The following is a 144179-nucleotide window of genomic DNA, read 5'->3' as shown; positions in this document are numbered from 1 at the left end:
TGTGTGCTAAATTTCATCTGAGGACTCATTTATTCTGACCGCACAGTGTTTAACCGTGGACTCTTCTGAGGCCATTTTCTGTGCTGTTAGCGGGGTGATATAAGGATAACAGTACAGATGCCTTGCATGCTTGGATGTGTGTGATATGATATGATAGGTTTTGCTCTCGGCGCAGCTTCAGCGAATCATCTTCTTTTCTCCTTTTCATCGCGGTTACAGGAGAAGTGTATGTGTGTGCATGTTATGTTGGGAATGTGAGTTTGAGTGCATGTAAGTGGTGTGTGTGAATGTGTGTGTGTGTGTGTGTGTATTTGTGTGCGTGCCCAGTGTCTTGCAGTGCTGGCGGGTGGAGGCACGCGTATGTCTGCACTCTGAAATTAGCCAGATATCCTATTGTCTGTGTTCTTTTAGCATTCATGCGTTGTGATTCACAACTCCAAGGGCCTCTTACACTAATGATGTTGCATTCAGCGAGGGATTCTTGCCTGAATTAAAACATGCTCCTCTTGTTACGAGGACAATGATGCTTCTGGGTTTGGTAGACCTTACAGAAAAGAAAAGACGCAGAAACGAGATACTTTTATTATCACAAGTGCGTCTGTCGCTCTGTTCTCGTCCGTGTTAACACGCTCACATTAGTGTTTGTCTTTCCGCAGGAGGCTGCATAACGAGGAGAAGGGCCACGGCTGCGAGTACTGTGGCAAACACTTCCAGGACAGCATGCGACTGAGGATGCACATGCTGTCTCACACAGGTACTTAGTAACTCTCACACTCTCATCTCAGAGTATTCAGTGCTTATGAAGCCTCTTGATAGTGCGGCCTTTCAAATGCACCTGTTCATACTACAACCCCCTCCTCCCCCTCCTCCTCCTTTACCGGTTAGTGCTGCTCCGAATACTTGGATCATGCTTTCTTTTCCATGCTTAGGTCTGTGTACCTCTCCCTCCCCTCTCCTCTCCTCTCCGTCTCTCTCTCTCCAGTCTCTCTCTCCGTTTGAATCGTTTCTGTGTTTTTTCGGAGACTCTGGCAGCTCGCCAGCTCTGCCCCTTCTGAGTGATGACATCATCAGCTGCCGGCAGGCCTGGGTGTTCTGCCAGTGTTCCGAAGCGTGTGTGATGGCTCGCTCGCAGATGTGTGTCCAGGAACACACTGTACCCAAATGCAGACTTAATCAGACCTGACTGCTCTCCCAGCTACTTTATCCAAAATAGAGAAAGAGGAGCAGGGGGAGGGGGGGGGAGACAGGGGGAGGAGGAGGGGGGCGGGGGAGACAGATCAGAGACTAAAAATGAAACTAAAACACAAACCTCAGATGGAATTTGTGTAAAGACAAGGCGAGGTCCCGGTCCTCTCCGCCTGCTGTTTGAGGATTGTTCTGGAATGACATACTGCTGACAGATGAGAGAGAATCTGCGTCTTTCAACTTCACCTGAGTCGTCCCTCTTTCCCTCCTCTAAACCTCCTGCATTAACCCTAAACACACGTATTGTCTCAGAGACCGAGACAACACGCTTTGATTTTCAATTGGCGCTGACATCCACAACAGCAGCACCTTTAACCTAATTTGAATTTTTGCATAAACTCTCCACATCCCAATGTGTCAGCCCATAATTCTACAAAAAAAAGAGATGTGGATCTCATTTCTTTGTCACTGTGTATTTCGGTATAGCAGCCTTAGATCCCGCTGGTTGCTAAGGAGCGAGTGCTCCACTGCTCTAATGGGCTGATTTGGTATTCAGCTCGATGCTGGCTCTTATTTTGGTATGCCAGACAAAGTGTTTTGATGGAGGACGATTGCAGCCGCGTCTGGAGACAGTTTGATGGTTTATGGATGAGAGCACACTCCGTGCCTTTGACTGCACAAGACAATGCACTATGTTCTCTTCTTCCCTTATCACACAATCTCACACAAAACAACACACCACACTGGACAGCGTCACACAACATCAGCATCTACAACATAGCTCTGGTGTTACTACTTTATAAGACTACTCGCTACCAAGTTTTATTTTTGCTCCAAAACAGAAACGGTTTGTTTTCAAAAATTGTTGTTTTTAGAAATGAACCGATTGAGGCTTTTTTTTTTTCGTTATTTATGTGCAGCATTGGGAACAGTGGCACAGTGTCTGCGCACAGAGGCATCGTAAGAGTTGAAAGAGGACCACATTTAGGCTGCAGCGCTCAGAGTTCCCAAAGCTTGTGGGTGTTTTAATGAGTCATTTTAACTTCATTTAAAGCCAGCTGAGCAGAAAATAGATCAGTGAATGAGCCCTGGGCCAGTATGGATCTGCAACCGATTTACATCTCTGTGAGAGCCAACCCACATCCAAACAGCTGTGTGTGCGCGCATGTGCGTGCATGTGTTTGTGTGTGCATATCTGTCCTACTCGTCTGTCTGTGCAGGTGTGAGGTGAGTGCAGAACAAGGATTGAACATTTCTGCAAGCAGTCTGCATACTTGTCTCTTTCATGTCCTCATCACAATAGACAAGGGCATTCCAAAGGTGAACTGGGAGCTGTAGTTACAGTGTATGCGATGGGATTTGGGGTGTTGACTCTGAACTGTTTTTTTTTTTTTGATAAAGGGATGTGCCGTAGGCGGGAAGCGTCTGCTGTAGAGAGAACACCCAGTCCTTCTGTGGCCTCTCAGGCAGACAGTCTGCTCACTGTTCAGAGACTGATAACAGGGCACGGTAAATAAAACTCTTCAGCTCGGCTCTTTTTTGTCAAGAAGAAGGGCCGTTGCACCCTGTCTGGTGCTTTTGTTTGTCCTGCGTTGTGTTTTTACGGCGCTTTCCTCTGCTCCATTGTACTCCGCGCATTTGCTTCCTTGTGTTAACACCTGAAAAGCACAAGTGTGTGACAAGCAAGGGTCTTTGGTGACTTTTGAAACCGGCTGCCTTTGTTCCTCTCTTGTTGCTTTCTCCACAGCTCTCCTCCAATGCTAAATTAACTGACTTGCTCTGCAGTTACCAAACACGCGTGTTTACTGTCTGATCAAGAAACCTTCTTATACATTTGATTTTATCCACAGCTCCTGCAGAGGCGCTGGTGTGTGATCAGTGTGGAGCAACATTTTCCTCAGAGGATGCTCTGGAAGCCCACAGGCAAACACACACAGGTACTTTACAAACATGTGCATGCGCTAACACTCTCCTCTCCACACACACGCTATGCTTAACCTGGCCAGCATGCATTGAGCTGTCGAGTAAGCCGTGACTAGAGGACTTGTGATCATGCCTCTAAACTTGCCTGTCATGCTGGCTGGGTTAAACTGTTCCTGTCATGATGCTCCATAATTTATCATCAGGGAGGTGGGAGGCCCTCTCACATATCACCCACTAATATCTCTTGGCATCCAGACCCACTGCATGCCACTTTGCCACAGCCGTTCTTTACAGCGCCAGTGTTACAGTTTCACAGACACACTATCCTCACCCCGTCCTGCCTGTGAGCACCGGTGGGATTATTTACCTCACAATAACAACAACAAGATCAACACCTTTTGTTCCATCATCTAAACTTTTTTTGTGTTTCAGGCTCAAACTTAATAGCTAGATTTGTCATCAGCATGAATCCTTCTTTTCTTTTTAAAGTTGTGGGTTTTTTGCCATGTGATTGCACAAACCTGCCTGTGGAGCTGGAGTTGTTTTTAACTTTTAAATCAATTCTCTGAAACCACATTCCCAGACTTCTTTATTATTAGTAACAAATGTGCAAACACAATTAGTAACAGAGGAATTTATACTTCAAGGGAAAGGAACAGATGACTTTTATAAAGAACAAAAGGATGGAAAAACCTAAATAGAGACTTTTTTTTCAAATGAGTTTTTCTTAATTAAAACATTTATACGTTTTTTTTGCTTTTGGAAATTAATTATCATTAGAGATGAGTTTTAAAGGGTTTATAAGCTGCCAGTAACGACCTCATTGATGGTTAATAAGTCAATAATTTAACTTTCTGTGTCGAATTCAACTTATCGTCTCGGAGGGGAAATGTGTCGTGAAGCCACATAAAACACAAACATAAAAACACATAAAACATAACAATAAATACGTAAAAGAAAGGCTAAACTTCAGCACGCAACCTAACATAAAACTATATACAACAATGTATAAGTAACAATCTATAGAGGTTGATAAATATTTTGCAGCTTTTGTGTTGTGTGATTTTAGCATTTTTGGGACGGGGTATGTTCTCACATCTTCTTTTGACACCTGACATTTAAAATGTCTGAGGAAAAAAAGCTTTAGTGACAACATTATTTACAGCTTAAGGCTGGCTCTTTTAGTAGAGCTGAAAAGATCAGGCGATTAATCACTTAGTCGATTGATAAAACTTAATTTAATGCTAATCATTAATAGTTGCTCCAAGGTTAAAGTAACTCACTGCTTCCAGTCCTGCTAATATATCACTCTTAGATTTGCTGTCATAATTTATACATTTGGGTATTTTGATTATTGCCTCGACACACAAAGCAACATAAAGAGTTGTGCTTTGGCTCTTGGAGATGTTGACCCTTTTTCACTATTTCATGACATTTTATAGAGCGAACAGTTAAACAAGAAAACAATGGCTGCAGCCTCCTTTAAAGTGGACAAAGGTTAAAAGCTAATGGAAGTAAGTGAGACTAAAATGACAAAGAAATATGGGCTGGAGCTGATTAGTTGACATGTAATCTGTTGACCAAAGCTGGTAAAATGTCAGTTGTTTTTGTCGTGGCACTCGATATGTTTCTTTCTTTCTCGTTACTGTAACACTTGTTGGTATCAGTCCACAAGACAAGACAAGACAACTTCCCATAGTTGTAATAGGTTGCATTACAATGTCTGACGCACGGTCAAAAGGCTGTGTTGCTTCCAGATTTTTCTGATACCAAACTGAATTGCGTTACAAATCACATCAATCACACAATGGCACAGTGACGTCACGACAGGATCTGTAATAAGAAGTGAACTAAAGAATATGAGGCATAGAAACGCCTTTAACATTTACACATTACTAAAATATGCATGTAGGACTAAGATAACCATACGCATTGTAATGAAATGATCAGTACCAATTTTAGAAAGTTATCACCACTGTGAAATCAATAAGCCCTTATTGGCTCTAACAGTTTTCATTGACTGAAACAAAAGCAAATGAGTTGCAGTTTTCTTTCCCAGACTTTTAGCAAACTAAACTTGACTAAAAGATGAAATTGACTTAATTTGATAAAAACTTTAATCTAAAAACAGATTTAAATATTGCTGCGAAATTAAGCTATTTAAATATAGTTTATTGCCAACCTATGCAGTGATACAGCGAGGAGGCATGACTCTTTATTATTATCCCATCATCTTGAAATGAGACGCAACTACACGTGTTTCAGTCCAACCTGTCCTGCATTGTCCTCAGAGGTTACATGTGCCTGACAGTGTCTGAATCCACACCTTTTCTGCTACTGTCAGAGAAAGGTGATCACCCTCTCAGGAGCATTGGCATGTAACTGTAACTCCAGGTGGCACACACAGTATGAATACTTAATGGATGTGGACATGGAGGGGTGTCAACGATGCCCAGAAGTTTCTACCCTCATCTCCCCAACTTGTAAACATCCACAGCTCGGTTTCAGCTTGGCAGTGTATCCAGAGCGAGGTACAGAAGGGCATTACTCTCTCATTTTGTCGTGATCTCAGCTTGGCCTGCTGTGACGCATGACCTTATTTACTGACTCATATTGTAGCACTCGCTGTCACGGGCTACAGGTAATTTGTCAGCTGATTTGAGGTTATGTGGGGAATCGCTCCGGCTCGATGCGAAGGTTTACGTTTAACAAATATTTAACTTGGATTTTATTTCTCCTAAAACACGGGATCTTTCCGTGCCTCAGTGCCGACTGGGCAGCCTCAGCTTTAATTTGCCATGTGGTATAACCAGTGAGCCAAATGAGTTTCCTTTTAGCAGATTAACACTTGCCAGACCTCAGCAGCTGCAACGCTGCTGTCCACCTCCTCAGGACGGGAAATAATACCACTTTTGGGAGATCTTACTCTGAAGCAATTTGGCAACACTAACTACAGTTAAAGGCTCTTTAGTCAGTTTGATATGTCAGAGGTGAATGGCCGTGGGTTGCTTAAGTTGGAGATCAAAGGGGGTTGGGTGGGGGCGGGGTGGACTGTGGGAAGAGACGGGGGGAAGGGGGTATGTAAGGACTTCCTGGGGGCAGGAGGATTGCTGCTGGTGTTGGATGCCAGGACTGAGAGGAAAACAACATCATGTGCTGCTGTTTACTCCTCACCACAGCACTGTCATAGTCTCCTCTGACCTACTTGTCAGTGCCCAAAATAAAAGAATGGATCTGTCTCCGAACTGCTCTCACAACAAAGGGGTTTGTTTCATCAGAGCAAGTCGAGGCTCTGGGGCGTCGAGCTTTCAATTTTGGAAAAACCCAAGACTGTAGCTTATCACTGAAATTGACCGTATATGCTTCGAACCACGCTGGCAGAGCCTTTTGCCACCTCGCCTCCGAGGCAAAGGCCGTAAGAGTGCTGCCTTTGTGTACTCACAGCAGCTGCACTGTTTCCACACATTACAGGCTGCTTCATCAAGTGAATAATATTACCTTCTGTCCAAGCCCTAATTAAACAGTCCTGTAGTCCATTCAGATGGAGCCCGGGCTTTATAATGCAGCCCTCTTAATGCGGACCTTTTAGCTCGCCTAATTGTGTGTCCATCATCAGACCGCTCCCTCCTGTTAATACCCAGTTGTAATTCATACAAGCTTTAAACCGAATTGAACTGTGATCTGTTTGAACGTTGAGCCCCCGGTTTTTATTTGCACTGACATGTCATGAAACACAAATCCTGGGATGCCCTGTGACTTCCCCAAACACTGAATTATGGCAGAGAAATATTGTAAACATTCTAGGAACCGAAGCGAATGAAGCAGCGCGTGACCTCAATGAACCGATCCATTGGATGGTGGTTAAACACGAGCAACGTATCTCTTGTTGCATTAATTATTAAGTCGCTTGTTCCTCTCTCGGGTAGATTAGCAGTCGACTGATGAGCGCCCGGGGTTGTTTAAGGTACCGCGGCGTTTGTTCCACATCACAGCCGCGTCTGCATGCTCTACATACAGTAGCATGAATGCACAGGGTCATGTGAGGTCCAGCACATAATGCAGCCCGCATGACTGTGTGTGTTTAACTGGGGGATATCAGTGAGACAGCAGACGGTGAGTGCACTGTACTGAGCACGACCTGAGGACAGGGTTTATAGTGACTTCACATTGCATGCTGTAGCTCGTGGACGTTATCAGCTGTGATGTAAGGTTGCAAATTGTTAAATAAATCTTATTTAGCTTCGTCGCAATTTTCCAAAACAATCACCAAATTCTGCAGGATTTTGATCTAATTACAGTGAAAATAAAGTGTTTTGTTTCCATGTACCGCAACAAATACAGAGACAAATGATTCCCAAATCAATCACTTTAATTGTTGGACTTCGGACACTAAAGTTGAGATTAACACAGAAGAAATTATACAGATTTGCGGTCGTCACTGAATACAATCTCTTGTTCAATTTGCAGTGGGTTTACTCCCAGATTCTCAGGGTGGGAAAACTTTTGTTTGGCGCTTGAAAAGAAACAGGCTGCGCTTATTTGTGAATGAAGGGATTAGCTTGAACACTTCACCCCAACAAGGACCATGATCCTATCTGGTTGCCTAGACACATGGTTTTGTTTCTTAGGCAGCGTGAGAGCGTGGCTGGCTCCCACCTCGGCCGGGGCTGAATAAGTGGCAGATGTATGAAGGCAGACCATGTAAAATCACATGAGCGTACACGGTCCTACTGGAGATATGTCGAGACGGCATAAAAAACCTCAAACCGTCCTGAATCGGCGACCTAATTGTGCATTCGACAGGCAGCTCAGTGATGTAACGCACACAGTAAATGTTTATATTTTCTGCCTCTTGCAGAATTGCTTTAGAGTAACTCATTATTCCCACTGTTCAGGCTCCCTCCCACTAAACACAATGCCCAGTCAACTCGCCAGCCTTTGAGGAATACCATTGATTACATGGTATTTACCCCATTGAGGACCAAGGGTCAGGGGTCATCCTGTGCCTTAAAACCCAAATCCCAGGCCCATTGTCTGGTTAAGGGTGAGAAAGCAGGGGGCAATGACAGCCAACTTTAGGGCTTATTCTCTCATAAAGAAGCTCCTCTGCACTTATTACCAAAGCTTACTGGAAAACTCTACAACTGCAAATCCTTTTTGTTTGAAAAGTTAACAGAGCGCAGCGAGGCGAAATGCCACCACTAACGCACACAAACACTTCCTCGCCTCCAAAGGTTTTTCTGTTTACACTTCAAGATATTATTTGTTATTTTTATTTTCAGCACCGGTTGCGCAGAATAAAACCAAGAAACGACTCCTGAGCTGTTGTCACCGCGTGTCAACCTGAGATCAAGAGTGAGATTCTTGTGACAGAATATTTTGTCACATTTCTTTACTCAAGTTTCCGTATTGTTGGTGACAGAAGGATCAGGATATACATCTGTGAGAGTCTGCCAGTGTGTCAGGGAGTTAGGGTTTAAAGAAAGTGGGATGTTAAACTTTCAGAGCAGACGGAACAAAGTACGCAGGCTGCATTAAAACGAGCATTTACAACATATAATAGTTAATAAAGAGAGAGTGGCGAGACGATGATTAAAGCAGCTTTGAAGTATCTACAAGGTGGATAATATGTTATTCAGTTTGTTGAGGGCTCTCTGCCTGCAGCTAAACCAACCTGGACACATTGGAACAGAAAGCACTCCCCCTGCTGGCCGCAGCAAACATCACCAGACAGAACTAGTTAAAGTGGATCAAGCCTCCACATCAGGCCACGCAGAGCTGAAATGTTTAATGTCTTTAGCCATTTTTTTTAAAATAGATCATTATCCAGGCTCTACTGATGCACGGCGCAGAGTTAAGTATGAGTCAGGCAGAAAGTGAAGCTGGTTAGACAGGGAGAGGATTTCCTGTATGGTCAGCGGATGAGGGGTGAGGGGAGGGTGCAGAGGCGCTGAGAATGGAGGGTCTTTTGTCTTCAACTAAAATATTGTGATCTGTGGGCGAGAAAGGGCTTTGGTCATTAGGTGACAGCATAAAGACAGGGATTGCAGGAGTTGCGTGAGGAGCCTATGACTAATGGGCTCGGTCAATGAGGGCCTGGACCTCATTGTGTGCCCTTTGTGCAAAAGTCCACAGGCTAAAGCCTCTGAACAGGTGCAGTTCATTCCAGCGGATCGCCTCCACGCAGGATTGTTAAGATCGGGGAATGTCTTTCATCCTGTCCTCTTTTCTGTTAATCATTACGAATGATCAGTTCCATTAGCGTCGACGGGATTTCAAAAGTAGGTTCAAAAAGAAGCAGCATCATTTTCAAAGAGGAAGCTTTAATGCTTATATGCCAAATCCGTGAAATGTGAAGTCTAAAAAAAGCGCATTGCTTTGTTTGAGCAAATTGCGATACGTGGATTAGTAAACAATGCACAGTGGATGTCTCTGATTTATCCATGAAAATGTGAATTTGCTTCATTTGTTTCCCTTTCTCTCCACTTTAAACAGGCTTGTCTGTTAACTTGATCGAACCTAAAGCAAGTGTCTGACACTCTTCCCTCTTAGTATGAGTGTGCTGTATCCCTTTCCCTGCGTTAATTCCAATTTAATTGCCAGTTGCCTCAAGGCACTTCAATAACAGTAACAAATGATTTGATTTAGTGGACCTCATCAGACTGCATTTTAAATGCGACACAGCAACCCCACTTGAATTCCAATGAAGTGCTGGCACAGTCCTCTGTTTACTAATGATCCTCCGCTGGAGATGTCTGATTGAATCTGAGTCAGAAGCAATGGGACCTGCTAGCATTGTAAATGATCTGCAACCTGAGCAGACAGAGAAATAAGGAGCTCATAATCTCACATTAAAGCCTCACTCTGCAGGACATGCACATTATGTCCAATACCGCTGATTAACCAGTCCCTCTGTCTCGCCACGAGTATGAATATACATCGTGTGAACGCCAGAGCAGATTTGAGGGCTGGCGTACACAGCCTGTAGATCAAGTGTTGACTGTATGACAGCCAATGGATCTTCTTCACAAACCCATTTTGACTTGAGCTACCCTGCCAGCGACTCCCTATCTGTATTCCTCCCCACACTCTGTGCAACAGGAAAGCAGCCCCAAAGAGATGCCAGGTCACACACAGGATTAAACTGGATTGTGTTTTTTCCTGCAGTCCTGCCTTTAATGGCTTGATATCACTACTTAACATTCTGCACAAGGCGCATAGTGTAGGCATCATTTAGGGTGGAGCTACTATCAGCCGCTCTTTGAGCACACAGACAGAGGACTTCACAGGCTGGAGCTGACTCCTGATGGGGAATGAAGAGAATAATTACACATCTAACACACCAGGAAGGAGCCATTGATTGTGTGATTGGCATGCTGTGCATTGTGTGGGAAATTCTTAAAGAAAACAATGACTTTCATGGTTTAAAATAGAACGTATAAAGACTCACAGTTGAAAGTGCCTCTGGGCTTTTAGGGGAGTTAGTTTAGGTAGAGGCACTTGCTCTTTGAAAGAAGCTTTTCCCTCAGAGGACTCACACAAAGTTGAAGTGACCCAGTTTCCCCACTTAAGGCCCTGTCTGTGTATGGTACTGAAATAACTGTGTCTGTGTCTTGTGCGTTCTCCAGGGACTGACATGGCGGTGTTCTGTCTGCTGTGTGCAAAGCGCTTCCAGACCCAGAAGGCCCTGCAGCAGCACATGGAGGTCCATGCAGGCATGCACAGCTACATCTGTAGCCACTGTGAGCGCCCCTTCCCCAGCCACACCACCCTCAAAAGACACTTGCGCTCGCACACGGGTAAGAGAAGGATCAAATGCATCATCATCTTTGTGTAAATGTTATTTCCTGTATTAAAACGGAGACGTTTGGTGTTCGACGCATGCATATATTAGAGAAAGTGCTCTATTTAGAAATAGCTGTATTTATTTTGGTATATGGGTTAATTTCCTTAGGTTACTGGCTTTAAGGTTTTAGTCAATTTGCATGCATCCTCTCTCACCCTCCTCTCCCCTCCTCTATAAGATGACTCACCTCTCTGATGACAGCACTGTACCGTTATGGCCGGTGCATATTTTGGGCAATTTCATCCTGTTTATATTTTGGGTTCTTAGACAGCCTTTGGGCTTCTGCAATTCACGGCTGTCAGTTCTACTGTGGTTCACCCAAAATGATAGAGGAAACCCAAATAAATATTGAAGGAAAAGCAAATGGAAATGACTTGTCTGTGTGTTCTACCGAGGGTGAGTCTTAGAGCCGCAGGAGACGGAGAGATATTTACTGAAAAGATGTCCCCCTTTCTTCCTTTACCTTAAATAACACTCCCAGCTGTCACGACGGCTTGATGTCTAGACAGGAGAAATACATAATTGATGTGAAGAGACAGAAGTGAAGGGAGTTTGGCCATGGCAGCGTATCTTGTTTGTATGCCATTCTGCTTGGAAGTAACATTTTGTAAATGTCATCTGCTCCACAGTGGGGTGGGGGGATTGGGGAGAATCGGCCTGTAATGAGGAGAGCAATGTATCCTCTGACTTGGCTGTTGCTGTGGACACTGAGATAATGAGGCACATAGGTCATTGGAGATGAGTCAAATCCTCAGCCTAGGAGAGAAATAGATTAACTACTGTATAGAGAACAGAGCAGCACATGCCTGGAGGACTTTTATTAGCTATTAGCAGACAGCCAAGAGGAGTGTCCTCGTGTCATAACATTAGCGACGTCTGAAAGCACATTATTTTCCCGCTTGATGTGCATGTGCGGAAAGGGCTCTGTGACTATTTGACCTATGCGGCTACATATGCACCATACCCTGTCGTGACAAGGATAAAGTTGGATTTTAATGCCATGTCACGGTAATGGGCTGCGTTGGCTTGTTGGCTGCTGTTTTGACACGACTTTGTTTTCAGGCGATCATCCGTTTGAGTGTGAATTCTGCGGGAGCTGTTTCAGAGACGACGGCACGCTGAGGGGCCATAAACGCATCCACACAGGAGAGAAGCCTTACGAGTGCAACGGCTGCGGGAAGAGGTTCAGCCTCAAACACCAGCTAGAAACACACTACCGTGTACATACAGGTGAGGGGGAAGAGATGACAACACACTAAGACAAATGAGAGGTTAATAGGGGCAAATTTTCCGTAGCTTTTATTTCAAAAGGATCAGGACAATAAATCCCACGATAAGACCAAAACGGACAATGAATTGATCCCACTGACAAGTGTCATCTGTGCAGTGAAAGTCTATTAATATATACTGTATTTCTCCAAAGCACATAATTAAGCCACACTGTTGCACTGGCCTACATGTTCCGTCATTATGGTGAACAGAGACACCTTAATGAAGACAGACACTTAATTATGACTCAATCCCACGTACACAGTCCTGCTAGGTATATATTAAAAATATTTGCTTTATTTGCAGCTGAAAATAGTCCCTCTTTATTCTACTAACAATCTCGGATCGGACGATACAGCCTCTGGGGACACTGGTGAACATGCCGGGCGTGTAGCCGGCGGTTAGCGATAAACGACTTCCAGTCAAGACTTCCTTTTCCGTGTGCTGCATTGTTACAGAAAAAGAACCCGTTTTCTTGTGATTGCCTTTACTTAACGAGTCTTATCTTTTCCCGAAATTTCAACATCATGATGCACATTTGTAAAAGTGAATCTTTGTCAGGTCTGTCCTCAAGAGGAGAAGAAAACTACTTTTTAAATGCTCGTTTGTTGAACGGAGGGCGGATCGATCATTTTTGATGCATTTGAGGAAGTCGGGAAATCTGAACGCTGAACGGCTTTCGTGACGCATCAAGGGAATTTATCTCAAGTTGAATTTGAGATCTAGAACGGATTGTTAGCTGTTAGCATGCAGATGTCTGTTTATAGAGATTAATAAGAAGGTAAATTGTCGTCAGATGACTGATGGGAGCCGGGATGTCATTACGGTGGATTACATTCCGCCTGCTTTTGCTCTCCGCACGGACTGTTTTTCCTGCATGCGCCGCAGCCTGCTGACACGTGATTGGTCAATATTACTCGGACTACAAGCGGAAACCAGAGCACGTGTTCCCTAAAAATCCATGTCACTGCCTACAGATTCTACATTTCTATGTAGAATCTGTAAATAGAGATTAGATGACAATAAATCCCACAAAAGACCAAAACTGACAAAGAATTGATCCGACTGACAAGTGTCATCTGTGCAGTGAAAGTCTATTAATAAACCGTATTTCTCCAAAGCACATAATAAAGCCACGCTGTTGCACTGGCCTACATGTTCCATCATTATGATGAACGCAGACACCTTAATAAAGACAGTTAATTATGACTCCCACGTACACGCTCCTGCTAGGTATATATTCAAAAGAAATTATTTGCAGCTGAAAATAGTCCCTCTTTACTCTACTTATAACTGTGTGTGTGTGTGTGTGTGTGTGTGTGTGTGTGTGTTTTTTTACAAATTGACACTACACATTTGTGACTTAATTTTAAAGAAGAAGAACAAATTGGCTTTGAGCTGAGTAGATCATAAATATATTGAGAGTTAGACCAATGCATTTATATTTTTAAGCCATTTTTTAAATTCCGTATTTAAAGCCAAAATGTCCTAAAATAATTTATGATTTTATAAGTAAAGAATTGTATTTTTAATAGAGAGGATTTAAATTTTGTAGGAAATTTAGTTGAAATAAAAATACAACAAATCCTAACCACAAAATTTAGATTTTTATGGAGGAGGAAACTTACAGAGGGTTATTAAATAAATACTTTATACAACAATAGTTCATTTTGAATTAAGTCAGTAAAATGTGCAACATCAGTAAATGTTATATGTTATATTTATCTGACTGTTATCAGATTCCTCTCTGACGTCAGAGAGAATCCTCGCCGCATTTGTGGTGGATGACGCCGACTAGCAAATATCTAATATCAGACTGAAGGCAAACTGATATAGGTCTAATCCTAGAGGACAAACACTCACACCACACACAACAAGTACAGTGGACTGAGATGGAGGTGAATCCCGTTTCACCTGGCAGGCCTTTGGCTTCGGGTCTACAAGGTTAATGCTGAGTTGTTGAATTTTTCAGGTGAGAAGCCATTCGAGTGTAAGCTGTGTCACCAACGGTCCAGAGACTACTCGGCCATGATCAAGCACCTGCGCACTCACAACGGAGCGTCTCCGTACCAGTGCACCATCTGCCAGGACTTCTGCCCGAGCCTGGCCGCCATGCAGAAGCACATGAAGGGCCACAAACCGGAGGACGTGCCGGCGGACTGGAGGATAGAAAAGACTTACCTGTACGTCTGTTACGTCTGAGCAGGACTTGGACCTCCCGAGCACAGTCTGACACACACGCAGTCAATGCTGGGTGAAAACCTCGTAACTCCAGTGTCGCTGATTTTTCATGCTGAAAGATTACAAATGTTCCTCTGCGGGTTTAAAAAAAGAAACTCTTTTTGGATAAACCGAAAAATGCATCGAGGGCTGATGTTGAAGTTGTCATTCTGGGAGATACAAGGTTTTTACCTGACAGCAGAGACAAGCGAGCAAGAATAGAAATGTGTGTTTACACTAGGGCTGCAAATAATGATCAGTTTCATCATCAATTAGTTTACTTTTACTACAAAGTGATGAATCTCGCAGTCTGAAAACAGTCTCATTTCTGTGTCATGGTGTCGTCTTCAAATAACTATTTTTGTCACATCAACAGTCCAGCCTGAAGAGATTCAGCTCACCATTTTACGAAAGAAAAAAAGCAGCAAATTCTCACGTGTTGAGAAGCAGGAAAAAAATGTCGAAAAATCGATTGAGAAGCATCAGCAGATCTTTTATGAGCCCTAGTGCACACACACACACACACACACACACACACACACACACTCTCTCCCTCCCTCACGCACACAGTTTTGATAAGACTGTACCTCTAATGGTTCCACTGTGGTTAGATTTAATGCCACAATGGCTGCGGCTGCTGACCTGTACGTGTAGCAGGAGCTTTTTGATGGGTTGCTTAACAAGGCAACGTGAGTCATCTTCTATGATTGTGCAGTAGATGTTGAAAATAATTCCATGAAGGCTTGATTGGCTGAACACTTTACTCTCCGAAAATCTTGCGTTTTTATTTTTTTCCTGCAGTTGGATTTTTATTTGAAGTTGTTTACTTTGTTGCATGTTTTTACTTGAATGGCTGCCACGTTTTGACCTCATAAGCTTGATCTCTTTAATTGCCTTGTCTTTCCTTGCAGTGGGTGTTATTGGTTCAAGGTAGCTGGCTTACAATTTTGAGTTTCTCCTGCAATGTTTTAGGTTTTGCTATTTATACGTTGTTTATTTGTTACCAAATATGTGCTGGTTTTCATCAGTCGGTGTCTCCCGGGATGATTTGTAGTAGAGCGAGCTCTACCTCCTCACTTTTCACCGTTTGTTTTAACCTACTGCAATTTATTCATCCATCTGTAGTTTCAGTTTTCCAACAAAGAAATCATAATTTAAACGGTCAAACGGTGTGTAAAAAAAAGCTAACAGCCTCAACATGGCTTTTATGTGTAGTTTTGTATCATTGACTATATATAGATGTCTCGACAAATCAGAATTTTCTAGAAGAAAATTGAAGAAAACATGAAAAGAAATTTTGTTTTTTTACAAAACCTGAAAAGAAAATTCTGACATTGAATCACTATGAGCAGGTTATTGTCAGTTATAGTGTAGCTGTAATGTACAAACTGTCATTGTATGTTATTCCCTTATGTGAGCCTAATACAGGCCTTATAGATTAAAACATGTTGTATTTTTGTATTACAGTAATTTGCTATCTGTTTACATTTGGTATGATTTGAGAAACATCTTAATGTGTGTGTTTTATAAGTCTCTGATTTGATCAAGATCCCTCCCTTGTGCCTCTTTTATAAGTAGAGCATCGATGTGCTTGAGTACATGGGTCTGTGCTATTGGTAGTTGTTTCTGGGTGTTTGTTTATTGTTACTTAATAAAGATAGACTGCCATGTAGATCCACTTTGTCTGAACATTGCAACTGGAAGCAACATACTGTGATAGTGGCTGGTACTCTGAGACAAACGTGTACTTTGACATCAAAATAGCTTGGAACTTGCTTCAAACTGTTCCCTTCAAAGTGACAATGGACTGAGATCTTTGGATAAAAAAAAAAGTGTGTATAGCAAATCTTGGCATCTGTGGGCTTTAACAATGCCTTCTTAAGTAGCCAACAACACTCAGTGCCATGAACACACACATTCACTGTATCTATTCTACATGAACATGCACTATAAATGGATTTCCTTGGTGGACCAAAAGAAACAGAGCACTTTTGTTTGAAAAGGGTTTTTTCTTTGATCTTTCTATGTTGTGATAATGCAGATGTCCTTTTATTTGATGTGTCCTAGAACGATGTGATTAGCATTGTTTAGATTATGTCAATGTCTGTCTACCTCAGGGCCAGATCAAAGCTCGACCTGGTATCCAATCAGGGTTGTTCTTCTTGCCATGTGTGCAGTAAAATCCCTCTTCATTACAGCTTTGTAACACAGTGTGTGAAAGTGTTTTCTCAGTGTGGATTCAGGCACAACTCTGTATGCGTCAGTGTTCGGTGGCATGGTTAAAAAAAGAATAAAACAAGTTACTATTTTATGCATCTTGTCTCATTTGCCTCCTGTTTCTGCTGTCTGCAGTCGATAATGAAACTCTGTGTGACAGTGTCTCTCAACCTTTTGTTAGATGTGCTCCCACAGCCCCCTACTGACTAACTCAGGCCTTCATCGACACCACCCAGCAATATTACAAACAGGTTGATTTTCATTTATTTATTACTGCACAATCATATGAAACTAGATGCTGTTAGAATAATTAAAAAATAAATAAACTGAACTGTCAATGTTTTTAATATACCTTCATTTTGGATGCTACTTTTAAAGCTTGGATGGGCAGTAGCTGGAAGCATCACCTGTTCATTATTTACACTTATCACAAACACTTATCCTGCACTTCCCCCTGCGTGTTCAAACAATTTTTACGTTCCTTTTAGCCTAAAATTTCAGCTGTTTTTCCATAATTTTTAGCCAACGGTCTAAACCAGTCATCCTTTAATTTCTTGCTTACCTTTTAAACTGTTTTGACCATTTATGATATACTTTTAGCTCAACGTTGCAACCTTTTATCAATCACATATAGCAACTTTCAGCTAACCATTTCGAATTTGTATCCACAACGATTAGCTAGTTAATGCAAGTGTTTAACCATTACTATTAGCAAATTATTTGATCATGTTATCTATTACTTTAGGCTAACCATTTTCGCTAGTTTAATCAAACATTTAGCTAACTATTTAAACCTGTTTCATTACTTTAAGCTAACTATTTCAACCAGTAAGTTATTAGCTTTAGCTAACAATTTCAAACATTTCCCAGTTAGATTTTTAGAAACCTTTGTGAACTGTTAGTCCATTATGTTAAGCTTAACATTTTCACAATGTGTCCATAACCCTAAATTTAGCTAACTGTTTCAACCATATACAGTTTCTCTAAAATTTAGCTCACCAATTCTTTGCATTACTTTAAGCTAACCATTTTGAATTTATATCCATAACGATTAGCTAGTTTATGCAAGTGTTTAACCATTACTCTTAATGATTTTATCCAACACTTTAGGCGAACTATTTTCACTAGTTTTAGCAAACTATTCAGATCGTGTATGCCTAATTTTTAGTTTATGTCAACCTATGTTTCATTACTGTAAGCTACTATTCAACTATTTCAACCATTAAGTTATTAGCTTTAGCTTAGAATTTGAAACATGTCCCCATTACATGTTAAGTAACATGTTAGTCCATCATGTTAAGCTAAACATTTTCACAATGTATCCATTACCCTACTTTTAGCTGTTTCAACCATGTATCACCAACATTTAGCTCACACATTATTTGTATTACTTTAAGCTAACCACGTCAACCATTTATCTATTACTTCCAGCAAACTATTTCACCCATACATCCATTACTTATAGGTAACCATTTAACACTTCCTTATCTATGTATTTAACTATTCAACTATGTATAATGTTTGCTTACCTTTTCAACCCTTCATTCATTACTTTAGCTAACTGCTCACTCTTTTCTCCTGCTTGTCAACTGGTTTTTAAGGTAGGCGTCACAGCTGAATCAATATATGGGTGATTATAATTTCCTTCATACAAAATAAAGCACCCTGGGGTACATGTATCCCTTGGGAATCAGTCATATATGGTTCGACTTCTCTCTACAGCCTCTGTGGTCCTAATTCAACCTGCACATTCCACTTTTACAGCGCTGCTGTAGCCCTGCCATCATCTGGACAAAGACAATAATGCTGATCCCTCTTAACGGTTTATTGGCTCCTGCCACAAACCTTCACAGTCTTAAGCTGTTTATAGAGTTTATGTGTCGTCTGTGCTACTTGCAAACAGCTGGAGTCTCTCCAGGCTCTGCGGTGACCTCTGATGGCCCTCTGCCAGAGCCACAGCTGGCCTGTGTTTTATCCCTGATGTAGAAGAAGCAAAGATTCAGTATATCAGGTCTGCCACTGCTCCCTGCACAGCACAGGGAAAGTGAAATTCTTAATTACAAGTACTGGCAGCATTTACTGTACATTCCTTTGATGTTGGGTTTTTATGTTCGCCTAATGCCTTTGGGATTGAGCAGGTTATCATGCAAGTGCAATGTGTTCCCTTAGTTTTCTTTCTTATCTTCTTCATTTTACCATAAAGTTTCCCCTGAGTACGCTGTGAATGTTTTATTGTGTAATCTATTTTCTAGCTATGTGACTTAAAGCCCGTCAGCTAAACTCCAGCCTGCAGGGTTTACACTTTCCTCCCTGCAATGATCGAGCTCTCTTGTTTTTTATTGCTCTGTTGTTCAGGCTCACAGTTTTGCCACAGTGATAATTTACACTATATGACTATATTCAATCTCGCTACTGCTGCTGAACAACAGTGTAAACAGTGTTTTATGTGTAAATGCTGTTAGAGGGGACGTTTTTCACTTTGCTGAAGCCCACAAGGACTTTCTGTAAACTGACCAGGTCATTTGGCGGCTCTTGAACACTTATACAACAGCGTAACATTAGCTGCTGATTTCCAACCTGCGGTTTAGGGACCCAGCCAGGGGCCACGAGATCTGAGGCGTCTCAAGCTGAATAACCAATAAAAAAACGATTTCTGCAACATAGAAGAATGCTCTTTGGTGAAATATTTAATTATGTTACCACTTCTAAAGATTATTTCAACTAAGCAACCTGTCAAGGGAAGAATAGCTTTTTGTAGAGCTCACAGCTAACAGACATCAAACTGATGACAAAAGGTTGGCAGTTGATTTGCTTGTTTTTCTAAAAGGTCACAAGTGATAAAGGTTGGGACTGACTGATTTAAGTAATAAGTGGTAAATAGAGGGTGCCAGACTCAAACTCCTGAACTTGTTGGCAGGGCTAAGCAAAAGCAAATATTCAGTTCAGCCATCTTCAAAATAACATTTCACAAGTTCAGCTGCCAATGATGACTCTTCTAAGAATTGACAGCATGTCAACAACATTTTGACGCAACGAGGACTCTGAGTGATGATTTGAGAGACAACAAATAATAGACTACGAATACAAAAAAAATAGGACGAAAGAGTTTAGTTCCTGTTACAAAACGGCTATTATCTTTATGAGATTTTGAATCCTGGTTTCCATCCATCCATCATCTGTACCGCTTATCCTGTTCAGGGTCACGGGGGGGATGGAGCCTATCCCAGCTAATTGGGCGAGAAGCGGGCTACACCCTGGACTGATGACCAGTCAATCACAGGGCTGACACATAGAGACAAACAACCTTTCATACTCACACATACGGGCAATTTCGAGTCACCAATGAACCTAATGAGCATGTCTTTGGACTGTGGGAGGAAGCCGGAGTACCCGGAGGGAACCCACATGCAAACTCCACACAGAAAGGCCCTCTTTGTCCGAACTGGGACTCGAACTAGGAACCTACTAGCTGTGCCTGTGAGGCAACAGCGCGAACCACTGTACCACCGTGCAGCCCACTACTGGTTTGACTTTGGGAAAATATAGAATAGAATAGAAAGCGTTTATTGGACATTGTTTTGCTATCAGCTGTGCATCTCCTAAACCAAATATATCATCCCCCACAAAAAAAAAGATGGAATTCTAATTAAAAATAACATAATGTAAAAAAATTTCTACTGCATTTTTCTTTTTAATTTGTGCATTGTTACAATTATATAGATATATCCATAGATTATATCTAAGCAGATGTATTCTTTATGAGATAATCTCTTTTTATTCTATAATTAAATTCATATTTCTTTATCCTTCATTGTTCAATAAATTATTGGCTGTCTGATCATTTGGAAGATTTCCCCAGTCTGTGATAACCTCAGAGCTCTCCGGCTGATCCAGTATCAGATGTTTCCTGGCCAATGGCGTTAAGAAAGCAGTTGTACAAAGTGTAACAAAGGATTTCTCCAACCATCAGATGTGAAGCATTTCTCTCTAAAAGTCTCCAGCTTTCATTTTCTCACTAAGAAATTAATTAAGCTTTGAAGCAAATTGTAATTCTGACTCTGCCAAAAAATGACAATCACCTCCGTAACCCCTCCACCTCTGATCCCCCTCCCACCCCTCCTCCTCCTCGGGTGCACGGCCACGCTCAGTGGAGGAGCAGATTGAGTGGGAGCCGGTGTTAATGTAATCTCCTCTGTTTAATTAGAGGCAGCGTGGTGGGCAGCTAAAGCAAACCACATTACCCACCATCTGCTGGGGAGCAGCTCTGCTCTTACCCACACTCTCACTATCATTAGCCTCTACAAGACAAGACACAAACACATACATGACAGCTATTTATTCATCCTGCCACTTCCAATACAGACACCACTGCGTACTGTTAAGCTGCTACGACGGGGCCGCGCTCGCGCTTAGACCCGTCATGAATGTAGTGTTGTGTAATTACAATATGCTGCACGAGGAAAAGAAACAAATGGAAATAAAAGCTACAAACTGTGTTGTACAGGAGCTCTGAAACTGTGCAGCAACGAGACAAGAGTAAGTCACTGTCTCACTTTGGGACGGTACAGAGATTAAAAAGTACAGGACGTAAGAGACAGAGAGGAAAAAGTTTGAGAGATTAAGATTTACTTTCGCTACTTTTTTTTCCGAACTCAACTCAACTTTATTTATACAGCAACTTTCATACAAACATGTAACCCAAAGTGCTCCACTTGGGAACAAACAGACGGAAAATGAGAACAGAAATTAAAAATAGGTAGAATTAAAAAAAAATGAGAACAATAAAAATAATGAAATTTAATAGAAATCATAAAAAAAAAAAATCAGTAATAAGTCTAAAAAAAGAGCTTAGAAGAGATTTCAGGGACTATTATACAATGTTTGTTTTTATAGATCCATTGTACAAGTTGTTCTTTAGCCTAAATAAAAGAAAATAAAAAATAAAAACTTTAAAGATAATGAAGAAAATATCTGTCTGAAGTAGTAATCGTTATACATTTTATATTTAAAACTGAATATCAACTCAAATCTGACCTACCTACATGATTATCCTCTGCAGATTTAAAAAGCAGTCTGTAATTCCACCACTAGAGGGCAGCATGCGACCACAGCTGACACCCAGCCCAGCCTTCAGGAGGGCTCAAGCACAGAGGATTTACTGGCAGGCAGCAGAGCAGCACAATTACTGAAGCACAGAGGAGCCTGGCAGTGAGAGTGAGAGAGTGTCAGTGTGTGTGTGTGTGTGTGTGTGTGTGTGCATGCTGAGATAGAGGAGGTATAGATTAGTGGTTTCTGCCCTCCCCCTGCGCTCTCTCCTGACCTGGACAGTTTACATCGAGCTTTACCTCCTGAGCACATGATTGCGTTGTGGCACAGCATGCGCACACACACACACACACACTGACACAGAGCTAACAACCTCAGCCATGCTTTGGTAAAGTGGTAAAGTTAAAGACACACTTTTTGAATACATTGTTGATGATTCATTTCTAAAGTACAGTTTATCCACGCAGCAGACGAGTTGAGCTGCTAGATAAAAGAAGCGTTTTACACAGCCATATGGTTTGGACGTGTGTGTGTCTGGAGGATTATATCTTAACACACAGACATGGTACGCATAATTTCAGATCCATATTTATCGCCATGTTCTTGGTGAATAAATGAGCATTAATCCACTAGGAAATCTTAGGAAAGACGCGATAACTCCAGTTTCAAAGTTTTCCTCGTCTAAGTAATCCAGTGATAATTGTACGTACATCCATCAGTACAATACAAACAGGAACTACTAGTTAATACAGCAAACGTTTAATCGTGCTGATACGCTGAAATGACAAGATCTGTTTTCTGTCCTATTTAACTTAAGTACATTTATTGTCGTAATGACAATTCATGACTAACTTCCGGCAGTGACACGCCAGCCCACCTCCCACTAACCTGAGTCATTTGTAACACCACAAAATCACGCTGCGACTGAGAGCGCTTGAAGAACAGAAAGTGAGCAGAGGAGCTGTAAGAGATGCTCAAAGTAAGGAGCGAGGGCTGAAATGTCCCTGATTAAAAACATACATTTATCAGTGTTCAAGCAATGGCTTTACATTTGGAAAACACAAGAGATAAGTTAAAGTTATGATCTCGAAGTTCTCAGTTTTGTTCTATTTGGCGCCACCTTATGGCGATATAAGGCAATTGGGGCGCAAACGTCCCAGATAACCAGATGTCTACGCTTGGCTCCCTTTGTTCCGGCTGTAACTCTTGATTTTCCTCGCTGACGGTCGCTTTCCTTTTTAGACTGTTTGCCTTCATCTGAGCGTCAAGTTTGTTTCTTTTTCTTTGGATTTTCACTTATTGTTGAAGTTGTATCTGTAGTCATCGATCTTTTCTTTGTTTGTTCAGCCATAGTAGATTTCTGTTTACTCGCAACACTTGCAGAGACCGGAAAAGCAGCCGCTTAGCTCCGCCTACCCACTCTGGCAGACCAACCACTGCTGGGTGATGGAAACGTGTCACTAACTGGGCGCCGCTTGTTCTTTTTTTCGGTGAAAGTCGCACCAGACACCCGGTCTGTAATACTGCAAAGGCTTTCATCAGCGGGCCATAGGCTCAATCACCATTGTGGTACCTCATTTGGTGATAGATAGTGACTTAACAGACATTTATTTAATGAAAAAATGTCTTTATTATATCTTTATTCATTTATCATGCTAAGTAAGATGGAGCTAGCTGTTGAGCTAAACTTAGCTAGACTTAGCGTAAAGGCTAGACACAGGACAGAGCTAGCTTTGCTCTGTCCAAAGGTAGAACAATTTAACTTCCAACAGCTCATGTCAATTTTATTTTGTACAGATAACAACATATAGCATGTTAATGAGTGAGATTTAGAGGTGCTGTTAGGTGGATTGTGTTGCCTTTGGACAGAGCCAGTTCAACTATTTGGCTAAGATAACTAGCTGCTAACTGCTGACACATATGAGAGTGATTTTAACCTTTTTTAACTTTTAGTGAGAAAATGTGTATTTACCAAAATAATGAACTACTCTGTAAAATGATGATCAGCTCACAACTTGATCAACACATTTGGAACCTGATGGGGGGTGTTACTGACAATGATTATTTTTAGTGCTACGTCAGACAAAAACGATTTGGGAACCATTCATTTGAATCGTGCTTCTAACATGCTCCACTCTCTCTGCAGCTGTGGGCAGGCCGAGCTTTTAATGGCCGCCTCTGAGAGGTCACGGCCAACAGCATCAAACGGCACAACTCTCACGATGGCCCACACACGAGTGAATCAGATTTAAATGACTTGGTGGGCTGGACTCTGGCAGAAAGGATAACACGCTCGGAGCCTTAAAAAGAAGCTTCTCTCTCGTGTTCGGTTTGGACCGACTGTTGGGTTTCCGAGCTGGGACTCACAGACGGCATCTGATGCTCAAGGCTTGGCCGCTGAGAGAGGCACACGTACTAACGGCTGAGATAAGAGATGAGCTGATCAAATCTCACAACACAAACTGCGAGAGAGCTTCCCCCTCTGAGCGGAGCGAGATAGAAGCAGCTCCAAAGTGAGCTGCAGCCAGACTCTTCACAGCGGAGCTTTGGACTGTGCTGCATGAATAAATGAATGAAAGTAGTCCTCACTGGGCCGTCTGTTTCTCCCCGTGTGAGGTGACAGACTGTTAGTGTTGTGGCCACGATGACGGGGATTTACTCGTGAAATTTAAATATCGGATCAGACGATCAACAGGAGCAAAAGTCAAGTCAGTTACTTATTAAGATGCAGTGTTTACTTATGTGGAAGTTAAGTGGCCTCGCTAGATTTGTGGCTGTTTCTTATTATAATTAGTGAAATATGTTTGATAACCGACGCTCACTGAAAGAGCTGCAGTCTCATTCAAAAGCCCTGCCATGAAGCCCTCCTTCATGAAGCTCGTACGTTTAGATTTATTGTTTATAAAAGAGGTGTTGATGCTACTTTAGTATCATTTTGGAGGCTGTAGTTGGCTTGTATTATGTTAAGTATCTTTTTAGTTGTGTCCAAGCGATTAATATAGATTAAAGATGATTTTTTATGTCAAAAAATCATGAAACACATCAATCAGAACTTCCCAGAAACCACAGCTGACAGGTCCAAACTGCTCATTTTGTCCAACTGATATTTAAGTGACAGTGATACGAAACAGGCCGGCGTTAAATCCTCTTTCCGAAGACGCTGGAAACAGAAACATTTGGCACGTTCGCTTGATAAATGTCTTCAAATGCCTCCTCACTTATCAAAATGTTGGCAGTTGTTTTCTGTCAATCATTTCAGTGGAACACAAACAGCACCACAAACCACACAGCCTTAGACATGAGTATGAAGTTTAATCAACTCTTATATAAGTTAGTGATTTGATGAAGGCTGGTTGGCAGCAGAACTGTTGTATTTAGGTCCTTTTTGACCAAAAGTAACAGGAACTTTTAGTTCCAGGATCTTCTCTTTAAAGAACTAAATGTCTCCTGTGGCCTGTTGTTGTCTGCGTTTCCACAGCGACCTAAAGTCCCAGGAAGATTATGCAAATCAGGCCAATGATGTACGGAGAAGCAATAAAAGTAACTGTACTACACCACCAGTCCAGTGGGTGGCGGTAAGAAGGAGATGAAGGCCATACAACAAAGATGACGCCATAAAACGGTACGAACGAGCTGGTATCATCATTTGTGCGACACTACAGTTAGCCTGTTAGCATCCATCTCAAAGCATAGTTATAAACGATCAAAGCACGGTGATAACGGTGAGCCTGCAGCTGCAGTCTTTTAAACATGGTGGGTGAAATAAGCGCTGTGAGTACTCGACCAATCAGAAACGACCAGCACTGCAGACCCTGCCCTGAAAGTTCCATTGGACCTTTGGAAAGTACTACCCCCCCTGAGCAGGGACTTTTCAGGAGGTAAATCAATTACCCCGGACAAAAAATTTAGACCCTGGTTCCTACTATCAAAACGCAGAGTTCCTCAAAAGGTTCCTAGTTCCTGGGGAAAGTTCCTGTTGTCGAAAAGCACCGTGTAGTGGTTAGCACTGCCGCCTCACAGCTACAGGGTTCCTGGTTAGAATCCCGGGCCTATCTGTGTGGAGTTTGCACGTTATCCTAGTGCATGCGTAGGTTCTTTCCAGGTTCTCTCCAGGACCGCCAGGATCTCCAGGATAGACTGACACCTGATTGGAAATTACAGTACCTATATGTATCATAGGAGCTGTTAAATGAGGACCAGATAATTTCAGTTTGCCCTTAAAATAATGACGAACAATGTTAAAGAACAAGGCGGGGAAAACACAACATAAAATTCTTGCAAACTGACCGACTATGTTTTTATATGAACAAGGATGCATGCAGGATCAACATCTATTTATTGGAAGAAGTGATCATAAAACTTTAAATTATCAATGTGCTTTGGTGTGTGTGTGTTTCTGTATTTAATGCATTGTCATATTTGTAGTGTATTTTGCTTTTGTGGAACTGAAAGTTGTGTATTTCATTTAAACTGCGTGTGTAAGAGCTCAAACAGGGACGAGAGTTAAAAAGTAGAAATAGAAAAAAACTGCGCAGAACATCAGTTTCACACTCTCAACTGGAAGAATTGAATGAAAAATAAATTCAAATCTGGTTTGTGCATCTTGTTCATCCTCCTAGCATTTTAAATCCAGAGAGGGGCAGTAATGTAAATCAGTGTTTACTCTGCGGTCGGAGGAAACACGTCTCACCAGAAGAGGGAGACATGAAATCAGGACCAAGCAGCAGCGTGGTCCTCCTCGCTCCTCTGTTTGCCTCTGCCGCAGAACAATCCAGCGTAATACTAATATTGTCAAACATTATTAACCTCACAACCCTGCCGATATAAAATTCAGCTGTTGCTCCATCACATGCAATTTCCACCACTGCTGCAATGCTCATTACTCTGTGTTTGATTCCCAAATAACTCCTTATGACACCTGTTAGATGAGCCAAATAGATGTGCGGACGTTTCTTGACAGTCAGACGAGGAGGAATTTTCCTCCTGGCAGTTGTTCCCTTCACCTGCTCCTTGGCTAATCCCACATCACACATACGGGAAACACATAAACAACCTTTGTGTGAAATGTTCTTTTGCCTAAGCCCGTGGAATTAGTCGTTTCTGTTCTGTAAAAATTCAGTGTTTCTCCTGAGAAGTGACGTGAAGACTGGCTTTGATCTCCTTTAAGCACTTTTCTCACCGCGTTCAAAGAGTACTCCTTCTGGGGTTAATTATTCCTGCTATTTTTAGATTAATGATTCCTTTTTGAAGCCACTCAAGTCACCTGAATTTAAATCTAAGAAGATATGAGAAACGCAGAAAAACAGTGCGACTGTGAGGTGGTGAAAGGAGCGAGGAGAAAGTCTCATCTGTCAGCGGCAGACAGAACAGACTTCATTTTCTTCCTGAGTGTTGAGAGATGATAGCTTTGGATTCCAAATGACGGGGATTGACATGATATGAGGCTTTTCAACAATCTGCAATAATGACCTTTTCTCAGAAGCTACAAACTGTCAGGTAATAACACGTCTCGGGCCAAAATGGACAATCTTTTGGCACGGGTAAAAAGTGTTACCCAGCAACCCACGGTGTCCTATCAGCAAGGAGATACTCTGGAGATGCTCGGCCTACCTACAAAGACCTGGTTCAGCCTGCTTTCTACAGGCCCCATGACCCCCCTGCACAAACAACAGCCTCATTCTCTGCACCACTGCTGACCTCATTGTCTCTTTGTGAAGGGAAAGTCCAGAGTTGCATTCTGTTAAATGGCAAATGGTGCATCAACGGCGAGCGGGACGGACCTCTCTACCTCGGGCGCAGGCCTACAGATGAGCACGGACACCGCTGGCTTTTCCTCAGGACTGTACGCAAAGAAAACATGGTAAATATCCGCTACAGCTTCCTCCATCTGGCTAATGTATGCTATCCTGGCAGTGACACCTCTCTCATGTTGTCACCTCCACAAACAGCTGCTGTTTCTAAAAGTCAAACTACTTTTACGCTTTTTCCTGCCACATTTAGTTTGTTGTTTTACAGAATTCACGTGCATCTTACGACCTTTTCTGTGCAGCTGCATGCATCTCTAAATTGCTCTTTCACTAAATGCAACTTGTGCTAATTCCAACTCCTAAATTACATGTTTAGCTACACTCAAGCGCAGCAGGAATACAGAGGAGAGCAGATGGTGTGGCATTTATTTTGATGGATTTTGCACTGCAAATGTATAATACCGAGTCTGCTTCTCACATCTATGGAGAGCTTTATTATAATTACAGTAATACTCTCAATATGTTGCGTATAGAAGCAGCTGCTCCGCGCAGAGTAAGGCCAACAAACACACACACACACACACTCACAAACACACAAACAGGAAATGAGCTGCAATTTTTAGACTAAAATGTGACGCGTAAGACGTGATACACCTGGCTCACTGAGGAGGTAAGTGACACGCACACCTGTGCACACCTGGCTGGTCAGTGGTGGCTAATGCACAGTATTGCAGTGCTGCTAATTAAATCCCAGATGCACTGTTTCAGAGCAGCAGGTACCTTTTGTCCCAAACTTGTCAAAAAGTAATAAAACAGGAGGAAGTTGTAAATGAGGTCTGACGTGCAAACTCACTGTACCTCTTAGAGTCTTGATGGAGACGCATTATCAGTGATCGAGAACCCGGCGGCTGTCACTCATCCCTTCCCGTCAGAGAAAGCAGCAGGAGACGCAGCGACCAGAGGAGTGCAGGGCTGGTTTCACTCAACGACTCATGGTGAGCTCCAGTGGGTCCAGCGGGAATCAAACTTCAGACTGCAACAGCAAAAATGACAGAAAGTATCAAATCGTGCTTCTCTTAATGTAAAGGAAAAGTAGAGTCAGCGGATCAGGGATGAGAAGTACAGCAGCTCTTTCTCATTAAATGTGTACTTTCATCTCTTAGTGTCATGCATGTACAGAATACAGCTCATTAATTTCTCTTCCTCGGAGCTGTGTGTCAGAGCACCGCTATATGTAACAGTTGACGTTTAACAGTTCGTATCATGGATCAGAAGGCATTAACTCCAGGCTTAATTGTTGCCTTAGCTCACAGGCTGCTGAGGCTGCTGGCAGCGGTGTGCGCGGTGGGACTCCTGGGAGGCCTGGCTGTAGGTGTCTGGTTTCTAGGTGAGTCACTGTGTTGAGAAAGAATCGCTAAATTAACTTAACAGTAACCGGGAAGTGGAAACGAGTGTGCACTTGGCTCCTGTAGGCTGCATGTTCAGGTCACTGCGGCTCGATACAGCAGAGCAGACTGGGTTTTTTTAAGGCTGAGGTAGTATCGGTGTTTAAAAGTTTGAAAAAGCAAAAGATATTCAGAACATCTTAATTTTAGACAAGGACAAAAAACTGATTGTCTTAATTGAAAGGACAGAACGACTCAATGTTTAGCCTTTTCGCTTGATAAATGAATGAATAGATTAACTGATTATTCAAATCAAATCAAATTTAAAATTTAAAATCACAACCAAAATGATCTCAACACACTTTACAAAAAGAGCAGGTCTAGACCGTACTCTTTTTATGTTATTTAGAGAGAGACCCAACATGACTGGATGGGCCGGGAAAAAATGGGGACAAGAGGGAGATGCACGATGGAGACAGGCGAAGAGATCTTTCACCATATCTTCTGGTTACATCAACAACAACAGATAATACTTATGGTTACAATGCCAATAATAATGATGGTACAAATGTGTAAAATTATCAAGAACAGAATAGTAATGAACAGGTCTAGTATTAGCACTAGCAACTACCGTACAGTAATAATCTGTGGGGAAGACTGATAAAACTGTTACATAGCTGATTAGCGATTATTTTTTCGAGGATCTTTGCAATAAAAGGAAGGTCAGATATCGGTCTGTAGAGTAGGCTTTTTAAGGGGAGGATTAATTACAGCTAGTTTAAAAGACTGTGGTACATAGCCTGTCGATAAAGACACATTGATCATATCTAGTAAAGATAAAAGATATGCACTTTGCAGGCTGTAAAACACGAGGCGCACCGCACTGCCTTTTTTGTTTTAGCCTACGGTTAAAAAAAGAGCAGCTCGCTGCGCCATTTTTTTCTACTGTTGTTAAGGCAACCACCGAATCATTAGCTGTTGTTAACCTAACCGTTATATTGTAAACTGACAGAAGGCCCGCCTCTACGTTCATCCGATTGGACAATGAGAAAAAAGCAAATGACATCGGGAGCTTTTCTGCTTTGAGTTGCAGTTTTTTAAACTAAAGGCGCTCAGAGCGTTTCCTCAAAAACGCGAGGCGATCAGAGCGAAAAAAAACGTGAGGCGCTCTGCAACGCAAAAGCAGTGCGCAAAAAGCGTCCCTCTCTTTGAAAGCAATGACAAAAAAGCTGCTAAACCCCAGCTGCTAAAACGCGTTCTGTCCGATCGGGCCCTTAAGCAGCTTGGTTGGAATCGGATCAAAAAGACAAGTTGATGATTTAGACATAGAAGAAAAACATCAGGTTTTTGAGCAGTCTCCAAAGATAAATCTGCACCAGTTACAGCAGCAGGTTACAAATTTTATCTCTAATCTTAAGGCTTTTGTCATTAAAGAAGCTCATGAAATGAAGGCTACAGGAATACTATGACTCTCCGTCAGTCTGGCTACGGTGCTGAAAGGTACCCGGGACTGTTTTTATTTTCTTATATTACGGGAGGAGTAGCAGACACCTCGAGCATGCAGTAGGGCCTTCCTGTATTTCTTAAGGCAGATGCTTCTATTTTTTGCAGCTCTGCGACTTATTAGCCAATAATCATTTCTTAACAGGGACTGTGACTATATTTCTGCAAGGTTCCCTTTAATTACTTAACATACAAGTTATAGCCGACCATAAACTTGTCAACGCCCCCTGGTGGACACATTATGCAATGTGTAATTGCTCCTAAATTATCAGGTCAACATGTTGGCAGAAATGAGCTTACATTTCACACACCACTTGTCATTAGTACATTTAACGTGATGGGAAATGAAGGAGCCATTGTGTTGGAACGTGACCAGTCGAACAGGATACTTGACTATTCTTTTAGTAGATGTGAAAGTATTTCATTACATCCTCCAAGGTTTAATTGCTCCTCCAGGCAGGGTCTGCCTGTTCTACAGACAAACTGATAACATTGAGTGAACATGAACAGGTTTCTTTCAGCCCGTCTCACTGATTAATTAAAAGAGTGATTAATTTAATCTTCATCTACATACAGTGAAACTCCTGCTGAGGCCGTCCTACTCCCAAAGTCCGGTGGGACTCGGGGACACAAAGGAGACGCCGTTCTGCAATGTGACGGAGGACATTTCTATCTCTGACCCCAGGAAAGGTCTGTTTCCTCCTCTCTCTCTCTCTCTCTCTCTCTCTCTCTCTCTCTCTCTCTCTGCTGTTTGTTTGAGACGGGTGTTTGCGTCTCTGTTTTATGAATTAGCAAACAGTACAGGGGCTGCACATTGTGATGCAATCCATCACGCTGGGTCATGGTTCACCTCTGGAGTGATTTCAAGTTGAACAGAAGCAGAATTATCATTCAGCAGCTGCTGCTTGTTGCCTTTTGTTCACTCTTGAGAGCGGCCCATTGACTCACATGAAAGCATCACACATAATGATGTGTTTGTATTGACTGCATTAGCATAGATTCTTGTGTTTTTTTTCCCAATCATTTCCCACTCATAAAAGAGGCTCGTTCATTACTGTTGACTGAGAGCTCGTCTCTGGAGCGATTTTCAATCAATCAGGTTCAGTGTTTTACAGAATCAGCCAGGAGAACTCCCTCCTGGAGATCCAGCTGGGGAAGCTTCCCACCTGGCTGCCCGTGTGCTACGAGAGGTGGAACTCCTCGCTGGGGACGCTGGTCTGCAGACAGCTGGGTTATCTGAGGTCCTGACAGCACCACACACCTCCTCGGAGCTTAAAAATGATTGAAGCCGGAGCGCCCACTCGCTAACTTATCATTTAATCTTAGCCTCCTTTGCCAAGGTTGAAGGCTCGGCTTATTTATGATCCACTAATACCTCATTTGCAATATTGCTTCACACGTTATGAGTCTGAATTATATTAATACTCTCTCCCACCTCTTCTTTGAATATTTTCTCTTCCCAGATTGACCAAGCATAAAGGAGTGAATCTCACTGATATCGGGCCAAACTACACTAATGGCTTCGTACAAATTACCTCAGAACACAAGAGCAACCTGGAAAATATGTGGCAACTCAGGTAAGGCAATTTGTCAGAGGACATCATACTCATAATGATGCATAGAAAACTGTGGCTACCAACACATTAATTATGCATCATTAGTTACTCTATTTATTTTCATTTAGGGGGAGCTGTATCACAGGGAAGGTTATCGCTTTGCAGTGTTTTGGTGAGCAAATTAAACTTCACTTTGTTTGACTTTGTACCCAAGACTCAGCCTGTACTTCCTTATTTATACTGCTTTAGAAAAAGCTGCATATCAGTGGGAGTCAGAGTGAATGATGTTAGTTGCTGCAGCACTTTGTGATGAATGGATCTCTGTGCAGAGTGCGGGACACGAGCGAAACTGCCCAGGATAATCGGGGGAGTGGAGGCCACGCTGGGCAGGTGGCCGTGGCAGGTCAGCCTGTACTACAGCAACCGTCACACCTGCGGAGGCTCCATCATCACCAGTCAATGGGTAGTCACAGCTGCCCATTGTGTGCACAAGTAAGCCTGCTGACCTTACCGGCCTGAAAAAGGTCCGGGGTTACGGTATCTGCAGAAGAACAATTATCACTCATTACCAGCTGCAGCACACTGGACACATGACAGCGCCCTCTTATCTCTCCCTGCCTCCTCTTTTCTTATCTGAAATGTCAGCTACAGGCTCCCTCAGGTGTCCAGCTGGGTGGTCTACGCCGGTATCGTCACCCGCAGCTCGGCTAAAATGGCTCAGCACACCGGATACGCCGTGGAGAAGATCATCTACAACAAGAACTACAATCACAGGAGCCACGACAACGACATAGCCCTGATCAAACTGCAGACGCCGCTGAATTTCTCAGGTCAGTCCGGCAGCTTCCCTGCAAGCTCTGCACCGAGGTAGCCACTTCAAAAACACTAAAAGATTCAACACCTTGACCTGAGTTCACATCTAATTTTCTTATTCTGACGCATTTTAGCAGACAGGTCGTCATCAGACAACCACGAGGTGATATTCCTCCTCTTATAAAGAAAGAGGGATTCTTGCACATGAACAGTGACAAACACTTTCAATCAAAAGGATACAAACATATGTTGCACCACAGCAACTAATCCCTCTCTGCAACACAGCCTGTATAAGAATGGCTTCTATGTTATAAAATCACGCCTGTTTTTACATGTTTTAGAAGTGATTGGAGATGAAACGCTGTGGGCACGGAGGAGTGTTCCCTCCTCAGCAGATAAATGTGAAAACAGTCTTTAAGAGTAAAACTGCACACACATCATTCTGCACAGTGAAGGTCAAACATCCAAGATAAAGATCTCAGTTTTTGTTCTCTTTGGCGGCACCTATGGTGATAAACGGTAATTGCAGGAGCACACTTCCCAGATATCCAGACAGTGCTGCATGTGTGACGTCCACGGTTGGCTCCGGTTGTAACTCTTGATTTTCCTCGCTGACGGTCGCTTTTCTTTTCAGACTGTTTGCCTTCATCTGAGCGTCGCGTTTGTTTCTTTTTCTTTGGATTTTCACTTATTTTTGAAGTTGTATCTGTAGTCATCCATCTTTTCTTTGTTTGTTCAGCCATAGTAGATTACTGTTTACTCACAACACTCGCAGAGACCGGAAAAGCAGCCGCTTAGCTCCGCCTACCCTCTCTGGCAGACCAACCACTGCTGGCTGATGGGAAACACGTCACTAACTGGGCGCCGCTTGTGATGTTTTCTGTGAAAGTCGCCACAGACACCCAGTCTTTAATAATTAGGCTTACATCAGTGGGCCTTGGGCTCAATCACCATTGCATTCGCCGATAGATAGTGACTTAGACATTTATTTAAATGGTAAAAGGTTGAGATTCTTACTTTAAGTCACTATCTATCATCGAATGAGGTAACACAATGGTGACCGAGCCTATGGCCCACTGATGAAAGCCTTTGCATTTGCAGTAGATCGTATTTTTATGGACTGGGTGTCCGTGGCATGACAAAGAGAACCAGCTGTAGATGTCTGGTTAAATTGGGAAGAGTGCTCTCTCAAGTATTGATTAGTGCCAGTGGGAGGTGCCTAAGAGCACAAAAATTGAAATCTTTGAGATAATTACTTCAAGTTACAATAAGAAAAACGTTTTTTAATGGGAGTGCTAAAAAAAAAGAGACTGCACTTACACGAGATGGATATTAGCGACGTGGGTCATGTTGTTTGTTTTCACAAATTGGCAAATGGTGCATGGCTTTAATTGTGGAACCACATGATCTTCTTTCCATTCTTTAAGGATGGCCCAGTGCACCTTATAAGAATAAATATAAAAGCACCTTAGACCAGCTCTTATAATGGCCGCCATTTAGTTACTTCCAGATCATTTCACTCTGTTAGAAAACCTTCCTTAGCAAATGAGACTATTTGACTGCAGCCCATTACATTACAAGGCAAAACCACAACAGCACTAAATTAGTATTGTGTGTATGCCTCTCAAACAGCGTGGAAGAAAGTAACTACAAAAATGATTTTAACGAAAAATCATTATTAAATCCAAATTATCATGTTCCAACCTGTCAGAGTTATAAATTAAAGAGCCCTCTTTTTTCCATTTAATTAGATACAATTAGGCCTGTGTGCTTGCCTCAGTACGAGTCTGACCTTCCAGGAGGTACACAGTGTTGGATCTCTGGATGGGGATACACACAGCCTGAGGGCGGTAAGATGCAGCTGCACTGCTTTAAAACACATTTACATGATCCGAAAGTCCGAGTGTGCAAAGTGTATTGAAAAAGTAGCCATAACTGTGCTTCTTCCCTTTCAGTTCACTCACCTGACACCCTGAAAGAAGCACCTGTTCCCATAATAAGCACAAAGAAGTGTAACAGCTCCTGCATGTACAATGGAGAGATCACGCCCCGCATGCTCTGCGCCGGATACACGGAGGGAAAAGTGGACGCATGTCAGGTCAGATGCATGCCCGGGCGGCACCTTGCAGAGGCGTTTTAAAAGATGAATCCTCGCTTCTGGGATGATTTGTTTACGGTCAAGCGGTGGTGTAATGAATGCTGTGTGAGTCTGTATTAAGCAGTGTTTGTGTTTACCTCTCCAGGGGGATAGTGGGGGTCCTCTGGTGTGCCAGGAGGAAAATGTTTGGAGGCTGGTAGGGGTCGTCAGCTGGGGGACGGGCTGTGCTGAACCCAACCATCCTGGAGTTTACACCAAAGTGGCCGAATTCTTAGGCTGGATCTACGACATGATTGAGGTAAACAGACCTTTTAGAAATTCTGTGGTAGAAAGAAAAGTATTTCAACAGTACAGCTGTAAAACACAATATTTCAGAGGAAGTTTTCTTAATAAAAAAAAAGACAAAGAAAAGCAGCTCATCCTTACATTTTAAACTAAGCAACACTATGTAGAGTACAGTGGTCAAAATTAGATCCACCTTCACCAACATTAAAAAGCTGCTTACACAATCAGTAGGTATGATGCATCAATAATAAAGATAAACCAATCATATATCACTGAGGGGATTCATTCTGCTTCTCCATGAGTACTTTTAAATACAGCATTACCCCAATAACACTTCTGTTCTTCTACTCGAGTGAAGGTTTGAAGGTAGGACTTTTACTGATAATGAAGTAAGTTTAAATGCTACTTTTACTAGGGTAAAAGTATATGACTAGGGTATATATATATATATGACTATATCTCTCTCACAACTGCTGAAATATCAGAGAGCCATTATTAAATCCACACACAGCCATCATAATGATTGTTATATCAGCAACAGAAAGGAATTGAAAATTGCACAATGAACAATAAGTACAGTTTTTACACTGATTGCTAATAATTATTGTTTATCTTTGCAGAATTACTGAGGAGGGCACACGGAGTACCACAAGCACACAATGCTGCCAATACGACTGTTTGAGTTATTTGAAAATTACAGTTATTATTTTACTTTATGTCAGTTATATCATGTACATATTTAGACAGAATGGAGACTTAAAAATGCATTTTTACATGTTTTATTTTCATGTACTGAATATAAATTATGCCTCTTATAAAGAAGCTGTGTGAAGTGTGATTATTGAGCTGCAGTTCTGCCGTTCACCGCAGGGTGGCATCTGTGTAACATTTCCTCTTAACTAGTTTCCATGGCAACAGACAACATTAGCTAAACTGCCATTAGTTTTTACTTTAGTTTGACAGGAATTGAGTAGTTGTCATTTATGTGTTGATTTGCGGCGTATTTTTTTTATAATTAGAACCTCTTATAATATCAACTCTCATTTGTAAGACTGTAGACCAAAAGGTTTTCTAACTTGAACTCACAAACTTTGGTGTTTTGTTAAGCTAGTTGATTTCTTTTCAGACAGCTAATTAGCTAGCTGGCTGCTAGTTACCGTTACCGCTAGTGTTAAGTGCTGGTTAACCGAAAGACAAACCTTAAGATGTCTTCCACTGGCAGTAAAGATGATGTATTACAGCAGGTCAACCAATTTTGGTCCATGCTGGATGATCTTTCCCAAAATGACCCTGCATCCTATCGCAAGTTTATTGAGAAGCAGATGAAGGAAGGAGCTGAATTCAGCGCTCCGCCCGAGCTTGACTCATGTTTGTTCACAGAAATACTGGTAAGTCAGCAGGCAGCAGCTTAATAATCAGAAACTGGTCTTTAGCTTTCGAGCTTACATCAACAATGTTTCTTGTAAAACACTTAAAACAGAGAAGCTCAAGGGAGTCTCGCTAACGAGAGGCTCTGTTTCCGCAGGTGTTACACGAAATTATGTGACTCATCAGATTGTGTGACCCAAACAGGAAGTTAGAATATTATTTGTCGCCACTCTGCAAACTTTTTGAACATTACTTTATTTGATGCTTTTATTGAAAAGTAGTCTTTAAACACGTTTTATGAATTGGGCCACACATTTTGATGACTCTTGAGAAAAAAAGACTAAATATAGAGATGGATTCTGAACTGTAGTGTGGAGGCCTGTTTATAGATTACATGTTTTAAATATTTTACCTGCAGTTAGTTTTATCACAGAATCTGACATAATACTTCTTATTGTTTCAAAATACAATACGATAAACAGTATTGATCAAATGCTATAAAGTATGACACAGAATCCGTTGGGTCACAAAATTTGATATAACACCTGCAGGCCTCTGGCACTGGCCCCCAAAAAAACCCAGCCTTTGCTGTTGTCAATAAAAGATCATTTTAATTATCGATTTATCTACACATTATTTTCTCGTTTAGTTGTTTGGTCTATAAAATGTCACAAATTAAAAGAAAATTAACTTAAGAGAAGCTGAGCAAGTATTGTTTCCATATTTGCTTAAACGTCTACTGACATAATGAATAATTACAATAAACTGATTGGCTAATTGCTTCAGCTCTACTTTCTACTCCATAATAAAACATCTGAGTTTTACTACACATGGTGAAGCTGTTTCACCTTTGTCCTTTTATAGGTTAGAGACAGGGTGGTTTTGACAGTTTTTTCTGACAGAGGGTACATCTGTGTCCACAACAGGGGCCCAAGAAAGGGCCGCTGTATATCAACATATGCAGCTGGAAACGTGTGCCTGCACCTCAGGATCCCAGCAGGCCTGTACCTGTGTGTGCAGGAAAACTGGAAACAGGTGCACATGAAGGTCAAGGTAAAAGACAAAGCTGTGCTGTGTCACAAGCTTCAGAACAAGTCTTTGTGTTACATTTTGTAAACAAGAAAGCTAATAAAAGGAGTTTTTGCTTTGCAGGTTGTTACACTGTGTTGGATGTGGCGTTTAACCCTGCAGTGCTACAGGAATGTAAGAAAGACAAAACAGAAATCTATATGTTGGCCTTGAGCATTGCGCAGCAGCAGCAGCACGGGATGAGGTTATCCCAGCAGTACTCTGTCATCAGCTGTAGCCCAGAAAGTAGTCCAGAAGACTTGCACCGCCGACTTGGGTTTCGGAAGTGGCCTAACTCCAAACAACCTGACACAGGTAGAGCCATAAGTCCTGTACCCTTGTAACCGTCTACAAGCCCTTTTATGTTGGAGCTATTTTTCTCTACAGCAGCAGTTGGTCATCTTTCACCCTCGACCACACTTCCTCATAATCCATAGTGTTCCTTTTCACAGCCAGTCAGACCCCAGCTGCCCTTTTGCAGCAGATCTCCTCTCTACGCTCAGAGACACAAGACCAAGAGCCAGCGGCCCAAATTATCCTGAGACCTGCGGAGCACAAAAAGAAGGATTTGATCCAGGTCATCTCCTCCACATTTGTGCAGCCTCAGAAGCCAGAGTACCAACTCGAGGTAAAGACTGATACAGCGGGAGTTCCTCACAGCGTGGAGCTGACAGTGGAGTTGCCAAAGGTTTCCGCCATGTCAGAGTGCCAGCTGAGTATCTCAAAGGTTTGCGCCTGCACACTCCCTTGAACACTTATAATGAACCCCTTTTCGAACCCAGTGTGCGTCCATGCGTAGTTGGATGTCATAAAAAATACATAATTGGACTGTTTCTACATTTCTCAGTCTCACAATGTCATACACATGTATCTCTCCGCAGGACGACGTCTTACTGGAAGTGGAAGATTTCTACTATTTATTTATAGAATTCCCCAAAACTGTTAATGAAGACTCAGCATCCGCCATCTTTAATAAGAAGAAACGAAGGCTTACTTTGACAGTAGATGTTTCCCAGCCCTAATGGACACACAGATGAACACACAGGTGATCACACATGCTGGGAATGGGATGAAACATCTTCCTAACACTTTAAGTACCTCAAAAGTTCCTGCTATACAATACTGTGTACGGCTTTTCCTCTTCAGCTTACAAACAAAGTTTTGGGGGAAACTGTAAGCTGATCTTATCCCATAACAAAAAATGCTGTTTTTCACTGAAACAAATATTTTGTTGCGAGCCTTTGCGCTGTGTGGGTTGATCCGCATCAGCAAATGTAATTCCTAACCCAAAAAACATTAATTGAGTTTAATGACAATCAGCAGGGTTTGTTTACTAATGTGTGGGTGTACGAGTGTAGGTGCATAATAGCTAGGAGCTGGTGTACAGTGTCATTACGGTGCGCCCGGGGAGTAATTGACAACAAAATGATGCATGCAATAATTCATGTTTATTAAAACATCAAAATTGATGCAGCACAACAACAACACTATTTGGCAATCTGGAACATGTGAAAAATGTCAGTAAACACTTTTATTTTAAGGTTTGAATATTATGCACTGATTACAGCTTTTAAAAGCACAGCGTATAACATGTGTTTGTAAATCACATTACTTTTCTTTGATAATTCAGTTTCAAGTATCATATTACTGACCATTAATTGGCAGGCCCATAGTATAAGTAATGAGCTTCAAACAATGTCTAATATCCATTCCTGTAGTAAATAAAAGTGGCACCGTAATGTCGAGTCCAATTCTTCATATTAAACATTCATTTTAAAACATGTCTTTGTATCGAAAGTGGTGTAAATTATATTGGTCCCAGTTAAGTGTATTATAACTATTTCTGTTATGGCATCACAAGTATTTTCAGTGGAATCCTGGTCCAGTGGGAGCTACTGAGGTCTGTAGTGGTGATCTCTGGTTTTCAGCTCTACCTCCTCTCTCCGTGGTCCTCCTCCACCCACGCTACAATCTTCCCCTCCCAGCCAGGCACGAACGCTCCGTCCTGAAACACCTGAACAGCAAACATCCCGCATTTACATATCCAAGAAAAACTCGCATCTATAATGCACAAAGGTGCGGACAGTGTTATTGAATTCTCTGAGATGGAAATGAGTCCACCTGCAGTGTTTTGAAGTGCCGTGCAGCCACGGCTATTATTAGCATATCCTGCTCTATAACTGGCATCTCATATTTGGCTTCAGACGCTGATGTGAAAAGAAGCAGGGGCTGTAATTTTACTCCCACGCCTACCTCCTCTTTCACTGTGCCAAACTCTGGGTCAAGGGCCTTGAAGTGGTATCTGAAGCTGCCTTGCCTGTCCACAGCAGCCTTGAAGTCTCGCAGTGTCACCTCACCCAGCCTGTGAAAGCACACTGTCAGTCATGATCCATGCCCACATACGCCCACATAGATATTAAGCTTGTCTAGGATAGAAGTTTAACCAGCACAGATACTGAAAAGCAGCTCTAGTAATGCCTGATTAAATGTATGCACAATATAATAAGGGAAATAACAAAAACACTGTTATATAAGCCCATCAGAAAGTGCTTTTTTTAACCTTTTAGGGATGTTTATCAGAAACGGAGTAAGCGAGCGATCGGTGAAGTAAAGCACTTTAGTGGAGACGGCCGTGTCCAACCCGGGGCTGCTGTGCGAGTGTGCCATTTCTGGGAATAAAAACAAAAACACTGTTTTTCAAAACAAGAGTCTGAAACAGCTCCAGCCTCACTGCAAATAATACCCTCTCCATACACAGCAGCGTGATTGAATGGCACAATTTGATTTAACACCCAGACTAGAGATGTTGCAGAGGATGACAAATCCCAAACAAAACAAAGATTCTGTTTGTCTCACTTGAGCTCGGCGGCCAGGAGTCACGGTCTGTGGAGTTGGCTCTGCGTCCTGGAGATTTAAATTCCTCCTAGAAGAAGAGGCAAACACTCAAGGTAAACAGTCAAATGTCATCTGCTGTTGACTCATCGTTCATCAGGTGACAGATGGGATTATTTACTCTGCATGTGTGTGTGCGATTGTGTACCCCTCTGTCCTGTCTGCGCTGGGTGTCCACCGAGTGTAAGCGGTCCATGAGACTGGCCACGCCCTGCTCCAGGGTGTCCAAGGTGTGATGTTGGGGGTCATGGCCAGAAAAGCTGTCCCTCAAACTACGCAGAGCCTCCCTGACCAGCTGCAGCTCCTCCCCCTGTGACAAACAGCTTCTTTATATTCGGACAGTTTTGTTTGTCATATTAAGGCGATAAGTATGGACGCATTTGAAAAAGTTACGTCAAAAATGGTGACATTACAAGCAACAAATTTAGCTTAAAGAGATAATCTTGAAGATCTGAATTTAAATAAATGTCTGTTAAGTCACCATCTATTGCCGAATGAGGTAACACAATGGTGATTGAGCCTATGGCCCTCTGATGAAAGCCTTTGCATTTGCAGTATTATGGACTGGGTGTCACAGTTAGTGACGCGTTTTCCATCACCCAGCAGTGGCTGGTCGGCCAGAGAGGGTAGGCGGAGCTAAGCGGCTGCTTTTCCGGTTTCTGTAAATGTTGCGAGTAAACAGTAATCTACTATGGCTGAAAAAGCAATGACAGATCGATGACTACAGATACAACTTCAAAAATAAGTGAAAATCTGCTCAGATGAAGGCAAACAGTCTAAAAAGGAAAGCAACCATCCTGCGAGGAAAATCAAGATTTACAACCGTGACAAAGGGAGCCAGCCATAGACGCCTGGATAAATTGGGAAGAGTGTTCCCATAATTACTATATATATTGCCACTAGGGGGCGCCCAAGTGAATGAAACTGAAATTTTTGAAATTGTCAGTTTAAGTCAAAATTCCAACAAAAAATTGTGAGATTATTTATCTATTAGTTCTGAAGTAGTCATAACGATTGATTAAAAATGATTCCTAACCACAATTATCCTATCCCATCATCCTGACCTTGTTCAGTTATTCATTAATGTAGAGTTTCTAAATATTTTGACTTTAATGTGAAATTTTGAGTTTGTGCCTCATAATTTATCATATCATTTTCACTTATCTTATTAAAAACATCTTACATGATTTTGACTTATTCCCCTATCAATATTTGTGGTAGGGCTGAACAATTAATCAAGATTTAACTGGAATTGCAATATGGCCTGCTGCAATTTCCAAATCGCAGGAGGCACAATACTTAATAAAGATGAAATGTGTGTCAAATTACCATTTTCATTTAAATACTGTGCTGCAGAGATGTGCTGGCCTACACATCATACACAGACGTAAGTATGAAATATCTTTGTTTGGTACAGATCCCTGCAGAAAACACACTATAGTCATGATTTAAAATGAAAATATCAAAATCTCAATATCAGTCATAATAATCGCAATTAGATATATTTAAAAAATCGTTCAGCCCTAATTTGTGGTACATAATTTTAAAAACATTTTAATATATATACATACTATATATATGTTTGAAACTGAGCTTCCATAGAAGGATCCGTCAATATCAACACTACAAACAGCATTTGACAGTCCTGATTACAGACTGAACGGTAACGTACTGGAGAACTGTGTTGGAATGCTGCAGGAGAAGTCGAAGCCACCGAGTTACTGTAACCACCGCTTTCACTCCTGAATGACTGCAAAATAAACAACAGTACATGGAAATGCGTAAACAGGGGCGGCTGATTTTTGTATGTAGTATATATGAACCTTACATTTAAACATATATTGTTGTTGAAAGGAGGCATGATCCCTACCCGTCCTCGCCCGCCTTCATGTGCTTTCTGTTGAGCCTCGTCGAGCTTTTGCTGCTGCTGCTGCAGTATTCTGTCCTTCCTCCCGAGTTGCTGCTGTTGTGACAAGAGAGACGAATGACAGAAGTCTGTACATGCATTAACGTACCCAGAGAATGCACTGAGGTGTAAATAATTAAAGACGATACCTCATATTCACTGAGGAATTTGTTCCTTTCGCTCAGCTTGTGTTTGAGCTCGGCCTGCAAACAGATACATCGTCATGATAAAACCTGCGTCCACCGGGTCGGGCAGGTGAAATATTTTATAGTGCCAAACGGAAATCATCACTTGTCTCACATTTTCCCCTTCCAGCTGATCTTTGGCCATGTTGTTCCTCAGTAGTTCCTGCTTTAGCTGCAGCACGGCGTCTTCCTGCACTGCCAGGCGCTGCTGCAGAGCATCCTAATGAGAAAGACAGGGGGATCAAAGAAGCGTCCAGAGGAGACCTGAATACAGATACAGCAGCATCCACCTGCTTCACGGACAGCTACACTCACCTCTACACTTCATTACCTTTATAAAGAAAGGAAAAATATAAATAGCGTCTGTGCTAGGAAGTGAAGAATCGTCACTTTGAGCTCACACAAGAGAGGAGCAGATTGAATTATATCCTTTAATCCGGTTTAATTCACACTCCAAGGACAAAATTAGAGGTTTACCTTAATGGCCTGAAGGTGGCGTGCCTCCTGTTTGTGTCTCAGGAGCTCCCTCTAAGAGCCACACAAACGAACAGAGACATTAGAGAAAGGGTCTCCTTGCATGGCAGCTCATCTATATTAAACCTAATTACATTTACTTACTGTACCTTCAGATCAAGGGCTTCCTCCACGCTTTGGTCCAGACGACTGCGGATTAGGACCTTCAAAGGGAGAGAGGGTATGAGCGGCATAATTAGAGAATGGAAAAATGTCAGAACGTATGAGGAGGCAGTGGGGCCGCATGACAGCGGGCCAGCAGATCAGAGAGATCCAATACTGCGCTACTGTAGCCGCTGTGGAGAGGAGTGATGGCTGCAAACATCATCACAACAGAAGGCCTGACACTGACACTTCACACAGAGCGGAGAGCAACTTGTTCTGTTCTCCAGTTAGCAGAGAGAGGGCACTGTACCAGCTGCTGTTCGGCGTTGGCCCGGTTATCGCCGAAGCTCACAGATCCGTCCTGGTCCTCCTCGGGGAGCGAGCCATGGAGCAGCAGAGCCTGAGGACAAAGATACACACACACTGACATATATAGACACAGTTTGAAGGCCTGTAAGCACTCTTATTAAATATGCATGGCAGAGAAGCCAGATTTATTTCTGTATTTGTATTTGTAAATACGGCAGTTTGGGGATTTTTATGCTTGGCTGCACAATATGTTTCAAATGATAACTCCAGTGAATTAAACGGAGATGAACTGTATCAAATTAAAATATGAAAAGCCTGCAGAAGTACACAAAGACAGCACACATCTACCTACATAAGTAAATCCAAAGTATAAATAAAAACCTTAATTACAAGGCTTTTTTTCAGTGTCTGTTTAATATTAACCAATCTGCTTGTTTGCTTAATAGTATCTTTTTCCCGTTCTATTTTCTTATCACTTTCTTGTGCATTATTTGTATTGCATTTACCAAGAGTTTAATTTCAATTGCAGACCAGAAGGCATCAGAGTCAGCCCACTTTCTTTCTGTTGTTTTGTAGCGTGAAACTATATTTATTCATCTAAATCCTTGAGGGTTATTGTGGGAAAATAAGAGCTTAAAAGCAACAGTTTTTTGTTTCACTTTATTCATCTGAATAGCGGAACAGATCCGAGATGTGGGTGGTGATTCAGAGGTCTGGAAACGTAGAATCTAATATGTATAATCCTGTACGTTTGTTTCACTAATCTGAACTCTGGCAAACAGGAGAAGGCAGAACTGGTCATCAGGCATGAGCACTGCATTAGCTTTGGACATGTATTACACATGACAGTAAGGGCTGTGGAGTGGGCAGCGAAGGTTATTTGTGTGTGGCTGTCTCTGCCCAACACACTAACAAGCCGGTGTGGTTTACCAGGTACTGTGATATGTGTCGGCCAGATTCAGATCACCTGGGCCCAGAGCTTCCAGGAAATAAAAGCCCGGCTCCAGCTTTTCTCTGGCTCCGATTCACACCTGGACTCATCCCAGCCAGCACCTGGACGGTGTTGCATTTGTTTGGCTCTTGTTTTGCTTCTGATTCACAACACCTTACATTCACATCTACACAACTGATGTTACTGACTAACACACTCGATATCAGTAGTTCAACCTTTAGTTGTTTACTTTTTTACATAAAATATAAATTTTCATTCTCATTAATTTCCATATTTGTCAAAGCCTACAGGCGATAAAATGTTTAAAGTTGCTTCACACTGTTTTTGTAGGTACTGCACAGTGTGTGGACTTGTTGTTGCTCCAATATCAAGAATATAGTTGTATACAAGGAGGACTCCACACATGCAAATATATTATCCTTAGTTCAAAATATAATGACTTATTACTTTATATTTAGATAAAAGTGAATGGTATAAATATGGAAAATAGCAGATGCAGTATTTTTGAATGGGCTGTCTACTTTTATATGATGAGCAGCATAAGCACTGTTATATGGTAATATAATATGGTAATATTGTCACCTGTAAGCAGGAAGTTTAAAGACCAGCTCCAGTCATGTTTTAAGAATATAAAATGCTCTGCTTGAAATAATAAATTGTGTCAAATATGTTTAATTACCTTGTAAATATCCTCCCAAGGCATCTCCTCCTTCTGCCTCATTAAATATTCCTGAATCTGCATAGGCCCCGCCCACTATGCACAATCCCAACCGCCCCCTCCATCGGGAAAACAAAACACGTCTCTGCCATCGTTTAGTGGCAACTTGTTGAAACTTTGCTAGCTTGAAATGTAATCAGTAGTAGTAAAGTTAATGTTAGTAGTCAGTAGTGAGTTTGCAAAAATTACAATGACAGCTACAGCTGGCTCGCACATCGCCGAAGTGGTTGCCATATGTTGCACATAATGATATGCATAGCGTCACCCCATCCAGTAACGGGATTGGCTCCTTAGGTCTGTGACGTCTCAAACCTGCCAATCTGAAAACGTGTTGTTCAGCCTGTCCTTGGTACACTGCAGTTTAAAAGCAGACAGGCCCAGCCATGGAGATGACTGCTGATGTTGTCCCTGATATGTCTTGTAGCACATGAGAAACATCACATGAAGAGGGGGTCTTTAAGGTGATACTTTTACGTAAAGTCACATATTATGTCTGGGTCGATATTCCCAAATATTAATTACTAAAATATTGTCTATTACTTAGTGTATCCTTTATCTTATATCCCTGTTTAATGAACATATATTTTCAATTCATTCATTTGGCAGCAGGTGTCAAAGATGTCTTATAGAGAGATTAATTTGCATACACGCTTTAATATTGGAACAGCTGCTTATTGATTTTACAGCAGAAGAATCGAGATTAGATTGTCAGCCTGACCAGCTGTTGAGGAAATGAAAAATCGTGTGATATTTAAAGGGACAAAAAGAGATCTGATTAGTCATTCTGGAGATCATCATGTGCCTTGATGTACCGCGAGTAGCGGAAGGGATTTGACGCGTCCTTTATTTGCCTAATGTTTTAACAGAGCCATAGAGTCTAGAGCGAATCTCGTCTTAAAAATCAATCTGGATGAGACTGAAATGCATTTTTGTTTATATATTTATTTATTTTTGAGTCCGAGTTGCTGTAAAGCGTCAGGGACAGCCGTTATATTTGTGTTGTCATCTTCCTGTGGTGCCTGTGTAGTCCGTGTGCCCTCAGTTCATGCAGCATCACAGTACTTTGTTTTAAAGTCAATCACCAGCCTTACCTGTAGGCGGAACACCATCCTCCTGGCCTCCTGCATCTCCTTCTCCAGCTGCTCCTGGTGGGCGTCCAGCTGCTCCTCCCAGGACTTCTCCTCCTCCTGCACATCCTGCCCGAGGGAGGGACACAATCCGCACAGAGACACCTCCTCTGGACGGAAGAGAGGAAAGCAGACGAGATCAGACAAGGGAGGGAGGTTTGTTGTATTTGGAGGGATTCATCGCATCATGCCTCGCTCTACAAGAGTTGATGTGCAGCCAACCAACCTGCGACAGATTTCTTCTCTGTCAGCTCAGATTTGTCTTCCCGAGGTTCCCCCCGGTCCTCAGACTGATCGTGGAGTGTCTCCTCTTTGGGGGTGTCAGTGGCCTGGGTGATAACATACTCCTCTTTGGGGGAGTGAGCTGGGCTGGCTGAGCTGAGGCTGAAACAGATGGCAGGCACAGGCAGGAGTGAGTGTGTTTGCATCTCCTGCCAAACAAATGGCAATAAATAAACCTAGCTGCATAAAATGGAGATGTACGCTTTAATATCTCCCAAAGCAGCATCAAAATGTGAATTAATCCCATCTGGGCTAAATATTTTAAACCATATCCGTTTTGAAAACATAGTGCCCATAAAAATACAGCGTTTCACGTCTGTTTAAGAGAATTTATGAAAACACAAGACAGGACAGGATTGAAACCTGTTCAGAAAACACACAGCAGGAGCAGGAATGCACGCAGCTCTGTCATTTTTTACCACAGGAAATTCTTGACATAGTTTGCTCCGCCTTCGGCCTTTATTTCAAAACATAACCCCAGTATGGTTTCTGAACGCCTGGTTTTCTTGCAGCTTGTATGAATATATGTTTTGTGTTTTCTCAGAGCATCTGGAGCAGCCTTAGGTTCGTGCCGGCTGTCATATTTACTTTACTGTGTTTGTGGAAATAGGATGCAGCCACTGTGACCTGCGACCTATGGCATTATGCATGGTCCTTTAGCAGGGGATTCCTTCTTTATGCCTCTGTGTCCGCCTGGGAAAACAAGCCTGCGTCTGCGGAAACAGATCTAAAATCTTTGCCAGAGAAGGGACAGAGAAGTATCACAACTCATCACGCTGCCCCCGAGGCCAAGAAACTCGCAAGGACAAAAATAACTGTGGACTTAACTGTGGGATAAAACTGTGTTTACAAAGCAGGGAATCCCCTGAGGGATCGCTGCTGCACAGTCGAACATGTTAGTTCCATACATATGCTGCAAGATTTAGATAGTAGCTGATGAGATTTTCTGCTTATCTAATAGCTTTACTCCACACGAACAGTTACACTCGTATTATCCATCAATTTGGAGTTCACAGCCTCATGGTATAATTGTGTTCATAATCCTGTGACTGCTTGTAATACTGTGCACATAAGTTCTGTCTCAGCGCCACCAAACAGACTATGATCATGCTAGCAGCTTTGTAAGGCTGCTCATAGACAACTTTGTACTAACATCTGAAGAGATTGGTAGGGGCTGTTCTTTTGCAGTCCAAACTGCAAAAGAACAAAGGAAGATGGAGGTTTTAAGTGCAGTTCAAACGGTAAAAATCTGTTTAGTTACTGTGGAAATATGAATATGGTGTCGTAAGTCAAGAAAACTGCTTAAAAATTGAGGTTACAGTTTCAAGACCTTGAGACCCTTTGAAAGGTTTTCTTAATGAGTCATACTAAGAGGATATTGAGTAAAGCGAGGTACGCACTACAAGGTAATCTGGCTGATTTTTGGCCGAAACGATGGGGAAGCAAGCTGACTGAAAAAGGAGGCACAACAACCGCAGCCATGGTGACAAAAGCAAACACGAAGCGTAAAGTAACATGTACAGCCCATGTTCACGCTGTCTCCACCACTTCACCCAGTTTGTCCTTTTTCTTCCTGAATTTTCAATCATCTAAAAGCAAAAGCTATCATCGCCAATTCTTCCTGTCCATCGTCCGCAATGTTTGTTTACTCTAAAGTCGTGTCTGACCGCGAGATTTCCAGTGTTTTGAGTCTGACTGTGTTTGTTCGAGAATGGAATCTCTAACAAACAGAGTCCGACTATGAGTTCATATTGTCATGTGTGGGGTCCCTAAACTTCCCTCAGGAACAATAAAGTATCTATCTATCTATCTATCTATCTATCTATCTATGTATCTATCTATGTATCTATCTATCTATCTATGTATCTATCTATCTATCTATCTATCTATCTATCTATGTATCTATCTATCTATGTATCTATCTATCTATCTATCTATCTATGTATCTATCTATCTATCTATCTATGTATCTGGTCTATTCAGATTTTAAACATCTTGTAGTGTGGGCCAGGCTTTAAGAAACAATGAACCTTGGGAACATATGCTTCCTAATTTTGAGCTAAATGCTAATATCGGCACGCTAGATGCTTAAAACGGCAATGCTAACATGCTGCATGCACTTTAAGCAGGTATGATGCTGTGTACACCATCTTGTTTGGCATGTTAGCATGCTAACATTTGGTAATTTGCACCAGAAACAAAGCAGAATTGAGGTTGTTGGACATATTTTACAGGTATTTTAGTATGATCACGATTGCTCTTAAATAGTATAAAAAGAATTGTCAGTATTGGACTAAAAAAATGATCTGATGATGGCAATAGATTTATAGTTACACTATTTCAAAGAGGTAGTGCACACTTTATCATGTTTTTGAGATGTGAATTAAATGTTCTAAGACGATAAGGTCTTAAGTCATGAAATGTAAAGAGTGTTAACGCTCTCTAATCAAAGTCACTGACCAACTCCTGCATCACACGTCCCGCCTCCCACCCCGTCACCCTTCTCAGCCCTTTGCCACTTTAAAGTACTAAAAAAGACGATCAGATATTCCCATCTGGATCTTATTTGTGACTGACCGTCTTGCCTCTGGAATTATCCACAGAAAAGTCAAAAATCATTCAAACTTTTAGCAGAGTTTGCTCACATGAAAAAGTTGATTCAGCAAAGCGAGAAACTTGAGATAGTGTCTTCCGTGCCTCTCAGGAAGAGTAATTGCACCAGGTCACGTCAGCCGAGCGTCTTATCAGATGCTGCTGTGATTATCCCTAAGTCTTTCTGCAAAGGAGATCAAAGCAGCGGCCTCCCACTAATCTTGTCGTTGCAGTGATGACATTATCGAGATATCCTCTGTCATTGTCTCAGGGAGCATCAGGTCAATAAACCAACACATTTACTTTAGACACTAGCTGCTAAACTGTTGCACAAAAAGAACTAATACAAAGGCTCCAGATAGATTTGGAACATATGGGTTAGCCAAAGATTAGCGCCGGGATTTGCAAGAGATGAGCTTTAGTCCAACAGATTAACATCATTTGATCAGCAGCGTTGGAAAGTTACTAACTACATCCACTCCAGTTACAGATACTTTGAATGAGTAATTCCTTTACTATGCTGTTGTACATCTGCTTTACTACATTTCAGAGGGAAACACTGCACTTTTTACTCCTTCAGATTTATCTGACAGTTACTGGTTACTTGTTACTACTTACATTAAAACATGACAAAGTACTCAAATGAAATAAAATGATAGTAAAAGATTAAAAAAGTGTTTTTAGTGACTCCTTACAAAAAAGCTTCATAAGCTCGAGGCCTCTTGTCTTGTGTCAAATGAATTGTTAGCAGTTCAACCAAAAAGAGTCAACTCTCTGAACTTCACAGTTTGGTTCAATAACCTGTCAAGTGTCAGAAAAAGGTAAATTAAAGGTAAAATTATCCAATATTTAACTAAATAAATTGGGGAAAAGTCGTAAACGTTAAACAACTTTGAGCAGCATCAAATTAAAGGAGCAATTTGCCCCTGGAAAAAGCCACTGTCAGTCAAAGCTGGTGTTCTCTGTAATCGATAGAAGCAATTATATTTGAAATTGGCGCCATAGCTGTACAAACAGCTTGTGGTTTCGCCCATTCTACATCCCAACAACACCCAGCATGCAGAATCTGAAATACAACGAGAATATACCGGTGGATCTTCTAAAAAATGTTGTTACATGAAAAACAAATCTATTAATGTCCCATGAAATATGCGCAGAGGACTTGGTTTCACTTTTGATACTTTAAGTATATTTTGCTGTTAATACTTCTGTTCTTTGGCTTAATTGTAAATGCAGGACTCATACTTCTAATTCAGCAACTTAGCATTACAGTTAGGTGTTTTTACAAAAGGAAAGTCTACACATTTACCAGTAACTTATTTTTAGAAATTATTTAAAATGATTAGCCCGTTACAGTAAGCTGCTAGTCTGGTGAACTCTGTGCAAATCTGGAAAAGATGGCCGCTTTTTAAAATATTCACAGGCCAGAAGGAAGCTTTGTGAAATTGTAAGGAACACAAATTAAAAATTGTTTTTGTAATATAATTTTTAAATGTATAATCTTCATCTGAATCGTGAAATGGACGAGCCGGTAGTGGAAGTTGGACTGTTGTTGCTAGGCAATAGCAGCCCAGCACGACAGGCAGATACATGGACACACCCACACCTACTGCACTGTAAACAGTGAACAATACCTGCACAGTTAGGGATTCAGAGCCCCATTGTTATGGTGAAATTGATTACTAACACTAACACAAAGACACTTATGTTATTCATGATTATTTAGATAATGTAAAGTCTTCTGAATTTAGGCCTAATGTGTTGTATTTTTCTGCTACTGATGCACTAGCAGACAAAAATAGCAGCCCCGAGCGCCATTTATGTTAAAGTGATAATAAAAAATCAGCGCTTACCATTTCATCTGTTTGGCTCCCATGCTGGTATTTACAGGCTTAACCTCCCATACAGTCGGAGCCCGGCATCTGGGTGATGCTCTGCTTCTCAGTCAGGACCATCGCCCAAACACAGCCAGAAGCGGCGGGGAGGGGAGCAGCCCTGAAAGCACAGCCAGTGGAGCCTCCACGTCGCACACTGTGTTCAATCAGAAATAACAGCACGTTCAAATCCTCTCCAGCTGCATATTCCTAAAACATAAAGCTGCAAATCCCTGAACCCTTCCCCTAAATCATACCCGGGCTCAGGTCGTAGCTGGCACAGACAGACAGACAGAGAGAGAGAGAGAGACAGGGGGAGAGAGGATTGGTGCTCAGCAACACCAGCGACTGAAGTCTGCCTGGTTTCTCATTGCACACACCAGCTCCCATTCACGAACACAATGTTTTTTGTTCCTTGCGGACAAGAACTGATGCAGCTCTTGTGCATCTTTTTCTCCGCCGGTCTGTTTGCATTTATTCCCTCAGCCCTCCCTCCCTCCTTTCCCCCTCTGTCCCTTCTGCTCGGTCGCTCTGGCTTTGTAGCAGTCCTTCCTTCTTTTCACTGAGCGAGGATGTCAGACATGGCTCTGTCTGGGTGTGTTTACCCTCCCCCCCTCTCTTTCCTTCGTTCCTCCTCCCTCCTTTCCCCTCTGCTCTCTCCTTTCACAAGGAGGAGGCGGAGGAGGAGAGATATTTTCTCCTTCTCTCTCCTGTCCCTTTGCTGTTTTTGTTTTACTGTATGAAACCGCAGCTAAATTCAGAACCCACATATGGAAGTCTTTTTGTTTGTTGACAAAATCACAGGCTTGCACAACAAGAACAACAACACACCACACAAGCTGCAACATATGAGATATTAATGATATATTTACACAGACAGAGGAGGCTACTTAACAATAAGCAAACAGAAAATGGTATTTATGGAATGCAAACATTTGACTACAATTACAGCTCTTTTCACATTACTCATTGTTGTGCACTGCTTGCAGCAAAAACCATATTTGCTGCAAGTGTGAGAGGAAGCCTTAAAACACTATTTTTAGAGAGCCCTGAAATTTCAGAGCCATTAGATGAAACCAAAATGCACAAAGTGTCAGGATTGCGATTTGAGCAGCAGGCAACAGAAACAAAAGGTTGTCTCTGACATGTGCTGCTGTAGTGTAAAGTGCTCTTTTCAAAGGCGTTTCAGCCAAGCACTCTGTCATTAAGCTGTTAGAAATGTCGCTGGTGTCATGGTGTGAAATACGGTCAGTCTCTACGTGGCAGCAAGCAGTTCTGCAACCACGCACAAAGTGACTTGTATGAGTGCCATCAGCACATGCTCCAATTAACTACCTAAGTGGTGAGGGGTCCTATACAGCCATGGACATGTACAGTATGTAGACCAGAGTAAAGCAGCAGTAGAATAACACTGTACATATAGGCTAGTATACCAAACTGCAGAAGCAAAGACTAGATGTCCCACACGGGGAACGGACTAAAGCTGGAGCGATTACTCAGTTAGTTGTCGGCTACATTTATGACACACAATGATCATTGATGAGTGGGTGAAAATACTTTTTAAACTGAATATCTTTTTATATGGTTCTGGACAAAACAAGACATTTGAAGATGTAAATAATCGTGAGTTAAGTCGACTATAAGTTGCATGTAGGCTTATGAGAAAGACCCTACAGGTATTTCTAACATCATAATCAGCTCAATAAATATTTTCTTTATTAATGTATGGGCTCAATGGCTAGTTTCACGTCTTCTTCCACATACAGCATCCAAAATATTGTCACTTCAAGCTCCAAAAAACCCCAAAATTCATTGGGCTAAAATGCCAAACCAGAGGTTTTATAACGGGGCTACATAACCAGTGGGTGACATCACAGTAGGCAGATTCTACCAACCAAGTGAAATAAGTGGTGTGCACGTCCACCTGTCCAATGGAAGGATTAATTGGCTTAATTCAAACTGGGCTCATGCAACATAATAGAAAAAATAACTACCTCTAAGTATTGTTTCCAAAGAATAACTTACCTAACTTGCTTAATCCTCTTGGTTCCCAGCAGAACATAAGGCTGAAACTATCTGCTTCCATCTTGGCCTATCCTGTGCGGCATGTTGTGCCTCGCCCCGAGTTAGGTTGGCTGTTTTCAGTTCTGAGATCACAGTTCTCCGCCAGGTTGTTTTTGGCCTCCCTTGTTTCCTCTTCCCAGGTGGAGTCCACCTCGAGGCTACTTCAGGAATGCGGTCCTGGTGCATTCTGAGCCATCGGAGACGTCGATATTTAATTTCCAGCACCACATTGGGACAGTTTTTGTACAGGTCCTGATTGGAGATCTTTTCTGGCAAAAAGATGCGACATATCTTGCGAAGACATCTGTTGAGGAACGCATTGATCATTTTCATGTCGCTCTCAACCACTCACCAGCATTCTGAGCCATACAGCAGAACTGATTTAACATTGCTGTTGTACACTCTGATCATGGTTTTTAGGCTGTACTGCTTTGACTTCCAGATGTTTTGAAGGCTTGCAAATGTGCTGCGAGCTCTCCTGAGACTTACGCTGATGTCTTTGCTGCATGCATTGTTCTTACTGAGGAGACTTCTCGGTAAGCTCCACGACACAATCGAAAGGGTTACCGTCCGCAGTGATCGGTGCATTTGGTGTTGAATTTACGCACGGCACATGGTATTAAGATATATTAATGTTCAGACCCATCTATATTCAAAAGAATAAGTTGCATTAATATTAGGCAGGAGGAGCTGCTCCATAGAGTGTTAGTGTTAGTTTGGCAAATTCAGTAGCTTCCTGAAAAACCTTACCCCAAACAGCTTTCCTGTATTTGACATAGTTTCTTCTCCTGAGATTCTCCCTTAATATTTTTGCTACAACTTTAAAAAGACAAGGACAAACTCAGGTACAGAACGGGGAGACAATGAACAATCAGCAGACAATGATGTGATGAAGGGAATAAGGGAAAACACACTGTTTCTATTCTATCCATGCGTGGATGATACATACGGAGTGACTTTGCTGCTCAGGGCGCGTAGGGAAAGTCATTCCACCGCTGGGGAGGTGAGAAGAAAGCCGGTTTGCCACAGGGACGGCGTGCAGTCAGCCAATTTGTAAATCAAATGAGTTTCTGAAATAGAACAGATTGTTTGGATGGTCACAATGGATTCTGATTGTGGAGCATTATTTTGCATGCTGTGAAGAAAGAGTTACAAATCTCTGGTATTTCAGTGACCTTCAAACAGATTTATGAAGCACAGACTGATTCTGTCCCCTGAAATCACATTTATTTTTGTTGTTGAAATAAAGTCTGTGGCTGGTCAGGTTCTTTTTGATGACGCTGAAGATTTAAAAAATGATTGGAAGTCTCTGTCAACACAAAACGTCTACCAGTCTGTGCCTTTAACAACTGTTGAAATAAGCCAGTTTGCTCAGTAATAATCTTAAAATAGTCAAATTTATAATAACAGTTTAATCTTCATATAATCAAGACTTTTTGTTTGTTTTAATTTAGTTAAATAGTTAAAGTAATAATCTTGAAGATTTTTTTACGTAAATAAATGTCTGTTAAGTCTCTATCTATCTCCGAATGAGGTAACACAATGGTGATTGAGCCTATGGCCCACTGATGAAAGCCTTTGTATTTGCAGTATTGCAGACTGGGTGTCTGTGGCGACTTTGCCGGAAAAAATCCCAAGCGGCGCCCAGTTAGTGACGCGTTTTCCATCACCCAGCAGTGGCTGATCTGCCAGAGAGGGTAGGCGGAGCTAAGCGGCTGCTTGTCCGCTCTCTGCAAGTGTTGCGAGTAAACAGTAATCTACTATGGCTGAACAAACAAAGAAAAGATCGATGAATACAGATACAACTTCAAAAATACGTGAAAATCCAAAGAAAAAGAAACAAATTGGACGCTCAGATGAAGGCAAACAGTCTAAAAAGAAAGCGAGGAAAATCAAGAGTTACAACCATAACAGAGGGAGACAACCGTAGACGTCTTGTTATCGCCATTAGAGGCGCCAAAGAGAACAAAACTGAATTCTTCGAGATTTAATCTTTAACTATAAAAGAAAATAAAAAATCTTTAGCATCTTTAGAAACCTCGGATCCACTTGTATTCAAGCCTAAAGCCAAACATTTTAACACATTTCACTAAAACCTGCTCAAACTAACCCAGGGATTTAAACCAAGAACCTTCTAGCTGTGAGGCGACAGCGCTAACCATTGCACTGCCATATAGCCCATTCATGCAACATAAATAAAATATTTGTAAGGTACATTTGTATTAAGGAAAATATAAAACCATTGAAATGTGAAAAAGGCACCTAAAGTAAAAAGTACCTTTAGTAGAGAATAAATGTAGTTACTTTTAATCACTACTCACTGCATTCATCTGCTTCTTTCTCTGCTTTCATACACAAGAAGTGTCAGGCTTATTGTGAAATGATAACCATTGTTTTTAGCAGTTCAGTATCAGAGCTCCGGTAGTTAGGCTATACATTAAACTACTTTGACACAACTGCTCCTAATCTGGTTTGACTTGTGTGAACCAACAAAGAAGTGAAGTGTGAACCTGTGATCTATTTTGAGAGAAAATAAATAAAAAGATGAAAAATGAAACATATTCTTCTTGTTTATCAGCTGTCTATGATTCGGGTCAAAAATAATCAGCGGTGATTGACGTGAAAACTTGAAGGACGTGAGCATCAATCCTCCTGACAAAAGTTGATTGATGGATAAGGAGAAATAAACAAAATCCAACGAGGTCTAGCTTTACAGTTCAAAAAAACACGCCTGTTTCTGTCAGTGTGGTATCAAAGCTCACCAAGGCCGGTCTTGAGAAACTCCTGCAGCCTAGTTCTGCATCTGAGCAGCAGCTTCAAAGTGGAATTTGTAAGATTGAGTCTCTGCCTATTTTAAACCCTATATCTGCTACAGAGCAGATGACACTGTGCCATAAAGCTGACAGGCACGGATCTAAATTAGGTCTGACATATATACATAGAATGAGATGAAAGTTTGATTCCCCCTGGGTTGTATTGGAGGCATAACAGTCATATTCTATCAGTGGTAATATGGAGCAGCTTCATGTATGTAACCTAGTTGACTACTTATAAAAAACACTAATTAGGCTGCCCTTAATTAAGTAGCGCTTACTCTTTATCATGTTGAGCCTTTAAAATACCGGCTTGAATAACTTTAGGGTAGTCCTAATAAGCTGAAATGCCTTATTAGTTATTACAAAGTGAGCAGTCTTCCAATATGTATGTGCATACTGCCAGAACTGCTGATCTAACCCTGAATGGATGGATGATCTTGCAGTAAACGCCTGCTGTTTATAGCATCCCGGTACTGTGCCCCTCTGAGGACGTTGTGCAGAGTGTAGATGAAGTTTGTTGTATTTGGGTCAGATATAAATACAGGTTAGGACTCAGGGAGAAAATATAAGATGTTATTTTTTACTGTAGAGTTTTGAATTGTCTTTCTATTTATATCTGACTAAGTGGGACAGCAATAGCTTGGATGTTTCTAGACTTCAAACAACTCAAAAATCATCTTTTCTAAGCATGTAATTCACATCTTTCGGACATTTGCTTAATCTCTGTACAGTGAGTACTTTATATTTGCACTGTGGTCAATATTTTGCACATTTTGTACACACCTTTTATGCAGTTTTATTTTTTTCATATCATGTATTGTAAATATTTATTTTCCATGTGTATTTCTTTCCATACCTCCCTTTTTTATTCATTTTAAGAACCATCAAACTAAGGCAAATTTCTCATGTAAAAATTTATCCGGAAGCATATCTGATTGTGATTCTTACTGTCATTTGCATTCATACTATTTTTTGTGTTATGACATGTAAACACAGACATTAGACATGTTGGTCACAAAATGTCCTGCAGAGAAATTCCTAAACAAAGTCACAGAGCCAGGATATAGCTTATCAATTTGCTACGTCTAACTTATTAGCAAACAATTTAGGAGCTTACTTACGTATAGCAGAAACAGCAACATGATCTTCCCCTAAGTGTCCTCTTCCTCTTCTTCCTTCCACCTGCTATGTTTGGTTCTCTCCTTGTTCAGTCTGCAAACTACAGAAAAATATCTGGGTCCTGCTGCTAACCAAAACAATTAGCTATAGTGCTGACTCTGTTGGGCATCATGAGCATCACTTTGACATTACAGAGAGCCATTTGACTTAATGAGGCTATACAATATTGCTAGTTAGCTGTAGATTTTAGTAGTTCTTCAGAATGAATGGTCTTATTTGTTATATTTAAGAATTTTCAATTATATACATATATATATATATATATATATATATATATATATATATATATATATATATATATATATATATAACTAAATAGTCACGGGCTTCTGCTATATTTTTAGTTTTACTTAGATCGTTTAATTTACCGGTCTAAGATTTTCAGTGTTGAAAATCCGCCACCTGGAACAGTCCACAACTTCTGCTGCGATGATTGGCGGACTATTGGACCAATCACAGTTCCGCTTTTTCAGAAATCAGTGACGTAGATTGTGCGACAACGTTACGTCTCACAAGACCGGAAGTACCGTTTGAGGCTGTGAGCTGTGTTTTGTCCTTGTTGAATGCTACTCGTTTTGGAAAGGTACAGTCTGTACAAATTTGCGAAATGAAGGAGGAAGTTTTGGAGTAGTATTTTTAGTTTGATGTTGTCAAGAAAACCTGCACAGAGTAGATTTAATACACGTTAATCTAGTTGCTTCCAGGCGTGTTAGCTAACGAGCTAGGCTAACAGGTGATGTTTAGTGTTCATTTTACAGAGGAATTACTGTTACTATGTTGTCAGAAGATGATCTCCCTTATCAATCTTTTATTTAAGCTCATTAACCAACGATATGACTTACATGTGTCTCATGTCAGGTGTCATCATGTCAAAGCAGTCGATGGGAAAGACACTGTTGAGGAATGTAATCCGCCACACTGATGCCCACAACAAGGTGCGTTTGTGAAACATACTCCTGTGTATAAGGTGCAATTAAAACTTTTTTTTAGCCTCATACAACAGCCTGGCAATAAATCCTGTCTTTGTGAAAGTTTTTATGTTAGATTTTACAACTTACTACGATTGATAATTGTATAACTCAAAGAAATACTGCAGTTCCTCAGACTTATATCCGTTACTCAAAGTCCAAAGGCATGTATGTAACCTCAGTAAATATTTAAATCCTGGATGCTTTGATGTAAAGCATTGAAATAGTATGTGTGGGTGAGAGTGTGCGTGTGTCTGTGGAGTCTTTAATGTACTTACTTTTGTTGACCCACTTCAGATCCAGGAGGAGATGGAGATGTGGAAAATGCGAGGCTGGGAAACGCAGACGTCCCACCCCAAACATTTGCCAGACACCGACAGGTAAGACATTTGAATGTTTGAATCCCAGATTCATTTAAGAACAGGTTACACAAAGATCATGAGGGAGAATGTTTCATTATGTAGCTCTCAGTTTAGAGAGCTGTTACTGTACAACATGTTTGTATTTGATTTATTGTTGAATGTTGTTTTTCCAGGGCAAGTATGCACTGTGATCGAGTGCCAGGTCAACGTAGAGACATAGGTGGAAGTGGAGAGCGAGCGTCGGAACATGATGACAGAGAGGCCCGATACTGGACCCGCAAGCTGTATGAATTTGAGGCCAAAGATCCTGACAGGTACAGTGTATGATTTAATCTTTGACTAAATGTGTTTTAGCTTTACTTTGAAAAATCTCAGTGTTACATTTTTGAAGGTAAATAGAAGAAAGAGAATTAGTTTCCTTATTTTTATTCTCACTATTTATAAGGGGCAGTGCACACTGATGGACCCGATTATGTAAATATAGGTGATTTAGAAGAGACTGACAAATGTAATCTTAAATATTCACATCACAGGTGGGGACACAGTGGCTTCAAGGAGCTTTACCCGGAGGAGTTTGACAGTGATCGGTAAGCAGAAAAGAAGCAGCATTGCATCAAATAAACAGGACATCAGATTGTAAAGCGGCGATCCAGAGACTTAGCATTGGCTTTTTGTCAGTACTATGGGTCTAGCTTCCAGAAATCTGGATCCTACACTCCCCCATATTACAACATATATTTATGTTGTATCAAAGTAATGGAAAATAAAAGTTTGAATCTTCCGATTAGGAAGCACTGATTCTTCTGAAAGCAAATAAATATGATGTTAAATAATCAATGCAGAGGACTTGAATCCTCACAGAACAAGCTCTGTAATCATTACATCTTGACTTGCCAGGCGTTGGCATGAAAATCTTTTGCATCTTTACCATCCATCTGATATTATGTGAATGTTGTGCAGAAGTTTTTTAAAGCAGACTGTTAAAAAAAACAATGTCTGCAAACCAAAGTTGAGATAACACTGATGACATCATGAAGGATTCATTTATTTCATGATTTAGAAAACTTCTAAGAGTAAGTTGTACCTATTGTTGGGTACCAACACCCGGTATTAAACGGACCCCAGAGCTGAATTATGAAATAACACATTATTGATAAACTTTTAACATTATCGGTTCTGCTTCTGGTGCTGGAAAAATACAGAAAATAAGTTTCCTGTTTATTATTGCTACAAAAACTTTATTTTGCACATTTAATCTCATAAACTGTTTCTAACTTGCTATAAGATTAAGACATTTGTCTGTGATGCATATTCCCAATCCAGAAGAGAGATCTTTCTCGCGGAGCCTGTGTGCGAGGGGCGGGTGCAGCTTTCTCTCACCCACGCTACAGCATGCACACACATACATACATACATACACACATGCACGCGCACACGAGTTCCTGCTCGTGACGATGGCAGAGAGCACTACACATTCAGCGATTCGAACTGTCCAAACGGCTGTTTAAAGTGCCTCATATACAAGCAGAGACATGCACAGTTTTCGACTCCCTTGCTCATAGTTTATAATAATTGTTATATTACAATTGTTTATTTTACATTTCACAAAATAAAGCAATCTTAATTTGTTCGTAATTTCTTTGTTTTTTTTCTTAAAAAATATCAAAAAGAACCGATAAGAAAACCCTGAAAGTATCGATAAGAGTAGTAATACCGTTCTTAACGATACCATCCCTAGTTGTACCAATGTGCATGTAAACTGATCCTGATGTTTTACTTGGTTGATTGCCCCTTTAGAGCATTGTGTCGTGACCTTACAAATGCTCCGTCTAGACTTAATATATTTTGTTTCTTTTTTCTTTATTCAGTGAAAAAAACAGGGCCAATAAGAAGATTGGGCACCACAAAATGAAAAGGTCAAAGTCTGACACAGAAGCGAGCTTATCGAAACGATCAAAAAAATCTCGAAAGAAGAAAAAGAAAAAGAAGAAGAAAGACGAGGAGGGAAAACGTAAGAAAGCTGAGTCATCAAGCAGCAGTGATGACAGCAGCGACGCCAAAGACAAGCAGCGGAGGAAAAAGACTAAAAGTCGACATAAAAACAAGAAAAGTGCCAAAACCAGAGGGAGGGACGAGGACAGCAGCTCGGAGGACGGTAATGATGAAGAAGAAAGGGAGAGACGGACTCACAGTCGCAAAAAGCGAAAGCAGAACTCCCACAAAGACTTAGACTCAGGGCCATACTCAAAGAAGAAGAGGAAAAACTGGAAAGCAGCAGGTGAGGAGAGCTCAGGCAATAGTTCTGCAGACTGAAATGGACGGATTAGGTCTGACGAACAACTCAGGGAAAGACCAGAAAAATACAGCAGATTCCTTTTGTTCTTCTAAACTTCACTGAGGGCTTCTCCCTGCAGCGCTGTTCTGTTTTGTGCTCCGTTAGACATCAACAAACCTGTGCTGTCGGCTCTTTCTGTGGGCGTTTTGTGCTGCAATAGCTCATCCACCTCTGCAGTTGCTTGAAGCGCGGCAGTACAGACAGCTTGAAGAGGGATGGTGGGGTATCCACCACCTGGCCCAGGAAGAATCCTGTCGGCTGCAGGCTCATTGATTGATCATTGACTCGCGCCTCAGACTGTCTGCATCACGAGGAGACCCCTCCCTCCTCCCTGTCCTGAATTGACTGCTGCTTCTTTTTTTGGAGCACATCTAAGAGAAAGGAAAATTACGCATCTTTTCTCACCAACTATGATAGAATTTGCTTTTGTTTTTATTCATGTTTTTTTTTTACTTTTGTACATTTTAATATTTGTATGCAGCACATTGTGAAAGGTGAAAAATAAACATCTATGTTGCTGTTTTTAAAAAATATTTTTCTGAATTATAAATGTTGGAATATATATATGTATTTTTTAATACTTCCATTTGAAAGGCCAAAACCACCAATGGATTTATCAGACCATCAAGGGACTGTACAAAATTGGAAAAGATGGAATGGTATTATATTTTACATTTTGCTAAAGGTGGGGTTATCTAACATTTAGGGAATGTGTTCAGGTGTTATTGTCAATAATGGTTCGATTTGACTTACAAGCAGGGAAACAGGATTAAACAAGTAGCACCAAATAAACATGTTTATTTGGACCTGTTGTGGAAATGTTGGCAGTTCTACTCAAAATATTCATTATTAACCCATAAAAAGGCCTCACTTTTATACCTATTAAAACATGTTTTTCACACAGTTCCTTATTACCTGTGTCAAAGATCTGTTAATATCCAGAAATGATTAAGAACACATCAATGAGCGACTCTGTTGGACTGCAAGACATATATGAACAAGAATATGGAATATGACTGCCTTATCTTTTAACAGAAATATTAATAGTAGGGATGCACGATGTTAGCGGCACATTATCGGTATCTGCAGATAATGGCTTGATTTCTGCTGATATTTCCCGCCGATAAAACAATGCTTTAATGGCATCGGTTTGGCTCAGTGGTTAAATCAGCGGCCATATATAGAAGCTATAGTGCTTGATGCAGCGGCCCCAGGTTCAACTCCCGCCCTCGACCCTTCACCACGTGTCATCCCCTGTTTCCAACATTATCCACGGTCCTCTCTCAATAAAGGCCCAAAAACTAATTTTTAAAAAAAGCGTGAAGAAGGGTGCAAGATGTCTGAGGTACGGCAGTATTTCAAAGTTTCCAAAACGGACAGCAAGGTTGTGCTCAGCATCGGTCATGCGAGGAGGGGCCAAATCTCATTCATTCAACACTACAAATGTAATCTGCCAGTGGGCAACTACAATAAGAGCAGGCATGATATCAATTACACTACAGGGGAGACTTGATGTTCTCTGCAATTAGATGGAAAAAGTACCTAATATATGAGTATTGAAATCGATAAAGAGTGTTGGAAATTGTCGGCATATCGTATATTGGCAAAATATCCTCATATCGTGCATCCCTAATTAATAGTAACGGCCTGAGCTATAAATGTAACATCGACAGTTTCCATCTGTCTGTTTAGATAAGGTTTTCACGTTTGCAGTGAAATACAGCGATGTAATGAGCCGGCAGTGTAAATCTGGATAAGTGAGTTAATAATTCATATTTTAATACTCGGGATGTAACCTCGGGCATAAAAGAGATTACATTCCTGATTTGAGGCCTTGGGATTTTTTTTTTTTATATCCATCAGGCTGTTAGTAAAGAAATACAGAAGCTGGGCCAGCATGGATCAAAGACCTCTCCGCAGTCCTGTCCCAGCCTGAACATGCACTCTTGTTATGATGCAGGATTTATACCCTAATAAGCAGCTATTCATGATCAAAGTGAATTCATTAAGTGATTTACAGAGTGCTCTTTGGCTGCGGCACAAGTCAAAGAGCTCTTGAGGTTAAGCAGATCCCTTGTATGACTTCAGTCTCGGGTTATGTTCTGCTTTTAGTGAGTTTAATGCCAGAGAAAAAGATTCAGTAACAGCAAACAGAGGGCTGGGTACAGAGATTTAACACTACACTCTCATAAACAGCACCACTCACACCAGATTAACATCACGCTCAGTGCCGCTGGTCAGTTTCTTCCCGTCACACTTGTCAGACTGCATTTAGTGTTTCACATTTTTAAACAGGCATGGTCTGTTATGAACCTGGTAACAGTAAGTAGGCCTGAGCCATTTGTGTATTTTTAGATAATCTGATGCTGAGGGAAGTGTTGGTGTACCATTCTGTAAGCGCGTGTGTGTACTGGAAGAGCCTGAAGCACTTTGCAGAGTCTGTGTCAATAGGCTAAGTGTTCTCTCTAAGCAGCAGAGAGTGGGCTGTGTTGAGCTTGGCTGCAACTGCCCAAATCTTGGAAGTGGAAAAAAGATTACTAAATTCGGCCGGTCAAATCAGTATTGACGGGAGGTTTCAAACCATATTGTCAGGGTTAATTAGTGTTTCGCTGGAGGGCTGAAATCCAAAATCCTGTCTGTTTTATAGCTGCATAAATCGGGTCCAGTAAACTTATTCATTAAATAGTTACTTATAAAAATGTACTGAGTATTTTTCTTTCTTCAATGTATTTAAGAAATACTATATATGCACCTCATACTGTGGCTTTTCAAGAACTAGTTCTTTGATACGTGGCTCGTGCTAATGTTAATAACTGCAATTAGTAAAGTCATTATTATGTCTGCAATTATCAAAATCTTATCTACAGCTATTAGCCATGCAAGCAGCATGGCAATGTCTATCTATCCATCTATCTGTACATCTCATGAACTGTATATATACGAAATGGACACAGCCTCTGAGTTGTAAGCTAAAGCACAAGTGCCTTAAACCTGCACTCTTTCATGTGGCCACCAGGGGGCGACTCCGATGGTCACAAAAGACCTCAGACCCATAGCAGAGACCCTGCCTCTCACTTTATAACCTCAGTAAACATTTTGCTGTTGAGTTTATGGTCTCATTCACTGGTTTCAACTCTAATCTAATACAGCATGATGTTTATTTTTCTAAATTATGGCCCAATTTGAAGTTAAATGGATAATGAAGCGGGGTATGCTTTAGGGTGTGGCTACCTGTGATAATTATTTGCAACACTACCTCTTAATCTGGAAAGAGGCAAAAAATGCATATCCTTCTTCTCATCCAAATGTGGTCTCTGTCTTTATAAAACCAAGCGACCAAAATGCCAAATTTTAAGATATAATCTTAAAGATTTTCATTTAAATAAATGTCTATTAAGTCTATGGCCGAATGAGGTAACACAATGGTGATTGAGCCTATGGCCCACTGATGAAAGCCTTTGTATTTGCAGTATTACAGACTGGGTGTCTGGTGAGACTGACGTGGAAAAAATCACAATCGGCGCCCAGTTAGTGACGCGTTTTCCATCACCCAGCAGTGGTTGGTCTGCCAGAGAGGGTAGGCGGAGCTAAGCGGCTGCTTTTCCGGTCTCTGCAAGTGTTGCGAGTAAACAGTAATCTACTATGGCTGAACAAACAAAGAAAAGATGGATGACTACAGATACAACTTCAAAAATAAGTGAAAATGAAACAAGAAAAGAAAAAGAAACAAATTGGACGCTCAGATGAAGGCAAACAGTCAACTGCAACAAAGGGAGACAACCGTAGACGTCTGGTTATAGCTTATAAATCTAATGGGTGAAGGTGGCTTAATCCACTTCTTGAATGTAGTTCATGATTGCAACACAGTGTTGTTCACATGTCTTTGGCGATCCCTGTAAACCTGTGGATGTCTGCACCTAAGACTAAAACTTCTTACTGACAGACTTTACACCATACCCCCCTCGTGTCGTCAAGGTAAACCAGTTCACCTTGCTGCAGTTGGAAAACACTTGCACCAACTACATCCGCTGCTATGAACAAACCTTAACACGGCGAGCACGTTAGCCTTGAGCCCAGAGCAGAACAAAAGTACAGCCTCTAAAATCTGCTAGCATGGCTGTCGACTCATTAGACTTGTTTAGAAAATAAGGCAAATTGCAATTGCTACATTATAAATCATTTCATTGTGTGACTTTCAAAAAGCAGCTCCTTAATACAGCCATAATCTAATGCTTAGGATGGTGGCAGGTCTGGGGAAACGCTGGTAGCACAATAAATAAAATACACCCGTCAATAGTCTCCTACAGCGAGAGGAGTTCTCTACAGAGATGGTGTAAACAGTGTGTTGATTTACTCAATTTTCAAGAAAAAAACTATATTTGCAGGGGGAGAAAATACCAGAAATTATGAGTAAATTATTAAAATGTGAAGTGGGTATGACTCAGAGCGAGTGCTGTAGTTATTCAGACATCAATAATGGTTTGAGGCCATGGTATAAACTAACAACACAAAAGTGCGACTGGGATCCAAACTTTGCAGTTTAGAGTGAGTTTTCAGGTGTTACTTTGGCAGGTATCATATTTAAGTAAGATAAAGTGAACCATGACTTTAATACTGGATCAGCGTCTCTGTCAGCACAGTTGGGATATGGGCTGTTAAAACAGTAGTGATAGTGTTGAGGAGAGCATGGTTAGCACGGGGGAGTTTAAGAAGTAAACTTTGTTCAGATTGGACTTTTCAATCACTCATTACTATGCATTAAACTTATAATGGCATCTAAGGTGAAAAAAAAACCTCACCTCATCAAGGCACATTTTTTTGCAGTCACTCAGAAGTGCTGATGAGACACAACACGCTCTGCTCAGCACAGTGTTCACCAGCTCGCCTGCCCGGGCCAATTTTGAAGACTGGGTGAGTCTCAGCCTCGTCCTGCCTAAGCAGATTTTGTGTTGAATTATGGTTCCGGACAGGAGCAGACAGAAACACTCCTCGTGCTGTGAGAAATGGTCAGCACTGCAGCACATCTCCAGACACGGAACCCATTAGTAGTGTATGAGGAGATGGAGCGTTTTCGCTTTGGAGTTAAGCCGTCTTCTGGATGGAAAAACAATCTTTCAGGATATTTAGCGTGAAAGTTTTTGGCTGAAAACTGGTTTAATGTGATGTGGGGGAAAAAAGGGAAGGGATGACCCCGTTCTTAGGCCCAATCCTCTCCCCGTCACCGAGGATGCAAATAGGAGATCCGAGAGGATTGAAAACCTCCAGTGTGACTTATCTCTCTGCTCCATGTTTTATCTCTTGGCTGTCCACGCGGCTCAGTTTCATCTCAGCGTGTGCTAAGTAGCTGTAATCAGAGGGAGAGGCTGGTTTCTGGAGCAGCAAACAAATATCCCTCGGCCACCCTGATGCTATCTTTTCCAACTGTTCTGCCTTTTACAGCAACAGAATATGTCTCCTCTTGTGTTCAGCATCTACATGCAGTATAAAAATAATGGATTGTAACATGTAAAAATGTAGGTTCACAACTATGAGTCTTTAAATGCGACTGTAACTAGTATGTAAGCAGTAAATTCACTCTAATAAATCACTGCTGTAATTATACCAACATTTCTTATTATATCTGTTATATTATTAATCATATTTCTAAGTTATTTATCTAAAAACATGTCTTCTTAACTGGACTTGACATCTGGGCAAACACATGCTGATAAAGGCCGAGGAGCTGCAGCTGAAAGCTTTTCTACATATTTTCTAAACTGTTTTAATCCTGCATGTTTCATGCGCATAAACGGTTATTAAATGTTTTAAAGCACACTGTGAGGATTTGTCCACGCGCTGTGTAATATTGAATCATTAATCATTCAGTGACAGATGCTTCCCAGCAGTTATATTTGTTGGCATAATACATTAATAATCATTTAAAAATATCTCGGACAACTACATTATAGTGTGTTTTTAACGAATGGCTCTCAAGTGGGTCGCGGAAGTGTGCTTGAAAAAAACAAAGTTGTGGCAAAAAGTCTGTGCTGCGCTTTTATTTTGAAGGACATGAGATTTCTATGACGTGCGGGCAGTAGTGAAGTTTATCCACTGATTGGGTAATCCCAGGTACAGTTACATTCTTGAAACCTGATGAGATCTACAGTAGTTACATTTATGTAGCACTTTTTCAGTTCATATCTGTTAAAAAAAGGCTGCTAATTGAATGAATTGTAGAGGGAATATTGTTCCTCTTGTGCACTGCCGTCATTTGGTTGACTTTTATACGGTTGTGTTTTGTGAAGCTGACATCCTGTGATGTTGTGTTCCGTCTCAGGTCCAAACCGCACCATTTTTAAAATAAAATAAAATTTGATTGGTTGAAAAAAATAAGAACTTTGGGTCGCGATTTGTCGTTAAGGAGGTGGTGGTGGATCCTGAGGCGAGAACTACTGCGAATGGTTCTCAAGGTAGGGACAAGGTAAGTACGACAATGACACAATGTGTGACTATTTTTATCATGAATTTCATACAGGTTCTGTTTGAAAACATCTACATTTAAAATGTTATCAAATGAAGAATCCTGGGACACAACTAATCAAATTGAGGGTCTCTTGTTTATTTTATGTCAGGTGAGGGGTCCTTTGGGTTGAAAAAGACGAAGAATCAAGCTCAGTTATTAAAGCACCCTCACTGCAGTCTGTAAGTTATTAGGCACTTTGCAGCAGTTTGTCTCCCCCTAGTGGCAGCAACAGATCTGACACTCTTCTTAAAATTTGAACTCAGCATCACGTTCGGCTATCACGTCCCTCGTCGACCTACAGCCCACTCTCTGTACGTCTTCCACGGATGCTTTATTAATAGTCCTCAGGAATCAAATATTTATCCCCTTGAATTTGTGCCTCCCTCCCAGCAGCCGTCACATACAGCCGCGCCTAAAGCACAAGAAGAAGACGCCACCGATACAGTTAACCCACACAAAAAAATTTAATACCCTTCGTGAGGGGATAAATGGTCCAAACTTTGACATACTAAATAGGGAGAGGCGTGATGACACAGGTTTTTAATGTAAAAACTTGCAGCCAACACCCAAATGCTTTGTAAAAAGTCATGTGACATATGACTTACTTACTTACATAGTTAGTACACATACACCAATGTTTTTAATATACTTATATATGTCTTTTTTGTTTGTTGTCTTTTTATCTAGACCAGCCAGATACAGTACCGATTAATATACAGTCACATCTGGAATAATACCTATTTAACATCATACAGTCCGACCATCAAAGAGGAATCCGCGCTTGGCTTCCAGGTCCATCCTCTCTATGCTAACATTAGAAATCGGCATGTGTAAAATCCTGTTCTCTTTTTTTCTTTATTATTATTGTATAGACTGGTGGTGATACTTGTCCTTGTATCTCGTGTCTTCTGTGCAAAAGTTTTTTTTTTCTTTTTTGAAAGAAACCAAAACATGATTGACATAACAGGATACCTGGCTGTTCACGTTACAGTTATGATGAACATTTTTTTTCTGTGTTTTTTTTTTTCCCGTTTTATTTTGAAACAATTAAACAGTCACATCCAAACGCCACACCCCCTTGGCATGTCACAGATAAAAGGAGAAAATTAAAAGATCCAAAGAAACGCTTCCCATCCTGTGTGTGGGCGGCAATGATGGAGAGAAGGGTTCATGACTACAGTGAGCAGCATCCTCCATTCGTACATTTTTTAGAATAAGGCACCGCTGCATAAAGAAAGGACATGGCCAACAAACCTCTCTGGGAGTATGACGGGGAGGCAGGATGAAAGGAGACTTTTTTCTTCTCCGGCAACTCTCAGAAAGTTTGCATGTGTAAGTAAAATGTGCTTGTGTTCATCGTTTGCTGTGCGCAGGAGAAAAGTGTGTAATATGGCATGTAGACATATTCTTGTTTGTACATGTGTTAACACTGTTTCCCCCTCAGACTGTGCTCTCGAGCATCCACTCAGTGCTGCTGAAGGTAACTCTCCTGTTGGCGAGTGGTGAGGACTCCATGTTGAGCTGGTTGGTGGACTTGTGCCACCTCGTCCTCGCTCTACGGGGGTAACTATGACTCTGAAAAATGGAGTAATCCCCTCCATCAAACGAGAATCTGTGCCTAGTTCGTGCCAGCTCATTAGGGAGCAGTCCCATGTTGGCCAGGGCGCTTTTCTTGTCTTTGAGCCTGGGGGCCTCCTTGGTGCCAGCATTGGGGCCTATCAGACAAAGGGACATGGTGGAGCCCGTCAGGCTACTGTCCGTCTGCGTGTCCTCAGACGGGGGGCCGGAGCGCTGTGCGTCCAGGCTGGTTCTCCTCTTCATCTTGTCTACATTCAGCGGAGGCAGCTCAACCTCCAGGATGGCAGTGGTGGAGGCTGGATCCTCCCTCTTCTCATTATCCACCCTCAGCACCAGCGCCATGCACTCTTTGGGCCCCGAGGCCTCGCGCTGGCCCTCCTCAGAAGGCTGCTTGGAGGCGGAGCGCTGCAGCCGCTGCTGGCTGCCGTTGGTCTGGGAGTGCATGCTGGAGCTGACCTTGGTCTTGCTGTCCTCTGGGCTGCTGTAGGCCTTGTAACGGATCATCAGGATGATAATGAAAACCAGCACAGAAGCAACGATTATACCACCAATAATGATGATCATAGTGCCTCCCAGGAACTGGCTGTGCATGAAGCGGCACTGGCTGACCTCGCTGGCCGTGTGGAACTGCACACAGCCTACAACACGTGTGGCCGTTAATGATGTGATGCCGTCGTCGTAAACTGCCAACACGCAAAGGTCATACTCCCGCCCTGCAGCCAGATCATTGATTAAGAAGTTCTTGCTGGTAGATGGGATCATTCTGCAGAGAGAGGAGACACAGAGCAGCGGTGAAGATGTAGACGATTAATCATCAGAATTACAACGCCCACGTTTACTGATTTGCATAGGGTGTATTAAATCACACAAAGGTGTCAGGTCCACACAACAAAAAGACAACAGGGCCATGGCAGCTCCGCCATTAGATATCACTCATTCTGCGAGCCACATAAAAAGCACAACACTTCATTATAGCTGACTTATAGCTGAATATGTTATATTATAAAACAGCAGTGAGAAGTTGCTCCATTGGGTTTGTGTGTAAAATAACAGCAAGGGTAAACTGCAAGGTGATAAACAAGGCAGAGGAGGCTCGCTGTCTAACGATATGCCACAACAGCTGCAGGCCGCAGGACGAGTGGCGCTGCCGCATGATGTGGCGGCAGTTTCCATGTGTGAATACCTAAGGTCATGCTGAATTTGTTGGCAGCTGCAACATTACGCGACTCTAAATACAGCGGAGAGAGGCATTGTCTTCAGGTCAACATTGGCGTTAATATAATTAGGAGCTTGTTCCTTCTCCCTAAAGGGGGACTCTGATGGTTATCATTTGTAGGTAATAATGTAGCACCTAAAGACAAAACAACACTCAGCTCCGTGCCTAAACTGAATGAGAAAATTATACAGGAGAGCGACTCATTATATCTTATAAAACCTAAAAAAAAAAGGACTTTTATTAACTCGCTCTGTGTATACATAAACCCCTGAATAAATCCTTCACAATATTCAGTTCATGTGCGTCACATATTATATAAGAAAGACATGAAACTTATTCTCATATTGGAAACGGTGCTCTCAAAAGGTTTGCAGATGTTTTATTCACCGAGTTTACATAACCAGGAACACTTTTAATTGTTAGTGATTTTTGCCTTATTCTTGATAATTGCACTGAACATATTACACATATTTTATAAAGTATGTTGCAATTTATGATAACCAACTCATCTACAGTATATTGACCTTGTGCTTGTTCAGTATTTATCGTTTTTTTTTGCAACCAAATAGTGGTGAAAAGTGACTTAAGTATTTAACTTACATGAACTTTAAAGTAATAATCTCGAAGATTGTCATTTAAAAAATGTCTGTTAAGTCACAGAGTGAGGTAACACAATGGTGATTGAGCCTGTGGCCCACTGACAGTATATTGTATTATTATGGACTGGGAAATCACAAGCGGCGCCCAGTTAGTGACGCGTTTTCCATCACCCAGCAGTGGTTGGTCTGCCAGAGAGGGTAGGCGGAGCTAAGCGGCTGCTTTTCCGCTCTCTGCAAGTGTTGCGAGTAAACAGTAATCTACTTTGGCTGAACAAACAAAGAAAAGATCGATGACTACAGATACAACTTCAAAAATAAGTGACAATCCAAAGAAAAAGAAACAAATTGGACGCTCAGATGAAGGTAAACAGTCTAAAAGGGAAAGCGACCGTCAGCGAGGAAAATCAAGAGTTACAACCGGAGCCAACCGTGGACGTCTGGTTATCTGGGACGTATGCGCCCACAATTGCCTTTTATCACAATTAGATGCCGCCAAATCAAACGAAACTGAGAACTTCTTATTGTTTAGTTTGTATATTGTGTTCCTGTCTTGGTTTAGTCTGGTTTAGTTGTGCATTTCATTTAGAGAATTTCCTGTTTTACTTTGTAGTCCTGTCAGTCCTGAGTTCGGTTCCTAGTGTTTCCTGTTTTATTTTGTAGTTCTTGCCCCTTGTATGTCATGTCTTGTTTGACTTCCCTCCGTTGTTCTGTTTCCCGCCTTTCAGATTGTTTTCACCTGCCCTTGATTGTCTCACCTGTGTCTAATTAGCTTCACCTCCCAAGTTTATTTAGTCTTTGTGCTCCCTTGTGTCAGTTCGTCGTCATGTTTATCCTGAATCCTTGTCAGTCATCCTGTTACCCGAACCTGTACCTGGACTTTCTTGTGACTCCCTATCTTTCTGTTGGATTATTGGTTTTACCTTTCAGTTGGATATTTTTGTTGGATTTCTACCTGGACTGTTTCACAGTAAGCTTTTGTTTGTTGCCCTTTTGTCTTTTGTTAATTAAACTTTTAGTTTTGTCTGCACCTTGGGTCCTCTCCCTTTTTGTTTTAGTCCAAACCCTGACAACAATATTGCACTTTTTCCTCCACTGTGATACATTCAGTACACAGCAAAGGTTATTAAAGATTACTTAAAAATAACATATAGTTCACCTTTAATAAGATATAGCTTCACTTTGACAGCAACATGAAAAAACTTCTTAAAGCAGAACTTTGTCTTGTTCCCGCTTTTCTCTCCCATCAATCATCTCACGACCCTTTACATTTACTCTGTGACCCTTTGAAGGGAGCGTGACCCCCGGGCTGAGCACAGACTGTTTAAAACTACCAAACCGTAAAAAAAAAAAAGAACAGTTAATACTACTTTTGAGGAGGGTTCAGTCATGCAGTCATGAAGGATGTCATGGTGTTTTATTGAATTGTAGTTTGTATCTTGTTTTCTTCTGCCTGTGTCTTTGTTGAGGTCTCAGTTCTCTGTTCTTAAAGTGTATATTTATTGTTGTTGCCATCATTTGTTGAGAATCTAATCATTTCAGAGACAATACCACATCACTCACTGCAGAATCTGCAGAAGAAGTACATTTAGTTTTAACCAAGTTGATTTTGAAAGCAGGACTTTTACTCGTGCTAAATTATTTGTAGTCCGTTCACTCGACTTTACCTACAGTCGACAAATGATCTGAATACTTTTTCCGCCACTGCAAACCAAGCCTATCATTACACAACCATATCTAATCACACTCTGTGCTTCAACCAATTACTGCAGACACTTGCTAATGATACAAGCAGTTACATGCAGGGAAGTAGTCGGCCTGCGTGTTGCTGGTTATTGTTGTTATGTTTTAATGATGCTTAAAGGCCCTTTAGTCCTGTAGAGTGCTGGACTCCAATCAACTGAAGACAGAAATAATTTATTGATGTATAAATATCTTAAGTGTCGTGTATATTTTAAGCATATTACATGCATTTTAAATTATGGAAAATGTTGCTCGTAAAGTCAGATCACACTGTAGGGTCTGTGTTTATTTTTGGACGTTCTTAATCACCTCGCATCTTTGGGATCTGTCAGTCTGCTTTAATGCACCGCTGTGTCATTCAACAGATGGTGGCTCCAGATGTCTCACCTTTCCTCGAGTCCCTGCTCCACCGCCACCACCCTCCCCTCCCCCCTCCCTCCTTACGGCGTACCTGTACACCAAAGTATCATCTGCCGTGCTGTTGTACTGGATCTGGTACATCCGGATGCCGGGGATGTGGCGCTCAGACGGCCAGCGGATCACGGCGGAGGAGGAGGTCAGCTCGGTGACCATCACCCTCCTGTCCTGCTTGTCGTAGCCCTTGGTGTCGTTGCCAGATTTGGAGGAGGTGGTGATGTCTGAGAGGCCGGGGTCCTCGCGCATGTGGCCCGTGTTGTTAACAAACAAGGGTAAGGGGATCATGTTGATCTCGACAGCAGCTGTGGCGATGCCTGCGGCATTGGATGCCACACAATTAAAAGCCCCGCTGTCCTTCAGCGTGGTGATGAGAATATCAAGGGTGCCATTATCATACAGGATGGTGCGGGTGTTATTATGCACTAGCTTGCCGTCAGGTGACCGCCAGTGAATATCGGGGTCTGGATCGCCCACGGCTTTACATTTAAGAGTCACGCCCTGGCCTTCCATCACATAGGGCTTCGTGGAGAGATGTTTGGTGATCAGCGGAGGCTCACAGATGAACTCCTCCTCCTGGATGGACCAGAAATACTTGTCCATGAGGTGCTCAGGTGAGGCGCAGGTCTCCAGGTCGTCCTCTCTCGTCAGCCTGCGCAGCCACAGCAGCTCGCAGTTACAGTGAAGTGGGTTTCCTCCGAAGCTCACAGCCAGCGTGGACGAGCTGGAGCCCTTGGTGTCAGATAGCACCTGAGCGTGCTGGAACAGGCTGTCTGGCGGCAGCTTCTGCAGCCTGTTCGAGGTCATGTCCAGGCGGACCAGCTTGGTGAGCAGCGTAAAAGTCCCCGCGCCAATGTGGTCGATCAGGTTGTGATCCAGCGTGAGCGTGTTAATGTTGGTCATCCTGGCGATGGCCTCCCAGGGGAGCGTGCGCAGGTTGTTGTTGGAAAGATCCAAGTCCTCGATGGTGGAAACAAACTCGTCAAAGGAGGTCGGAGCCACCAGGTGGATCTGGTTGTTCCCGAGGATGAGGTGCCGCAGGTTGATGAGGCCTTTAAAGTGGTCGCTCTTTATCACACTGAGGCGGTTTCCGTCCATGTGTAGCGCCCGCAGGGATCGCAGGCCGAGGAAGGCGTGCGGGGTGATCTGGCTGATGGTGTTGCGAGACAAAGTGAGGTGGACCAAGCTGGTCATGTTGTAAAAGTCTTTCCTGCGGATGATGGTGATGAAGTTGTCGGTGAGTCGCAGCTCGACAGTCTTGCGGTCGATGGTCGGGGGCACGAACAGCAGACCCGTCTTAGCGCAGAGCAGGGTCAGAGTTGGGGACAGGTGCTGGCAGATGCAGCGGCCGGGGCAGCTGTATCCTTTCACTAGAGCCGCGCAGAGCAGCACGCACACAACCAGCCGCTCCATTGTTGATCCGCTTCCAGGTCCTGTGTGAGAGACAAACAGGAGAGACAAGAGTCAAAAAATAGGGATCTTTGAATTAATAAGTAGCATTGTAGGCTTTATTAGAGCCTGCTGCAGAAATCCACAGTCTGACCTAGATTGCTGAGACTGCCAGCGAGGTATCAATCACAAAATGAAATGAAGCTTTTCAGAAATAATGGCACCTGGGATGATGAAAGGCTGCGCCAACGCCGTCAGAAGCTCATGCCTCTGTAGCCTTTAAATGGAAATAACAGAATGTTTTTTCGTGCCACCAGGCTGCATCATCACTGAAACATGTAATTTCTCGGATGATCACAGGACAGTTTTCCTATATATGTAACTACAGTATCCGCAGTGTACATTTCCGTCACATAACAAGGATGTTTTTCTCGCTCTGAATTCCACATCAGGACGGAGAATTAAAGGTAGAAAAGGCCAGCACAGCTCACGGACTTTTATGACCTTTTCATGCTCCCTGCTTTCGCTTTGCTCCGGAGACGTGCTGCAAAATTAGACAGAAAGCTGTCATGTTAATCAGGGCAACAAAAAGTCAGAAAAGGTGAAAGCGCTGGAAAATACGGCTTGTTTTCGAAGGAGGCTCTGAGGATGTTCTTATTCTCTGATTCCCATTTAGAGGTATTGATTTCAGGCTCGGAGAGAACACGCCTGTGGTGACAGGAGTAAAAAGTGATGCTTTGCTACAATAACCATAAGAGACCCCGGTGGAACACAAACGGTGATGTGCCGATGATGACACTGCCAGTGGTTTTACCCTCTTTGGCATCCATCTTGATTGCTAACGCCTTAAGCTTCTCTGTTGATGAGAGAGCCTGTTAACAGCGATAAAGTAAAGCGATGACAACTGTCTTTTCTCATCTAGGTTTAGAGAACGAGCGCAGCCCACTGCCCCATCCAACCCCGCAGGGGGACACTTTTGATCCCTGCCAGATCCGATGTGTCAATCATCAGCGGTGTCTCTCTTCTGGAGGTCCAGCATAATTATTTTGATTCACGCGGGAGGAGCTGGCTATGAATTTTTCACTACAAATAATGTCAGTTTTTTCTGCCATTTTTGATGCTCCATCCAACTTGTCATGACTAATTTTAGATCCTCTTTATCTACATTTCAGCTTGTTGAGGCGGTGCTGACATCTTTAACACCAGCGATTATTGCCCCCCACTGGGCCCAAAGCAAAGCATCTAATTCTCAGAGAACAAATACTGCTAAATTAAATTAGATTAGAAGTAAAACGCCCTGAATATTTTAAATGCTACATGTCAAGTACCAGCTGAGCTCTCTTCCTCTCATCCCTCAAGCCTCACCTCATTCATATGCTTCTCACAAAGACGGTTTGAGCCAAACAAACTCGGTCTGATGAGAGTTGTTATGAATTTTCCAGGCAGCCAGAGAAGTGAGAAAGTGAGAAGTGCTGTCGTTTTTTTTTTATCAACCTGCATTGCAATTCTCAGCCAGCAATGAAAAGTCCCAGTTGTGCCTGCACACACAAACAAACACACACGCTCTCAGTGCTGTCCGACTACCGTCTCACAGACAACAGGATACCTCGTTAACTGTAAAATACTGCTGTCCAATCAGAGCTCTCATTAAAATCCGGGTTTGTGTGATGTCATTTTGTGGAACAGCTTGAAGCACAAGTTTAAACCAGTTGGATATTTTCCCCAAAGCCGGTTGATTTAATTTACTCAACACAGACAGTTGCACTACTATATACCTACTTCTATATATAACTCTAAATAATAACTGGACCCGAACATTGCCTTTGTTTGTGTTCACGCCTCCCTCCCTGCTTGTTCTCGCTCCGAGGATGTACCTACAACAACCTTAACGGTTTGATATTGAAAAATATTCCTCCTGTGCAATTTATTTACCAAAGAATATACAAGAAAGATAAAAGAAAAACAACATGCACACATTGTTATTTTCTGCACTCTGTCACTTCTCTACTGAGATTAAACCCGTTTCCTTTTGCAGAAACAAACACGAGCTGGTTCACTGTGTGAGAATATTTCCAACCCCCCCAGAGAGAATTTATTTATTTAGCAACGCTCTTTTATTGTTGGCAGCACAGTGCGCCTGCCTTGTCTAAATTAATTCCCCAAATTTCCTTTTTCTAACACGCTGGGAAAGCTGAGAGTATTCAAAAGCAGTACAGATACTTCCTGTTTAATAGACTCCTGTAAAAGAGTGACAGTAAGGGTGAGAGGATTTCAACATTGCTATGATCTTTGGTTCAGATTTAATCTAATACTGTTGCCCGACTTTGATAAGTTTCAATATGAGGCTGACCTCGCGTGATTGTGTTAGTTTTCTGACGGTAACTAGGCCACAAAGTTCACCGTTTCTCAGAGGACCATCTGTGCCCGAGCATTTCCTGCCACACCGTTGAGGATACTCTATTGATCTTTCAGCATCTCAGAGAAGAGGAGGGGTGGGGTGGGGGGACTTTGTTGCCACGGCAACTCTGGTGTAGAATGTAGGTCTTTGAATTGCATTAAGATGATGTCGAGCTGCCCGAAAAAGCAAGACTTCAATCTTAATGGGCTCCGGGAAGGTAAGAAGGGACGTGAACAGATGTACGAATGGCCCAGTAAATGAAAAGAAAAGGGCAGCTCCGCCTCGTGTTTCTATTTCTGTTTCTATTGCTTTATTTTAGCAGCGGTGGCCGTCAGATCGATACGTGGACAACAAGGACGGAGCAGCAGGGTGAACCAGAGTTTAAGGATGATTTTTAGTGTCCAGTCATGCAGGAGCACAGACACATGCAGCTTTAGTCCACTTTATCTTGTGATCACGTTCAGATCAGTTAATATAAAAAACACCCATACACCCATGCAGACAATAATCCCCATGACACGTCCTTACATTCTCTGCATGCCTACAGATGGAAAGATGCTAATGCAATGTATATGATAAACATAATTAACATTCAGAGCTGCGAAACATCACACTGCTTGAATTTTAGAGCTTTTAACTTGTTCTTACAAGTAAACTTTATTCGGAAACTTTAATTAAAGTTGATCCCTGTTTACTTTTGAGCATTGTGAGATGAGCCTCTTAACTCATTATAATTGAAATATGAAGATTTGGGAGCCCGTAAGCCGCCCAGGAGTGAGCGTGACATTCAGCACTATGCTCAGGTTTTTCTAAATTTGGATCCATCCCACAACCCAAAAATCCATCGAGCCTCCTTTGACATTTGTTGCCCTGGGCTACAAAAGGTTGAATTAATACAAGTCTGAATGGATAAAAAAAACCCTGCAGACCTGCAGAAACAAGCGGAATACGAGATCTGAGCTGCATAAATTAAGGAATTTGGATTCAACTTTAAGACATTAATCAAAAACAAACCCTGAAAAATGTTAGTTGTTATTATTAAAGGTTTTCTTGTAAATACATGTCTGTTGAGTCACTATCTATCGCTGAGGTAACACAATGGTGTTTTCATGACTCTTCCTAGCCACGCCCTGAGGAAGACCCGACAAGGGTCCTCAGCGTTTACTCCTGTGATATTGATGTTCTTCACGAGAGATGCCCTGATTTAATAAAGCCATTTCAGGTCTCTGTAAGTGTTGCGAGTAAACAGTAATCTACTATGGCTGAACAAACAAAGAGAAGATCGATGACTACGGATACAACTTCAAAAATAAGTGAAAATCCAAAGAAAAAGAAACAAAGTCAACGCTCAGATGAAGGCAAACAGTCTAAAAAGCAAAGCGACCCTCAGCGAGGAAAATCAAGAGTAACAACTGTTACAAAGTGTCCTCCTGCAATTACCGTTTATCGCCAAAGGTCTCGCCAAAGAGAACGAAACTGAAATCCTCAACAATCTTTAATGAAGTCAAACAAAAAGCAGTGAAAAGATGTGAGAAACTCAGGGAGTCATTTCGCAGAACAAATAGAAAAAACCTTGAAACAATGACAATAAATTCTGTTCCCTTCTAAGTGTTGTTTATGATACCTGATATAGTGGAGCATCTGCACATACAAAGCTGCACAAAAGCTGTGTTTCATTTTGGGTTTTTTTAACTCCGCCTCCATAATGCATCTTTAAATGCTCATCTGAAGGAATTTCAGATACATCTGACAGCTCCGCCGCGCTCTGATGACTGATGACTCTCATCTGTATTAGAGGATCTGTATCAGAGGTGTGTTTGAGTGGGCGGGAAAACAAGCATGAATATAAAGAAGTTGATTTAGATGCTGGAGGGTGTGTGAGATAACAAGCTGCTTTTTTCTCACAGCGGTGGCACTCGGGGGAAGAAGGGACGGTGTGTATTTCAGCTGTTTGTCGTCAGCAGAGACAGGTACACACTAGGGGTCAGATACCTGCTTTAGGTACAGGAGGAAGAGATGTTAGTTTGATACAGTTTAATGTTGTGTGTTAATGTGTCAGAATTTTGATTCTGAGGTATATTGTAACCAGTGTTGCTTGTTCTGGGGTTATTCTTGGCTTTAAGGGCTGGTTAACAGATGTTTCAGTGGGAGTTGTCAATTATCCGACTGTGTGGGGGTTGTGTTTCATGCATGCTGCCATTTTTTGACTTTTTCTTGAGCAAAGATTGTAAATTTTTCTGCCTAACATTCACTGAATTTGATAAAAGCTGAAACGGTTGCTCAATTAACCACTAGTCATGTATGTGAGACAACTGTCAGTAGTAGGACTGTGAGGCACTAGTCGTATTTATCACCGCTCTCAGCAGAGAGTGTCGGCCTGAACGCTACTTTGGGCCGGGGTGCTCTTTATGCAGCATCTACTTAATACAGGATGAGAATATAATATAATAAGGGTCGAGAAGGAAGGATGGTTCAACGTGCTTGTATTTACAACAGTTGTGTGGGTGTGGTTTCTGCCAATAAACAAGAAATGAAAACTATGAGTACAATACTGTACAGTGTTACATATACAGTACATTCCTATCTAAACAGAATTATCCATCCAATCATCTAACATAAATAACAAATATAAACACCGCACCAGTAACTAATGCCCCTCTAATAACGCTAGCATGCATTAAAACAAAGGTGATTTGGCTCCATGCAAAGCAACGCTCTCATAGCACCATGGTTACGTAACTACCATCTCCACTCGCGCTATGATAAACTCTCTGTAACGGCATTTAACTGCCCATAATAACGTAGGTAACACCAGGCCACCACACATTGAACGATTATTCATTATTTATATGAACTTACTTCTGTCACAGACGCACACTCCAAGAACAACAAATTGTTAGTAGATAATATGTCTCGACCAGCCAACTTAAAAAGCACACAACGTGAGGAGCACGAAACAAACTGTTGCGCGGTGATGAAGTCACCGCAGCAGTTAACCCTTACATTACCTCACTGCATCAACTCAACTAAAGGTGGAAGACAACTAAATTATCTGACTTCTCAAAAATGAACATTAAAGTGAAAGTAGGCTCAGAGCCTTTTGTACAAGTCAATTAACAAGAAGGTCAACCAGCAACAATTTTGGTAATTGGCTTATTGTTAGGAATGCACAGTGGTGTAGTGGTTAACTCTGTCGCCTCACAGCTAAAAGGTTCCTGGATCAAATCCCGGTCCAGATGTTGAGGTCCTTTCTGTGTTGAGTTTGCATGTTCTCCCTCGTGCATGTGTGTTCCAGTCCAAACCAATGACTGTATATATAGATGGACAACGCGTCTCCATCTGCTCCCATTGTACGTAATTGATGCCAAAATAGCCCCTGTGATAGGCGCTGCCATCTTGCGATGGTGAAGTCATATGGAGCCAGAGACTGCAGATCGGCGAGTGAAGCGGCCGTAGCCACTTCCGCTAACCCACACACACACTTAACTTACCGAAAAAACAGCAAGGATCCCGCACACCGGCATGTTTAACAGCAGAACAGCTTCTCTGTGTTGGTCTGAGGTTAACGTTCATAGATTTGGAAACTTCAGTGACTGTAGTGATTGTTTTAGTTACGTTTCCACTCGCGGATCGTCCTCTAGTCTGCTCACCGGGAACTGATTGGCTGCCGGAGGAGCCGAATTTGTCAACAGAGCTGTCAATCATCATTTTGACAACATCAAATAACTAATTAAAAATAACCTTGTCAGAAAAATGAACACTTGGAAGTAAATCAGCATGATAATAACTAGCTATTATGACAGAAACCATGTTTGAGAAAAAAATTTTGGGCGTGTATTTTGATTTGATAGTTTGACCCATGTCCCACCTGTTAACATGGAGGAGGCGGGCTTTATGACTGTGTATACTAATGTATGTAATGCTGTATAGATAATGGATGGATAATTGTTTAGGTTAGTTATCACGTGAAAATGCAAAACTCTGCCTGTCTTTGGTTCCAGGTTCTCAAATGCTCTCAAATTTCTCAATATAGCAAATAATGTTGCTAAGCTTCTCACAGGAAACAAGCAATTTGAAAAGGATCCCGGGTGCATATTCTTCTACATCCATCCAAAATTTCTGTCTCGTTCCGATTCTGCACAGATGCTGTTATTTAATATCATCTTTCACTCAACATAGGGGACCATGCTCACATCACATTTACATTCAGTACAAGCAAATTTCTGCACATGCACACGTGACTGCCTTCCAACACACAGAGGCCCCACACAAGAGGATACTTACAGAAACACAAGTACATATCTACATAAACATGTATCTACATATTAACATACAGGCCAACAAAGACAGAAAGCTGTGAGCGCTCAAGACAGGAAATGAAGACAAAAACAAATGTTTTCAGGGTCAATTAAATTGTGTAAATGTGCTGTTCTCAAACAGGCTGACAGAACATAAACTGCTGCTTCTTAAAAAGGCTCTTATGGACACAAAAAAATCCTTAAATAATTAACTGTTCACTAAAAAATGACTCTAAGAAAAAGCTTAGAGAGCGTCATAAACAATGCAGCAGGAATTAAATTAGAGCTGAAAGACGCTCGTCCTGTGTTTGACTGTGAAACACTGCATCAGTCTACACTTTAAAAAGACTGAACGACTAAACAGAGTGACAACGAATCTTCACAACTCTGGAGGAAGTCAGGACATCTATGAAGTAAGAGGTCCATCTATTATTAACCAGAAGAAATAACCAAAAGAAAAACAGTGTGCTTGTTCACCTGCTCATTAACACCCACACAGTGTCGGACATTTTAATTAGAGTGTTCATGAATTCTTCAGGATATTCTTATAATTTAATAACCAGATAGAAGTTGCTTTAAAAAATGAAACATGCATTAAGATATCTCGTAAATTACAGAAATGTCAAACACGACACATTATAAGAAAAATTATGGAGCGGCTGTGGCTCAGAGGTCGAGCGGGTCGCCCTCCAATCGGTGGTTGGCGGTTTGATCCATAACTCTTCCTGTCTACATGTTGAAGCATACGTGGGCAAAATACTGAACCCCTAGTTGCTCCAAGGTAAAGCCATCAGGTATGAATGTGAGTGAATGTATAGAAGGATGACGGGCCTTGCATGGCGCTGGCAATAATGTATGAATGTGTGACAGCAAGTGTAAAGTGCCTTGAGTGGTGGGAAGACTCGAAAGGCGCTTTGTAAGTGCAGTCCATTAACCATAACATCATCTTTGTGATGAGATTCAATAACATCATTTTACTTTATTTAGTTACTGTTTGCATATCTGTAGAATATGTGGCAGTTAATGTGAGGACTTGTTGCCTTTGTTGTGATTTGTGATGAAAACCACTACTGTTAGTGAGACAAAACAAGCTATTTAATGATGTCAAAGTATCGAAAGGAAATTTCTATGTGTTAAAGTGGTAATCTCGAAGATCTCAGTTTCGTTCTCTTTGGCGGCACCTATGGCGATAAACAATAATTGCGGGAGCACACTTCCCAGATATCCAATCAGTGTTACATGTGAGACGTCCACGGTTGGCTCCGGTTGTAACTCTTGCTTTTCCTCACTAACGGTCGCTTTCCTTTTTAGACTGTTTGCCTTCATCTGAACGTCGAGTTTGTTTCTTTTTCTTTGGATTTTCACTTATTTTTGAAGTTGTATCTGTAGTCAGCGATCTTTTCTTTCTTTGTTCAGCCATAGTAGATTACTGTTTACTCGCAACACGCGCAGAGACCGGAAAAGCAGCTGCTTAGCTCCGCCTACCCTCTCTGGCAGACCAACCACTGCTGGGTGATGGAAAACGCGTCACTAACTGGGCGCCGCTTGTGATTTTTTCCACGAATGTCGCCACAGACACCCAGTCTGTAGTCCATAGGCTCAATCACCATTGTGTTACCTCATTCGGCGATAGATAGTGACTAAACAGACATTTATTTTGATGAAAATTGTCGAGTTAATCACTTTAACTTAGACAATATACAAAATAATTAATGAAGAAAGTCTCTCTTAAGTCAAAATGCCAACGTCTCAATAGTTTCAGCTCCTTTTATCTGAAAGAGAATGCAAAGACTGATGGGACAAAGTTGGAGGGGGAAAAAAAACATCTACATTAAATTAAAACAAAGACAGAAATAAATTGATGAGTGTATAAAAGAACAAAAACCTATTCTAATGTAGCGCCTGCCGTCGCTCACCATCCCCAGTGCCACTTTTTGAAAGACAATCTGCTACACATAATTAGATTTTTGTTGCCATTAGTTTTATAAAGTATTACCAACTGTAAGTGTCTTTCTGGCACTGTGCCTTAATTCAAACGTGGACAGTACAAAGGTAAGAGTAATGACATAAGGGAGAGGGAGGATGATATGTATGATACATAACCTCGGCTGGGAATATAATCATTCAGGGATGCTGTAATAACATGGTATTTCATTTCTGTCATGATTCCCCTTTACTTTGTCATTATTTAAAGGAAATTGACAGAAATCTAACTTTGTTCTTGTTCCTTAGTCATCTCTGAAAATAAATTACATTTTGTTTGGATGTTTTTATGTCATCAGAGATTTTCACTTTTTCAGACCAAACAAATTATTCAAATAAATAATCAGCAGTTTAATTGAAACTAGCTGCAGTCCTGTTTTAATGTTTCAGTACACGTTGAATCCCAAGCACTTCTTGAATGTGACATTGACAGCAGTGAACGCAAACAATGTCAGAGTCTGTCCTTACCTCAGAAAAACATCCACACCGAGCCGCGGAGACAGTGAGGATATTTACTGGACGTGACTTTGTCAGGAAACCGTAAACGCCAATTAGACGGTGCAGCAGTGAACTCCTCGCTGCCCTTGTGTGACTCATGTCAGGCTGCAGGCATAATTATTGACAGGCTGAGTTCATTGGCCTCAGCTCCGTCTCCAGCAGTGGACGCCTAAACCAAGACTCTGAGGCCCTCCGGGGATTTCTGCTCGTGTCTCATCGCAGGGGGATGGGCCGTATTGTCGTCGACTGGAGGAGCATTTGCATATTATAATTACGTCTGCACGCAAAGACGTCTTCTCAATTACATCCCATTTAAAACTTTCAACAAGGAAGTATTGAGGAGCACAAACTATCGCAGCTCCATAAACTCTGATTGTAAGAGCTTCCCTAAACAACATCAGGATTACTTTGGTGCCGCGTTAGTAAAGTCGTGCACGTCACCAGCTGATTGATTGTTACCCTTTACCTGCTACCTCTTCTGAATACCTCTCTTCACTGACATAATCATCCCTCAATAGCTGCTGCTGCTGCAATGCGTAAAATATGTTTTCAAAAAGAAGCTTTTAAAGTCATAATCATCATTTTGTACAACTTTCAAAAGTGTACCCTTGAAAACTCCCGGCTAAATGTTGAGTAACAAGCTTTCACACATGAAAGAGAAATAACACTGGATTGATTGGAGGATAAAAAGTTTCACCTCATATCTACTGTGATTAATGGAATTCGGTCTCAGAGACTCAGAAACACATGTTCTGTAATTAATCTGTTGATTGCCCTCCTGATTATTCAATCGGTTGTTTCATCTGTAAAATGTCAGATAAAAGTGAACATTTCCTTGAGATCGCATGCTTTGGGGCGCTGGTTCAGCTCAGTGGGTAGAGCAGGCGCCCCCGTTTACAGAGGCCACAGTCCTCGAAGCAGTGGCAGCAGGTTCAACTCCTGCCCTCGGCCCTTTGCTGCTGTTATCCCCCACTCTCCTCTCCAGATACGTCCTGTCTCTCTTCAGCTGTCCTTTAAGGTAAAAAATATTCTTTAAAAAAAGAGAGAGAGAAATAAAGATGGCATATTTTTATTGTTGCTTAGTCTGAACCTCAAAACATCCATTTTACTATTGAAGATGAAGAACAGCATAAAAATAATAATTAAATGATGCATGATAATATCAACCTGTTTTTTCTGTATCTGCAGATAAAGGCTTTCATATAAATCAAGTATTTAATGAAGTATTAACTATTTAACTATTCAGAAGATGCAACACTATCTCTGTACATGCTTCACTACAGCTGGTGGAGGTATGCACCTTTTAAATGTTACTTAAAGTAGGGGTATTATGCTAATTTCAAGCTTCATATTTCGCTCTGTGATACCTGTGCAGTAACTTAGCATAATTTACAGATAAAAAAACTCATCATTCTTGTCACACTGGTGCTCTGAGCAGGCCCTCATACAGCTTCTGCCTGAAACCACTCAGTCAGCTCTGTCCCTTTAAGAAACCCCGCCCCTACAAGCCAGCTTTCTTCTGATTGGCCAGCTCTACGGAGCCCGCTGTGACTGCACTTTGTGATGTCACAAAATGCAGCGTGTATAAAAAGCTCCTGAGAGGAGTTTTTGCTGGTCATGAAACAGAGTGAAATGAATTCTGGTTACTCTATATGACCTTTAAAATCAAACCAGACCATCAGCGACAACATTGATTATTTCTATGTAGTTATTTTTAATGCCTGAATCTGCAGGCGGGGGGGTAGGTGTCAGACAAAGCGATTAACTGCATGCTGCCTTGGTTACATTTTCCAAAGCAAATATTCAAAGTGAAGTGAAAGCAAGATGAGATTTTTGTTAAAATCCACCACTTAAGCATGAACAGGACCAAATCAGCAAAGAGAGAAGAGGTACGGCTTTGTCCACAGGGGACGCCAAAATCAACACAAACCTAAAGTTCCTCACAGCAGCTTTAAGTAGGTTATCTCAGCCTAAAACTCTCCTGTGTCTGCTCATTTCAATTGAGGAAACCGATTAACATAAACCTTTAAAGTTGCATTAACACAAAACAAATACTGTAAAATTCAATAGCTTCCATGTCATGTAACCCAGTGTCCTCAAATCAATGTCAGATGTTAATGCTCACTTTGACGAATAAGACACACCTCATTACATTGGATTTAATTGCTGCTAATATTTTATATTAATATTTTTGTAATATTTTTATGTAAAATTGTATGGGTTTTTTTTTTTTTTTCATGCACCGTCATGATCGCCATTGTAGCCACCACCCTTACAACAATCAACGTTACCGTAGGCTGTCAGCTACCGCTAGCTGCAGCACTTCTTAGACTAAACAAGTTAATGTAACTGACTGTAATCAATTACTGCAACTTAGTGTTCTGATAATTAGCATCACTCGAAATGAATTAGTGATAATTATTTTTGAGTTACTGGGATGAGTTACGTCAAATTTCTTTGAGGATCGTATAATTGGAAACCGTAAATCATTTAATCTCTGCCTCTCAAAGCATCTTTTTAATTTTTGCAGAATGTTTTTACACCTTATCTTAAGAAATAATCATGCATACTGTAGTGCTTCCTAAATATGTCCATTCGAATAATCAAAAGTGAAATTATCTTAATTTACATGAATAATAAATGAGTGATTTTCCACGTGAAGTGATTGATTCCCTCTTTCAAAGTCTCACAGTTACACACGTTACGTGTCTGCAGAGTCCTGATTGCTGTACATCCTCCGAATTCTTCACTAAAACAGTCTCATTAATCACAAGCACCATATGATGTGTAATAGAGTTATTAGATTTGGTATTGTTCCAGCCAATCCACTTCACGCACAAATTGCTTCTGCAACTGAGTGAAAAAAAACCTCCCTCAGACTTCCATCTGCTAGCTGTCACAATTAATAGAATAAATAGGACAATGTGCTGCCCTCCGATTGACAATGGCCACTTGCTTATTTTAGATTTGCTGTGAGAGCTTCTGCAGAGCTTCACACTCACAGAGGAAGCTGGCCTCTCCGAGTTCACACTTTGGATTGAGGACACTGCAGCAGTTGTGATGAAATGAAAAATAAACTACAGTTTCATGTTATCAGCGGTGGAAGAAATATTAAGATGTTTGATTTAATAAAAATAGCAATGCCACAAATTAAAAATACTCTGTCACAAGCAAAGGTCTCACTTAATTATACGTCCATCCATCCATTAACGTCCTTAGAGGACTGTGAAGGGCTGAAGTCAATCCAAGCTGACATTGGGCAAGAGGCAGGATAAACCCCAGACAGGTCACCCGTCAATCACAGGGCTGACACATGGAGAGAGACAACCATTCACATGCACAGCTACAGGCAATTTCGAGCCGCCAATTAACCTGAACATGCACAAAGCCGGAGTAGCAGAAGAAAACCAGTGCAGGTGGCAGGTGCCAGATTCAACTAATGTACCTATAACAGTAACAAGAATATAACCTGTAAGTATTCTTCAAAATGATGTCTCTATATGAGCTACAAAAGCAAAGCAGAGCATCAACAACAAGACTGATTATTTCGATATAAATATTCTTAATGCCTGTTATCGCTGGCACACTCCCAGAAAAGAAAGCCTACTTTACTTGAACCTTTAGGGGTACAGGTGCCTGTCACCGTGGCAGCTCCCTCAAAGGTACGGCTGCTGCACCCTTAGCACTGGGTACCTAATTGTACCCTTGTGGATTGTACCTTAAAAGGACAATCTTGTATCTCTTGTGACCATTTTGTACCTCTAATTAATAGAACTAATATGCACACAAGTGGCTTTTACAGGATACAAAAGTGCCCTGTCTTGTGGGTCATATTTAATAAAAAATGTTTTATTTATGCACAAGGCACGAGGTCGGTGTCAGACAAGGTGATTTACAATTACAATTTCTGCAGCAAAGATTCACAGTGACACGTTTGACGGTTAACAGGCAGCATGATGAGATATTTCATCAAAAAACACGACTTGTGCATGTACAGGCCAAGACTCTTTGTTATATTATTAACAGAGACCAGTGGTGGACGAAGTACACAACTTCATTACTCGAGTCAAAGTATTGATCCTCCTCGTCAAATATGACTCCAATACAAGTGAAAGATGCTCAGTCAAGTTATTACTTGAGTTGCTTTTTAAAATACTATCTCTAAAATAACAGGAGCAATAATAGGAACGACCAAAAAAACCTGATGACCAGGGAAAATGTCAGCCGTACAGCCATCATGAGCTGCCTCAAAAAGAAGAGCAGACGTTTGCTCTGCGTTTGCTCGACGTTCAACCACGGAGACGCTCAAGGTACAGGTACTTTCGGATTATAGAAAAGAAAAGAAACTCAAAAAATGCCCTTAAGTACAAAACTCAAGTAATTTACTTCTTTACTGTCCACCACTGACAGAGACCCAACATTAACTTCCATGAGCAAGCACGTAATAGTAACAGTGGCAAGAGAGAACTTCCTTTTATCAGGCAGAAACCTCGAGCAGAACCAGACTCATTGGTGAACAGCCGTGTGCTGCGACTTGATAGGCCGAGAAAGTGTGACAGAGGCAGAGACAGAAATGGTTACAGACAAAAGCCCTTTTTACACTGCGGCTCTGCCACAGCGCTGTAACAGAGCTCCACCGTCATGCTGCCTTTGCCGTTTTACATTGGACCAAGCAACACCAGGACGGTGTTAAGCCGCTATGTATTTTTACATAGCGTTCTGGCGTTGCAGCAGCAAAGCGTGTGTGAGGTGTAAACAAACATACACACACGGCGCTGTTCCGTTCTGCTGGCTCCGCTCTTTACACTGACGCCGTTTCGCCTCTGTAACTACCTCCGATGCCGGCTCAGAGGCGGAGTGACTTCGCCCCACCATTCCGCCTCTGTGCCTTTTACATAGAAGACGCAACATAATAGAGGCGTAATAATCCCGCCTTGAACTGGCCGTGTAAAAGGGGCTAAAGAAACAGACAGAGAGAGAGAGAGAGAGATGTACAGACAGCAAGAAAAGTAACAACAGATTGACATATAGATGTACTAGCTTCATATTATTTCTATATAAAGAACCTGCTTACATCATTACAGATTTTCTTTTCTGACTCCAAAACAGCAGACTGTATCTTTAAAAGATCTAAAAAAAAAAGATTGCCGGTGCCCGGCCTGATTTTGTTCCCGTTTGCTGTGATTTTAGTAGCTAGCATGTCCTGACATAAACAAGTACACAGTCTGTCTGCCGCTCTTTTCTCCATGCAGCTTCCCTGACACCTTCCAAGAGGAAGCTGAAGTACAGTCGACACACGTCAAAAAGAAAAGAAGAGCAGAAACAAACAAGCCGTGATAAAAGCAGGAGCTGCTAGAAAACAATGCGAGGACAGACAGAGATTGTGAATGACACCTAGCTTATGGGATTTCTATTTCCAGCGTAGTTATTCTGAAACCCAGTGACAGGAGTTTGTCTTTTACAAACAGTGCAGCGGCTGATTGTCCCGTCTATATGTTGTTTCTGCGTGTGTTCACACGTGCTGACAGTTTGGTTTGTCCTCTACACTTTACATTTTATCCACTGACTGCTTTATTTTAATCTTGTCTCCTTGTTCCTCACCACAGCAGCCCAGTGCTCTCCTCGCTGAATAGACTGAATAGACCCTCTGAGTTGGTGCCTTTAGTGCCACTGTGTGCTACAGTGATGCTGAGGAATCCACACTTGGTTTCAAATCCTCCTCCCAAGGCTCCTATACCGCATTGATCCTGCTCTGTATGTACCCTTTGCGCGGTATTATGTATGCCTGTTATGTGCTCCAGTGCCACAGCAGACTGTAGAGAAGAGCTGATTTACACTGCAGAGAGAGAAAGGCATCAAATTACTGAAGTGAAACCCTTTCCTGTATTCATTCTACAACGAGACAGCCACGCACTGATCCGTCATTAATGATAGCTGGTGTCATGTATTGAAGGTGGATTACTGACCTGCTTGTTCTATAACAAAGGACTTAATGCAGCCCATCTGTTAATGCACAAATAAAGAATCGTTTTAAGTCGGTTATAATACAGCAAAGATTTGGATTTTATTCAAACACACACACATACACGCTCACATTAACAAAGACCTATTGTGATTTGTCATTAAGGATAAAGATGGTGAAATTTACAATGCATCTAATATGGTTTTTAGTCACGCTAATGACATGGCTCAATGACTGGTAATTTGGTCTGCTGGTACACAATGCGGTCCAGACTGATTTTTCTCATGCACAGGATGAATCATTCTAACAATGACTGTAAATATAGATGGACGACGCATCTCCATCTACTCTAATTGTACTAAATTGATGCCAAAGTAGACCCCGTGACGGGCGCTGCCATCATGCGATGGGGACGTCATTTGGAGCCAGAGTCTGTGCAGCAGAGATTGGCGGGTGGAGCCGCCGTAGCCACTTCCGCTAACCAAAACACACACTTAAATTACCGGGGGGAAAAAAGACCCCGCATGTTGGCATGTTTAACAGCAGAACAGCTTCTTTGTGTTGGTCTGAAGCAAACGTTCACAGGTATGTAAACTTCAATGACTGTAGTGATTGTTTTAGTTACGTCTCCTCTTGCCAATCCTCCTCCACTATTCCAATCCGGAACAGATCAACAGCAGGAGCCGTATTTGTCAACAGAGCTGTCAATCATCCTTTTTACAGCATCAACTAATTAAAAGTGAACTTTAGTCTGAAAAATTAACACTTAAATAAATCAGCATGATAAGAACTAACTATAATGACAGAAACCATGTTTGAGAAAAATGTGTTTGGGGTGTATTTTGATTTTATAGATTGACTCATGTCCCACCTGTTAACATGGAGGAGGCGGGCTTTATGACCTATACTGCAGCCAGTCAGCAGGGGGCGCTTTAAATGTTTTGGCTTCACTTTTAGGGAGCTGTCATGTCTTTTTATACAGTCTATGGTATCTAATACCAAATAACAGCAAAACTGATAAAACTCCAACTTCATTTGTACCTTATGCTTAATGCTAATTAGGAAACATTAGCATGTTAACGTGCTAAGACAACATGTGCTCACTCAAATACACTTTGTCAGTGTCCTCTGGCTTCAAAATATGACTATTCAGGTACCATCTGTAGTGACAGTTTTGTATGTGCAGGGCTCATAGTTCAAGTGAACCATCATGAATATGCAACATCCAGTTAGACTTTCAATATATAGCTGGTTAGATTTTCAAAATAAAGCTTGCTGTCAGTGATTAAAAGGTGGTTATTGTTAGAAAACGCTGACAGTTTGTTTGCGTTTCAGCACAATGAGTACTTTGTCAGATATCAAAAACAATTACTAACATAATTACCGTAGTTACAAAACTAAAGTATGTGACAAAGCTAATGCAGGTTACATAACTTAAAAGAAGTCTACTTCTTGACGACGGGCTTCTCAAGGTGTCCTTCTGGATGAAATTCCCGTGTGTATGTTTGGGCTCTTCATACTACGGCACTTGGCTTTGAGGCCACATCATAACAGTGAGCCAGAGCATCCAGTATTTATGCTAGAGGGATCCCTACAGGGTCATATTCTGAAGAGTCGGGCCTCTGACCAAGCTGCTCTACTTGATTTAAACACTGGCTCAATATAAACATGCTAACATAGTAGTTTTGTGTATATCAGCAAGCTGATTGTAGCATTTTGTTCCCCTTAGTGCCGCCTCACAGAGCTGCTAGCCTGGCTTCAGACTCTCACTCTTGGCAAACTTGTGCCTTGTTTTGCCTCCTAACCAAACCGTACTAAGTGTTTATTCATCACTTTGTTTCTTGAATCCAATACAAAGTAAATAACCGACGTGTACTTTCTCCTTTATGACCGCAGTATGATTTCATTAACAAAAACAATTGAGATTTATTACCAGCGGGATCCACATGAATAAATCTATTGTATAAACTGGACCCAATAATGAAAAACTCACCGGGCTCTAATTGATATAGAAGACAGCGGCCCAAATTCACTCAAGGCTGTAATACTTGTGAGTGTGTGTTACAAGCTCAGAACGAGGTATGACTGCATGTGATTCACTCAGTGCACATAAATAATGGACTGCGGAGCTTCAATTTGACACACTTCATAGGAAAGCCTGAGCAAAGTAGGTTTAGGCAGAACTTTTGTCAAACATTTATTGGAGCTATTATATTCATATATACACTGCAGGGCGTCTGAGCCTCACTAATCCCGTCTCTGCGTCTAATAGAGCACCTTCCAAAGTCAATACATACACAGTGGCGGTGGGGCAGTAAATACTCATAAGGTGTGGATTTATCTACAGTTGGCTCCATACCAAGAGAATGAATGAATTAAAGGGAACACTTGCGCCTTTTGACAACATCATTTTATCACCAAGAACCAGTCATTATGTGCCGGCCCCTTTACTTGTTTACTGCCACTTTACAAAGAAAACAAATAAGTCAGAGTTCTGTGCACAAATTGTTCTTCTCTAACAGTTTGTAGCTGATTATTTGCATATGAGGCATTTGTTCATTTTCAGATTTTCCTGATCTTGTTTCATTCTTGTTTGGCGCTTGCCCAATGACGAAGTGATTTCTTATTGGTATTTAAATGAATTCATTATATAGGTTTATTCCAATCTGGCGTAGCTCCCATAAACACACTGGTGCAGAGGTTAGTTCTGTCGCCTCACAGATAGAAGGTTTGAATCCTGGTTTTCTGAGCGGAGTTTGCATGTTCTCCCCGTAGCATACATGGGTTCTCTCCGGGTACTCTGGCTGCCCCCCAACAGTTCAAAAACATACTCGTGAGGCTCATTGGTGCGATGCTATGACGCGCATTGAAGTTCCGGCCGGATATTTCCCTTAAATGTAGCTATTGTGACTCAATCTGTTTAACTTCAGTCACACTCAGATGTAAGTGTTTGAAATGATTTATGTCTGTTTGAAAAGCTGTGTGGAACTTGCTCCCATATATGTAGTTGTGCACAAATCCTCGTTTCCCCAAATCTCTACAATACACGTGGTGAGTTCAATGTCAGCTTGACTCATAGAAGCACAATAGCCACAATACTGGTGAACATGCCTGGTTGACATAACCTGTAATTTTAGTTTTTATATATCCGGCTTCACAAGTGGTAAAGCCACACTTCATTAAATCTCATACTGCTACTTTTCAACTTGAAAGCAGCAGTTCTCCCCTGAAAAAAGCCACTGTCAGTCAAAGCTGGTGTTCTCTGTAATCGATAGAAGCAGTAATATTTGAAATTGGCGCCATAGCTGTGGAGAAAGTTGTACAAACAGCTCGTGGTTTCACCCATTCTACATTCCTACAACACCCAGAGTGCATTGCGCCCCTCCCTCTGAAAAGAACGGCCCAGCGAGAGACACTGGAGTGAAATACTACCGTTTTCGCTGCAGGCAACAGCTCAGAGGAGCACAGAATTCAAAATACGACAAGAATATACCGGTGGATCGTCTAAAAACTCTTCAGGTCTGCAGTCTACATTTCAAACCTGATGATTTTGAACAAGACATGACATCGGAGGCGGGCGTCCTAGATTGAAGAAGATTGTAGTTTAGCGAGCTCCCTGGCCTCTGCCAGTTGACACGTTTTACGTCCAGGGTCCGTTGGAGAAGCGGAGAGCGTCCTCCAAAGGCACAGAGCATTAACTCCCCATATTAGCATGATAGGACTGTGGTTGAAAATCTGGCCCTTTCTTTATTCATTTTCTTTAAAAATGCCAATAATGAGCTTCATAAATCGACTTTAACTGGAAAGTAAACAGCCTGTTTAAAACTGAGCAAACCAGACCTTAATAAGGAAAAAAGATTGACTTTTTCTAATGGGTGTTTTTTAGATGAATGTCACTCAGACCTGAGACCAATGGTTACATTTTCCATTTTTTGGCAGCAAGTTGGATGCTAACCAGTTAAAGGAAAGCTAGATAAACTCATGCACATGCACGTACAGGGCAGGATCTGCCAAGAGATGTAAGCTGAGTAGAGTTGACTAAAGAACAGAAAAGGTGAAATGGACAGAGACAGAGCAAAGGTAAGAACACAGGTTGTCCCAGGTCAGACATTCAACAGATGGAGAGAATTATGGGATTTGAAAGGATTCAAAAGCCATCTTGAATTTTCCGTCCTCTGACTGGTAATATGATCGTTTTATTACATTACAAGACAAGGCTCTGTGCAGACTGTGGAGGTCGTGTAAGGGATAATGCACAGCGGGCAGGTCATCATAGTAGAAATAAGCCCCAGGCAGGGTGATGCAGGACCCAGACGCACAAATGTAAATATATAGATATCTTGCTTTTGGTTATTTACAATGAAGACATAAAATAACTAAAGCTTTTTTTTTTGTTACCCAAATATTATTACTGCTTTCTTTTATCACTGCTGTAATTATTTGTATCTACTTTTGTTCATGGCTATGAACAAAATTAATATAGTTTAATCCCTGTCAAACATTTTACTTTCCCTATAATGGAAAGTCAGTGTCACAGAACATTATGTACCGCTGTGCAAAACTTATTAAATTTGCGGAAACATTTCTAAAAACTGACATTTGGACCTAAATCCTCGTCTTCACGACACTCTAACTTCTGTTTTAGTTTCACATTCATGTTAAGTTTAAAATATATATGCTGGATGTAAATATAGAGAAAAGGTTATGATCTATTGACTGCTATAACTGTGCTGGGCAATGTTAATGCACAGGAAACATTAGGTACTGTAGGCTACACGAACAGCAGCTGGGGCCAGTCCATTATAGGTCACTGTGCCTGTGGCTGCACCATAAGTAATTACTTCACAACCTATCTGGTGGAGGTGGCATTATCAGAAACAGCTCTTTATTTTCTTTCTCTACTTAATGAGTTAATTTGATCAATTAGCCGCTGGAATAAATTGCAGTCCAAAAGCTATCAAGTTAAGAACAAATTAAGCCTGAAAAAAGAGAAACATCAGAGAACACTCAGTGGGGTTGAGGTGAGAGCGGCCTTTTGTTTTGTGTCCCTTTTATTTGGTTAAAACGTGAATGTAATATAAAATCCGACATCAAGTAGTAGTCGACGTTTCCCCAGTGAATGCAGGCGCCTGCTCAGATGAGAACACCGGTTTGTAAATAAAGCGGCTGCCTTGGGTTTGAATGAATTCTCCGAGAAGATTTTAGGATCACTTCCCAGGTTTGATGTATGATCTGAAACGGAGAGGGCAGCGCGTTTCTCCGTCTCTTTCAGTTTGATCGTCTGCCCTGGCACTTTCTTCTGCAGACTTATTTTCTCAAGCGCTAGCGTGGGTTTTCCTCCAGGTGCCTGACCTTTCATTTAAATGAATAGCGGAGAAAAGAACATCCCACTTTAACCAATAATTTGAATACATAAAAAAAAGGGTGTAGTGCTGCAGAGTCACAGATATTTTATTTGTTTCATGTTTTCATTCACTCGTACGAATGCACGGAGAATAAAGCAGCTTGAAAAATACAAACCTAATACTGAATGTGACCGGGATGTTCTCAGCTGTACACTTCTGTAATTTACTCCATGCACTAACAATAATCTTGGACAGCAGGGCAACCGGCTCAGCGCCATTATTGCACCTTAATACAGCTCTGTCCATGCTGCTTGTCCATAATACTACATCCAGGCAGGCTCATTGTGCTGCCAGGACCACTTATAACATCCCTGCCTCATGCGCAGCTCCTCCTCCTCCTCCTCACTCTTCTCTGCCTATGAGCCAATGCAAATTACAGTAACAGCTTGGACGTGAGTATAATCTCAAGTGGTGCGAGCTGGGCTCCATGGCGAGGCATGCAGGCAGATGGAAGCAGAGACTCTGCCAGGCCTCTTTAGGGGCTCCCACTCTTTCTCCAGCATGCTAGACAATGGATGAGCTGTGGCTCATAACCAGCTCCTCGTCTGCCACTATCATGCGGCCTACTCCCAAACGCTGGATTGGGTAAATGATATGAATAGATATAAAAAACAAGGGGGCTCCTGTCATTGCCGTGTTTAGACCGATGCTCAGATGGACACTGATACTGGCAACACAACGGCATCTCGCGGAGCAGAGGGTGGAGGCTGGAGGACGGATGTTCACACACGCACATGATGAAAGACGAGTGAGGGGAGTGCAGTCGGCGTGTTCCTGTGTGTTCCTGCACTGCAGGTGGTGGAGGCCTTTCCCTCGAGCGATGGCAGCTATCCAAAAATAGCCGTTTAAATAAACAACATTCCCTATTTGCATAAAAGACCAATGAGGAATTCAGAGAACATTTGTTTTGGCACCTTAAGAGGAAATCTTTGAATCTCTTAAAAAAAAATCATTAATGAATGCAGAAGACAATTCCATCGAGCACACCAGTACTTCCTATACTGTACTTATGAGTGTGAGCATACATCATCCATGCAATATTCATGCAATATACACTACAAAGCATAATTAATATGATATATTTTGTGGGTTTGGTTGCCTCAGGGACAGAATTAATGTATTTTTAGTGTTCAAACAGGCTTTCCTAATGCTTTAGGATGCTACTGAGTGTATCACCGAACTTTAATCACCCACTGTGACTTTAATAACTCACATTCAGTGCAGAGGAACAAGACAGGGTTTGTCTCAGTCTGTAATTTGTGATGCTCTGCTGATTTCCACACTGAATGAAATGATAAATTCATAACTGCGAGTAGATTTTTTCTTCTTCTTCTTCCTCTGCGGTGACGGGTACCTTTTTTTAGGTTAAGAGCTTGCCTCTTCGGATTCAACTGCCACAGCAAAGGTTGCATCAAAATGTAATGCTCCTTTTATTTTGAATGAATGAGCTCCAGGCTTTACACTTGTATGACAACACAGATGAGAGGTTCTGTGTTTTTTCCCGCTTCTGGGAGAGAGGCTTGTTTGTGCTCGCAAACGCTCATCCTGCTATTCTTGGCCACCAATGTAAAGGGATTCTTACACTCGGTCGTGCGCGTTGGAACTAATAAGGATGCTTCTAGAGGTTTTAATAATGCGATGTTGCTTTGAGCCAAACACATGCACCTTATAGGAGATGAAACGACGTCCTCCCCTCCTGTATAGATACATAACAACAAACGGTGCAAAAGAATATGATGTATGAAGAAATCAATAGACGGTGAGTCAGCTGTGTGTCAAGATGAGGCTGTTTAAGTGACTCACTCTTCAATGTGTTTGGCAACCCAGAGTGCATCTGCACTAACAAAAAGATATTTGACTGAGGGAGAGAAACAGAGAGAAAAGCATGGAGACGCCGAGCACGGCTCGCCCCGAGCTATGCATCTATTGTATCTGCCTTGTGCTCTCACGCATGCAGGTGTGTTTGAGTTTACAATATTTCCTTCCACTGTGATTTGAATTGGCTTCAGTTGCACCGTTGCAAATTCACAAAGCCCCTTGTATTAGTCCGAGTCGGAGTGCAGAATTTCTAAAGATGATTACAGCTGCAGGAACAAAGATGATATCTCAACGTAAACCTCAAAAATGCCGCGGGCTGCAACTCGACACTGCCCGTCACCGCCGTCGATACTCGGTATTCCAGGAAACACTGACTGCGGGCGTCAGATTACTCTAACAGGAGGAGAAGACCACAGAACATAAGACGGAGGATTGAAGGCGTGCATGCACACTGGAATTCTGTGAGGGTAATAACTTGACCTCCTCCTCACTCTCCCCTCGATCCCTGATTAAAAACATGTATTCACTACCTACTTACTTGCAGAGCAGCTCTCTCTCAGTTGTAGCTCCATAATTTGGCAAGAGAAGAGATGAACTGGAAGGGGAATCCTGTTGTTACGCCTCTTATCGCCCTCAAACTTGACAACCAGGATTAAGCTACACTGCAAAGAACAGCTGGGCGAAGATGTCCAAAGAATACATAAAGGCCAAAACTGCTGCACTTCACAAAATAAAATGCCTTCACTTGACAGGAAAGGGTGATTTTTATTCTCTTAAAAAGGATTATTCCAACTATGGGAATTATTCGTCTTTTTTAGGGCAGAAACAGAACAGGATGTCTCACGGTGCTCAAAATATGCAGAGTTATGCAGGGTGCATGACTGTTGTAGACGCTGCTTGTTAGGCGTACAACGAGGGGGGAGGGGGAATAGTGAGGGGAACAGCAGTTATGTTCAATTCGCTAACACAAGCCGGCTAATTAGCATTGCCCTGCCATTCCCTTTGAACCAGAGGAGGACAAGTGGGAGCCATCATATTTCTTTGTTCTCAGCAGTGAGAGATGCCCCCCTGACCGCAGAAACCACAGGGGCTCTGACCGCAAAGGGTCAGAAGGAGGCAGAAATAAGCTCACCTCCCGCCCTGTCTTCTTCCTCAACTGCCCCGGGGGAGCCTTCTCCAGACCGTCTCCTAAAACTACGCCCTAAGCAAAGTGCGCTTACCGGCAGCCTCGCTGAATCAGATATGTTGCCTGGATGTAGAGCGATGACATTTTCTGGATGCAAACCCACTCTGAGTACAGCAGACAGATGTTAAGGGGATACAGGTACCTACTGCACTTCTGATGCACACAATTATTCTCGACTGAATGCCCTCTGAAGACGCAGCACAGATCATTAACTCTATCCTCTCGTGTACCAGGATTTTAATTAATAGTTTGGAGCTATATAACGTACGATTGAAACATGAGGCCGAGTTTATATACTGCCGCAGCGTTTTGAAGAGCGTTTTACGGCCCATTTCAGGTTAGTTAGAGATGCAGTCAATTACACTACGAGTCCAGATAGAGCCTTTTTGTGCCACACAGGGGGCAAATATTCTGCGCATTTGGCTAAATTAGTCACGCGGCAGCGGAGGGGCGGGGCCTGCCTCTTTGGTGTGTGTTCAGGTAGGAAAGTGCATTAGCATTTTTGTAGCCTCTTGCATTATCTGACTGAGAGGCCTGGTGGTGAATATACACCTCACAGGACGTGAACAGATTGCAGTGGGCAGTCTGGTACACACAAACCATACACACATAAGGGTGTACTATCCAACGAGGATGGAGTGATACTAAAATATCTCTGAGCAGTTGTCAAAATGAAGACGAGAGGATAGAAGAGACGATAAAAATAGTGATAGGTTCAAAGCAATAAGCGAACACAACAGCAGCGAGCGGCGAGGCGAGTGCTTGGAAGCCTAAATTCGCCCCGTGTTTTGCCTCTCAGGCTCGATGTATGCTCCCCTGCCTTATCGGTGAGTGTTGTGTGCAGTCTGAGAGAAATACTGCAGGCACTGCTCAAGGCGGAAAAAAGTACAACTACCTCCTCTGCATGTTTTGAGGATGAAAAGAAAACCATGTGAGTCATGCGGGATTAACCAATATTACTTTGCTGCAGTGCTGTTATTACGGACACCTGTGGGAACATAATTAACGGTTATACTGATGCACATGCAGAAAATGACATGTTAATTTTGCAGATTTAGACGTGTGCTGTCAGGAATCAATTCAGGAACAATAACCAAAACATCATCTGTACTCTACATTATATATTCACTCACAGGCCACTTCATTAGCTACTCATGTGCAATATAATGTTATTCAATACAAGTACCATTTTTCACAAACATAATAAGGATTAGTTTTGAATGACACTTAAGAGAGTTTGCATGTTCTACCCGTACGTGCGTGGGTTCCCTCCGTGGACTCCTGCTTCCTCCCACAGTCTGAAGACATGCTCTTCATTAGGTTCATTGACTCTTAGGGCGGGTTCACACCAGCCTTGTTTAGTCCGATTGAACCGAACCCTGGAGCGTTTGTCCCCTTGGCACGGTTCGTTTAGGTGGCGTGAACGCTGGAATGAAACTCTGGTGCGGACAAAACAAGCGGACCATGGTCCGCTAGAAAAGACGGAATTTAAAGTACAGGAATCAAACCATCACACTTTGCATTGTAGGATGTCAATGGGTGCTGTCATTTGCATAGACACGCAGCGAGATGAGTAGAGGACAGACGTGGGGAGCGATGAGGAAATAGAAATATGGGCTGACCAAACAATTTCACGGAGGTGTTCAAACTGTTCAGTGAAAAACTAAAGGAGAATTGAACTGTGGAACGATGTCGGTTAAAAGTAAAAAACTCCGACAACAAAACATTAAAGTCCGCGATCATGTTGAGTGTGATTGATCAGTGTGCTCTCTTGCTTTGTTCAGGGAGTTTTCCCACATGGAAATTCTGACCAATCAGAGAGCGGTTTCCCCACGCATCAAAACTTTTGTCGGCTGGTAAAAGCTGGCGTGTGAACACAAACCAAACTCGAGGCAAAAAGCAACATTGTGATAACATGGTTTGGTGTTGTATGGTTCTTTGATTCGGACCAAACAAACAGACTTTAGCTGTGTATGCGCCCTCAGAGAGCTTTCAAACCCTTCGAAGTCCGTTTGTTTGAGCCGAATCAAAGACCAAATCGCTACAATGTTGCATTTTGCCTCCAGTTTGGTTTGTGTTCACACGGCAGCTTTCACCAGCGAAACCGAAAGTTTTGATGCGAGAAGAAACTGCTTCTGATTGGTCAGATTTTCCATGTGGGAAAACAAAGAGAGAGAGCGCACACTCCTCAATCACACTCAACACGATCGCCGACTTTAATGTGTTGTTGGAGTTTTTTTTAACTTTTAACCGCAATGTTCCAAAGATCGATCAGCTCCACTCTCCTTTAGTTTTTCACTGAACAGTTTGAATACCTCAACATCAGTGTCAACATCCATTAACAACCCTCAATGCACAGTTTGCTTCCTATATTTGATCCTACTTTTAGTCCGATTGTGTTCTCACCTGAATCGAACCGGACTGCGGTTCATTTGGAAACGGGCCGAGTCCCGTCTTTTCTGGTGGACCATTGTCCGATGATTTGGATCGAGTTTGAATGTGTGTTCTCACCTGTCCAAACGAACCGGACTTTCCGAATAAAGTCCCAAAGTCTGGATCAAAGCAGTCAGGTGTGAAAGCACCCTAAATTGCTCCTAGGTGTGAATGTGAGCATGAAAGGTTGTCTGTCTCTGTCAGAGCTGTGCTTGACTCGCGATCAGTCCAGGGTGTACCCCGCCTCTTGCCCAATGACAGCTGGGATAGGCTCAGGCCCCCTCGACCCTGAACAGGATAAGCAGTATAGTGGATGAATGGATAACTAAGGTGTTGTTAGACCTGACTGCATTATACTGAGAGGCCTAACATTGAGTCTTTTGCTAATGTAACCCAGGTCATACAATGTAGAAATATAATATAATATTGTATGACAGACAGGTACAGTATAAAAGTAGAAAGGCTTTAATATAAATTGTACAGCAAAGACTTTCTGTAATCTCGCGCTATAAATCGCATTGTTGCTGGCAGCCAATTAGAGAGGCTGCTGAGCGCTTCAACAGGAAGTAGCCGTGCATAAAAAAAGCTGAACGCAGGTATCATAGTTGCTGCTGCACCGATCTCACCAAACTGCTGACAACAGCTTCAGAAAGTACTGAATGACACTCATTCGTCTTGTTACCGATGAAACAGCCAACGATGTTTAAATAGCTCTGGTTGGTGGGCAACCAAGAGGTGCATAATATTAGAAACACCGTTCTCTGCCCACTACCACCACAGTAACAAACATGTAGAGGAGTTTTTACCTTTGCTGTAGTGTCAACAATTACAAGCTGCATAAAATGAGAACTCATGTCAGAGCTGATGTATTGGATAATATCAGAATGTGCATGTGTACCTCATGAAGTGGCAGGTGAGTGTATATGATGTGCAATGATCTGGACATATTATCTATCACTGTCAAGTGTGAATCCATCAGGCCGTACATACTGTCCTTACTGTATGTATGCACATAGAGTTCTTACTACATTAGCCATACAGTGTTTATTCAGCACACTCCCACACACTCCTGCACTATTTGAACCCTGCAGACACTGACTCTGTTTAGCTTGAGTCTTTGTTTAGATGCACAGTATGTGATGTTCTCTGCACTGTGAGTGTAAGCACATCCTGAGCCACTGGAAGCCTGAGTCAGATTCCCCGTCTGCCCAAACATACCTGGGTAATAAGGCGGCTTCTGATTTGACAGACTCCGCCCATATGGCTGTTTAAACTGTGCAAAACAAATGCTGCAAAAAAAGCATCTGCTAATTTGACCCAGTTCTGCTCTGCACCTGTAATTGCAGCATCATTTATGCAATAAATTCCCACTGGTGATCTGCATAGTACCGCACCTTCAATCTGCTGATGCAACTCTGCTAACACAACATTTTCTGCATAGTTAGAGCTGCTCCAGCTAAAGGCGGAGCTGCAACCGCTCACAGTCAATAAGCACTGACTTGGAAAACACGACAAACTCACCAGATATCAAGCCCTGGTCTCCATCGCAGGTTTTCACATCAGCATCCCCATCAGCCGGCGGTCAGAGAGTCAGAGCGGAGGCAGGCGACTCCCACGGGCGTCACAGGGAAACACCACCTAGAGGACGAGAAGCGAGTTAGGATCAGGATGCGTTATAGCTCAAAAACCCGACAGCAGTGTTGTTGCTTTAACACATTTTGGGGATGTTTATCATCTACTGAGGAGGCAACATTCCTCAGCACACAGAAGCAGTCGTACATTCATAATCTCATTGACTGAGCTTGCTCCTTTTTCCACTTGGCAGCTTTGGGTGCGATATGAACGCTGATCTGATTACGAAACAACAGGAAAGGGGCATAAGCAGCAGGGGAGGCAGCAGCAAAACAGAGTTGGAGATACGATGACTATGAATGTGCGCCCTGCCATTAATATTTCACTGCATCATTGTAGCTAAAGCAGAACAAAGTGTAAAGGGGAGCACAATGAAAAATTTATCATATTTTGACACAGCTTTCGAATTCATCTGAGCAAAACAAAGAATCTTCTGCTCGTGATGAGATTTGGTGAGTGAGAAAAATCCGGAGATTAATGCGTCCGCATAATTACTGCATGCTCGAACATGCGGCTATTGCGGTTACACGCACACGCCTGATGAAGACGGACGATCGAGATGCTCTGTAACTCCCTTCAGAGGTTATTTTTACTGCAAGGTTTTCCTTCCGCTTAGTGCTCCTTTCACAAACAGCGAGAGGTGACTGTCAAGGTCACAAGCCTTCAGTTTCTCACTTGTCCCGAAAATTCAAAACAAGCTACATGACAAGTCGCAGCTCCGCCTGCAGCACAGCGGCACGCAATCCAAGAGAGATTACCATATCGCTCACATTTGTCTGCAGAGAGCCTTCATGCATTAAAAACAGAGTTCTGCACTCAGGTCCGTCTTCAGCTCTACTGTACATCAATTTGTATTCAAGAGAGGGACTTTAGGGCTTGTCACCTTCAGCTATTCATGCACCCAATGAAGTATTTATGACGCAAGCTTTTGCTTTCTGATACGTCATCTCGATCCTTTTCAATTCATCTCAGGCCGGACCCGGCGCTGTCATGTCAGAGTTGAAGAAATGAAGCAGGAAAGCGACGTAAGAGTGTAAGTGTCGTGGGTTTCACAGTCTATCATTTCTCAGTCTATCCTGCCATGCATATTAACCGCTCAAACTCGAGTGCATGGCGGCGCCGGGGCCCACTCTGACAGCCGACGTGACAGTTAGAGGTGTGACTGCAATGTGACACCGAGCAACCGCTGGGTGGTGCATGAAGTTGTAAATGTGTTTCCAACAAGAAGTCCTTCACCCATCCACAATGGTCCAACAAGCGATTTTTCGGTTTTTATCTTCTCCTCCAAGCATCAAATCATCCTCTGGCTCGGTGTGATAAGTCCGGTGTCAGCCCGGGACAAGACGGTCTCACTTAATCTCCAACATGGCTCCCCTTCACTGTATCAAACACTCCACTCTCCCGCTCCACTTTCCTCTCGCAGACAGAAGATTTCACCTCTCTATTTCTCTTTCGCTTCCTCCCGAGGCTCTTACATGACGCAGAAAGACAGAAAATTCCTCAGTGACAGGCAACTTTGGCCAAAGGGCAAACTAAAGTACGTCCAGTCATTATCCATCCCGGTGATTCCCTCCTATCTGGACGAGACAAAGTCAGTTGTTAGGGAGACACTCATCCTCCTGTGCTGCCAGATTTGTTACTTAAAATACTCCAGCATGACAACAGGAGCAGCTGAGACTTCCCATTTACCTCACTGCTGTTATATCCCGCCCGTCAATCCACCAGATTGATTTGTGTATCATAAAAGAAAAAAGAAAGAAAGGGCAGTCGGGGCACAGGAGCGATGAAAAACATTTCAATCTCTTTCATCAGAAAACAACCGTAACCTTGAAATTCACCTTCGTAAATCAACATATTCTCTTGAAAGATGAGCAACGCTGCCATCAATATGCATTTTATTGCCTCAGAAATCGACTTTGATTGTAAATAGTAAAGTATCTGCAGCGAAGGCATCATCTGTCCATGTATAATAGTTGCTGGGAGGAAAGCAGAAGCAGGGGAATATTATTTCATTAGCATGTGAAGCTGAGATATCTGATACAAGCTTTCTTCTCTTTTACGATTTTCTTGGAGATTTCCTCGGAAAACTCCGCCTACAGCGAGTATCGGGAAAAGCGGATGAGAGCATTGATTTATCTAATGATTGGAATTTAATTGAATTGTCATTTCGTAGCATTTGTCAAAGCGCGGAAGATTATAATTTTCACATTTAGACGACAGTGTCTGAATTATCTTCCGACCGGCTTAAAGAGAGGGGAGATCTTTTTCCTTCCCTTTAAGATATGAGCTCTGCAACAGCGAAAAACCTTGAGGGGTCTCATTACATGAGATCCGGGCTGACCATCTTGGGAGACAAAAACAAGCCTTGAAGCTTCGATCAATTATAGATTTGAGTGAATGCATTTATATTGGATGTAGTCGCCTGCCTTTGTGCTCCTTTCCCCCCCTCTGGATATCGACACAAGTGATGACAGCTCCAGAGCTCAACAGCCGATACGCAACGACCCAGAGCGTCTAACAGGCCGCAGCTGTACGGGACATTAATCCCACTGCGGCCATGCGAGAGGGTTTTTCTGTGTTTATTACATTCTCTAATTATTTTTCAATTACCTGAAAAGGTTTTGGTTAGAATTTAATTCTGAGATCACAGCGCCTGAGATGAAGACAGAGAATAAAGCAGCGCCACGCTTATTAAAGGACACTCTCAATGTCATCATGACTCAGCAGAGGACTGACGGAGCCACCCGCTCAGGAAACGGCGAGCCGCTTCGGAGGTGTAGAGTAGCCTGATCGCTGTCATAACTGTGAGGTCAAACTCATCCTCAGCAGATCCAGGAAACCCTACGCCATCACACCATTCCTCTTCTCCCTCGGCTTTACAGTCAGTTAGTCCTCCTGTCAGCACTTTGATTAATGGCGTGATTCACACATGGGATCATATATATATGCTACATGGCAAGGTATCAATCATAGTGCAATATGTTCTTGTGGATTTCAGCAGCTGCGTTGCTACACTAAAAGCTAAATTACATCTACCTAAGAGGGGTGCATGATCCTGAAAGTGCAAACATACCGAAAATATGTCCCTAAGCGTAGGCGTTATGTGTTTAAATACATCTAAGATACCCACTTTAACTACATTGTGCATAATTCAGTCAATTGGGGAGAAAGAACGGAGAAAAGTGAGGTGATAATTAAGGACAGGCAGATGTTTTAGTCTGAGCAGTTTCCGCTAATCCAAAACACCTTCACACGCTAATGAACGCTCGTCTCCCCTAAGTCTGACTCGATCAGAGCCGAGCTTTTCACATCAAATAAGACAAAAACAGTTTAAAAGAGAATTGCTTAAACAAGCAGTTTGATGGAATAATTAGCTTTTTATTAGCTCCTATAACCCTTTGGCATCAGAGGTCAGGAAAAGATGAATGGTGTGTGTATGTGTGCTTCCCAGACAATCAATACTCATGAATCGGGTGCAGCTAGAGGGCAAAGTTACCAGGAGAGGGCCGGGAAAAAAAAGAGCTGGTTGGATTAAAAAAAGGAATTCTCAGTGATAATTAAGCTTTTTGTGTTATGGCTAGACTCCATCAGACAAGGCTGGTGAACTACCAATTTAATGCATTAACTTAAGGTACACAAGGTTTTTAATGAGACTTCATCCAATCGTGTCAACATAGGTTAAGTTAGAGGTCCTTTCAATAATGTGTAATGTAAGATGTGCCAAGGAGGTTGTGTCAATAGGAAGCTACTGTCAGAAGGTGTTTGTGGATACATTTGATTTGTTACATGGAATTGTGTTGTGTGTTTTGTCATTGTGTGTTTTTCAATGGAGTATGTACGATTTTTGTCCTCTGTGGAACTTCAGCGCAGAGTCCAAAACAAATGTGCCTACGGGGACATTAAAGTGTATCATATTGTATATTGTATCGTATTGACAGTATCTTATTGTATCTTATTGTATCATATCGACATTAAAGTGTATCGTAACGCATCGTTTTGTATCATATCATGTCGTACCGACTGTATCATATCCTATCGTATCATGTCGTATTGTGTCGTGTCATATCGTATCATGTCGTGTCGTATCGTGACATATTGTGTCGTGCCGTGTCATGACATGCCATGTCATATCGTGTCATGTAGTGCCGTATCATGTCGTGTCGTATCGTGTCATATCGTACTGACTGTATAGTATTGTATGGTATGGTATCGTATTGTATCATGTCGTGTCATATCATATCGTATCATATTGTATCCTGTCCTATTGTGTCGTATCATATTGTATCCTATCCTATCGTGTTGTATCGTATTGTATCGTATCGCAATTCAATTTAGCTAAAGTAACAATCAGATCCTCAGAATGCGATGGAAGTGGTCTACTTGTTCCTTGATTGCAGTTCAACTTCAGTGGAACTTCCCAACTAATGATTGCTTCTTCACGTGTTAATCTATTGACTTGGGCTTTTAAAAATTAAGAAAATAGAGGAAAACACTCATCAATCATAATTATTTCAGAGCCTAAGGTCACATCCTCAAACTGCTTTTTTTGTCCAACAATCCAAAACATAAGTTTATGTAAAACAGAAGAATATTAAATGTTATACTTAAAATCCTTATAAATAGCATTCCTAAGTATAAAAAAGCAACTGTTTTTTATACTATGTTATATAATTGTAAGAAGGTAGACGGACATTCTATCGTAAGAGTAAAGATTTCATCAACAACACAGTAAATCCTAGTTGTAATCAAGTTATATATCCCCTCACATTGAGTGATAACACTTTAATAAACACTTATTCCCACTGTACATGTGTACAACTCAGTCACAGGCAACCTTCAACTGTTTATGACTCATAAACTCGTGAAAACATGTTAAGCTAGAAGATTCACTCTTGATCTTGGAAACAGTTATTTGAAGAAATTCCTTTTACTTGTAAGTTTTCAGTCACAGTGGCCTTCACCAGGGAGCAGAGTGTGTTCATTGCTATGGTGACTGGAGAAGTATTTAAAGATAAATAAACCCTTAATGTTCAATATTCATAGAAGATATTTCATTCATATTTTTTTTATTACTACACTTTGTTGGATGAAAAGATGACCTTTGTCTGTTTACAATGAGATAAAGAAGCGTGTTAACAAAGAGACAATTATCAAATCATTACATATGAGAGGCTGAACATGAAACGTTCTGCATCTTTGAATAAACAAGTTCAGAATGTGCAGCAGTGCCAGCAGTTCTCTGAAACTGAACTGAGGCACAGCGGCGCTTTGAGCTGAACGATGATGTCAGTATGCTAACACAGACAATGCTAAAGGATGTTAAGCAGGTATAATGTTCACCATGGTTAGCATCTCAGTTTAGGATGTTAGCATGCTAACATTTGGTCTATAGCGCTAAACAGAAGGTGCAATGAAGGGTGAAGGCATTGTCATCAGGTTTGCAGGTATTTAGTCACAAAGAGATGATGCTAAAGGTAAAGTCAGGGGATAATAAACATTATTACAATTCATCCTGTGGAGACCATGAGTATGTAGACCAAATTTCAGGGCACTCCATCCATTAGTTGCTGCAATATTTTACTGGATAAGTGACAAATTTTTCACTCAAACCAAGACTTTAAATATTCTCTCCTGCACAAAGTGTTGGTCCTTCAGATGGAAAGTGCCCCTGCATCCCTAGAGTCATGCCGCTAGCATGGCTAAAAATGACTAAAACAATGCAAATTAATTGCATGTTGACTGATTCATGAGTTCAATGAATAAAGAATTCAGCTCCAAGTGCAACAGAAGAAAGTAAATAAAGAGCACCGCCGTCCAAGATACAAACTAAAGCCACCCTTAATTGTGCCAAAATGCTGTTGTTTTGCACAAGCAGGCCCGTGAAGCGTCTCTGAGATAATTCTGGCTGCAGTTGAGTCAGAACAGTCGGGTTCTAGAGATACGATCAGCCAAAGTCTTGTTAAACCGTGTTGTAGGTCACAGCTTACTAAACATCAAACATCTTACTCTGTTATTAATCCAAAGCAACTGGCAAGTGATGAATCATTAAATGTACGTTTGCAGGGAGCCAATAAAAAAATAAAGTTAACGATGCCTTTGAGCGTGTTGACATTTTTATACTTCAAAATAAAATGCATCATAAGGAGTTTAATAAGCAACAATATGTCCTTTTGTGCCCTTTCAGAGACTTATCCCATTGTGACACTAAGTTAATCCAGCATCTGTAAATAATATTTTAACAGAACTTCAATCGCTGGCTTTTCTGTAGCATTAAACCACATCACATGCTCTTCACTGGCAGATGAAGTTTGCTCAGTTGTCATGGAGATGGGTCTGTTTATATGCAGGCTCTGCAGCTGCTGTGATTTCATTCATAGCACTTTGAGATAAGAGCACTTTTTTAGCTCCTCATCTCTGCCTGAGGCTAGGGGCTCAAAGCTACATTAGCCGCGGCTAACATAACACACTTTATCTGCAGTTCAGTTGCATTGTGGGTAACTAACGGGCCAGGTTTTGACAAGGAAGAAGATGTGTTGAATGTAATGATGATGTCTCTATTTCTCCTACATTGGTAGTGGTGTACTCTCGTGTAAAGGGCTGCAACTGACAATTATTTTAATGAAGATTCATCTGCTGAATAATTTCTGAATTACTGGATAAGTCTATAAAATGTGACTGTAGTTTTTTATCATGATAATTTACCTGAACTTGTTCGTAGTTCTCAGCTGCATCCATAATATATATCAATGCTATTTAGGCTTCTGTTTTGGAGATGAAGATACAAGTTGATTTTTGGGGGGGTATCCAACTGGTGACTGGTGTACTCGCTGATATCGGTAATGGGTATCGTTAAGATTTGATACTGCTTAACGATCCATCACAGAGGAATGTCTTACTCATATTGCAAATTAGAAACGGTGAGATTAAAGGCGAGATAGCGTTTTTGTAGCAATAACAAACAGAAATCTTATTTTCTTTATTTCTCCAATACAGAAAGCAGAACCAATAACGTTGGAAGTTTATCAATACTGTGCTATTTCATAATTCAGCCCCGGGGCCCGTTTAATACCAATTTTTCAGAACCCATCCCTCATTTTCGTAGTACCATAAAGGTATTAAAACAACTCTAATTTACAGGAGTCCAAAGTCTTTAAATTGACTTATTTCAAACCAACAGTCCAAAACCCAAAGACTCTTCATTCACTATGATACGAAACAAAAACAGCAATAATGTAACGAGCAAATGTTTGACATCATTTCTTAATAAATCAACTAATTGTCGCAGCTCTTATGTCAAGATCATTTTCCATGACAAAGACAAAATGATTTTTTTTGTGTTTTAGGAACTTACAACCTTATTTTTGGTCATGTTTCTGTTTATTTTGGTTGTGTCCTAAATAAACGGTGTTTCATAGAGTTGAAAAGCTATGTGGACCTTGGGTTAGGGGATTACTTTCACAGCTTAACCCGACTGGTGTTAGAGATAAGTCAGTGTTTTTATGTTTTTAGAAAATCAAGCTATATTTTCCCTTCCCGGATTAGATTTTCCTAATTCCCAAAGGACGGTTCTGCACTGTGGTTCCACTAATTAGGTGTGCAATCCTTTCACAGGTCTGTAAACACACCGTACAGAATTTGGCTCCATCAACAGACTGTATGGGGCAGTGTATGGAAATATTCAGAGGTTTGAAACGTCACATTTACAGGAGGGCTTGTGGTGGCTGAGAAGTGGCAGAGCCTTCATGTGGCTGTGAGAACCCAAAAGCACATGAGATTAACAAGATGGACACCCACCGCTCAGGCAGCTGCTGCTATTAAAACCTAAAAGTATAATTTATCTCGAGATTTCTTCTATTATTTTCGCTTTGCTCTGGAATTGCTCGGGTGAATATTCATATCGCACTTCATTAGAAAAAGGTTGCAAACAGCGAGAACATAAACCAGCTCATGATGAAGAATGATACAAATTTAGATCACCCTGCGATTGTCTCGAAACAGTGTGAGTTGTACTGCTGTCTGCCCGTCTCATGCTATTAGCATTCGCCATCACTTCAGTAATGGCGACACTCTGATCGTTCTGTTCGGCGGTAATAAGAAAAGACAGGTCTGATATAGTAAATGAAGGTTTTACAACTACCTCTCCTGCCCCATTGAGCTTTAACCTGAGAATGCAAATGAGCCTCATGAAAACCCAGTGATTTCACGGTTCACTGGCTGCCACATAAGCATATGGTCTGCGGTCTCCAGGAAAACGCATTATACAGGAGGGGGTATACGTATGAATCTTACTTTAATCCCTTACTGTTCATTCTGTAATCAGTCAGTCATATTTAGTGCACTTGTACGTCTGTGCTGCAGCAGCATCACACAGCTGAATTATTCTCTCCGGGATCATTTGGAAAACTCGAGAGGAATCTACTTTTTTCCTGCCGCTATATTATTCCATCAGTTTTTACAGTATGTGGAAAAGACGTGGGCCTCTCCGTTCACAAATCCAAGCATGAAGATTACAAGGGCTTAGTACGACAAAGTATTAGCATATCCTGTTAACATACAAGCCTCTAAGCGGGGTTATGGAGCTGCCTCTGTGGTAGCTGCTTGAAATTTTGTAAAAATTGATTTAATACGAAAATAAACAAATGTATATCATCATTTATTAGATGTCTCAGAGGCGTTCTGAGTCGACAGATTTGAAGGCTGAGCTGAGAAAAAAAGCTTGTATTTTTTACTTTCCCCTCTTCCCCAATAAAGTGTAAGGGGAGCCCGTTTTACAGAGCCCCAAGCACGAGCGTAATTTGCTAAATGATTGTGACAACTTGTCTGTAAACAAGAGCGGGTACTAACTATGAATCACACTCATGCGCCAGATATTTTTCCTTATTTACCATCTGCAAATAATGTCAGAGTTGTGCCCAAGCGCCGCCAGAGCTGTCAGTTTGACAGGTTGTGGAGGTGGTGGTGCGGCGGTTACCAACAAAACAGGTTAAAAAACAAGTGCCCTTCATTTCCTTCCCCCCTGTGAAAACAACCCAAATCTCTCCAGGCTGGTAAACGCTCAGGCGTCTGTAATTTGTGTTTTGTTCTTGAATTTATTGGCAACTGCGGCAGGATTTGTCTGTCAAGGCAAGAGTCAGGATGAAGAGCGCAAACAGGAGAGGAGAGGCTTGATAAGATCGTCGACAATATGTCAGCGGAGGGAAACAGGAAGCTAATCTGATTTCCTCTGCTGGCTCTCGTTTCTCTGGTGCTGAATCCCAAAATGTATTTATTTCATTTGTCCTGTTGTCTTGTCTTCCTAAACAGATTAAAATAACTAAGCAGCACTTTAAGAATACCGTGAAGGCTCGATGTTAAATGGAAAAGAGGGCGATCTGTGCTTCGCAGCATCACCTGCATTTTGTCATTCGGTGACATTCACAGCAGTCATTGACATTTTAACAGTGACACATTGTTTTAATATATCATATTGATTTTTCATTATTCACGAGTTCCTCCTTCCTGCTCAAGCTTCTGTCCTGTTTGTAACCTGTGTCCTTAAATCACATTACTAAAGCTATGCAATGACTAATCACTTACCAGAGTCTGATATGACCAGCTTAGTGCTAATTAGCCAATGTTAGCATGCTAACACACTAAGCTCAACTAAGATAGTAAACATGTTGTAAGACATGATACCTGCTCAATAACAATCTCTGTAAAACAACTTTATTATACAGTATTACTAAACAGCTTTTCTATGACTTTGTGACAAACTACAGAAAAAAACACCAGCGTCCAGGGTTAGCATTAGCACAGCAGTTGTGGTGAGTTTTAGGCAACAAAAGCACTTTGGTTAAGGTAAAGGAAAGATTGTGATTTAGCTTTAAAGCTAATTGAAAATCCCCAAGTTACTGCTGACTCATTCTGCATTAAATATAACCATAAAGAAAATGCTGAGTCACTATGAGTGCATAGTGTAATGCAAAAGCTTTTGAAGATACATTTTTGCGACCTGCCAGGTACATAAATTGACAACAATTGTCTAGTAACAACTAGTTAATGTTTTCCTCAAAACACATTTGCTGTTAGTACATTAGTTGACTATAAACATTAGTTTTAGGAAACAAGGCTGCTGGCATTTTAGCTTTGTCACTGTGAGTATGCTAGCTTGTGGTGTTAGCCTTTAGCTCCCAGCCTCACATAGCCGCTAGCATGGCTGTAGGCTTTAGTTGTCTTTTTGAATGAACGAAGTAATATTGTGGATTAAACTGACTCTATTTACATTTTATAATAATGTCTTCATTTTAGTTGAATGTGATGTACTGTTCCCTTGTGTCCCTCTTTGTGCCAGAGAGATAAATCTTCTGTCTCCTCATCCAAGCCTGTTACCTATAAATTATGTTTCTATATAACTAATTTGCAACAGTAGACACATTTTGAAACATATTGCAGCTGGGATAATGTTTTTATGAACATAATGTGGAACAGATGTTTGTGGGCATACAGTATTGTGCAAGTGGCAAAATATCTATTAAACACATCAGCAAAATGTCATTCATCTGCATTTTTTCTGTTTGATTTTCTAGCAACTAAAAGTCAACAGTTACTTGAACTTTGAGAAAATGTGTTTACCTTTTACATCCAACTGAAACCACAATATTTTTCTGATCTGAACTTTAGTGCTGCTGTTGTAGGACCACCTCTTCACAATTTGCAGAAATGCACTGACCTTGTCTCTGAAGAAAATGAGTTCAAATGAATTATATATATAAAGTATATTTAGTCAGTTAGTGTCTATTTCAGATTTTGGGAGAGTAAAGGCCATTTATTTAACCTTTTAACTGTCAAATGTGTTCCAGTTCAAGATCCAGTGGTTAGTTTCTTGCTGACTTTTAAACCTATATAAATAAAAAACTAATTTGCACCTTGTCTCTCGTGCCTGACTGGTTCAGCCCTTCACGAATACAAGAGCACATTCTGGGTTGTTCAATAAATAACACAAAACTTAGGATAAAAAAAACTTCTTAGAGGTTTCTTCAAAGTCTCACTGAATGTCTTGGAAGTAGAAAAACCTCCCCAGCTTCTTAAAACACACCACCAGCCACAAAACATCAACTATTAATCACATTCGGGGCTACAGTCTTAAAAGTGAAACACCCGTTACACCTCACAGCCCTGCACGGACACGAAACTATGCAATCAAAGGGAGCTTTCACACCCAACCCGGGTTTAACTGGGGGACAACTTTCATGTTCTTTCACGGCAATCGGAAAGTCTGTTTCACCCAACGCATGAACCATATTTCTCCTGAGAAAAAGGACATTTCAGACCAAGGATCCTTTTAAAAGATACTTATTCAACCTTTTAAAAAAGAAAGGGAAACTAAGCACCTCCTGTCCTTCACTGCAAACAACATAGAAGACAGCCTTATCATCTCTGTCCTCACATTAACGTTAACTCACCGTTTATCTGTTTATTCACTGAATTCAGGATGTGGATTTTTATCATTCGCAGACCCAAGGTTTTTCATATTCTAACTGATTAAAGTAGATAATTACTGTGAATGAATGTTGAATGATCAGAATTTTCAATAATTCACAGGAAGTGTGCATATCTGAAAATGATTGAAGATGTCTCTTTAACATTGTGCAGATTCCTGAGGCTACGATGGTCGGCCTGTTTGTGATTCGATGCACTTGGCCACATTTATCCCTCCATGTATTATTGATAAAGTTTGGAGATAATGTTACAACCCGGTCTTCAGGATGCATCCAGCTCAGATGGATAGCTGTTTTTTTCAGGACTCTCAGCGAGTCCTCGTGGTGCATTTGACAAGTGTAAACATATGTGTACTGCTGGCTTGGCTGAGCCGGACATCTATAATGGATATGGAGTTGTGTGGGGCGGAACAAGTCGCCGCTTGTGAGATACTGGGAGTCTATGACATGGTAAAAACGCCTCAGCCAGTACACTCCGCCTTTTAATGAATAATAGCGGAGCTTAAGAGTATTGAAATGTCAATCGCTCTGTGGCGGGCCTTCAGAGATTTCAGAGCAATGAGAAAATATGTCTTTCTTAAACGTATGGCACTTTGGAGATCTTTGCCGCACTCAGCCCGTCCGTGTTTAATAACCTGGACGAATAATTCTTCAAAGCGTCAAAATGTGCACCGCGTCTCTGATTACAAAACAGCGCTTTTTATATACTTCATACAAACTGCATATTTCTCCAAGGTTTTGCTATAAGGAGATTTCCCCAACCTGCTACCTTCCATGAATAATAATGCGAGGGGAAGTGAAAATTGGGTTTTAAGACGTTTCCATGCCTCGCGCTCGGTCTCCCCTCAGATCCCCGCGTTGCTGTTTGTGCTTGTGATTGCTCTGTTTGAATCCTTTTTGATCTCGCTGAGGCAGTTGACACCGCGGACCAGGTCATCCCGCTTGAAAGCCTCCAAAAAGGTTTTATGTCACAGTTACTGACCTTCAAAAGGTTTGGACCATAACTTGCTGATGGATCATTTATTTCTGCTGGAGGGAGGGAATCATCTCGACTCTATTTCATGTTCCGTGTTTGTCACGGGTCGATTTCTGCTCCCTCTTTGAAAAAATAATCTTCATCAACACGAGAGCTTTAACTAAAAAATTTAAGAAATTCTGTTCTTAAATTAATCATTTGGAATAAATTTTCCGTTAACGCAGTATGAAAGCCAAACCAAATGTTCAATAACCTTTGGAACGGCAGGATTTAGCTGTGATTCGCCTCCAACCGCTCTCTTCTATATTTTAGGCCACACTGTATTTGGATCTTCACTCTCGGGCACACTTATCTCTGCATGGTAATAATATTGGATGATCCAGCTCCGTCATATCATTTGCACACAGGATATCTATTTCCCCAGCGAACATCCAGCTCCAGCCTTTCCAGCCTTTAAAAACCATAGATAACATGTTTAAAGAAGGTTTGCACAGAGAAAGATGTCCATGTGCAGCCTGTAATGGAATTATTAGGACCGAGTCCTCTGACAAATTACACGGGCACACTCGGCTTAATGATTGGCTCGCAGATACAGTTAAAAACTCGGCAAGTTAATGATAATGAATCCAGGATCTCTGAATTCATCCCACTCAGTTCTTTTAATCTGATTCAACAAAAAAAATGGGAAGCTCCTTGCAGGTCTGTGCATCTGGATCTTGTGTTTCTTTACTCAGATCTTTTTTCTAAGATCGAGGCGTAAGAACTTTTCCGTCTGACTTCCTCCATTGAAGCTACTCATAAAATATGGTTTTCTCAAACCTCGAGAAACTTTTCCAAGCTTTTATTACATCTCATTTTCATCACTATGACTCTTAATACAAGTATATGTGAAACCAGGCCAACTATATGAGCCAGGATTATATAACTGTTAATTTGATGATTTTATAATAGAGCTTCCTTGGTTAAGCTACTGATGTTTTCAAGGCTCTTTGACTGTCAAACTTTTAGCTGCAAAATGGGTTAGTTAACCCAAAAGCCTTATTAAAAATAAAATAATATAAAAATAACTCCCAGACAGGAACACTAAATAATTAGCTTCTACTTCACTCTGACCTTCTTATTTAATCATAATTAATTCCTGTTTTTTAATTAAACCGTTTATTGATCCTTTTTGACTAATTAACGGACCTGAATTGATTCTCTTAATGATTCTTTACTATTGATTATGCAGTATTAGACCTCGGCCCAGACCCAGGAGATGGATTGGGTCGACAAGTAATGGCAGGATTGACAGTTTGATCCCGGCTCCATGTGCTCTAAGTGTCATTGAGCAAGACACGAGACCAAGCTGATGCTGATTGTGTTTGAATTAGTAAAGAGGCAAATTGTGAATAGCTCTGTCTGTAAATGCAGTAGATTTACAATTTGTGTTTTACAGTTTGTGACATCTTTTGGCAAATATGTTTTTATAAGTATGTAACCTTTGGTGTCCATTAGTGGTACTGCCCATTATTTGTTTAGTCATGCTGCTTTAACAAGCGCAAGCTAAAATCTTGTTTCATTTGAAAAGCTGAATTAATTTTAAGTTTTTATAGTTTTTTTTATTTTGGCCTTTGCCTTTAATGTCTAAGACAGTGGATGGTGGCGGACATGGGGGAGGAGAATGTGGGGATGAAATGCACACTTTACTCTCCTAAAGGCTTAAAGGAGATATTGTCCCCTGGAAAAAGCCACTGTCAGTCAAAGCTGGTGTTCTCTGTAATCGATAGAAGCAATAATATTTGAAATTGGCGCCATAGCTGTGGAGAAAGTTGTACAAACAGCTTGTGGTTTCGCCCATTCTACATTCCTACAACACCCAGCGTGCATTGCGCCCCTCCCTCTGAAAGGAACGGCCCAGCGAGAGACGCTGGAGTGAAATACTACTGTCTTCCAGTCAAGGAGATTGATAGCTGCAGGCAACGGGTTAGAATCCAAAACACGATGAGAATAGACTGGTGAATTGTCGAAAAAATCTTCCAGTCTACATTTCAAACCTGATGATTTTGAACGAGACATGACATCGGAGGCGGGCGTCCTAGATTTAGGAAGTGTAGTTTAACAAGCTCCCTGGCCTCCGCCAGATGACGCGTTTTACGTAGTCTGGTGGAGGTTTTCCAGGGCCCATTGGAGAAGCGGATAGCGTCTTCCAAAAGCACAGAGAGCATCTTTTTCTACCATAATGGCATTAGCTCACCATAATAGCATGATAGGACTGAGGTTGAAAATCGGCGAACTGGCCCTTTAAATACTTTGTAAATTGTTTTCAAATTTAAAGAAAAACTTTAACAAACAAAAACCCAGAGAGATTTCGGCATATTAAACATTTTGCCCTGAATCATGTGTTACATAATGCTCATCAAGAATTCAAATGTCTAGTTGCACAGTTAAGTGCTGGTTTTCTCCCTCTGGCTGTTGAGACTGGCAGTTTAAAAAATTGTTCGGGAGAAAAATATGACTGTGTGAGCTGTGTTATTTGGAGTAAAGAGGTGATTCAAAATGCTGTTTTTTTTACTGTACATAATTTAATAATTTAAAAACACAAGAACTCGTCAACCTAACCCTGAAGTTTTCTGGTGTACACATGATGAAAAATATGAAAAGTTTTACATTAAGAAAGAAATTGCTTTTTTTGGTGCAATTCTTGATGTAAAGACATTATTGTGGGTGTGGCTTATGTGCACATGTGGCTAATGAGCAAGTTGCATGCATGAAACAGTAATAAAAACACCATCATCATTGTTTTGAAGGGTTTTTTAAACCGTACCCCTCATGAAGCTCTGATCTGACGCCAGGCTGGCACAGAAGTCCACACACACAGACCGGAGTGTTGCAGACCAGTGCGGTGCAGTGCGTGACTGTGAGACGCGACCAGTGATCAGCATTGTCCTCTGGGAAAAGTCACAAAGTAATGCCTGGCAGTGATGATGAGTAAAGATGTGTGCGGTGCAGTGAACCGTCTCGTGCATGTCACCTGCTGTAATGGTTTTCACATGATTAATTGACTTGAACATGTCTGGTTCCTGAAGCTTAACCGCGCACGTTTCCTGTTCATATATGTGATGAATGTAGCGTTTATTTGCAAAATGAGAGGACACAGGGGAACATGCACGAGCTAATGAGCCTGATGCTGTAACCTGCCTCTGATCTGTAAGCGGAATGACTGATATGAATACTGGCAACAATGCATGACTAATGACCAATAACTGTGACACAGAAACTCATGATCTCAACATGAGATCATCACATTGTGACAAGTTTTGTTGACTGATGTTTAGCAAAGGAAGAGGATGCTGATTCATATAAAGACTTGAGGTCATTTTCAATATAAGTGGAAATGAAATAGATCATAAAACTGACAGTTTGGAGTCATCATTTTTCTAATCAGCAAAGACTTTGTTTTCAACTGCATGCAAAATAAATGATCCAGAACACTTTTTATGATCTTCCCCTCCTCCACTATCTATGATTGCAACTCTGCACCATTACCAAGCCGGTGCATGCCTATGGGGCATCGAGCAGGCGGAGTCTGTCCCTATTTAACAGATATTCTTACCTGCAGATGTGGCGGATACATTTCCAAAGCTGCATTTACTCGACCACATGGCTAATACAGACAAAAACAGTCAGAGCAGAGTGATGAACATTTCTGTCCAAGCTGGCAATTACTTGTCTGACTAGGAAAGCTCCAGTGACCTTTGACTTGTAGGCCGACGTTGTCGTTTCTGTCAGCGTAAATTGAAGTGTTGGCTGCCGCTTTCCAGCCAATTACACCCAATTTAAACCGTTTACAGCCCCCCGTTCTTACGTGTTAAGCGGTGCATCGGGACACTGAAATGCAGCAGACCCACATTGTGAAAGTGAGCCACCTTGATTGATTGAATTCAACGTGCCCGCCCGGCGTGAACACAAGACTTTTATTTTGCATAATCAATCATAGTGCTTCAGAGTAAAAGACATGATGCATCAGTTTTTTCTGGCTTCAACTCTGCAGATCTCTCAACTTTGTTCGTTTTGCCTGCCGTTTGAACATTAACTACGGGATGATTTTTGATATCCTGTTCAAAACTTTGCACAGATTCTTCAAAAAGAGGTGTCTCATTTTGGATTCAGGAGAAAGAGTTCTGCAGTCAGACTGAGACAAAGTGGGAAAGTGATTAGAGGAGTTATTGATCCATTTTTTTGGGCAGCATCTCAGTTAAAAGTGGGTGGACACGACCTCAATTTGTGTCTGAGAGTCCCTGGATGGCTGTCTGCACTCAGAGGACAATTAAATCGACAGGCGACATTAAAAAACGATTCCCCGCCTGCAGTCTGCTTTAAACAGTATATACACTTAGAAGCTGCGACTGTCAAGAGCAGAATATGTGAATGATTAAATGACTTATACTGCGACACATTAGGCTTACAGCAGGAGGGGGGTTCGTTTTTGTTTCAGAGATAATATTCATGAGTCTCTCTTACGCAGTCGCCATAATGTCGCAATCCAGATAAAATGGGTGAATTTAGAGGAGAGAATTTGTATTTAAGTCTCGTCACAGACGATGCACTGCGTTTCAGGGAGATTTATTACATTTCATATCTTGTTCTATACAACATTTATAAGTTCTGTGAGCTGTAGAAGTTTTAATTCATGTTTAAACTTGAAAGTTTCACTCAATAGTCATTGACTCTGACGAACAAAAGACAACAGACTCTTGTATCAGTTTACAGTGCAGCCAAACAAACTCAACCTCTCTTAAAACAAAGGATCAATATTTGTTTTGTCTGTTTTACATCATAAGCAACTGTGATCTGATTTCACGCTGCACAAAGTAAACTCAACAAATTTAAACTTTTCATCTGTCAAAAAGCGCAAAAAATCTGTTTGTACTGTTTTGAAAACAAACTTTTAATCATGGCCGACACTAACACAAAAGAGTTTCCGGTACCTTCTTCACAATAAAAGCCTCAGTCGTTGAGTGTTTTTAATGTGAAACATGTTCACTTTCAATTAGATGTAGCCTTACCGCATCCTGAACCAGCGACCAATGAATAAGTGTTTCCTGTTGCGTTTTCACAATAAAAGCCTCCCTGTGTGTCACTAGTTTAGCACTTTAAATGAAAAGCTTCTGCAGAAAAATGTTCACTTTCAATTAGCTTTAGCCTTACCGCATCCTGAACCAGTGACAAAAAAATAGTGTTTCCTGACACGTTTTAACAATAAAAGCCTCCCAATGTGTCACTAGTTTAGTGCTTTTAATGTGAAGGATCTGCAGAAAAATGTTTCAAATAACAGTAGCCTTACAGCATCATGAACCAGTGACCAAAGAAATAAGTGTTTCCTGTGGCTTCTTCACAATAAAAGCCGCCCAGTGTTTTTAGTCATGCTTTTATTGTGAAGCTTCTTCAGAAAAATGTTCACTTTCAGTTAGCAGTAGCTTTATAGCATCCTGAACCAGTGACCAAAAAAATGGCATTTGGGAGTATTAACCCCAAAACTTGAAATATGCCGGGAGTGAAATATCTGCAGAGACAGCCTGGTATCCTGCAAGAATTTATTGTCATTCCCCATTTTCCAATGTCACGACCATACATCTGCGAAAATTGACTGAGCCCTCACACACTATAGACAGCCAGTCATGGAGATGTGAGCGTTTAAAGCCTAAGAAATGCTTCACAGAGGAGGCATTCAACCATCTTCCTTTTTTCCCTGGCGGTGGTTACAGCAGACCTCACATCAGCCTGACTGGAGGAACAGCAGAGGAGAGAAATGACATGCTGTGCTGTGTGCAGAGAGAGAGAGAGAGAGAGAGAGATGTCCTTCATGGGCTACAATACAGCAAATGGTGTTCATATCTATGACCACTGCATTCTGTTCTTCCTCTCTCACCCCTGTCTCTGCTGTGCGCGCACTGTGACGAGGAAGCGGCCATATTTCACACTGTTATTTACATATAGCCGTAATAATCCTCTTCCCCTTCACATTCGTTTTGGTATTCGTCAGTATTTATGATCTTAGCTTTGCAATACAGGCATAGGGGTTATGAATAAATTAAACATTAGAGTGAATAGAAGTCCTCCTCAGAGGTCACATGTGTTTTGCTGCCATTTTAAAACAGGCAAATCACCGAGGAATAATAGAAGAAGAAGAATACGTCCAGTCAGAGGCAAGTGAGCGGCTGGAAGTGGGCGGCCAACGGGGAGCACCTGAATAATTTATAGCTCCTCTCCTCGTGCAGCACAATCAGGCGAGCTTCATTTCAAACAAAGGGAACATGATGTCTGTGATGAAGTGCGGCTGTGCTTCGTCCCGACCTGTCATGTTTGTATTCATTTTCATCTGCTTTAGATTTATTTCATTTGCTCTATCAAACCCCGCTGACACGCAGGAGGCATTGATGCAGCGGTTTGTGCCGATTAGAAAGTTACAAACAGGCATTTGTTCGGTGTTTAGATCAGAAAGCCACACTTCCAGCGTTCTCTTAATCTGGCGGCTGCCATCTTCCTGCAGCCCGGGACGTCCCGCTACGTCTGTCTCCAGAGATGCCAGGTCTCACTGACACAATTCTCCAGAGAAAGTCACAGCGTGATCCGTTAAACATGGCACTTTGGTAAGGCTTCACACAGAGAGGCTGTTTGGCTTTTCTTTCCGATACTCTGACAGCACTTTCATTATCTCCTCCGCAGCGGCTCCAACATGCGACCAAAAGTATACAATTTAAAGTCTATACGAAACGGGAGATGTATATAGGCAACTTGTGCTCCGCCGCCACGCCTTCCTCTTTGTACAGCCACGGATTTTATTTCTCTGCGGTTTTGATCTAAACCGAAGATCTCATGTCACCGGCTGCAAGCTCAAATTACTATCTGAGTTGTCCTTGTTAGACGGTACAGAGAGAGACTGAAAGGAACAGAGAGTAGCTAATAATAGCACGGGAACAAACAACAATAAGCCACCTTTTAGCGCTTTTTTGTATGATGAGTCTGCCACACAAAAAAGATGTTGTAATAACTTGTGATGTTTAGTCTGGTAACAGTCTGATTGTACATGCATCTATGTGTCTGCTCTGTAATAGCCTCTAGTTGTATCTTCCTATATGTGCTTTGATGTTCCTTTTTTTATATAAATGTATAACATTGACACAGACAGGGACGGCGTTTCATAATTAGCTTCTGCAAAGTCTGACACATTTACATCGCATTGATGTCTTGTTAATTAAATCTTGAGTGTTGTACCAATTAAAAGAAAGTATTTTTAATGCATAAAAACTCGGCTAAGAAAAGAAACTTTATATATATATAAGAAAGAAATGCCTTTTTCAACAAACCCAGAGTTTACTGCACACGCAGCAGAGCCTTTTTATGCCAAGATAAGAGTTACAGTACGTTCCCCCCCGACGGCACGCTGAAAAACTCCCAAATACTATGTTTTAGAATAATAACTTTATAATGAAGTACGTGACAAATGTACAAATATAAAAGTTTTCAGTAAAAGCTGAAAAGTCACTGCTATTGTGCAGAAAGGAAAGGTCAGTATAGAAATAATGATCATCCCCATAATTGATCTGATATTAGCTGCCATTTGCAGATAGCTGCCCTAGCTTTGAGCGAGGCTGAGGGATTAACAGCAGCCAGTGCAAGACAGGAAGTAAACACAATGTGGTATAAAACATGTCATTTAATGTAATAATCCTAATTTTGTGTTCAAAGTTGACTTCAGTTATAGCTGCAGATACGTCGTCCTACAAGTTTGCACAGGCTTTTTTAGCTAGCTCAAAGTTCATGACCTTTATCAAAGTGTTAGGACACTGGGCTTCACTGATTAACTGACTAACTTTAGGACTTTATTCAATAATTGCGGAGAAACTGGATCATTTTTTTATGGATAAAATGTTTTTACTCTGATGTCCTCCGGCTGCTCTGCCTGAACTCTCCGTGATTAAAGAGTTTGCTTTTGGACAGATTGCTCACTTGTTGCCGCTAGCTAGTTATCTTAGTTAGGCGCGCAGACTGGGAGCTCTGAACACTGGGGGAGTGTTGGTGTTTAAACTGCTAGCACAGGAGCTTTGAACTGCCAGGAGGAGGAGGTTTTCAAAAGCAGGGCACGAGGGATGAAGCGGGGAAAGCGGGCTAGGGGCGGCCGCGGAACGGGACTCTGGCTCTGGGGACGGCAGGGTTACGAAGGTGTCAGCCAGGTCGTTAAATAGGCTTACATTGACTTATTGCAGGAATATTATATTGAAATCTGTGGTTACACTTATACAGCTTTTGCTTAGAATAAGTGTAGACTTAGAGTACAATTCAAATACAGTTGAATCTTAACTTTGTGCTATCAATCACAGGAGAAAACAATCTAACCGTTCCAATTTAAACTCAGGGTAACTGAAACATGGGGTAACGGCCCTCTAATGTATCCAAATGTAAATCCTAGGGAGTACAAGATGAGAAGGAAAATTTCTATTTCATAAACATAGACCAAGTTTTCAGCCATTTTTCCTGTTTGCTGTTTTCCTGTGAAAAACTGGACGACTTCAGGCCTCTGAAAGTTCCTCGATCCTCCTGGTAATAAGCAGATGGTGCAAGCAGACACTGATTTCCGGTGTTTCCGAAGGCTCTCAGCTGTCAGTGAGCCCTGACTATTCCATTCTTTCCCTTTTCTTTTTTTCTTTCTAAAACCATACCCAGGTTTATTACGTAAAACCCTCGTCTGTGAGCCACCGCATGTTATCTCACCTGAAAGCTAAGAAGTTGTCAGGAAGGTTTCTAATTTTGGAGACACATTCGTCACATGTGGGCTGACTGAAATGGAGGAGAGGCAGGCTGCGGAAGGAGAATCTGTCGGGGTGAGGCGTCAAGTCACGGAGCTCAGTGGGAATTTTTATGTCAGATTCTCACGTCACATTACAACAATGCGCTGAAACAGGCGGCTGACAATACAGACACAAGACGGCTGAAGGGAGCTTGTCTTTGGCATGCGTACATACTGTACAAAACATACTTGTACAGTGATGTGCATATTTATTTGATCTTTTTACGTATGGAGAGAAGAAATGTAAATGTAACCGTAGTTTTAACAAAGATCTAAGGGGATAACATCCAATTTGCAGCTTGTCTTTGTGATGGCAGAGTAATCTGCGGCTGTGTGAGAAGCCTTTCGGCGCGCTGCACACGTGGGCAGCGAGTCAGAAGTAAGTTTACTCACCTCTCCATCATAATCTGCTGCTCTTCAAAGGGATCTATTTTCCGCCCCCCTTTGTACCTTCTTCACCGGACTGCAAACTCTGACAAAGTGCCCGAGCCGGTGCTCTTTAATGATGACATACGAGTGTTATCGTGAGGATGTTGTCAGATCAGGGGAGGTGTAAACCCGGGTGGTGACGCGTGGAGGGTAAACGTATGTTTTTTTGCTGTAATCCTAAAATATTTTTTATCTTATGATGGAGTGCTGCTCTCAAAATGTCGGGGAACAAGTGAAAGAAGCTCAAGGTGCTCCAGTTCGGGCAAATTGAACTTAACATAGACTATTAACCCTCATTTTGTAATGTGTTTATCTGTAATTGCGGGGTGTCACGACCTCAGCCATTAGCAGCAGAAGGGCCAACACAGGTCGATACGTTTTTCAGCTGAAGAGTCACAAGCAATATGTCTGCATGAGTTTTCATTTTCAGGCTGTTCTCCGCAGCGCTTTTCTGTATTTAATACAAAACACGGTGCGGTGCTACTCAGCAAAACTTTACCCAAACTGATTTTCGGTGCATTTTGTAGACGTCTGCTCCGCCGCGGTAATGAAGAGTAATTCAAGACTCGTCAGATAAACACGCTCCTAAAAATGATTCCATTGTGTGTGAGAAATCTAACTGTTGTTCAACTCGTATTGCTTTGACACAGCGCCTTTTTCAACAGCCATTCCTCAAACAGCCTCGGCATAAAGAAAGGGCTGCGGCCTCCTCCTGTTTAATTATAGCGCCCTGAGAAAAGCAGCAGATGCCAACAAAAGACATCAAAACAGCCATTTGCATGAAGAGAGTCTAATTTCAGAATGAGGAGAAAATCTATATCCCCGTGTGCTGATAGTTTCGGTGCGCCGAATGTGCTCTCACGGAGAAATTGGTTGATATAAGCGGCATGCAATTTCACATGATATTTAAATCGTGTCAACTGGTTTTGCTTTATTATAAGGCTCGAGAAACGTATTTAATTTAGAGCATGCAAGGCAACTGTTTCACAAAGTAATAACTCTCTCTCTCTTTTCCAACATACATGCAGAAGTTCAATCAATCATTCATAAAACACATTGCTTTAGGCTGGTTCATTATTATTAAGCATTATGGTATTGATTTGATTCTACTGTGTATATATAGCAAACACTGGGTACTTTAATAACCCGAGGTGATGCTAATGAAGCCTTTGTCAAACTAAGGGGGAAGGAGAACTGTTAAATAAGCATTTTAACAGCATCCCAAAGCATCCGCACTAATTAAATTACATGATACTTATTTATTTATCTACTCGCTTATTAGATGCACTTTAACTTTGTGTGTGCACTGCGCTCACACTGTGGCTGTCAGCACGCAGTTTAAGACAATATCAGCGATTAAGGGTCACACAATTAGGCTACTTTAATTCTGTCAAATTAACAACAACAAATGTGTTTTACATCTTTGCAGTTTATGCCGGAAGAAATAAATTAAAGGGGTGTTAACGAGATTATCAGTGCATCTGTTTTCGCCCCAAATAAACAGAGGAAACGTTACAAATTATCTTTCCAGCTTTCCTCCAAGGTGCAATTAACTGTCATTAAAGCTGCTTTATCACTAGTCAAAAAACGCGCTAACACCCGGCTGTTTTGCTTAATGAGAAAGGTTACAATCAGCATTCAGACCCGGGTCCAATGACTCTGCAGTAGACCCGGGTAATTATCGCCCCGGCTCCGATCAGCATTGATGGGTACACAAAACCAAGGTCGGCACGTTAATCTCCACTTCCTTTCCGTAGCGATGCTATGCTGTGTCGCTAACTTCTGCGACTCCTTGTCATCTCAGCCACAAATTCTGCCCGTATCCCTCCGAGCAGCGCTCAAACATCATTCCAAATTTGTCAGCGCCGAGTTTGATACACAAACTGAATGAGTAATAGATACAATAAAGACCTAACCACCGTAACATCATTCAGGTGCGTTTGTGACGCAGCAGAAGAGACCGGAAGGCGTATACTTCATTGGCAATGGGAAAAGAGACAATCGGCATTTATTAGCAGGTCTTCCCGGGTCTAAAGAACCTGCGTCAACATGCTAATTTTGGAGGAAAAGGGGCAGCACGGTGCTCAAAGACCTGTGTGGTATCTTTGTGTCATGATGTTTTCAGTTGGTTTCCCTCATCAAAAATGACCTTACAAAGCGGACACATTTGCACAAACAGGGACGCATGAGGACAATAGCAAAAGCATGCACCGCATTAGAGAGCCGTGGATCCCTGTGGGCGTCAGTTCGGTGCAGTCTCTCTGTATAAAACAGCTTTAAGAGGGAAAGCTAATGAAAATACTGTCACCTGGACCTCACATGTAATAAGATGTCAAAGGTGTCAAACTCATTTCCCGTGCTCTCTTCCCCACCGAAAGAGAGAGCACAGTAACCTTCTCAGGGAATATGAGGGTAATTAATAATCTCATGACCACATCGTCAACTTGTTTTTAATCTAAAACCATAAATCTTGTGTGCGGCTCGTGCGCTAAAACTTTAATCACAATATCAAAATACCTCATTTGTTCTGTTTCAAAGAATCTGAAGAGCCGTATATTCAACCCAACCCGCCCTCAGAGATAACACTCTGCTCATTTCATTCAAACATAAGAAGCTTTACAGCCCCTTTAATGTCCGTCCAAGATGGAAAGATTTGATGTAACATTCTTACCCTTAAAAGTTTCGATATTGCTCCAACTATGGATTATTAACCTCCTATTTCTAACAAATTGCCAAATCAGCTGTTATAGCAGGTTTCTGCTTCCCCGTGATGCTGAATCCAGACACTGATCTTGTGCAGAGGCGCTTCCTGCAGGACTGCCTGTTCAAAGCAAGAAAAATCAATGTGCTCTCACTTTGCCACATTACGTAAACCCCAGCCACCTGAAATCTATCTGCTTCCAAAGCTGCAACGTTTAGCAGGCAGGCCTGGCGTGTGATGATGTCTCCTAAGAATATATGAAATGCTGCCTGTGCAGTATATGTGGATTTCTTTTACTCACAGTACAATTAATGTTTTATTTTGCAAACAGCTTAAATTAAAAATGCTTCTTGAAGTGCTTCACAGAAAAGGACGTTTAAAGAATCATCCTTCGACTGAAGAGCCAGATGAAACTTTAATGATCCTAATAAAGTACTCTTGAGCTGTTACAGGTGAGGCAGCAGTGCTATCAGTGAATGCAGCCCTAACTGATGATAACTGTAAAACAAGGTATATCCAGCAACATACCTTCTTTGTGCTCCAATAATAACTTTAGTTTTAGAGCCTGGGAAAGCCGACACACAATTACCACTGTAGCGGTTTGTCATGACATTGATGAAGCTGTTAGTAAAGGTCTAGAAAAGCCACAACAAGTCAAATCTCTCTGCTGGCTTCTTACCGAATGGAGCAAGAAATAAAGTTTGCGGCTTGTCAGAAACAAAGCAAATGGGAAAACATTAGGGAGAAAAAAACAAAGTAATGTCACAGTGCGAGGGTTGGGGTTTGGTTTTTTTTTCGCGCACAAAGACATTTATGAAAACATGTCATTAAGAATATTCCGCGACTCTATTCTCGGGGAGCTGATAATGTGCTCTCGCAAGACGCTCGACAAAAGGAGCATGCGTGTGGCTCCGGTTCATGCTGAGTTTATGTCATGTGAGAGTATAAAAGTTCAAGAGCTGCTTTTATCTGTCTACAAACAAAGACATAGACACAACAGCAGCACACGTCAGAGACCCACCTCGTAGGGATTCTGGTTAAGGCTTCATACGTCCTTGATGGCAGCTCCATAAATAACTGCATCGCCACCGAAGTGCTGCTGAAGACAGCTTCCCTTCCACGACTCATTATTTACAGTGTAAGGCAAATTCCCTTGAATATCTGTGACCAACCACAAATTCCTGTGAGGAATATCAGTGCTGCGCCTGTTCACAAGTTTATCATATCATCTATTGTATGTATTCTCAACCCGTGTTCACAGCAGCCCAGGGTGTTTTCAGCTGTTCATCAGAGAGCCTGTTTTCCCTATTGAGATAAGAAATTAAATCTGCAGGAGCAGAGGATGCTGGGTTTGCTGCAGGGTGGCGAGGCAGCCGCTCTGATAATGGAGCCGACTCCCATTGCGCAGGCTGCGAGGCAAACAGCCGCGGCGCCAGCCCAACCCTGCCCATGTGAGAGGATGGCTAACAGTGTCACTCTGCACAAGCTCACTCTCCCTCTCCCTCTCCCTCTCTCCCTCCATCTCTCACTGTGTATGTGAACATGTGGTTTAATCTGCATGTGACAGAGAGGCGAGGAAAGAAGGAGAAGCTGTGTTTTTGCGTTCCTCTGGGACTGAATTTGAGTAAAAATATGTGGGAGAAAAAAGGGAAGATAAGAGGGTAAAACTGTGGGGTTTGCCCTTGTGTTTAATGTAGTGAGACTGTGCATCCATGGTGAGGCAAACAGACTGACCCTGTGGAATAAAAAAAATGTCTGATCGATGAAGTCAGAGGACAGAAACATCATTTTCTCTTCCCTTCTTTCCCTTCGCCCCATCACTTTCTTCTCGGGTTCTCAGTCTGGATGGGTTATGTGCGGTAGTATATTATGTAAATGTGAAGAGGGTTTAATTTCAATTTGGGAACTCACCAGAATATCGAGTCGTTTTGGAAGCTCCTCACAGGTTTCACTTCAAAGCAGTCTGCAGAGAGAAATAAACGGTCACACCTTAATGTGCAAGCACAAATAACATTGGGGGCCATCCGGCACCAGCTGTAATAGTGTCACAATCATAAAAAGGTTCAATTTATAGTTCAATCTTTGATTCAGCCAGGACTCAATACAAATGATTTGATATTTCTGCAGCAGTGGAACAATCCCTTTATGCCCAAAGCTCCTGTGCTGGAGAAAATTTAAAACAGGGGAAATTCCAGCAGAATATTTTACCTTCCTGCTGCTTCAAGGATGAGTTCCTGCTTTGCAACCAGAGTTTATATATGTCTCCAGCTTTTATTATAACTCACCTGGACTGTACAAGGCAACCGCTCATTTTCTTCTTTCACATATATTTTTTTCCATTACAGCTTAGAAATGCAATGAATTAATTCAATGAATACTGAGTGCTGATGTACATGTACTGTCTGAAGGTTTTTTCCTCCTTTGTGCTTTGCAGGAAGCGATGGGCTGTTGTCCTTGTGAAAATAATGAACAATATGTTTTATAAGTTTGTCACCAGTACAATCCTCGGCATTTACTGTAGAGTTTAATAAAGCTAACACACATAAAAGGGAGGCAGAAAAACATCATGGACATTTTGAGACAGTCATTATAGCAATGCAGATCCATCCAACAGTGTCCATATAAGCTAGCCTATATGTAGGAGCTACACAGACAACTCACCACAGCTAATTACTTTTAATAGGTCCAACCTTTTAGTTCATTAGTGTCAGCTTTACTGAATCTGTGTCTCAGTGTCACTGCTGAAAAATATCAACGTTTACCGCCTTCAAAATAAAAGGCAAAGGTATTAAACAGGTTCTATAGGTTGGTGCCTCTTTGTGCTACGATACTGACTTTTAATCTGAGTGTGGTTTGATTAATTATAGGCTATTGTATTTAATAACAATAGCTTCTTTTAATTTCCCATGAAAGAATTGATGAGTCATGCTGCATTAAAGGGTGTATTGTGCAGTTAACAATGCTAACAGGTGCTGATTTACTGCTCACAGAAGCTTTTCTAAATCATTTAAGCAGAGACAGAAATAAGAAGGCCCGTTATTATAGCAGCAACCTGATAAAATTACAGCTCTCAAGTGCAGGTCTTTAGTCTTAGCTAGCTAGCTAGTAAAGCTAAGGTTAGCTCAGTAAGACGGATTATGGACCCTTTGTCGAGCTAACTTTTTTATGTATATATATGTATAAGACCCCTTGGGGAAAAAAACTATAGTCAAATAATCATACTTGAATGAAAGACTCAGGTTAAAGCTTTATGTCCCAAACATTTTCCTCACCATCATATAGAAGATACATCGAAATAAGCTAACAACAACAAACTGTTCTGTTGCTAACTGCACTGTAGAGCTAGCGAAGTTTTAAGTAGGATGAAGAAGACTGTTGTTAACATGAAACAGTTTAGCAAGTTTGCTTAATTTTGTTTGTGTTTAATCTTAAATCGTAAATTTCACTTTTAGTCTTAAAAGAGAAAATGAATTTTGGGTCCAAGGCTAACAAGTGTGTTTTGCTAACATGACGCGATCTTGGCTAACACTTCAGCACCCCTCCTTCCACAGCATTATGGCTATATTTACATGTTGATTCCATTTTATAATGTATTGATTTTGTAAATGTTATTTTATACTTATATTTGGACTTCAACACTTCTTTCTTGTGTCTTAGTTTGATTTTCAATGATCATTTTTGAGCACGGCTGAAATTTTGCATTAAATTAAATGTAATTAATTTGCAAGACCGTAAAGATGAAAATATAGCTGCTAATGTTAGCCTACATTTGGTAACAGTCTTAGGTAACACTTTGTTACAATTGCAGAGACTATTCCAGTTAGTAAGACATGTCATCACAGCTTATGTGACAGCAGAAATAACACAGTCAATCCTATTCCTTACACTCCAGCTCATTTGTTTGGTTTCTTTACATGCATAAAAAAACCACCCATCCTCCAGCATCTTTAAATGCTTAGTATCACTCATCCTGTAAAATGTCTTTTGGCTGACAGAAGAGTCAACAAGTTTATTCCAGTGACTGACTTCAGGAAATCACGCTGCACTTAACTGCATTTACAGACTTCCCACATCTTTATCGGGCAATTTTACCAGCCGACATTCACATAAATACTGTGCAGAAATATGGGCATCGGAGCAGTTGCGAGTTTAAAGCTTCTCTGGTACAGTGGGTTTCAAGCGCACCTCGATTTAAGCAGCATCCATTACAAATTCACAAAAGTTAACTCTGCAGGAGGATAAACCCCAAAAAAGCACAAGCAGGATAGGCGTAATAGACACAAACAAACTCATCTAACTGCTGCAGTACTGTATATACATTAAAACAATGAAGGGAGAAACAATTCCTGCTCTCTCTCCCCAGTGCACGACTAAAAGTGCACAAGGAGCTATCACGGTTAATTGAAGCTTTTGTAGATGAAGAAAAAAGCCCCCCACACACCTTGTTTCCCTCTTTCTCAGGAATAAAGACAACAGAGGAGCAGCTCCGACTCGCCTCTGTCAGATTTAATTGCCAAAGCAACAATCTTGATTAGGATCTCAATAGTTCCTTTTATCGGCCCCAGCCGAAGCAGCACAGGCTGTTTGTCCAAGCAGGACATATTTACCACCTGAACTCTCACTTCTACTGAGTGTAAACACGGTGGGCCTTTAAAAAAGACCCTGACATTGAGAGTAACCTTCAAAGGTTTTTTAGCTGCCGTCCGTTATGTCCAATAAGACATGCCTATTCTTCTTCTTTATGTTTGCAGCTCACGTCCTCCTTACGAGAGATCCCTTAAAAAGTCGGTTTTGGCTACACTGTTACTTAGAAATTATTGACGTGTCAGTTGTAAGTTTTTAATGTAACTTAGATCCTTTCAGAATGACATTATGTAACGTGTAAAGGCCGGCTTTCCGACTGACCTAAGACAGTGATGTGAGAAGTACAATTTCACGCATGCCGCCCTTCACCGACACGTCCATCTTATGTTCATGTTCCCTGAAGCTTCAAACACAGAGGAATTGATTAAAACACACAGCACATACTCCCGCTCGCGCCGCAAACATTACCACAGCTATATTCATTCCGCCTTAGCTGTAATCTTACATATTGTGACTGCATGCTAACTGCCCCTTCATCTATTCATCAAACACCCACGCACAGACATCAAACGCGTACGAGGCACGCACGCACAGACTTCAATTTGGTGACACAGCAATTAAGCTTGTGAGAGGATTTTCTCCTCTACATTTGAGTTATTGTTGCCGCTCTGCTAATTAAAAAACAGCAGTGGTGGGATGCTCGATTTGAAGAGGAGGAGGAGGAGAGGCTGCACACTCGACAACAAAAGCAGTTTTACTTGAAAACATCCTTCAGAGATCAAATGTCGTCAGACAAACGCTGCCTGCAGTCACATCTTCATTTGTGCTGAAGTAGTACTTAACACAGGACTTTGCAGCTTTTAAATCAGAACTTCTATTGTTAAGTAGAAGACGACTGCAACTTATGATTACTTTCATTTCCAGCTAATCTGCACTGTATTGTCCTAGTAATTGATTTGTTGGTATTGTCCTAGTAATTGATTTGTTGTTTCAGCTAGAAAATAGCAAAAAAACACTGACAAATGCCAGAAAATAATCTCCCAGAGCCTGAGGTGAAAGATAAACTACTTGCTGTATCCAACCATGTGTCCAGAGTATGAAAACATTTTTATACAAAACTGTTTATTCTTCACCTTTAAAAAGCAAGAGCCACAAATGATTGGATATTTTTACTTGAAAAATCAATGAAACGATGATCAAAATATCTGATACTTCCTAATTATGTCTCAAAACAATATCAAAGCTTTAGATTCCCACAAATGACTACAAATACAGTGTTACAGATAATAAGCACAGTGTACATATGATTGATGATTTGGGGCGCTCGTGTAGCTCAGCGGTTAAAGCATGTGCCCCATTTAAAGAGGCACAGTCCTCGACGCAGCGACTCCGACCCTCGGGCATTTGCTGCAGGTCATCCTCACTCTCTGCTCCCTCATTTCCGACTCTACTGTCCTCTACATAAATGCAAAATGCCCCCCCAAAATAATGCCCCAAAATATCTTTTAAAAAAAAAGAAAGGGGGTAATTTTCCCTGTGCAGCACCCCGGCCTTCTCATCTCTGTCCACCCTCAAGGACAAGCAGCTATTTGTCAGTGTGTCACCACTTCAGAGCTCTGGTGCTCTCGCAGGGCAAGGCAGGCATCTGGATAACTGTAAGCCTGGATTATGTCTCGACATAGTGGCTAAATGGATGTTTTATCTGACATCTTTTCGCCCACTCTGCAGTGTTTTTGCAGATGGGCATTCAGCAGAAACAAAACAGGATCCATACTGAGAAGAAGTGAAACATGCTGCGGCCTGTATCCTGCAGTACCTGTTAGTCTTTGGTGTGTGACTCGAGGCTGGTGAAGTCCATGGAAACATTATCGCCTCTCAGTCGAGACACCTTCTAGAATTGTTAATGAAGAGTGAAAAGGAACCTGCTACAGGGCCTCTGTGTAGCAGCGTCTAAACCATGTGTGAAAATGCTAGGCACACAGCACTTCCATATTTCTCTGCTTGACTTGTCACAAGGCTAAAATCAACATCTTAGTGCCGGGGCCCACATCGCTATTATAAAGCCTTTGATAAGAATAAAAAAAAGAATCACATATTTGATATTGAACTCTAGCAGCGGGATGAAATAGAAGCAAAAAGGTGAGAAAATGGAGTCTGAGTAAGGCCGAGTGGTCATTCTGCCTGTTTAATCTACCTCTCTGGAAGCAATCAGAGCGGAATATAAAACAAGAAGGGACGCGGTGAGGAAGAAAAAGACGCCATAAATACCAGATTTTAAACACTGCATGCTTAACTGATGGCTTTTTGAGCATGTTGCGATTCTCACCAGATACAAAACAGCCGTGCTACAATGCTGCCTCCGCTGAGTGCTATTCAACAGACAGCATATGCCTCTCTTAGATTGCCCACACAGTTGGCACACTGACCATTACCAGTACCTCCAGGGCGGCCAATGTGACCTCCAGAGATGAGAAAGAGCTCCAGACAAAAGCCAACAACCCCGGGCAGAGTGGAGGCCTGCACTGTGGGCCGCGCCGCGGAGAGCACAAACACACGAGCAAGCAGAGATAATGGCGGCTGCGGAGGTGTAAATGATGAGGAAAAAATTGCGCTGATGTTTAACTCCAGCATTTACCGTGACTCGGATGTTACGACCCCATTGTTATCGGAGGGAAACGTCGCCGTGGTGCAGACAGTGTCCGTGGTGACACTGAGCAATAATACGAGTTGCCTCAGAGCATCACATCACATAATATACGCTCTAATAATTGCTTGGGTGATGCGGCTATTTTTAATAAAGGAAAAAAACAATTACATTTGCAAGTTCGCGTTAATCTAAAACATGTCCCACATATATAAGTCAGCAAACCAAAGGGGACATGGTAATTGAATAATTCCCTTAGTCATCTCTTATGAATAATTATGCAATAAGCACAACACAAAGTTGTGCACCAGTGGCCACAGAGGTCGGCAGGGTTACCCAAGGGCCCCCAACATGCAGACTCCGAGCATGCAAGGATCAGAGTTTCCCTCCGATTCTGATGAGTCAGGGAAGATCGTGTCTGTTGCTCATGATCTGATGCTCCGCGAGTACGCTCTCTCCTCCCTCCCTTGTGAGCTGCAGTCTCTGATGATGTCCGTACAGCTATTTATACACTTAGCCATGCTCAGCACATTTAGCCGTACCACATAAATAATCAGGTATGAGAGACAGTGTGCACGCAGGGCTGCTTTGCTGTAACGCAGCAACTTCTGCCCTCACAGAGCTACATACGTTTTCTGCATCACAGTCCTCATCGCTGCTTGTCATGATTTATGAGCTGAATGCATCATTAATAGGACACTACTGTGCTACATCTGCCACAAAATGTATGCACACTCCTTTTTGCTGTTTGCTGAATCTGTGCTTTAACATGCACGTTACAACACAGGCTTTAATGCAAAATAAACACGCCTAAACATAGATGCATCTTCAGCACCAGAGAAGCAAACAGTGCACGCACCAAGAACAGTCTCCATGTGCCCTGAACATGTTTTAGACCCTGAACAAATATAAGGTATAATCAGAAGGTTCACTTGGCATAAGCTTCTGTAATGGCAGATTATGTCAGCTCGCCTTTGAATGCAGCAGACTGCTTCCTAATGGGCTGACAGGAGAATCCAGTCTGGCTCCTCCTCTGACTAAACTGTAACAGAGCAAGAGGTGCCAAGGCCCACAGCACAAATATACAGCACCCCAAATACGATTATACAGCACTCCAAATATTCTTCCACGGGTACATCGTGTCCCTGTTTCAATTTAATTTGTGTTTAAGGAGACACTGAAACTCAACATTCTCTCCATGCAAATGTGCAGGTCTTTACCAAACACTGAAACCTGTACCCCTGGGTTATAAATACCAGCTGTCAATAAAACGTGTCTCGTGTTCAGCAAACTTGTGTTTATTTTTGCCGTTTAAAATTGCTAATGGGTCTTGGACGGAGCTCAGGACGCTGAACTTGGGAGTCTGTGTGCTCACTTGCTGTCCAGGGGCCAAATGCACCAAACTCTGTGTGGAAACATGGCTTAAACTATGCAAATGGATTACTTTCAGCAGATTTACAGAGCCTTGCGTGCATCCTGTTCTGTTTTATAAAACTAAATTATTATGGAAATGTGCACAAACCGTTCCCAGTCTAAAGTTAAACCATAAAGTGATGTAGAAACACCCCGAAGCTTCCATTTGCACAGAATATTAATTGAATAAAAGGGGGGAAGGTAAAGTTCATGCACATGTTTGTGTGTTTGCATTGCACCATTTAATATTAAAATGGTTGCACTGGATGATTTGCAGAAACAAATATTCAGCCTGCCTGTGCAACTGTTTATTATTGAGTCAGCTTGGCACCAACGAGTCCAATCAGCTGTTTGGGGGACACTATTGTCCCTTCACCAAACTTGGCCCGTTTAAATCGCCCAAGCCCCACAAGGCACCAAACTTTGGCTAGCTCTGCACAACCCGCATGTACACCTACATGACAAATAGAGCAGCATATCTTTTGTTACTGACAAGGTTTCAGTACAATAGGAGGCAAAAAGAGTAGCCAAGGCTGCGGTGCCTCTGAGCAGCTGCTTTGTCGTGTTGCTACCAAGGACCCATGACAAATAACCCAGCAATAACCAAAAAAAGTTTTAAACTGTGCTTCACACAGGCCAACTGATTGAGCTAGCTATTTATTGTTTGGTGCAGCAGAAAGACTCAACAAATGTCTGATGAGCGACACAGCAGCTAATAGCACTGTCAGGGTTGGAAATAAAAAGTGAAAGGTATTTTAAGTATGCTGGAGAGGATCATTTTAAACCCACAAGTGTCGTTTATGAGCCCGCAGCTTATTACATCTTATCTTATAACACGAAAGAAGAAATAGTGCTTTAATTTCCAAATGATCCAAAACGCAGCAAGGCAATCCAAACAGCAAATTATAATCAAATGGGTAGAAGCAGGGCTGCACGGTGGTGCAGTGGTTAGCGATAATGCCTCACAGCCAGAAGATTCCTCGCTCGAAGTGGGCCTTTCTATGTGGAGTTTGCATGTTCTCCCTGTGCATGCGTGGGTTCCTTACGGGTACTTCCTCCCACAGTCCAAAGACTTGCTCGTAAGGTTCATTGATGACTCTAAGTTACTCTGAATGTGAGCGTGAAAGGTCGCCCTGTGATTGACTGGCGATCAGTCCAAGTGTAACCCCGCCTCTCGCCCAATGACAGCTGGGATAGGCTCCAGCACCCGCACGACCCTGAACAGGATGGATGGATGGGTAGAAGGAAACTATAGCAGATCCCTGCATACGAGGAAGTTAACTGCAAAACAGCCCCATTTTTTCCTTTCTTTTCTAGTATTGTATTCATAAAAACAACATAATGGCGCATATTACAAATCACATTTTAATTTCAGACGATGCAATTATAGGACAATTCTGTTTTCATTTACATAGTAATTCAAACTCATATTGTAATTCCAGTGATTTTCCTGTTCACTGCATTTAAAACACTAATTTTACTCAAAGTTATTTAGTTTTGTTTATCGAGCACAACCCTGATGGTCGGAGTGTTTTCCTGGCAGTCGTCCTGTGTTTCCTGGAAGTCCTGGAATAAGAAAGTATTCAAAATAGTTGGATCAATAAATACATAGATACATGATTTCTACATTCGAACGTTCCATGTGTTCTCATTTAAGACCCTCAACTGATCAATGGAATCTCTATCATACCAGTTGTACAGCAGACTGTAGGTGCATTGTAAGATGAGACACAATGAAACTTTAATGAGCTCCTCAGCAAATATTGACAGGATATATTAAGAACATCCTGAAATATGCTGCATTCAACGCTGAATGCCCTTTCCAATGTGCTTGATGCAGGACTTCAAATGCCTGGCAGCGGTATAAAGAAGCATTTAGCAACATCACTTGTTTTGAAAGACGATTGTTTTCGGAGCTCTCTCAGACAGTCATGGTCAGCTGGGCTTGGACAGCCTTGCTTAGTCACGCTGACAGAACAGTGCTTCCACAAAACACCAGAAAAGCCCCGTTATGATCCACAGTTACAGCCTCGTTCGGGCACCAAATGTGCAGAGAGCCATTGTTTGTTTAGCCCCTGAGATGTGCTCGAGTGTTAGCTTTGTGTGTCCAATTATTTACTCCAATATCTGCAGGCCTCATAAATGCCACACCGCTGGGGTACAGAGAATAAAACTCAGCCTGGAATCCTCTTGATGACATTTTATTGGAGGGGACAGCGTTTCAGCTATGGTCTAAATATGTTTTGTCATCATATTGTCAGTGAATCCACAGTAACATTTATATCACTGCAGTGGCTAATAATAGCAACCTGCCAGCTCAGAATGCAAACACTGTGATCAGAAACAACAGTAAGCCTGCAAAACCGATGCATTCAATCCATTTATGTCGCCGTATTGACACCCTGCTGATATTGGAAGGGATTATGTGACTTAAGTCTGCATGTTTTGCATGCCTGAAGAAGTGTTCTACTTGGATGGAAGCTGATCTCGCCGTGCCAGTCAGCTGCGTCTGAATACTGACTTCCTCCTTCGCAGATAATCCCGTGAAAAAGACAACTCTTTAATGCCTAACATCCTTAACACAGCTCTCTCAATTCCCTGAATCAGAATTAGCCACCACGGACGCCAGATCTGTTTTATTCCTCCGCCATAGACCATTTCCACATGTCACCGTTGACGTGTGAACATGAATCAGGCTCAAAGCGATTGGAACAAAAAGGCATTACTGATAACGAATATTATGGGCATATATGGTCTTAACTGTTGCCGTTACCGTACCATAATTCGCCTCTTCTTTACAGCATGGATGTGTTATGCAATCTTATGTTGAATTCAATATAGATGCAGCTCAGGCCTCTCTGGTCCACTGCAAAAAAGCTTCAGATTTCCATTAAGATAAATTGGGAAATGCTCCGATAGAAAGCCTGAAAAAGCTGTTGACTGCAGGGTTTTATGAGAAGACAATAACTGATTTGTTTTCTGACAGCTGTAAAGAATAAAAAGACCTCCTGCCTCCCATTAATGGAGCTTTCTTTCTCTGAGGGGTCAATAGAGATTTGAATCCTTTCAAATTCTTCCCTGTTATATAATGTTATTGTGGAGGTAAAAAAAAAAAAAGAAGCCCAAATGTCCTACTTTATATTTTCCTCCATAAAACATAAAGCTGTGCCTGGTTCAGAACATCTGTGCCTGATAAAAATTAAAGACAGCTGGAGAATATGAGCATGTGTCTGCATGGGTAAATGACATTACTGGCCAAATGTTCTCTCACCACCGCGCACCACATCCTCAGGAGGGGCAGAGAAGGCTGCAAGGGCCGCGATGAAATAAAGCCCGCAGTCAAACAGATTGTTTGCTGAGAAATTGCAAAGAAATGTCAATCAAGCTGTCAGGCCGTGGAGGGCAGGTGAAGTCGGCTCGCCTGCACAGAGGGCCGCTTATAAAATGAAGAGAGAGTCTAAAATAAATACAGTATATTGGAGCCACTCTGGAACTCTGCTCCCTTTGGAAAGTGGTAAATAATGGGCCTGTTAATGGATGATGAATCATTTACTGATAAGTCATTACTGAGGACGACTTTTAGGATGCCAGGTTGTCACAAATCTCTTGTAGCTGCAGGGCATCTGGGCCACAGTTTACGTATTAACTATTCATCCACATTTAAAACTGCAGAGCAGCAGGATTATAAAAAGCATTTATTAACTACTATCTGCTACTGGTTGCTTAGTAGGACGTGAGAATTTCATGTCCCTACTACTTCATACTAATGACTTACTATATATTTACTTACTATGTACTTTTTACTTTATTATCACTATTATTACAGTTATATAGTATATTATATAGTATTATTCTAGTTTTCTATACATATATGTTCATATTATATGATGTACATTCTGTACCTTACAACATATTACATCTGATATTCTGTCTTTGCTGCTGTAACATACACTCTTACCTTATTATTATACATACATTATCATTATTGACAGAGATGTGGACTTGAGTCATAATACAAAGCCGACTCGAGTCACTGTTTTCATGACTTGCGACTTGACTTGAGGCATCGGATGACTTGCGTGTGTTCATAAGTTTGAGTGTTAGCTGTTCAATATAAAATGATAGCATTCAACGTTGTCAAGTTTGTATGCAGCGCAAACTGGAAATCACGATCAGACGACTCAAAATGCTCTCCGGTATGTGATAGTCATGTTTGGCTGTCTATCAAACTCCTCACTATGGCAACACGCAACATCAAAGCCGCCAGCTACCTGATGTTTTTCCCCAAAGAGAAGCCTCATCGGTCGTTCTCGTTACTCCTCAATACTATCTCAGAGCAGACCATCATGGCTGCGTCTGTGCCAAGATAATACAGATACAATTCACTGTCATACTTTTTGAACAGGTTATATAAATTGGCCAATAATATCATTATTAGACGGGTTACTAACATATTGTCTTTTCTCTTTATAAAGATCGGATACTACAGGGAAGAGTGCTGGATCTTGACTTAATATTCCGTGTCATTCTATATTATACACATACATACTGTAATATACCATACTGCATTTATTTGACACTTTTATATTGCACCTTATATAGTACTATATGTGAACCTTAAACGTCATATTATTCTGTACTATTACATACTGCTAAATGCTGCTGCTATTACCCATACATGTCACTTTATCCCATAACTGTCACTTTTGTATACCAGTTGTATATACCTCTTATTTTATTTCATCTATTCTTATTTCTATTTGTATTTGTCTTCTTGCTACTTGTCTTTGTGCTGTTGCAACAACCGAATTTACGCTCTGGGGATCAATAAAGAAAGATCTTATACATCTATTAACCAATTTAGGAATTTAATTACAACCTAGGGGATTTAACTACATCAAATGACGTTTTGATGGTGACAAGTGAATAAGCAAACTCGTAAATGAGAGAGCAAAGCACAGAAAACAAGCACAGAAAACCACAGCAAAAAAAGGATAAGATACTAAATCAAGGCACAGAGGCGGGATGAACGACTTTTAAACTCTTTCTTAAAGGAACAGTACCAGATTTCACAAATGTTGCTAATATTTCTTGTTGAAAGTTAGGGGAGTCGATCAATACAACCAGTTAGCTTAGTTTATAAGTAAGACTAGAAACAGGGGGAAACAGCTAGATAACAGATGTTTTAATGCTAAGCTAAGCTAACTGCCTCCTGCCTGTTGCTTCAAACTGAACAGACAAAGAGTTTAGCCATCTTCTCATGTAACTCTCATGCATTTAGATGTATGTCATAGGAACAAATCGTTTAAGTTGATGTAAAGACACGAAACAACAGGGAGTCAGGTACAGACGCCAATGACAGCTTTACATAAAAGCACAAAGAGCCATTAAACCTGATATTAAGGATTAAGAGGACATTAAAGATCTGTTTCTAAAGATCTAAATTGACCCTTTACATGAAGACACACGCTACTTAAATGCACATATTAATCCCAGACGGAGGAGCATTACATCTACATAATGTATTCCATACAGTTCTGTGATGAAGCACTAAAGGCGAGCCACGACGGGCTGTTAGTTATGCTTAATGAAAAGACACTCCTACCTGTGTGTCTCATAAGAGCGACATCAGAACAAAGCCTTTCTATAGCGCATTATACTGAACCCCTTTCATGGTAGGTGGTGTACCTCCATGTTAAATGGCTGCATATGTAGCATTAGCATATACCGTGCTGTACACACACTCTGCCCTTTGATAAGCTCTTGTGCAATTTCCTTGATTTTTTACGGTGTTGCAATGTCGGAAAAGACTGATGCAACCCTGTAATGGATTATCTCCTAATTCAGCCACACTGTTGACTTCTTTAGAGCTGGCTCCTGCATCTTTTTCATTATTTGTATGCAAATGTGACGTTAGCATAAGAGATCAAATGAAAAATACAGTATGAATGTATTTTATCGGTCACATCAAGTCCAGGCAAACATCCGAATTCATTAATACAAGAGCCTGAAAAATGCAAGCGGGAATATTTTTGACTAAACAGCGATGATGCAGATTTTTAATCCACATGAATATGGATGACTGAATTTAAAAAACAACAACAACAACAACAAAAAAGACAAATTAAAAATCATAGCTTCTTCCAAGAAAAAAAAAACCTTTAAGCCTGATGAAAAACCTTCCGGCACATTCCCATAAACGAGGTCAAATGTGGTTTGTAACAGTTCATTGAACCCCCCACATTAATCACCAACAACCATATGCTTTTGTGCACACTGCAGTTGCATAAATCCAAACAGGATGGCTTTGTATTACGCAGCCTTTGACCACTGAGAGCACAAAAAAAAAAACATTGTTGATTGTTAATGGCTGTGGGAGAATGAGAGACGGGGCGATGAAACGGCTCTCTAATGTCTCGTTGCACCGCGAGAATGAAGCACCGAGGAGTGAAAGGGGCTTTGTTCCGCCAAGGTCAATTGTTCCACGTTGATTTTATTACGGAGCAGAAAAGAGCTTGATAATAAGCTTTCTTAATAGCCGTGTTTCCAAAGTTATTGGTGGGTTCGACAATAATAACCTCAAACGTATTTTGTTTTAAGTGTAGGCGCGGGGTAAACCTATTTGAGCTTTATTGCAGGAATAAGTAATAGCTGGACACGGCAGTATTAGCTGGAAAGAGTCATAGAGGCGGTGTTAGGTTACAATGAATTTGAGCTGTGCTTGGCAGCATTCATTATTTATGCCAGCACTCTCTACTTATTCCAACAGACACATTAATTAACATGTTTGTCAGTTTTTTGTTGTGTTCCTGAAGGCATCTTGACCGGGCCAGCAGCGCACAAGAAGAGCATCCACTGAGCTATTTATCATTAATTTGTCGTCTCTTGCATTTAGGCTGCAGAGAGGAATCTAATTATGTAATCCAAGCCGTGTTTTATCCCCTATGGGAATAACCAGTGAAATAAGATTCACCCCGCAGAGTTTAAAGCGAGATCTCAGATTGGTGTCACTCGAGTTAATCCCATTATGGGGCAAATAGGAGCCCTGGTGAAAGGACGGATATGTATACAGAGAAAATGGGATCAGCGCAGAGATTGAGCCGAGCGAGCTATGTAAGGGTGCAGTCATGGTTTTATGGATTAAACCCAGTCAAGCCGTGATGATTAACTTGACCCCTTTGTTGGAGAGTCGTCCCCTTTACACCTCACAGCTTTGGAAATATGTGTCTGTACTTGATCCGGATCATGGGAGGGTTTGAATCCAAAGCGCCCTGCGATCGTCGCCACCAGACACGGCCCCCTCGGTCACCCCGCGGATCCATCTGCGAGAGGCAGATGACGGGGGAGTTTGACTCGTACAAACACACCACGCCGTGACTCACAGATGGGAGCCAGCTCAGGCAGGATTTGTCACCGTAATGGGAACGGCGTCTGTATATGTGTACTGTATGTGTGCGCATGTGCTCCTGTTTGTCTTATGAGGGAGTCTGCGAGCACGTAAATACATGTGTGGTGAGACTGTGGTGTTGACTTTGAGCGGAAAAGGGGGTGGGCGGAGGAGAGGCGCTTTGACAAGTGTGTGATGCATGCTTCTGTGACGGCAGCAGCGATCAGTGAGCAGCGGGCTGTCAGAGACTGATAACCCAGACAGGAGGAGTTTACCACGACCCCTGTCACTCGGCCTAATCCACGGTGCAGAAAAAACCTGCATAGACGGCCTTTTAAATGTACACTGGAGGCTTTTTGGATCGTTTTTAAAAGCATATTAAGACCTTTATCTAGAAAGCACAGAAACCACAGGTCGGGCTTTTAAAAGGAGGATAATTATTTCACAAGTTATCAACAGACAACCTGTTCCTGCAAGGTTACAGGTCCTTCCTTCAAATTCAAATGTACTGTAGTCTTCAGTTTGTGATCTCCGCAGTAGATGCTCTTCACTTTGGCTCCCACTATCTCCTCAAATATGACAAACCAGTAAATCAATGTGCAGCTCGCGCTCCTTATCCAGTCAAAGAGCAGGCAGCCGAGTCATTACAGCTTACTTTCACTTTCGATTTAGCATTTAGGAGGTAAAATATGGCAATCCTCAAACAGATACACGTCGTTTTGGATGAGATGGGCTGTCGTGCCAACAATCATCACCCTACCATGACTGGTGATGATAATTAGTGAGGGAGAACGGGCCGAATCCGGTCTGTCAATCTCATGTGTCCAAACAGACATCTGCACAGGAGGAGGAAGAATACATTTGATTTCTGTTTCATGACGGGCCAGTCTTCCTTTGGGAATCATTGTCCTTGTTACCAATCTCGGCACATGCCTGATATTCAATGCCTGATCGAGGCAGATTAGTGCAGTCATGCTAAAGGCTTGTACATTCTGGTCTTGGGAATCCGGCCACGCAAAGGCAGACGATGGAGTTTTAAGTGACTTTGTTCAGGTCAGTGTTCTCTGCTGTTTTACTCTCAATGCAGGAGAAACAGCAGACTCCTCTCCACATTGACTGACTCCTCCAGAGACATCATACCCTTTTTAGTCCAGTGGAAGAAACGCTTCAGTGCTCTAGGTCGCCTCAGACAGCGTTCAGTCTGCTCACGTCTCGGGGGAACAGCCAGGTAAGACTATCATATCGTCAAGACTACAAACAGCTCCAGAGAACAACATTAAGCTCTGTAAATAAGTTTTTGTGTATGCTTAAATATTGCATCATAATTCAGATTAGGTATGTGCTGTAAGACTCCCGAGCTAAATGTATTTTCGTGGGTTGCATTTCGTGAATTTTTAAAGCTTATTTGATTTGTGAGGCATATTCATTATTTATAAAGAATTCTCTCAAATACACTTTAGCGCCACATTGATAATACGTCTTCTGAGACTGGAAAACTTGAAATATTTCTGAAACTGTCACAAGTTATAACCAGGAGGATAAACAAAAAACACTAGTGGATGTTTTGAAAGTGTTATGATTGTAATATTTTGCATTTAAAGGACGCCTGAAGGCCTGAAATTGCAGAGTTTCCCACTCGGTTATATGAATTCACTGTGCAAGGAGAAATAAAGTTGTTATCTCAAAGATCTCAGTTTTGTTCTCTTTAGCGGCACCGATGGTGGTTATTGCGGGAGCACACGTCCCAGATATCCAGACAGTGTTGCATGTGAGACGTCCACGTTTGGCTCCGGTTGTAACTCTTGATTTTCCTCGCTGACGGTCGCTTTCCTTTTCAGACTGTTTGCCTTCATCTGAGCGTCGAGTTTGTTTCTTTTTCTTTGGATTTTCACTTATTTTTGAAGTTGTATCTGTAGTCATCCATCTTTTCTTTGTTTGTTCAGCCATAGTAGATTACTGTTTACTCGCAACACTTACAG

General features: G+C 41.6%; 6 protein-coding genes across 8 annotated transcripts in view; 4 read left to right on the top strand and 2 right to left on the bottom strand.

Annotated features, from left to right (window-relative positions):
* LOC138597138 (zinc finger and BTB domain-containing protein 16-A-like) overlaps positions 1-16754 on the top strand; it is a 21077-nt gene extending 4323 nt beyond the window's left edge. The window contains exons 3-7 of the mRNA XM_069668688.1: positions 657-754; positions 3036-3122; positions 10737-10907; positions 12017-12184; positions 14196-16754. Coding sequence (XP_069524789.1) covers positions 657-754; positions 3036-3122; positions 10737-10907; positions 12017-12184; positions 14196-14425 — 754 coding nt within the window. The 3' untranslated portion in view covers positions 14426-16754. The remainder of the gene's footprint in view (positions 1-656; positions 755-3035; positions 3123-10736; positions 10908-12016; positions 12185-14195) is intronic.
* A 10471-nt stretch (positions 16755-27225) lies between these two features.
* Positions 27226-35841, top strand: tmprss5 (transmembrane serine protease 5). Its single transcript, XM_069669005.1, has 14 exons — positions 27226-27349; positions 27424-27566; positions 28319-28448; positions 28760-28840; positions 30918-31031; positions 31447-31582; positions 31805-31918; positions 32026-32069; positions 32227-32389; positions 32543-32727; positions 34462-34560; positions 34666-34808; positions 34954-35106; positions 35714-35841. The coding sequence occupies exons 1-14, from the start codon at positions 27226-27228 to the stop codon at positions 35720-35722; spliced, it is 1638 nt and encodes a 545-aa protein (XP_069525106.1). The 3' UTR covers positions 35723-35841.
* A 457-nt stretch (positions 35842-36298) lies between these two features.
* On the top strand, positions 36299-38551 carry pih1d2 (PIH1 domain containing 2). Its single transcript, XM_069668694.1, has 5 exons — positions 36299-36481; positions 37388-37508; positions 37614-37844; positions 37982-38256; positions 38411-38551. Exons 1-5 carry the CDS (start codon positions 36299-36301, stop codon positions 38549-38551), a joined length of 951 nt encoding a protein of 316 aa, XP_069524795.1.
* A 409-nt stretch (positions 38552-38960) lies between these two features.
* Positions 38961-51584, bottom strand: dixdc1a (DIX domain containing 1a). Of its 2 annotated transcripts, none has more exons than XM_069668692.1 (16): positions 51242-51584; positions 50964-51141; positions 46463-46620; positions 46201-46346; positions 43441-43530; positions 43136-43189; positions 42990-43040; positions 42628-42732; positions 42477-42530; positions 42292-42384; positions 42094-42171; positions 40543-40731; positions 40386-40452; positions 40090-40198; positions 39783-39891; positions 38961-39543 (listed from the first exon to the last, which is right to left on the bottom strand). In XM_069668692.1, the coding sequence occupies exons 2-16, from the start codon at positions 50984-50986 to the stop codon at positions 39460-39462; spliced, it is 1410 nt and encodes a 469-aa protein (XP_069524793.1). In that variant the 5' UTR covers positions 50987-51141; positions 51242-51584; the 3' UTR covers positions 38961-39459. The 2 variants fall into 2 exon arrangements, with proteins under 2 accessions (XP_069524793.1, XP_069524794.1); XM_069668693.1 differs by having other exon boundaries at positions 40570-40731.
* Positions 51585-57562: 5978 nt separating this feature from the next.
* nkapd1 (NKAP domain containing 1) lies at positions 57563-61609 on the top strand. Of its 2 annotated transcripts, none has more exons than XM_069668695.1 (6): positions 57563-57626; positions 57902-57978; positions 58309-58391; positions 58547-58687; positions 58907-58960; positions 60242-61609. In XM_069668695.1, exons 2-6 carry the CDS (start codon positions 57910-57912, stop codon positions 60684-60686), a joined length of 792 nt encoding a protein of 263 aa, XP_069524796.1. In that variant the 5' UTR covers positions 57563-57626; positions 57902-57909; the 3' UTR covers positions 60687-61609. The 2 variants fall into 2 exon arrangements, with proteins under 2 accessions (XP_069524796.1, XP_069524797.1); XM_069668696.1 differs by lacking the exon at positions 57563-57626 and adding an exon at positions 57640-57776.
* Positions 61610-67659: 6050 nt separating this feature from the next.
* On the bottom strand, positions 67660-128113 carry lrfn1 (leucine rich repeat and fibronectin type III domain containing 1). Its single transcript, XM_069668685.1, has 4 exons — positions 128084-128113; positions 101649-101765; positions 72795-74190; positions 67660-69551 (listed from the first exon to the last, which is right to left on the bottom strand). Exons 3-4 carry the CDS (start codon positions 74168-74170, stop codon positions 68651-68653), a joined length of 2277 nt encoding a protein of 758 aa, XP_069524786.1. The 5' UTR covers positions 74171-74190; positions 101649-101765; positions 128084-128113; the 3' UTR covers positions 67660-68650.
* Positions 128114-144179: the final 16066 nt, after the last annotated feature.

The sequence above is a fragment of the Semicossyphus pulcher genome, unplaced genomic scaffold (assembly GCF_022749685.1).
Source record: "Semicossyphus pulcher isolate SPU_LCO1_2020_fin unplaced genomic scaffold, fSemPul1.0.p SCAF_19, whole genome shotgun sequence".
Classification (NCBI taxonomy): domain Eukaryota; kingdom Metazoa; phylum Chordata; class Actinopteri; order Labriformes; family Labridae; genus Semicossyphus; species Semicossyphus pulcher.
The sequence above is the reverse complement of the archived record's forward strand: the minus strand, read 5'-3'. Positions and strand labels throughout refer to the sequence as shown.

Excerpts from the sequence above, each read along its gene's own strand:
- tmprss5 (XM_069669005.1), top strand. The coding sequence starts at position 27,226 with ATGGACAATCTTTTGGCACGGGTAAAAAGTGTTACCCAGCAACCCACG. Across the intron at positions 27,567-28,318 it reads CTGTACGCAAAGAAAACATG|AGTCTTGATGGAGACGCATT; the intron begins GTAAATATCCGC and ends TGTACCTCTTAG. Across the intron at positions 32,728-34,461 it reads GACGCCGCTGAATTTCTCAG|ATACAATTAGGCCTGTGTGC; the intron begins GTCAGTCCGGCA and ends CCATTTAATTAG.
- pih1d2 (XM_069668694.1), top strand. The coding sequence starts at position 36,299 with ATGTCTTCCACTGGCAGTAAAGATGATGTATTACAGCAGGTCAACCAA. Across the intron at positions 37,845-37,981 it reads CTCCAAACAACCTGACACAG|CCAGTCAGACCCCAGCTGCC; the intron begins GTAGAGCCATAA and ends TCCTTTTCACAG. Across the intron at positions 38,257-38,410 it reads GCCAGCTGAGTATCTCAAAG|GACGACGTCTTACTGGAAGT; the intron begins GTTTGCGCCTGC and ends ATCTCTCCGCAG.
- dixdc1a (XM_069668692.1), bottom strand. The coding sequence starts at position 50,986 with ATGGGAGCCAAACAGATGAAATG. Across the intron at positions 43,190-43,440 it reads CCAACGCCGAACAGCAGCTG|GTCCTAATCCGCAGTCGTCT; the intron begins GTACAGTGCCCT and ends CTCCCTTTGAAG. Across the intron at positions 42,385-42,476 it reads AATTCCTCAGTGAATATGAG|CAGCAACTCGGGAGGAAGGA; the intron begins GTATCGTCTTTA and ends TTGTCACAACAG.
- nkapd1 (XM_069668695.1), top strand. The coding sequence starts at position 57,910 with ATGTCAAAGCAGTCGATGGGAAAGACACTGTTGAGGAATGTAATCCGC. Across the intron at positions 57,979-58,308 it reads ACACTGATGCCCACAACAAG|ATCCAGGAGGAGATGGAGAT; the intron begins GTGCGTTTGTGA and ends GACCCACTTCAG. Across the intron at positions 58,961-60,241 it reads GAGGAGTTTGACAGTGATCG|TGAAAAAAACAGGGCCAATA; the intron begins GTAAGCAGAAAA and ends TTCTTTATTCAG.
- lrfn1 (XM_069668685.1), bottom strand. The coding sequence starts at position 74,170 with ATGGAGCGGCTGGTTGTGTGCGTGCTGCTCTGCGCGGCTCTAGTGAAA. Across the intron at positions 69,552-72,794 it reads GATGATACTTTGGTGTACAG|AATGATCCCATCTACCAGCA; the intron begins GTACGCCGTAAG and ends CTCTCTCTGCAG.